The sequence below is a fragment of the Clarias gariepinus genome, chromosome 3 (genome assembly GCF_024256425.1).
Source record: "Clarias gariepinus isolate MV-2021 ecotype Netherlands chromosome 3, CGAR_prim_01v2, whole genome shotgun sequence".
Taxonomy (NCBI): Eukaryota; Metazoa; Chordata; class Actinopteri; order Siluriformes; family Clariidae; genus Clarias; species Clarias gariepinus.
In genome coordinates, this window is record NC_071102.1 from 9257876 (window position 1) to 9402054 (window position 144179).

The 144179-nt window shown below is 39.9% G+C and overlaps 1 protein-coding gene and 1 long non-coding RNA gene across 4 annotated transcripts; one reads left to right on the forward strand and one right to left on the reverse strand.

Annotated features, from left to right (window-relative positions):
- Positions 1-40574: 40574 nt before the first annotated feature.
- Positions 40575-84184, reverse strand: tshz3b (teashirt zinc finger homeobox 3b). 2 transcript variants are annotated; one of them, XM_053491647.1, is made up of 3 exons: positions 83729-84184; positions 82833-83306; positions 40575-45654 (listed from the first exon to the last, which is right to left on the reverse strand). In XM_053491647.1, exons 2-3 carry the CDS (start codon positions 82870-82872, stop codon positions 42236-42238), a joined length of 3459 nt encoding a protein of 1152 aa, XP_053347622.1. In that variant the 5' UTR covers positions 82873-83306; positions 83729-84184; the 3' UTR covers positions 40575-42235. The 2 variants fall into 2 exon arrangements, with proteins under 2 accessions (XP_053347622.1, XP_053347624.1); XM_053491649.1 differs by lacking the exon at positions 83729-84184 and adding an exon at positions 80894-80937 and having other exon boundaries at positions 82833-82864.
- A 4-nt stretch (positions 84185-84188) lies between these two features.
- On the forward strand, positions 84189-104939 carry LOC128518506 (uncharacterized). Of its 2 annotated transcripts, XR_008357738.1 has the most exons (5): positions 84189-84448; positions 84580-84729; positions 87078-87120; positions 91150-91221; positions 102317-104939. It is a non-coding gene; the product is annotated as an uncharacterized LOC128518506 (long non-coding RNA). The 2 variants fall into 2 exon arrangements; XR_008357739.1 differs by lacking the exon at positions 87078-87120 and having other exon boundaries at positions 84191-84448.
- Positions 104940-144179: the final 39240 nt, after the last annotated feature.

The window sequence follows — 144179 nt, forward strand, 5'->3', positions numbered from 1 at the left end:
TGTTCAGTCCTAGTCCTGTGAGTACTCATCAACTTGTGTGCGTGTGTGCGTGTGTGTGTGTGTGTGTGTGTGTGTGGAAGTGTGTGTGTGTGTGTGTGGAAATGATCTTACTCTCGCTATGAAACATAGCTGAGATTTCTATTGTTGATTTTTCACAAATCAACTTCAATAAGCGTTTGAGTGATCTTGGATCACGGTCATTCATTATTTTTTCCGACCGCATTTCTTCCGCGAAGTTGACGATTCGGCACTATCCTTCCAGGTTTTAATCATCTTGTTGGACAGTTCTTAACCCAATTCCAGTAATTGTAATATTTTCTTTGCTTGGAGCAGTCCAATATTTTGACCCTTTCGTGCAATTTTTCTTTAGACCAGGCAGTGAACAATTACTAGGTGTGTAATTCTATTAAAGTTTGACATTATTTATCAGTTTGTTTTTGTTCAGCTTCCATCTTTATCTTGAGTGGAATATCTGGCCTTAATTTAAATATATTGGTCTATTATTATTATTATTATTATTATTATGTACAGCTAACTTTAAAATAGCTTTAGAAAAACATAGAAAAACATTATAAAAACAAGTTCATGTTTCTGTCTAAAACTTTTTGCATTATATATTAATAACCCATTATTATTACACTGTTTTAAATGCAACAATTCCCCGGCCTTTTGTGACTTTTGTGAAAATAATGATAGTTAAAAAAATGTAAACCCTAAATCCTTGTGATCATACTAATTTGTGTAGTGATTGTTTTTGTTTTTCTGCATAAAGTTAATGTTCTTTAGATAGTAGTTTGTACAAAATGGTGGCCTTGGGAAAAACCAAGCTAATGGCAAGGATCGGGATAAATTTACCAAAACGCTGCACTTTAACAAGGTATTTAACGGCCTGTTCTGTGTCAGAGTGAGATATTACATACTGTATGCTTAGTACAGCACTCTTTTCAAACACAAACCAAACTCTAATTTAGATGCAAATATGTGATAGGAATGCAGGACATCTCTCCTTAGCATAATGCATTTCTTTTTTTCATTCTAATTTCATATCTGACTGTTTGACAGACACAAGACAAAAGTGAATGTTATGTTGTGGATCTGGGAACAAAAAAAAAAAAACGAAGAAAAACAAGGGGGAAAAAATCAGACAGCTTCTTCCAATCTAATTAAATGTGTGTCTCACGGAAAGGCAGGTTATTGTGACTCTTTAGTGTGTTGCCATAGAAATAGTACTGATGGAAACTGTGCTGCCTGTTAACTCACAACCATGTGTAAAAATCAGGGATGTTTTCAAACCTGCTTTGCAAGGATCCGTTATGATACTACTTCACAACATCACTGCCAGTCACAGGACCAGGTGTGTGTGTGTGTGTGTCTGGAGTTCATCTCCAGACAGGATATGTGTATTCTCCAATTAGCTCACTTGGAATCGTTGATGAACACCTTGTTCATATCAGTAGAGTCAAATTCAATCAGTGTATCAATTTACTATGTGCAATGGATGCATAAAACATAGATCTCCACACGAGCATCATGATATCAAGGCATATTTTTTTTTATATATATATTTATAACTGAGTGTATTTTTTATACAGCAGAAAGTTTTCCTCCTAATGTTGAAATCATACTGCCTTTTTTTGGGAAGCTGATAAGATTTAAGTATAGTAAACCTCATAAATATGCTAATGTATGCAAGCTAAAAAATAATAATAATAGGCCCCGGACTCATAAACATATATCATTGTGCTTTCTCTTTTTTGCCTCCGTCTGACTTTTTTCCCCTCTGTTTCTTATTATCATAGGACAATAATGAATTTATTTGCATGGCCTTATGTAAGTCTGCATCTAGCTGTGGCTATATTACTCTTCAACAAATTTCCAAAAATCGTTTGATGTGGCTTTTGAAATATATTTCTAGAAAACAGAGTCGTGCATAATTAAGACCCAGGACTACAATTAGAGAGAGAGAGAGAGAGAGAGTTTTGATTGCTATTGGATAATTATCCCGAGGATGGCCTGTTTTTAGACACCCTTCCAAGATGAAGAGCGAGACAGAGAGCGAGATGCAAAAAGAGGAAAAAATGGAGAGAAAAAAAATGTAACAGCACATATGTTCACGATTTAAACAACGGGAAGTGAGGAGATTTGGATTAAACACAGGTGGACTCGACAGCAGGCTGGGTTCAGTTGGCTGCAGAGAAACACAGGGATTGCGAGACAAAGACGATTATTGGAGGAGCTCCACTGATATGATGAAACCCCCATTCTCTCCTCTCTCTAGGGACATATTACACCTCTCATTATACTACTGATTGGCCTGATTTTAGCTGAGCAGCTCATAGCATCAGCCTGCTTGCACAATACCAATCCAGACAGAGCTTTAATGAAAATGAAGTTCAAAGATGCTGCGTTCACATTTTAGTGTTTCAGAGTCTTCAGGGTTTTGAATGAGACAGTGACAGAAAGCTCATTTTTCACTGCTGGCGATGGAAGCTTCCATCAAAAGTTAATTTTTAAAACTTTTTTTTTCCCCCCACCATGCCATAAAACATGAAAGCATTACTAAATTGTAAAAAAAAATTTTTTCATATGTTGTAAATTGGCAAGTAACTATGGTTTGTTCTTTATTCACACTCATCATTATGGTAATGCAATCTTATTTCAATCATTTTGCATAGTTTTAAAGGGCACCTATTATGCAAAATTCATTTTAAGACATTTTTAGACATTCAAAATCTCCAATCTGCATGTCTAAATAAAAACCGGGATAAAACATCCCCTGCTCTTTATCCTTTTTTTCCCCCAAAAGGACAAAACAAGTCAATTAGATTTTTCCCTAATGTGACCTCATATAAGAGAAAACCCTACCCTGTTTTGTCGTTCAACTCTGCTGTTCTCTGGAGGGGTGTGTCTCGGCAGTAGCACATTTACTTATAATCTGAATATACATATAAATGTGTTTCGAGGAGGAGTGAAGCACAGAGCCAGGGTTTGAGGCATAAAAATGCATTATCTGAGGGTTATTTCAGCTGCAGCATTAACAGACACACTTAAAGGAATCTCTGAGACCTGTGTTAACTTGTTGAAGAAATTGTAAAATATGGGAACTCTAAAAGTAATACCATCCTGATTAAATGACTAAGGATGAACCCACATGCATTTTTGATTACTTTTTCATTCTTGTTTGGCGCTTTCCTTTCCGCTCTTATTCGTATAGACACCCCTGCTATTATTTTCATCTCACTTTTTCTAGTGTTAAAGCTTTGGACAAAAATGCAGCCCAATCGAGGCTCCCCCAGGAATTGGGTGCTATTAATTTCCTCAGGAATCGGACAGACGATTTTTTCCCCAAATTCTCATTTTACGATTCAGGACTGGACAGCCAGATCTGCCTCAATTGTGCACGCATCGCCATGAAATTTATATCAAAACATTCAGCCAGACTATGGAATGCAGTCAGCCATTTTCGAGTTATGAGGATATGTATAGGACCCAAGCAGAACGCCCTTTGATTTCGTGACCCCTCGCTTGAACATTTTGGGTCTGCTCGGTGAAGAGTTTGAAAATCTCTATTACTTTGGAGAAAATTCTGTCAATCAAAAAATAATAACCCATTTAAATATGTCCCATAAACTCCATAGTTGTTCCATTGACAATGAACTGCATTTTACAGTGGAGAGGCAGTACCAGTATACCTCTTTCTCAAAATTGATGTTCACTCAATTTTGAAAACGATCCTAAGCCTAGTCTCCTGCCTTGTTTAAATGGTAAATTGTGAATATTGGTCGATTCATTTGGGAGGTATGAAGCTTTGTTTGGGATCTGACAAAAAATGGATTTTGTACTCATTTTGGAATCTGTGGACCCATAATACACAATGTACCCGGGTACTCTCTCTACCTATATACCCCAATGCTTTCATAGAAACTGAAACACTGAAATTAAGTCTTTTCCATGACCCTTTGCTCTAAGCTTCACCACTGTAATCACTCGTCCTGATTTACCTTTCACACATTATGATAATTATTTTCAACATGATGACTGCATTCCTATCTCTGTAACCCATAGGAACCCACTCCGGGCTCCTATCCCGTCCCCATGCTGAAGATGACGCTGCTTGGGATTTGAAGGCCCTTCACTGGACCCAGTGTAAAAAAGATCGCTTTTTATCCCTGTCAGTCCATCACTGAACTTGAAGCAAACAGTCTAATTTACAGGGCAAACTCCCCCACCTCCTTCGATAGTCCGATTTGATATACTTCGATAGAGTCTTTCTTCCAGACACCATCAATTGTCTATGGATTTTTCCTCCCTCCTCTCAGCTCGAAGAGAAACAAAAAGGAGGTCTGGGCGGCCTCAAGCTTGAAAGCTTTTATTGATATCGATGCGGGAGGAATATTGCCCATTTTCAGCGTCGGATCAATCAGCCTGTCGTGCGGTGTTTTACGAGCCAAGTCCCCGTACTGAGGGGTGGCCCTGAATTTCATGTGTACGGGTTTGTTTGTTTGTGTGTGTGTATATATGTGTGTGTATGTGTGTGTTGTAAGCATGTGTGGCCTATGTTGCAAAGTATCACATAACCAAGTCTAGCTCATTGGTTAAAATATCACGATGCAAAAACAGGATTTATAGTGCTTACGGTGGTCAGTTTTTGATTCCCGGTGATTTTTCAACTGTCAAGTTGACCTTCTTGAAGTGTGAACCGATCTAAAAACATGAGGGCAGAGACTGGACCATGGTACAATTTTTCTGGAAAGGGATGAAAATGGATGAAATGTCTAATTAACACCATTTGTTTTCCTTCAACTGTTTTTATCTTAATGCTGTTTGTCAGTTGACCAAAAACAAACTTTTAAAAAAAGGACAAATCTTTTTTTTTTTTCACATCACCTTTATTCTAAAAGCTATCTTTCCTGGCCTTAACTCCGTTCCTCAACCTAACATCCTTTACTTTAATCCCAGCATTAGCCATCTAAATCCTCGCACATAAGCAAGTGTCCCCATCATTTTGAGGAACAAATGCTACAGCGTCTCCCGGACCGTAAGAGCTTCTCCTTTTTGTGTGTGTATGCAGTGCGGAGATGCTCTAGTGCCCCATGGTACTAGTTAGCGTGGTGGCTGGCAGCTGGAGCGGGCTGATGGAGTGTGATGAGGGGAGCGGAGCATCACGATCACGCAGCCGAGAGATGGAGGAAGAAGGAGGGGGGATGGGGCGGCACACCTGGCATCCGCCACAGATGGGCATAATCATCTCCTCCCCTACCACACCACCCCAACCCCACCTCCACCGTCTCACCCACTTCAGTGCGTACACATACACATACTCATATACATATATACACACACGCCTATCCAGGCGGCTTCATTTGGTGAGATTAAGCTCAAGCGCACTGCCTATAACTAATTATATCAGAATGGAGAAGAGATACATATGGCCTGCCATATGTACATCATGTACACTATAGTAGATACAGTATACTGTACACATATGTGATGGATATATGCAAAGACATAAAGCGTGAACTTGGCAAGAACCCATGTTTCCATATCCATCCACCAAAATACTACATATTACAAGCGAGGTCTATTATCATCCTGCTGCTGGAGCTGTTTGTAGAGCATCAGTCCTTTAGCAGAGTGTGTGCATACTGCAGCATGACACACTGGTTGACAGCTTAACATTTATTAGAACACAGGGTACAAATGAGACACACTTTGCACCAGAGCTCACTGAAGCACTCGAGATCTCCCCTTTCTCTCTCTCTCTCTCTCTCTCTCTCTCTCTCTCTCTCTCTCTCTCTCACACACACATACACGTAAGCAAGTATTATAACCTGTCTATTCTGTTCGACTGTGAATACATTACACAATCAGGTTGAGCAATTAAACACATCCATGGGGACCTACACACGGAAAACAAACAAGCAAACAAATCCTAATGGCTGCAAGAACAGCCGTGCTCCAGAGACACCATCAGAGTCACTAAGGTTTTGGTTCGTGTCATTACCGAGCTTCAGGTTTGACACAACAGAGACAGGCGCTTTGAATGCATGTTGAAATGTAATTGATTTAGTTCGCAGTCGTGTCAAAATAGATTTGTTATTTTTAGCCAAATTGGTAGCATTATTTTAAGACGAACAACTGATTGGGTGTTCAGAATGGCGTGTTGCATTTGATTAGAATACATCTCATGGTGTTTAAACATAGTTACCGACATAGTTATAATGGAATGATACATGATGAGGCATGCTCAGATAGGGAAATAATCAGTGATACACTGGAGTGATACTGCCAGACATCAAGCAGAGTCGTGATCACCCTAAAGTGGACAATTTTAATATTATTACAATTATCTGATAGTCTATTCTAAAGCCAAAAAAATATATATATAACTAAAAAATAATATATATATATATATATATATATATATATATATATATATATATATATATATATATATATATATATATAAGCAAGCAAGCCACCTTGGACGGGATCTGCATTCACGGATGTACGGATTACTTTAAAACGTTTGCACCAGTCAAATGCTTAAGTCAAAGTGCTTGAAGTCTTCTGTAAATGTCAATCGGTTTTATGCCTTTATGAACCAGAAAAGTCCCGGTTTGACTTGAACACAACTCATTTTACAGAAATGCTGTTATAAAATGATAATAATAATAATAATAACTTTTAACCAATCAGAATCGAACATTGAACAACGCTGTGGCATAAGAAAGTTACATTAGATACAGTATGATATGAAAGTGACCTTGTGTGTGTGTGTGTGTGTGTGTGTGTGTGTGTGTGTGTGACTCAGCTAAGTGCTACAGGAGGGAACTCAGGCACAGGGAGGGGGTGAGACAATCAAAGCTGGGCCAAGTGTAATTACAACACATGTGTAATGCGACGTGAGACAGTGGAGAAACAGCATGTAGATAACATGCTGATACTTTTGCTCATGGTGAGTTCATCAAGCAAGGGCAATTTGGTTGTATGTGATTATTTTTAATATAAATAAAGTTGTCGGAGTTATATATCAACATTTAATTCCACCCTTAACCATACCATGAAATTGCCATATCAGAGACTGATATAAACTAGACTGAAAACTTTTGTGAGACGTGCAACATAAAAGGCTAAAAAACACGAAAAAAAAAAAAAAAAAAGATTCAGGAACTCTTTTGTTGTTGGCCTTGATTCCACTGCAGCACGGGTTCCCCCCTTTCCTTCTCAGCGGGACAAAGAAGTAATGAAGACGGAAGAAAAACGTGTGTAAAGGCCGTCTCGATTATCTCGGCGGCCCAGCATTTGGTCGCTAAGCGGTTCATGGACCTGTGATTTATTTATCAAAAATATTTCACCAGGATGCGCGCCCAGGATAGACCATCTCATTTAGCGCTGACGTTAACTCACCCCTCCAACCTCCCCCGCACAAACACACACACACACACACACACACACATGCACATGCACACACGACCCCTCCTCGCCCTCTAGGGAGCCCTCCACTTCAAGGCAACAAAAGGGTCTGCTACACATCCCCTCTTCTCCTTTGATGTTTATTTTAGTAGCCCACCCCTGCCGCTCAGGGCCCTTTAGTGTCCAGCCAGGTACAACAAGCTCTCCTTGGTCTCAAGCCTGCCTTTCAGACTGACCTGGTCACGAGGACGGCCAACTATTAAGCACTTTACTCACTGCCTTCACTTAGATCCCTACGGCTCTAGAAAGCAGCCTGAGGGGGCCATCTAGCAAAGGTTACCCCTGAGCACAGAGAAAGCGAGAAAGAAAGGAAGGGCGGTCCTGAGCACTCTCTCAAGCCCCAGTGTCGGGCTAGTGGGAGTGGTAATGTTGCTGGTGGAGTGTGTGTGTTTCCTTTCACTGGCTGCCAATCCATCAAGACTCAGGCTACCGCTGTGAGGCCCGTCAGCCAGCACAGAAAAGAACAAGAGCTGGCTACAGAGCCCCCCTTCGCTCTACAACCATCACTCATCTCCATCATGCTGAACTCTCCATGACCTTTTCCCTCACGTTCCTCCATTCCTTACACCGCTTAAGCGCCGGCTTCCAGCCACCCGGCATCCTGACGCAGCCGTTCGTTTCGGGGTTTTTTGCATCGATGCATATTTGTGCCGGTTTATTTCCATATTGACATTTGATAGTAAAACTGACACTAATAGGAGAAATTAAGAGGTGGATGTGTTTCCTTATGTGGCTTGTGGTAGCATGCTTCATCCAAACTTTTTTTTTTTTTTTTTTTTTTACCCTCAGCAGATGGAGCAATGAGATGAGAAAGCAAGAGAAAAGAAAGGCAAAGACACTACTAGTTGACATCATTAAGCCAGACACATTTTTGTCACGCTTCCAGATTTAACCCGTCTGCGTTTTGCCGAATACCGAATCGGATCCGCTTCTCTTTTTTTTGTTTTTTTTTTTGTTTTTTGCTCCTCGTGCTCTTTTCCTTATTCATGTTTGAATCTCTTGCATGCTCGTGCTCACAGACGCACAGTCTGTCTCAATTCCCAAGAAGCAGCATGATGAAACGAAGACACCATGTCTATTAAAGTGGCCAAACAAAACAAAACAAGCACATTAAACACATTTTTTTCCATTGAATGTTCCCCCAAAAAAGTGGTGCAAGAGCGAAAAAAACTAAGAAAAAAAAAAACATACGAGAGCCATGCACCAGTTAAACCATCACTGTCTCTGGTGCTGGAATTGATTTCTGATGAATGAGATTACATCAGGTTAAAGCACACATGCCCGTACTTATCATTTTATCCTGACTCGCATCTTTCTAATCCAAACTTGCTTTCCCAGCCCGTTTTGCTGTTTGTCAATGAGCAAATCGCGTTTGCTTGCGTTGGCCTGAGCTCGGCGTTATGAAATTCGCAGGGTCCAAAACCAATCTGACATTGTTGGCCCTGCTCGACGGCGGCGAATCATGTTACAGTGATGAAGGCCCGAGGACAATGTCTGTGTCTTTATGACGGGACTGCTCAGCAATATCACGTCCAGCCGCAAAACACACCAAAAGCCATAAAGCAAGCCTGACCGCCGGCGCTGGCTAATCACATGAACCCTCAAATCGGGACACAATATTGTCTGAATTCTATTTGTATCGGTGCAAGTGACCTACAGATGACTCATTTTCAACTTTAAAGGAGGGAGGGAGGGATGAGAGGAAAGCTGTGTGTGTGTGTGTGTGTGTGTGTGTGTGTGTGTGTGTGTGTGTTTGAATGGGCGGGAGGGGGTTGTTTTTCAACTTTAAGATGGATGTGCCAGTTTCCAGTGTGATTAGAGAAATGGATAACTCACTAACATCTGTGCAAACTACAATAAAGAGGGATTTAGTGTTGCCCTGAGGAAGGCAAGGAGAGGCTGTCTGTCCATTAAACGCTTTATTACAGAGCCAGCAGCTCTGTTCTAACTCACTTATTTTTGCCTGCGCGGTGGCTCGGCCTCTGTGACTGCCTGTCATCCTGAGCAGACAACGCTCCAGGCGCTCCTCTCACTCTCCCCTTTTTCTCTCGCTCTCTCTTCTTTTTCTCTTTTTCTCAAACAGATTCCTATCCCTCTCCATCTTTCTACCTCAATGCTTCTTCCCTACCAATCCCACCTCCCTCTTTACCATCTCGTCTCTCTTTACATCTCCCTCTCTTATTGTATCATCTCTGTTTCTCTCTCTCTCCCTTTCTTAATCTCCATCTCTCTTTTTTTTGCCCCCCCACACTCCTCTCCCTCCCTCCCTCCCTCCCTCCATACTGCCTGAGAGTGCACGAGGTAGATGACAATCAAATGACTCATTGAGCAGCTGGAGTGGTCGGCCCGGGCGAGGGCTTAACTACGTAAAGTGAGCATGATCGTGTCACACTTCGCAGTGCTCGTTGGCTGTAGCCGAGGCAGCAGGAGAAAAAGGGACGGGCTTCCGCTTAAAGAGACAGTGACACAGAGGAAGGAGGCCTGGTTTAGACAGCGCGGGGGCTAATGTCTGATCTCAGCTGTGCTGGACAGATGGCTCAGGGTGGTACTTGGGGGGTCATGGTTGTGTGTGTATAGGTATGTTTTGGACATGATTCAAACACATTGGCTGGGTTGTAGATGGAGGATGTTTAGGCAGAAATGAGAGGGTGTTTTTGTTTATTCGTTTTGTTTTTTAAGGTTGGCACCTCTTTTTACCTCCCCAAGGTTTTGAAAAGAGCGAAATAAAAGTAAGCAAATAAATATCGAAGTATTTATTAAGTATCTTTCGCTGAGATTGTGAAACCTCTGTATTCAGGATGAACGTACACCTCCCTGGAGACGGGTCCAGAGGCAATTTCTTATGGGACCAGGGTACCAGCTGTATTTGAGCATCTAGGGGTGGAACACCTTGCTAAAGGGCCCAACAGTTGCAGCTTAAACTGCGGGACAATATGATCAGTGGTCCATCATAACCTGCTTGTAATGGAGTGTAAAAACTAAACACTTACTAAGGTTCATAATAGCCATATTTCCAGGATAAGATTTCCAAAAGATACGAGCAGAACCCTTAAGCCAGGAACAGGTTTTTTGTTGTTGATATTTTAGTCTGTCCACATGCCATCTGGGACATCAGGTGATGGAAACTCACCACACCGGAGATATATCCCTCGTCACTTAAGAAGATGAGTTTGGCAAACTACAGCATCTGCATGTCTTTGGATCGTGGGAGGAAACTGGAGTACCAAGAGGAAACCCACCAAGCACATCCACACTCCATGCACTCAGACTGGAGGCGGGAACTGAACCCCAACCCTGAAGGTGTGAGGTGCAAATTGTCCGGGGAAGTAGTGGCTCAATGTGTTAAGGCTCTGAGTTACTGATCGGAAGGTCGTCAGTTTGAGCCCCAGCTCGACTAGGTTGCTAGGAGTCTTAACCCATATGCCGTAAAAATGGCTGACGCTGTGCTCTGACTCCTGCCTTCCAACAAAAAGAACAATAATGTAAAGAATAAGGAATTTCATTGTGCGGTAATGGATATGTAATAAATAAAGGCTGAAGGTCGCCGCACTATAAGGATGTCCATTTTCTTTAAAACCATATCCAATCAGATATTTCATGCTTATTCTGTTAATTATTTTACTGCACTTATTTCAATGACAGTATGACAGTGAACATTATCACCTAACCGACTTAATCCACAGAGAATCGGTGTGCCAGTGGACACGAACACACAAACAGTAGCCTGCATTCAGGCGCACATTTGAAGAAGACTGAAACTCTAGAAGAGTTATTTCAACGCTGCTCAGTTTACTGTCTATGCAATACTGTTTGGCACAGCATATTTGCAGTGTGTGTAAATCCTGCATGTTTTTTATAGAGCCAAATCTCCTTCGCAAGTACTGTTGATAGATTTTATACTTGAAACAGGCAAGGCTATAAGATAGGTAATGTATTGTCAAACCATGACAAACACGAGAGCCTCCCTCATTAAATGTCCCTACATGCCATTTCAAATCTCAGCTCTTTCTCTCTCTCTCACTTTCTCTGTGTGTGTGTGTGTGTGTGTATGTGTATGTGAAGACAAGAATTGATGCCCCATGTTTGGCTAATTAAGACGGCAGTAGACGTTTCCGAGCGCGTGAGATGGCGGAGAGGTGCTAATTCATAATTGACGTAATGAATGGAGTCTGTTCGTTAGCTTTTTAAACGCCGGCGATTTCACCGTGATTAGCTGACACGTACCTTTGTGTGAATAATGAAAATATGTGCCGTGTTCTGAGCTTTAATGAATCCCGGGCCAATCTCGGGCTGCCGTTTTTTTCCCGACAGCCATCCTTCTCTCTCTCTCTCTCTCTCTCTCTCTCTCTTTAGCTCGCCTCCTGCAATGGCAGAGGAATGGGTCTTGTTTGACATGAACACTTTGTTAAATAAAATCTTATTATATTCTACTGAGGTAGTACTTCACCCAGAAGACTGAGAGAGAGAGAAAGAGTGGTAGAGAGAGACTCAAACAGAGAGACGGCACATTCCTTCCAGCTTAGTGGCCAGTATGGACTGGTATCAGAAACTGAGGCGTGAGCCACTGCATGTGTGTGGGACTGTTTATGTGTTTTGCGTTTGCCAGCAATCTGGTGTGTTATATCTGTACTTACCCAAGCTTCAAAGCCCAGCATGCGCCTTCACTTTGGTAAGCTTTAACGCCCACAATAAACAATAATTACAATCAGCAGTGTCAGTGAGACGCTCCAAGTGTTTTTATTAAGGTGTGCTTGGAAACTATACTATTAATCCTGAAGAGCGAAACGGTGTTTTGTTAACATCAGCTCGGCTTCATCTGAGCAACACTGAGAAATGTTCCACGTTGGTGAAACAAACATGTTTTATGCATATCATAAACCCAGACATATGTCGGAACAGCTTGTTTTTTGCCGGCTTCGCCCGTAACGTATGAATTCATCGAGCGCCGACGCTCCGAGATAAGGCTCGCTTTCTTAACATGTTACTTTTTGCCCTCGCCTCTCGGTAGCCAAGTCACTCAGACACAAGCTTAAACAGACAGCTAAAATAACACCCTGGCAGCATAAACAAAGAGCGATTACGCCCATGGGAGTGTGGTGTCTGCCCGGGCCTTCTGCTCAGCACCCTTCGCCCTCCTCCTCCTACTTCTCTCCTGTCCTTCCTGACAAACAGTAGCCGAGTTGTCATGTTGCACTGTTTACTCTCATGGACCAAGTGTACATATGTGAATGATCATAAATTCACAGCATTTTTTTTTTTCTTCTATTAGATATTAAAAAAAATAATAGAAATATTATGTAATCTAATGGTTGTAAATGCGATTACTGCCAGAAAGCACCTTGAGAACATTTTAACCACCATTTATTTATAAGCTTTATTGTATTCTGGAGCTTTGGATAAAAAGCATATATTTATATCAAAATATAAGAGAACTAGACATATCCCCGATATTGTTTTGCATCTGCCAGCCAAAGGACAAAAGGATGAACAAAAATATGCGAAGCTGCGCCACAAAAAAGATTTATTACCGAAATGAACACAGTCATATAAGAGGCATGAAGGGGATTAGGGCCATTTGGAGCACTGGGTTATTAGTACTGCAGCAGAGTAATTGGGCCAATCAGAGCGCGGCAGAGGTGTGAGCGCCGTCTCCGATGCCCATCAGCTGTCGAGCTGGGCCAGCTGGGTGACATCATGGGGTCTGTTTCCGTGGTGATGATTGACATCGTGTCTGTCAAAGCGGGAGAGGACATGCGTGTGACGTGTCATTAGCAGAGAAGAGAAGAGCGGAGGTGGGGTGGGGGTAGCGTCACATGGCTGACACTCTCCGCTGCTCTCTCTAATCGCCTGCCCATTGGCACTAAGGCGACGTAAACATTAGCACAGGGGAAAGAAATGAATGCATCTCATCAATGTACCGCAGAGGAGATCATGCTTACCCATCCCCCCCCCCCACCACCACACACACACCCTTTTCACTCTCCTTTAGATTGCTAAATTAAATGCAGAGTAATGCAATCTCTTTCTTGTTCTCATTTTAGGTGCTGTATTGTTCATTCCTTTATTCATCCTACTGTATGTTTAAAAGCGTTTCAGCTTTACGTGGTAGGAATCCTATGCGAACCTAAATAACAACTTAATTAATGAAAATAACTGCTCGCTGTGCACGTTGGACAAAAGCATAGAGGCATAATAACATATTGCATTATATATGCATAATAACATTTTAGTGTTAATTAAATTTAAATGAAAATCAATCGTAATTCAACTTCAGAGATGCTAAACCGCTGATAGTATAAAATAAGAGATTTATGTAGCAATTAGTTGCGTGATGATTTGGCGTCTATCTGGTTACTGTGCTATAATGTTTGCTCTCTGTGTGTGGTGACTAAATTGTCCCTGAAAGATGAAGGAATTAAAAAAGGGGGATAAAATGGCTGATTGGCAGATATCTTCAGCCTTTATAGTCTTTATATAATTTTAGCGCTAATCAAGTTACTCAGTAAAGGTGAGGTATAAAGTGTCTGTCTGTTTATCTATATACTGAGCTATCCAGCCAAATGTTTGTGGACCCCTGACTATAACAAGTCATATGTACTTGTTGAACATCCCTTTCCAGATTTAGTTCCTCTTTGCTAATATAATAAACCCCACCCTCTTGGGAAGTTCTCTTTTGAGCCACAAGAGCATTAGTGAGATAAGACCCTGATATTGGACAAGAAGTCCTGGGGTGCAATTAAGTAGAGGTCAGGGCTCTATGCAGACCACTAACGTTTTTCTATTCCGAACTTAACACATGGAGCTTGGTAGAACTGTAATTCTTAGCATACAAAGACATTCTAGACAATTGTATGCTTCCAACTTTAAGGCAAAAAGTTTGGAGAGAAACACATATGGATGTGATGGTTTTGTTCCTAGATACTTTTAACCATTGTGGACGTACTATATCTATCTATTGAGGCAGTGGCTACATTTCTAACACAAAAAGTTTAATTAATAGTTAAAATTATACTAATTCTAAGTCATTACCTAACATTACACTAGGACTGCTACCTAGCAATCTCACAATATCTTAGCACTAAACTGCTAGCAAATTACCAGACATTAGACTGGTGAGTATGACATCTTTGATACTAGTATAAAAGTAGTTCCTATACAGGAAATGATGCAGATGTGCTTTAGGTGCAGTGGTAAAATCAGATTAAAGTGCCCAATATTACTGTTAATTTTCTAATCAATCAATCCATTTATCCATCCTTTCTTTTAATCACCTACCAATCCATCCATCTAACCATCCATCTTACAAACATCTATCTATCCATCCATCCATCCATCTAACCGCCTACTCAAACATCTATCTATCCATCCATCCATTTAACCATCCACTCAAACATCTGTCCATCCATCCATCTAACCACCTACTCAAACATCCATCCATCCATCATTCCATCCATCCATGCAGCCAGCCAGCCCAAAATTCCACCACTCATCCATCCATCCATCCATCCATCCATCCATCCAACTACTTTCAACCAACTATTCTGTCATCCATCCATATATTCATCCAACTACATTCAATCACCTATTGTCATTCATCTATCCAACATCCAAATACTTTCAACCAACTATTGTTTTATCCATTCATCCATCCATCCATCCATCCATCCAACTACATTTACTGTAACCACCTAGTCCGTCATCCATCCATCTTTTAAACCTATATCGTCCATCCATCATCTGTCCAGTTATCCCTCCATCCAAACCTAACATTATCCATCCCTGGAGTCATTCCATAATGAAATAAATTTTAATTAATTTAAGTTTATTTAGATAGTGATTTTTACAATCTATAACAAAGCAGTTTTAAAAATTCAGAACCTATAGAACTGTAACTAAGTGCACATTATTTATTTTACACTTTTTTTTCCCTCTGTCGAAATCCACACTGTACACTGTATTCTCCTCTGTTCATGTACACATGCTGAAGATGTTTATCAGCTTCTGACAATTTGGATCAGAATGACATCCTTGTTTCTCGATGGCTATTAGCGTCGGGCATTCTTCTGTGACTAATTGTAGCAGAATTTCTGTGTGTCTACAGGGGTAGCAATAACACCCAGACCCCTCAGCCTTCATCTCCACCCCTCACCATCACTCCTGTCATCAGACTGACATCTCTGATTCACCCGTTTAACAACAGTGTCACAATCCCTCCCTCCCTAAACACACCGCGGGGCCACTTGGCTAGTGGACGCATCATCTCACATTAGGGCATCCTACTGCGTTTTTGGGTTCTCAGCATTGGTGCAGATGTTTACACTCAAGCTTTGTGAAACACATCTGTTTAAGGCGAACCAAATATTCCAGGTGCATACTGGGGTGGGTGGGTGCGAGCTACGAAGAGAAGATTAATTAGCTAACACTTTAAATTAATGTCCATTGATAGACCTTTAATTAAGGTGTAATTAATTATCATTACAACGCCAGCTAATTATGTGTCATTACGTAAAACTAACCAAAATAATTGAATTAATCTAAGGTGATTCCAAGACATTCTACTTATTTGCAAAGCCAGCATGCTGGTGTGTAAGTAACGTTGTCTGCGTTATTATTCATCTGTACGCGTTCTTGCATACTAAACAGGGTGGCAGCCAACTGCACATGCGAATGGCTGTGTCAGGTCCGGTTAATTTCATGAGAATCCTTGGTTTATTCTGCATGAGCACAGCAAAAACATGGCTAGCACTAGCTAGACACTGCTGTATGCCTTCATTTTGGCTTTTTTTTTTTTTTTTTTTACAGTCGGGTGGTAGTGAGACTGATTAGAGCGGTGTGTGCTGTATCCTTGGGTCTCTGTCTTTTACGCTCCTGCTGTTTTGTTTAAGATGGAAATCCCCATAAGGCCCTGGAAGACTGACGGATCTTCAGCAAAGTTCACACTGTCTGCATCGTGAAATGCACTGCGCCTGCCCAAAACTGTCAAAACGACAAACAGTACATCTCTCCGGCAAGCCGAGCTCAGATACCACAGCCAGTGTCACAGCAAATGGACGACATCTTCTGCATGTGCCTGATAAGGCCACTCACCTCACCATGACCTGACTCGATGCACACACACACACACACACACACGCACGCGCGCACTAAAACACAAATCCTCTCCCCACCCACACTCCATCTCTATGTCTATCTCTTACATGACTCCTTGCAAAGACATCTGCATGTCTCCAACACACCTCATATAGCACACGGAATGTCTTCCTCAGCTCCATCTGTCAATCATTTTCATCCTGTCCGAGCTCATGACAAACGGTGACAATCAAATTCATGTCACACACACATCCCCCTGTAGCTATCATCTTGCATCTGTTGTGCCTCTGACACAGCTATTGAGAACCGTGTATCTGTAACAGATGCTCAAAAAAGCAAGCGCAGAAGAGAAAGCGAAGGGGCCTACAGGTACAGAGAGCATTCCGCAACACTACCGGTAAAAGCTAAGTCTCGCAAATGAATTGATTGACAGTTCATGATTGTCCCGCCTCAGCGGTGACATGCCGAGATTCTAGCAAAGTACCTCCTCTTCTACATCGAGCTTTGCCTTTTTTCATCTTCTCTCGTATCTCTCTCTGTCTCACTCATACACTTGCTCCCCTTTTTTTTTTCTTTTCTCCTGCATGCGTGTGTCAAAATGTCAATTTTCCTGCGACAGGATGTGACAAGGCCCGTTGCCCGGGGGGACGGCTGGGAATAGAGGGCCTCACAAATTGATTTTGATTTTATTCCAAATCATTCAGAGTGTTTAGCTGTAATGGGAGCTGATCAGAGAGCGGACCGGAGTACGGCACCGGGGCTGGAGATTAGTTCTGTCACTCGAGTGATCAGAGCCCGTCAAGCCCACTCCTACTCAGAGTGGCACGCTATGGCATGGACCGATCAGACCCTGCATCCCGCGAATTATATAACTGCTGCAGCTAAGCTCGTGCATCGTCCACCAAGTCCTGAGAAACATACTAATATTTTAACCTTAAGAATAATGAAGATAAAACAGATGTCTTACAATATGTGTTCAGATATCTTATGGTACAGTATATGTTGATACTCTTCATTCTTTTTCCAAAATTCCAAAGCAATACAACTTTTGGTAGCAGGACACTGCAACTATTGCAATAGTAACAAAAGTTTAAATAGATTTTTTTTATTATTTCTTATGAATGTAGGCGCAATAATGATTGACATTTACATTTGAATCGTGCAAATTTTTTACAGAAAGCTATATATCCATGAATGACCACCCTGCCTGAAGTGGCTCAGAGCCACTGCAGTCGTTCCTCTGAACATGAAAACATCAATGGACAACTTGTTGCTCTCTTGTGCAAGAGATCTCTGTCTGTAGGAATTGTACAGACAATCATTCATGCACACCATTTGTACATTACAGGAAGGAACCTGGGAGGAATTGCCACTTCCCCAATACAGTCTGAGCATGTCTCCGGCGTACTGAGAAAACTTTATCCAAGCACTAGTGAAACACTGGTATAAGTGCATTAGTGTTATAGAGAAATAAAGCTAGTTTTTACTCTCATGACCTTTTTCTGTTCTCATCGAAAGTCCAAAAAAGTCCTGGTTTGACTTGAACACCCCTCGTATTCGTGTTTTGGTTAAAGTAGACAGGTCAGCGTCACATCATTTTGACTGGGTTACGGAATACTTTAATTATTTAATTGTCTCGCAGTTCTGTAGTGGCACAGTGGCGTCGGGGTTAGCACTGCTGCCTCGCACCTCCAGAGTCTAGAGTTTGATTTCCACCTCGGGGCTGTGAGTGGAGTTTGCATGCTTTCCTCATGCTTGATGGACTTTTGGTTTCTTTCCACAGTCCAAAGACATGCAACTTGGAATAATTGGTGTCCCCAAATCGTCCATAGTACCCCTTTGATGTATTGGCACCATGTCCAGGCTGCACCCTGCCGCATGCCCAAAGACTCCTGGAATAGGCTCCAGGCCCCCCGCGGTGGTATAGACTATGAATGGACGAACATATTTCTGTACTTATTTGTCACTGTGGACATTTTTGTCCTGTCATGGTATGTTATGAAGTTCCATTTGCTAATTTTAAAAAGTAACCCCTAAGGGATATGCCTTAAAACAATGATTTTGTGCATTTTATTTTTTTCTTCAGCTAAACCAACAGCTAATAAAACATTGTAGAAACAGTTTTTCTTTTATTAAATAGCGGTCACATTGAACTTTTTGCCTTACTGTTTTCTTACTGTAAAACCTTTTTTTTTTCTTTTTAATCTAACAATCTCCTATACCAGCACACATATTTTTTCCCTGTCTCTTATAAGATTTCTTGTTAGCAATGTTGGCACCTCTGCTGATGGAATTTTAAATGCAGAAAGTTCTCAGGGGACGGATCTGGAATTTCGAAAAAGCAATCCTGCACAAAGATCATGGTTAAATAATCTATCTAAGAAGTAGATGATCGTAACTTTAGAGTGATTTTGCAACGAGTATGTTGAGATGAGAGTATATTCAGTGGTTCAATCCAGTAGCCATTGAAGCAGATGAGTCTGAGTCGAATAAGTCATTAATGCTGCATTCTGAACAACCATAAATGGGAACATATGTCACCCAAAGCCAGAGGCATTCTAAAATGACATAGCCGTAACAATGTGCAACTCATCTGCACACTGATAATCAGTGCCTATAACTGTCTCTGTCAGCCATCTTTGTCACCATATGTGAGCCAGTTGCACTTAGGGAAGTTGGAGCAGGATGGCAGGCAGCTTTGTGGTGGGTAGGGAACAAGATGCCGCTGGCAGCACAAACGTAGCGCCATGTACAAGAGCTTCTAATTTGCAAGTGCTTGATGGGCCTGAACTTTTTGAGCCGATCGAACGTGACAGCATCAAAGAGTGAGCTAAGGCAGACAAACTTTACTGCCGCTCTGTCAGACAAGACGTCCCATGAGGGATAGGGAGAGATAGGGAAAGAAGGAAGGAGGAGGCAAAAGAGGAATTGGGGGTGGGGGGGTTGGTAGATCAGATCACGTGCAGATGCATGAATGTATCCAAACAAATTGAAATATTACATGCACAAAGTAGGCTGTTTACACCAGATGTAGAGTGTTACATGAAAATTACAGCGTCGCACGTTTGTACTACGGCTGTCTTGTACATCCAGTACACTGTGTGGTATGAATCAGAACATATTACAGTGATTAAAGTTGTCACAGTGACTCACATACAGTATGCACTGGCATATAGATACACGCCCTGCTGTAACTGGCAGGACGCGAATACACTGCATTGGTCTACTTGGAGTACACTGTTCGTCTCAGTCACCTACGCAATCATGTAAACGTAAAACATATGTTCTTTCTGTTTGAATGCGATAATAGGAATATGCAATCATTGGACATGAGCACACAGCTGATACAGTAAAGCACAGTACACTGTACAGCATATTGAATACTTTATAAACACAATACGTTTAAAAAACAAGAACTGGACAATTGGGTTAATTATCCAACAACTTGAGAGACAGTTTAAGTCTGATTAGTTAATTAGCTTATTTAAACTGCTAAGAAATGGTTAAGTTTGTGAAATCCTTATGCAAGATTTTTTTTTTTATATATATATAATTTTCATTTGATCACATAGTGTTACACACAGCAAGTTTTCACCGCTGGAAATTCATCAGTACAAATAACATTTAAATGTTTTTTTTTTTCTTTGCAATATTACATTTTTACAACGCTAATTAAGAAACAACAGTTTAAATGTTTTACTATATATTGTTAGCCTAATTTTTTTCTTTGTAAACAACATAATTAAACAAATATAACTAAATATATATATTTATATAACTCATAGTGTATTGTATTACTTATCCAGTCTTAGTGCGTTGTACTATTATAAGGTTATCATCCATTGCACTGGTTTGTTTAAGTTTTTTTTTTTTTTTTTTTTTTATTGGCCATCCCCTAAATTTTAATTAAACTCAGAGCATTTCATCCATTTTTTTTTTTTGTTTAGATTTCTTTTTAAAATGTGCAGTATAGTGACATATACTTATTGTTCAGCACAACCAAGGCAATATGATGACACATAGGAAAAGAAATAGCACAGATACACATGTTTTTATTGTTATTTTCAGTTGTTTCTTTGACCAAAAAAAAAATAATGTGCTCATTTTAAAAGGTCTTCATATTTGCGAAGTCATTCCCAAATTCTGGTAGTGGTAAAATTTACATTCGGCTAAGACTCTAGGTTATTGATTTGGGGATCTGAGGGTCCAAGTTCGAGTCCTGCCATTGGGGGGTTGCCATACCCCATACTACCCATCCACTGCATACAGTTTCGGTCCCATAAAAAGGGAGGACGGGCATCTGAAATAAAACCTGTGCCAGGCTGTTGTGCGGATTGACGGTCGAACCCGGATCCTCAAATCCCCTAGTAACAAACAACAACAAAAGTAAAAAAAACTTGTAATATTTTTTTATCATCATTGACCTATGTTGTGTTGCTGGTGCGGATCTGTGTGCCTTGGGTTTTAAGGGTTAACTTAGGCAACTGTTGGAATTTTTTATGAAAATATCTAAACAGTTGCACATTTCTCATGTAGTTCATGAGTAAGACTGGAGCTTGGTGGTCCTTTAGATGACCCCTATCTGGCCTAAAGTAAAAAAAAATATTCAACACAATAATTACACCTTAAAAATACATTTTTAACCTAGATCACTACAATGTGTATTAAATATCTTTGATTATCAATTATATACTGTACCAGTAAACTGGTGACAAGATCATGGGCACCCACAATAAAAAGTTATGAGGACACCCACTGGATAACAATCTGCCGCGTATGGGGTTTAGCAGGGACGTCCGGCAAGAGTTGATCTGGATCTAAATTCCACAGAATATATTTTTTTATTAAATGCCTTGAGTAAAGTCTACTTGTCTACCAGTAGGTGATAACTTGTCCCATGAACCCTTCACATCATTGTGTGTACAGTAAATATAATCTTTAATAAATGAATTATTGTAAACAGTTGCAAAAATGATTGTGTTTAGGGAAAAATCACTCATTAAATGACAAATTTTATAACAACTTCAGGGTGGTAAGAGTAACTCTACTTCACATCAATCCACAGCACACCACATTCATTATTTTCTTATAAAGGCACACCCTTATTGTTTATTAACTCTTGCTAAAACTGTTGTTGAAGACATTTTTTTTGGACGACATTAAAAATAATGTGTTGTAATTTTTTCAATGTGTTGAGCAAAAACATTTCTGTTTCATTGTTGTGTAAATGTATAATTAGAATTATTGCATGTAATGGGAAATTTTCTAACAATAAAAAAATATGCAGAAACAAAAATCAATACTGCACTCAATGTTTTTGTTAGTCTTTCAGCTGCTTCCGTCAAGTGGTTGCCACTGTGGACCATTCGATCCGCACACACAACTTTGCACAGGTTTCACGCCCATTCTGATGCCACCCTCCATTTTTATCTGGGCTTGGGACTTGCCCTCCATCCAATGGCTGGGGTTTGGGTGGGAATTGAACCCAAGCCTTCCGCATGGCAGGTGAGAAAACTACCACTGAGCCACCAATGCCCTTAACAGAGGAAAATTAATGAAGCTGTGGGTGGGAACAAACACATGGGTTTCTCCTGTTCATGTGAGTATACAGTATGTTGTGACATGGAACATAAACCAAACCATATAACCTTTAGCTCTTTGTTGGTACCAGATTGGAGCAGGATACAAAAATATTCATGAATACTTGACATAAATAAGTCAATGAAAAAAAGTGATATTTTTTTAGCACCGTGACACCAAAACATTGTATAAATTTATTATGAGAAACTTTAGAAACCTCATTAAGCACACATATTGATGGGACAGTTTTCCTCAGAGACGGTCAGATGAGCTGACCTGGCTTTGCCAGTGGAATCGGTTTCAGTCAACAGCATCTCATCAGGGCCGGGCTAGACTTATTAAAAACTTTCGTCAAAATGACAAAGGGGCACAGCTCTCAGGGAGGGGTGTGTACAAGATTGGCATGACAGCAGGCAAAATGCCAGGTTCCCTGGGGGGGGGCATAACCAAGTCATTGCCCCTAAGCCAGTGCCCTTAAACCAAGGACAGGCATGGCATTATTCTCTAGTGAAATGGTAGATTTCACACTCCAAAAAAAAAGAGACTGTGAGAAGCTGTCATTTTTTATTTGCTTATTCTGTCTCCTCTTCTGCCTCATAATAAAGAGGATTTTGAACTTGGTTAGGTGTGGTTACCAAAAACACTGCAACATGCACTGCAAATATAGCAAATGAGTCTTTTTTTTTTCTCGCTGAGCACAATGACTGACTTCTAAAAGAGTATGAGCATCAAGATAAAATCTAATTCCAAACAATGAAATCAATCACTCCTCTGTTACACAAGTTAAAGAAATACTCCAATCTTTTTCAACTTCATCTTTTCATATTTACCAAAATATGTAGCAAATGGACAATAACCACAGGCATGAAATTTCAGCACGTTTCCCTGTACCGAGGAAAGAGAATAAAAGATGTTAACTCAAAACTCACTTATAATGAAAGGCCTGAGGGTTTTATAAGTAGATAAGGATGTTATGTAGTTTTATCCTGGAGCTATAGGGTTTCATCATAATTCAGGTTACTTTTACTTTTCCTCTGGTTTTGTAGCAAAGCTCTGCCTCAAACTAAAATGTACTGTAGGCATAGTTGGCTGCAGATTTGTTCATCCATTCGGATTCTTCTTTCTCAGTCACCGCTTTAGGGGCAGGGTCACGGTGGGGTCATCCTAAGAAGACTGTTGGAATGCACACTAGATTGATTCACACGCTCATTAACACCTGTTCCTACTGTATTTGGGATGTGGTAGGACGCGAAACCCACACGGACACAAGGAGAACATGCGAAACTGCTGTACAAAGAGAGTAACCTGAGCTAAACACGGACTGAAAAAGTATCTGCATTTCTGAATAAGGGAATCGGCCAAAACATTTGTTTTGGACTGAAGCATAGAGGAAACACCGAATGTTTGTTTTGCATAAATGTTTATTGAATGTTTTGCATTAACAAGTTTTCAGCCCATTTTTATTCAGGCATCAAATGACTTGTCCATAATAATAATCGCGTATGCTAGAGATTAAAGATGCAGTGGATAGAGTTAGGTTGAAAAATGCTGAGTCTACATTTAAAGGCAGACTTTAAACAACTGCCAATGTGAAGCGTTTCAAATATAAGGAAGCCAAAATAATAAATACACTGTGCAAAAGGTCTGCTGACAGCTTTCCATCCACAGCTTTTACTCCATTATCTTCACGCATTACCGTCTATGCGTGATCATATGGTTTATGGAAATGTTGGAGTGAAGCCTCACCTGTATGCTGGTCTTGTTAGTGGCTGTTTTTCTTTATTTTATTTCATTTTTTTATTATTATTATTATTATTATTCTCTAAAAGGCCTGGATGAGATCTGAGGCAGGATCCCCATGAGCTAAGCACTTTCTTTTCCTTGGTGAGCCCCAGAGCTGCTTTAAGGTGCCTGCTAATGCCATGAGGAGACAGGATCTAATAGATTGATACACAGGTTTTGACATGCTATTTGAGCGTGCGGCCGCTCCATAATTGGCCACGTCATCATGCATTAAATTAACAATATATAGAGAAGTGCCCAGAGACGAGTGTCTTTGGCCGATCCGTCAGCCGTCAGGACAAACCACATCTGACGGCTCTCGCTATCTCTGAGGGGATAAGAGCAGGAAGAAAGGGAGGGGAAGAGGGAAGATACGGGTAGAGGAGGGAGGGATTTGGGGCAGAAGGCCTCTGTAAAGTATTCGGCTGTTGATGAGGATCCAAGCTCAGTTTATTGAGTCTCTTTGTGGCTTGTTTCAGCCATGCACGTCTGTACGTCTGTGATCCGTCCGTCTAAAAAATGTAGACGTTAGTGTTTAATCCGACTTTGCTCCATGTGTTTATTTATTCATCCTTTCATTTGTCTTGTGTCTGGATGTCAGTAACCCTGTATGACTTCCAGCTTTGCTGTTCATGTCTGGGAAAGTTAAAGGCACTACTTGTGATTTGCCATGGATACAGGCCAACATTGTCTGGAACACAAGCTTCATTTCATCCTGCTGTATTGTTTGCTTTCATGACATCATCAGCTTAAGTGTCACTCCGTTTTGAACATGTCTGCCTTACTGGCTTGCTTACTTTTTTTTTTTTTTTTTTTTTTTTTACAGCCGTCTCAGCCTTCCTGGCCCCCTCAGTGAGCCAATATACATTAACTACTGTTCCGTCTGTGTAATTTCCCAGGAATCCACAGCTTCCACTTCCATGTGTTGTACTTAATACGGCTATCATTATAATGATTCGCTAATTTTTGATGTGAAGAACGGAGACAGGGCTGTAAAAGAAAATTGTAGTCCAAGTTCCTTAGATAGATATGAATATTGCTGGACTACAGAAAGCTTGCTCAGTGGGGTATGTGTGCATACTGCAGAAATTATTAAAATATATCACAGCATGCTGCGTCTGGGTGCGACGGGTGGCACGGTGGATTATGGAAACACTGACACTCCACATTTTGATCTTTAAATTAACTCGAAAAAAGAGAAGTGACCTTTACGTAGAAGCTATATAAAGGTGCAATCTATGCAAGGTCTCCATCTTTTGATTTATTAGCGTAAAACCTGAAATCGAGCATATTTTATTGCCCCCTGTTCTGATGCAAGACTCCCAAAGACCTTTGGTATTTCAGGCTCTCAATATTACTGTACTCTTTTTTTTTTTTTATTCCCATACAGACTCAGATTTTAGTGAGTGCTAAGTACGCTGATGGTACAGGATGGTACAGAACATGCCATGTGTTGAGGTGCAATTGCAGATTCTTCAATCTATGGCTATTTAACTGTCAATGAAGGACTTGGACTACCTCTAAAAAAAACTGTTGGACTAATGGCACTTAGTTATTAACCTAGTTAACCCAGTGTAAGTATGTATCCAATGATGTAAAGATTAAAGCACTTTTTGTAAGTCGCTCTGGATAAGAGCGTCTGCCAAATGCCTAAATGTTAATGTAAATGTAAGGACTTCTTTGGCTGAAAGTAGCATTCACACAACACCACCACCACCACCACACACAGTCAGGCATGCATGACTCCACAGCCATAGTTCCTTCTTTTTTTCCCCCTTTTTCAGTATGGCCACACTCCACCCCTGTATCTTCACACAAAATTATCATAGATCCCGTCAAAGGGCCCAGGTTTATTTTCCTTTGTGACGGAAATAGCCATTGAACACACAAGCTTTGTGTGAAGGGGGAAGCTGGCGAGACAACACAGACCGCTTTATAGCACCGCCACAATAGAGGATCACAATGGCGTCCTACTGAGACAGTGGCACACAACGCAGGATTACACCAAAATGGGACTTAAAGAGACCCAGATGAAAGCAGAGAGGGGAGGTGATCACAAACTATCAGACACAACTCTGCTCTAACATGGCTCAGGAACAATCGCCTTAGAAGCAAATCAGCATTTTAAAAAGTTTTGAGCTTTTAGAGATAAAGCTTGTGTAAGGTGTATCGGGTAAGTCCCATACCCGTATCATGTGCTTGCTTTATCAGCCAGATACAATACCAATAAGCTGGTTTAAGAAGTGAGCAACGTCTGCAGTGATCATTGGAACAATTTCTAACACCAACTCAATAAATTTTTTTTATTCCAAATTTTATTGTATGGACAAAACCTAAAGGTTTTTAAAAACAGGAATGTTCTTAATAAAAAGGAACAAAAGTTTACAAACTTAGATGAAGTGTAAAATTTCCAAATCAAGAAATGAGACAAAATTTAACATATATATATAATATACAGATATAATTTAATATATTTAATTCTTTCTCAATATTTATTTCATCCTAACCTCAAACACACACATACATACTATACACACACACACACACACAAACGTAGGGTTTATCTGAAGTTTCCTAAATGGAGTCACCACTGTGAAGCAAACCAGGAGGAAACCAAAATGAGCAAGAGAGAAGGAAAACTTCAGACAAACCTTATCTTTGGTACAATTTCAGGATTGTAGCAGATACCCTGGAGCTGTTCGGTGGCATTGTCGTGCTTTGATACAGCGTGGCATGACACCATGACATGGCATATCTCCAACACCACACTGTTGTGCAATTGCACTTTACATAGTTTTATGTACGGCACCATGTCCTGTAGAAATAAAGCTTTGATTGACAGTTAAAAGCAACTTGACTTGAACTATTTAAATTTGATCAAGTGATATGGTTGGATTTATTATTCTTTTTTTTTTCCATGACAAGACCAGTGGAATGACAACACTTTTTTTTTTACCCTACCTCTCTATGACACATTAATCCAGTGACTACATCTACATTAAAAAAATGCTGTACATGCACATTGTTTGGAGCATTAACTTCTCTATTTTGTTTAAATGAGCTAACACATGCTCATAATTAACTAGTGTTAGACTGATCGGCAGGACCATCCTTCCTACCAATTGTGCTCTTTTTCTCCCAGCCATAGACAGCTGGGCCTTCACTGGGATACAACGTCCCAGTGCTGAATTTGGGAAAGCAATCTTTCCTGGTTGTTATACCAATTAATCATATAATGTACCTATATTTAAAACTGAATACTGACATACAGTATTAAATATATCTAAATAGCTGCTGCAAATGATTGACTTATGGTGATATGCTATTCTTGACATAGCCTTTGACTCTGCTTGTCTGGTGCTCATTTGATGCTGTAAACCAGCCGCATGTCCATCAATGTCCTGTTCACAATCGAAACAACAATTCAGAATTTTTATTGTTGAATTCTTGTTGTAAATCTGCTTAAAAGTGGTAAAACTCGTCTAGACAAAAACTGCATTTAGAATTTTAATTATGGAACCAGTTCTCGGTTGACATCCACGTTTCACGGTCCACATTTCAGGTCTCAGTCTGCATCATTGTCCTACATTATGTAGCTCCAGGTGTCCTTACAGAGGGCTATCAGCGGACATCGCAGCAGCGGGTACTGCTGTCAAGCCTGGCCCCCGCGTGACAGCGAGCAGCATAGCCTCTAATAAGGGTATTCATCACGCCACCCAGGAGCCATGACAAGAGAGTCCGCACCACGCGATTGTCCCTCAAATATGAACTTATCATTTAATTACTCTCCCGTGCCACTTGATTGCCTTGTCAAGATGCAGGTTAGTTAAGAGGAGAGATCTCCTCTCTCGTTGCCAGACCCTGGACCTCTCACCATGACAACTGCTCATCTCATCAAGTCATCAGCTGCCCTGGTGATCCTCCAAATGAGATTCGGTTTTGGCCTTGCACTCTTTTTTTTAAATTCTGTCATGTGTAGGGTCGGAGTCATTGAGTGCTTGCGCAGAGAGCCTCATAAGTGGAGGTGCATTTGATTGCTCGAGCTTAAGGAGTGCAAACAGTGATGGAGTGATTGAGAGAGTTCAGATACAAGATTTCAGGATTGTCTGTTCAAGTTTCTTGACATTAGAAATGGATCTATGTGTCTAGAAATATAGATGTGCTCACTCACCAATGCTTCCAAATGCAACCAAATAGGTCAGATCATTTATTGTGTAAGAAAATACTGTAGCCTTATGGCCTTGCCACATGTCCAGGGTCCTGGGGACATTACTGAGCTTTGAGTACTGTTTGTGTGGAGCGGTGCATGCTTTTGCAGTGTCCATGCACGTTCCTCTGGGTTCTCTGTGTTTCCTCCTATTCCACAAAACATGCATGCAGGTGGACTATCTATACTAAATTGCCCAAGTTGTGAATGTGTGCATGTGTATGATGCATGTGGACTGATGTTTCATCCAAGGAGCATTCATTCCCACCAGTGCTCCTAAAATAGGCTTTAGATCCATCACAGATCCATCAGATCCATCACAGATCTACTGTAAACATAATAAATTAATTCATGAATCTGTTCACATAGAAAAGGCACACCTAATGGAAAAATATATTTTCAAATGGAATGGTAAGAATTCTTCCTTTTATAAATCATTTATATTTATTTTCAAATTCAAATTAAATTAAAATTTTATTTGTCACATATACAGTCATACTGTACGCAGTATAATATGCAGTGAAATACGTATAAGACTGCTTGTGACCTCAAAAAAAAGATTATCAATAAGAAATAAATATGAAATAAAATAGAAATTTTATGTACTTTAGCTATAGAAAATATGGTTATAGAGGATAAGAACAAAATGTTAAATACAAGAAAAACTTATACAACCGAATTTTTATTTTATTTTTTTGCTGTACAAATATAGAAAACTTTTATTGTGGAAATGAAATAGAATTTAAATAGAAATGTCCAGGTAGTGTACAAATATGCATGAATGTGTAGATGCAATGTCCATAAGTGTCCACAATATCCATAAATGTCCAGGTTGATTGCAAATTCAAATGTCCATAAATGTCCAATGTGCAAAAATGGTTTAGTCCTGTTTTAGTTCATTTTATTTGTTGTAAGGTTCTACACAGACCCATGAAGTCCTCTTCGGGTTCTAGACTTAACCTTTTTATTGAGAGACCATCTACTTATAATACATGTAAAAAAAAAACAACAACTTTGCATTGGATTGCAATAACAATAACAATAATTTGTGTCATGTGTCAACAGGTTTAGGCAAACTAACAATTAATTTTTAAAGGTCCCGTATTTTACTATTTCTTTAACAATTTAACACAGGTCTCAAAGTGTGCCTGTTAATACTCTGAAATAGCTGAAATAAGGCTCAATCTCCCTTTATTTCACTCCTCCACCAAATGCACTGTTTCAGTGTCTATGTAGGTGAACTATTGCTGAGCCACACCTCACAAAAGAATAAGCAACAGGGTATCTTTGTAAGTCTAAGTCTAACTCGATTGGACAAAAAACATGGACAAAAGCATGGATTTTTTTCCCTTATGTCCAATGTCAAAATCAATTCTTCAAAATACTGTATGTTCTCTTAATGAAGCTAATATTTGGAATGCTCACTGAAAGATTATTTCCCTAATTTTAGAACAATTAAAGGTTCTATGTTGTTGGTATTTCGGCTGCTCCCGCCACAGCTGAATATCCAGTCCGCACACCAACTTAGCACAGGTTTTATGACGGATGCCCTTCGGGACGCAACCCTCCCATTTATCCAGGCTTGGGACCGGCTCTGCGTCCAGTGGCTGGGGGGTTTGGGCACTTGCTGGGAATCGAACCCGGGCCTTCTACATGGAGTATTTAGTAGAACACACAAAGTTAGAGTATTATAGTCATTCAAAAAAGAACCCTCTGTTTGAATTTCATTCTAATACTAATTCTAATAATGATTTATGTTTAACTGTATACACATGTCCTGCGTCGGCTTCACCCATATGTTTAAAAGTGTATTTTATAAATAATGAGGTCTCTCATATTAACATGGTCCTGGTTACCCTGGGATTAGTTATCATAATAGGAAAGCACTCATTAACAAACAGGCTAAAGCAGAACAAGAAAAATCATCTGGTGTTAAGTTGATTGAACCTGAAATGGCCCGAATAGGCTTTTGGTATGCTAGCGTAATACCCTAGCCCACAGCTGCCTATTTATCATGTATTGGCTACAAACCCACTGAGATTAAGTTACCTGTGTTTGTTTCCAGTGTTTTTGTTCACCTGAACAACATATTACAAATGAACCGGTGCGGAAAACCCGTAAAAAAAAACAAAAAACGATAGTTACACTGTGGCACAATCATCTCCGACAAAACCTCTTGGTCTGCCAAGTTCTCGAACTCTACAACTTCAATTCTGTCCAGCAGTCATGTAATAAAATCACTCTCAGCATTAAGCAGGATCTTGGCCTTTCTTTTTTTATTCGTGTGCAACAGTTTACAGCCCTTCAGGGGAAACAGAGCCCAACCAATAAAAGTTCCACCCTGGCATGAGCTGAGGCCTTTCAAATGAAGATGTATGTCGCAGCATCAGAAAGAAAAAGAGAGCAGCGAGAGGGAGTGGAAGTCTTGAGAAAGAGAGACCTGGTGAACTTTTTTTTCTTTTTTTTCCTGCAGATACCCGAAAGGGCCCATAAATTCCGCCTTTCCGACGCGATACAAATGAAACTGTAGGCCTGAAATTTTGCCCATTTCTTTCCCAGATGATTGGAATGAATAAGGGGTGTTTAAACTTTAATATCCTATTATGTATGTCTGTTTTAGTCACATGGCCTGTCAGGAAGTCTGTCGCTCCGTTGGTTTAACTGTGATTTTGTGCTGGCGGGGTTTGTGGCCCAAGTCCCACCCGGGCCGCTTGACCTTTCCTCAGAAACCTTCACCTGATGAAAACAATGTGTGCTAATAAAGAAGTGAGTAGGATAATGTACCGTTGCACCACTGCCCCTTGTTGTTTTCCACTGCGAAAGAAAGTGAAAATCCATAGAGGCTTAGATTTGTAATGCCACCTGAAAATAAACAAGATCTTGTCACATGTATTTACATGGGAGCGCATTCTCTTTGCTATTCAGTAAAACTGCTGAAACACTTCCTTTTACTACTCAGATTGCAGTGTTCACAATAAATCCTCCCGAAAGGCACAGAAGTGCCGCTTAAAGTACGGTGTGCGGAACTTGGAGATGAATTGTGGCAGTCAGAATGCTGACTTTGACAAGCATATCAGCATGTCTGGCTGCGCGGCGCATTAGCCGTGAGCCTGAAAACAGAGTGAGATCTACCTGGCCTGTCTACTCCGCCGGGACGCAGATAGCATTGACGGCATGCTGAAATCACCGTGCACTTCCCCCATCTGTGCCGAATCCTGCAGTGACAAGCATGAAAACCTGCGTAATCAAAGCGTAATTGATTATACTAATTGCCGGGGCATAATTGGATCCGACTCAATTAAAAAGCCTGAGTAATTGAAATGAATTACAAATGACGCATTTATTACCGCTGGAATAAAAAAAAAAAAAAAAGATAGAGAGAGGGAGAATGAAGGCAAAACACTGGTAGGGTTGGGCTTTGTCTGCAGAGCTCAGGATCCTGATACACCTGCAATGCTAAATCATCAGCAGCTCACTAGATAGCAGCGGGCTGGGAATGCTTTGTGCTGTTTTTGCAATTCCTCAATGTGGATTTATATCTTTTGCTTTGAGAAAGGTTGTAATATTTCACAGCGCAAGAGTGCGACTCGGGCGCAGCTCGAACCGTTAGCAACGAGAGCTTGAAGTCGGGGGGTGGGGGGATGGGATGGAAGGGTTGAACTACGGTATCAGCATATATTGTAATTTCATTTTGATAAGGCCATGCTTAAAACCTTAGGAGGCGTCCCCCCGCGGCTGAGTGGCGGCAAATTTATTTATTTTCAATAACCACGAGGTCCAGGGCCGCTTCCTCACACATCATTAGTGCTCCACCTCAACAGGGGGGATATCGAGAACAGGTGCACCCCGCTCACCCCCTTCAAGTCCTAACCAGCAATATAACGGTAGCCTTGATAACACGCACCACTTTGCAGCCACTTCCTGAGATGCAGAGTGTGTGTGTGGGTGTGTGCTGCGTGTATCGTGCATGAGCGTACATTTTTACGCCTCGGTCTTGTCAGAATTTCCTTTCAAACTTGTCTGATCAGGTCAAGTCTCATCAGGCTGTCACCCTGGTTCGCTTTTTCATTACTCTAGCCCTCTCTCTCTCTCTGTCTCACTCTCTGTGTCTTTCTCTCTCTCTATTCGCCTAGTCAAGCAGAAGAACTCAAACACATGCGCAAATTAAATCGACATCCAAACTCACTCCCATATACAAAGCAATTTAAATGATATTCATTAGAGCGATGACAAGCCCTGATGAGGCTTTCAGGAGGAGAGCACTCCTTCAGCTCTCTCTGTTTCATGCCCACTGATGCGTAACGCCCGTCCCCGTACCTTCACGTGAAATGCTGTTCTTAAAAAAAAAAAAAATCTCACGCATATCCCACATTTCCGGTACTCACCCATCAACCTCCATAACCTTTGGATTCCAATGTTTGTTCATCTGTCTTTTCATACACAGTGTCATTTTCTACAAACCTGAGCTCTAATATAAAAATATATTGTTTCTATAAATAATTAAAAAAAAAAACATTTATTTCACCACTCCAAGCATGTTTTTTATTTTTTATTTTATTATCATTATTCTATTTATGTCTGTCACAATTAACTGCTGTCAGCCATCCTTAATGTATGAAAACGCCAAGCCCATCTCCTACGCACCTCCCCAAACCCCATCCGGACGAGAGCCAATTAATTTGGGCTTTTCTCTCAGCCCTTAATTAACCCCTTCAGGACTGAGATGATGGCTAATGCCACTGATTGAGGCCAAGCCTGAAATTACCCAGAATTACCCTACTGCTGCGAGTGAGACGGGAGATTGTGGCGCACGTGCATTGTTCAGGATTCTGCCATCCATTAGCTCGCTTACCCATATTTCATTAGGAAGAGAGGAACAAAATGGAGTCTGTAATGTAGTGAGCTTAGCGTTATGGGATGTGTGAGGGCAAACTTCTCCATTCGCTCCTGGCCTCTTCCGCTGCTTCTCTAGCATACAACAGTTCGCGACACGTTGATGTTGTAATCAATTTGTGCGGGCTGACGTGAGTCTGGATATGCGTGTTAATTATGTCCGGCTGGTGGGTGAAATAATTTGAGAGCGATAATGAGTTTTACATCAGTGAACAGGGTGTTATCTCAGGGTATGCTCAGCCACTGATTGGTTATTTAGACTGGAAGCCACACCCAGCTCACTGTGATTGACAACCTTCAGTCCGACAGACATCATACACATGATAGCGTCTTGCATAAATTAAGGGATTTCATCTTCTTAGGTTTTCATTTATCTATCTATCTATCTATTAGTGATGAGTCATTCATGAACGATTCTTTCTTTTTAAACAAGTCTTTAACATGACTCAGAAAAATGAGTAGTCTCGGAAAGTGATTTGTTCATTTTCTACTGGGCGTGCATGTGCAAAGCATCACAAAACCTCCGTAGGTTATGTACAGGAAACAAAATTGAGTGGTTACCTTTGAGTCTTTTGGTCCTAATCGTTTGTTTTTTTGTCATGTGACTCCAGTAGACGCTATGCAATGCAATAGATTCAAAAGAACGAATGACTCGGACTAGAAGATATGAGAGGTGAGCTACGTATTCTGTTTATCATAATATGTCCTTAGCTGCAATTTAATATTTTTATTACTGGAACTATAGCCAAAATGTGTGTATGTAGACATGTTGGGAGTCTTTTTATTGAAAATGTTACATTTGTTTTTATTTCTGATCAAAAGAACGAAATAAGCTAAATGACCCAAAAGAGATTTGTTCATTTTGATGAACGAGATTTAAAGAACCAAGTCACTAAAATAATTCAAACTTCCTATTATAACTATTTATTTATCTATCTATGAATAAGATCATAATCTACAAAATAGCAGGTTAATCGGTCTATTACGATATTTGATACTGTACATACACACATGCTGTTCACACTATTTGCTAACGTAGAATGCATTTGTAGTAGCAGCGCACTAAAATGTAAATATGACCACGATTTTATGTGTAACTTATTGTTTCCAAATGTTACAGTGCTGCGGAAAAGAAGGTTAATATGTCCCTAGGGCTGATTGTCAGTCCCGCTATCAAACCAATCCTGACATGTAACATAGTGAGGTCATTAAACTGACTGTATCATATTGTTTTCTATTACAGGCTCAGTGGGACACTGGAGGGAATTTCTCTGTGTGTGTGTGTGTGTGTGTGTGTGTGTGTGTGTGTGTGTGTGTGTGCAACCATATTGGTTTAGGTTCAGTATCCCTTACAGATACACATCAGTCGATTTGTGTGTGTGTGTGTGTGTGTGTGTGTGTGTGTGTGTGTGTGTGTGTGTGTGCTTGCAGAGTAGATTGAGAGTGTTTAGTTTAAAGGGTGCTAAGCACTTTCCCTTATCACCCCACGTTAGCTGCTTCACCTTTGACTTCCTCGAGAGGTCTTCTTCAGAGAAAACCCCAGAGGGCAACAGCTCTCCAGTCTCAGCCAATAAGAGAGCAGAGATGAGCTTACATCACGTCACCGGCCAACTTCAAGAGCCTCTTAACGTTCTGTTGAAGCAGTTATACACTCAAAGACACAGGACAGTGAAAATATGCTTAAAATAAAAATAAAAAAAACATACAGAGTTTATTGAGAGAAAGAAGATAATCAACAAGACCTCAGGAAACAGGAGAAAACCCTGGAGTAAGACACATATAGCACTCAGTAGGAGCTTCGGAGACATGTAGCGTCCACGTAAGCCATGTATGGTGCACTCGAAGTCTCAGACAACTCTGGCGCTTTATCTGATGAAAGTCAGGACAGGCCAAGCCAAGAAAAACAGCACTCAGACATTTCCAGGACTGCTTTTAAGGACGCAGGGTGGATGGGATATCACCTAGGCACAGCGGGACACTCTCATGAATCTGACCAACCACAGCTTGCTGACAGCTGTTGCCTCTCTCTTTTGAGATCAAAAGAGAGAGGCAAAAAAAAACAAAAAAACACATTAAAGAAATGTTGGTCTATAAAGATGATGGCAATTAAAAAAACTTAGTTTTGTTCATTTCCGCTTTCATGTTTCAAACGGCTAAGAGCCAGGTTAACTTTCAGTTATCCCCACTGGCACTGTCGAACTGTGACCTTTCCTTCCTACTCAGAGGTCCTCCACGGCCTGAATTTGACCGCTCGTAAGTGGACGCCGGCTGGCAGTAGCCTGCCGATCACCCCAAGAAAGAGGTCAAAGGTCAGGGGTGAGTGACAGGTCAAAGGGACCATGCCACGGTCATGTTTGTTTAACTTGTTAGCCAAAGACAGGGCAACAGGGTGCTAACCACATTATGAACAAAGCCAGAGTAATAGATGCTATATACGTTACAATGTTAAATAAAATGCTTTTTTTTAAATTTGCTTTTATTCATTTTTGTTAGAAAAACGAAACATTGTACAGCATAATGACAGAAGCAGGAAATCTAGAATCTAAAAGCATGCAAGGTATCAGCTAGCAGCTGTCCAACATCAATGTCATTAAAAAGCAGTGTGAGCATGAGAGCATTTGAAATGCAGAATATCTGAGAGTCTCTGGGGTCTGAATTTCAGCACACTTTAGAGACAGGCATTAAATGTAGACGTGCATGTGTTTAAAAACACAAAATAAAAATTTCACATATTGTGCTGTAGTAGTATGTACAGTACGTATATGTACGTACTTGGTAGCATGTACATTACCGGTGTGGTAAAAGTATGCATGTTTTTCTGCAAACTGTTGCCTTTTAACATTTATTTATGCCTAGACACACACACACACACTTATTTCTTATTTCAAGGATGTATTTATTAACACATAAACCTAACTGTAATTTAACTGTAAATCAAACCAAATTTAATATGCTACACAGAATATTTATTCTAAAAACTGATATAAAGACTGAAATAAAGGTATTCCTAATGAGAACCAGCCACAAGGTCAACACTTTCAGATATTCCTATCTTTGTGGGGACACGTACTACAGTCTCTGCCATAATGTAAAACCGCACCACACATACACACACCACCAGACCCGTGTAAATATGAATGCGAATGCGCTGTGTGAGCGTCCGCACTCACAGACCTTATTACGCCATCCTGTGTGTGTTGTATCTCGGGTGATTGGTGATTTCCATTTGTAATGCTACACTGCAGCGCAGCACCATTATGCCCTTTGTCATCCCACTGCGCCAATGACAGCCAACTTGCTCTGAGAGACAAGCGCCACAAATGACACATACACTCACACGTACTCACATGTACTCTCTCTCTCACACACACACACACACACACACACATCTATGCGCACCCCCATGTCCATGTGTGATGGTATTCGCCACCGGCAGGGTCTAAGGCTATGTGTTTGTTGGCGTTCGGTGGAAATTAGTCCCTCTTTCTCCTGAGCAGTGCCGCTATGTCCCCTAAGCTGCGTGGCATATTGATTTCTTGTTGTGAGGAGCGCCGTTCAAGCCCCATTTAAGATTTCCATCCTACGTGTAGCCAGGAGCACACCGAGGCCCTGTAAATTAGGGAAATTGCACATTCATCACAAGCGTTATTTTAAGATACTTTGGTAAGGTGACGGCTCCAAGATCTACTGTGGCGCATTGCAAAGTGCTCTACTGCTCTCTCGCTCTACCTCCCTCCCCTTCTCACCCTCTCTCTTTCTCTCTCGAAAACCTCTCTCTCCTCCTTAGCTGGGGTAATTCTGAGGTCATTTAGACACACCCATAATTTAAAGGGGTGATGGTACGTTGTTGTTGTTTTTTTTTTTTTGCATGAGTGCATTTTCTTTCGTCCCAACGCTACCAAGGTAAGCTTGTGATGTGTAAATAACACAAGGTTAAGAGACAAGACTTGGCTTGTAGGGTCCATGGATGACGCGAGGTACTATGTCGGAGGCCGGATGACCTCGATGCCAAATGTTTTTAGCAATATGAACAGCTTATTACAAACAAATTAGGAAGAAATGGTTTTGCTGTTGTATTGTATCGCGCAGGGTGGGGGTGGGGGAATATATCATTTATATTTGATATTATAGTTCAGGTTCACTTGTCACTTTAAAGGCCAGGGTCACTGCAAATCAATACAAGTTCTTCTGACTGATCACGTTTATCCTATGAAATAAAATATTTGTATGTTTATGGGAGTTTTTTTTTTTTCAGGGTGACCCTGCCTCCATCCGCAGGGCATGGGGGAACATGGAGATCCTAGAGCATGCTGAGGATTTTAAATGGAACTGTTTTATGACAGGTTTAACTATAAAAATTAATAAATGAAATATTTACTACTTTGCAAAAAGAATTTTTTTAAAATCCTTATTAAAACAATAACTTATGAGACTTGTACAAATTATTTCAATGACTATGACAATATTTTGTGATGCTCACGAACTTTTATATTTCTTTTATATGCTATTTTTTTCTTTTATATACTATTATATATATATATATATATATATATATATATATATATATATATATATATATATATATATATATATATATATATATATAAAGAGAGATTCTTTTTTGGAATATTATTGTACAAATATTTTTTTTAAGTAGGAAACTGCCAGCTGGAAATTGGCAAAGCAGTGTTATCAACAGAAGCTTCTTTACAAGGCTTTACTTCTTTACTGAAGGTAGAATTTAAAAGCCTTCTGCGGTCAAAATGATTGGTTCACAGACAACATTAGTAACGAAGATTCAGTTTACTTCATTGGAACTAACATCTTTGACCAACTACACACTCAAAGTTAACAAACAATAAATATACTAGTATATCATCTTGTTAACATCATTTTCTATGATGCTAAAAGATTTCAATTAGGAGAGAACAGTATATTCAATAAATTCTTAGGGATTAGGGATGAAACAGGGTTTTACTGAGTTTTACCACGTTTATGCTACGCAACTCTATTCGATTGCCAGTAAAAACACGGGAATGTGTATATATGTGTGTATACACACACACACACACACACACACACACACACACACACACACACACACACAACCACGAATTAGCCTAATCTGTAGGAGGAAACTGGCATATCTGGGGAAACCCACCAAGCACGTAGAGAACATGCAAACTCCATGCACACAGACCCGAGGAGGGAATCGAACCTGGACCCTGGAGGTGTGAGGTTACAGTGTTATTCATAATCCTTCATGAATTTATGTTTGCAATATTATGGCCAAAACATGGTATTGGTGCTAAACAGTGTCTCGCTTAGGTGAAAAGTGAATTTTCAGATAGGATCATATAATAGGATTTTTCATAATACATAATGCTTCTTATCCCCCGATCCATGTTTCCTTTTTTGCAAAAATGCATACACATTTATATTTTTATCAGATAAAAAGCACATTTGCTGAACACTATTTCATGCTCTTTTATTTAGTGTCCTTAAATTCAATTCTTTCAAATGATATTAATTGTCATACAGTTGAAATTTGGCCAATTTGGATTTCACATGAAAAGACATAATCCTGAAAAAGTGTATTATTCTAAAATGCTAAATTCGTAAGATATTGCAGCATGAATTTGATATGGTTACGGACACTACAGATTTATTTTTGCTTTTTAAGCCTTTATCAAAAAACCATTTAAGCAATTATTTTTACAGGTTATATGCTTTAAGAAGCTCACACAAATTTAAGTATCAATGCTCATAAAGAAATATGAATTATTTGCATTTTAAACTATTACTGTTTGAAGCTCGACAGCAAAATTTGCCATTTTTGGTGCATAAAAAAAATCATCCCCCCAAAACGGCGAAACACGCATTTTATGTATTCTATGTATAACATCAAAAAATTTTATAAAATCACCACTAATACTGTGTTTTGGCTGTTAATATTTAGTTCATTTGTGTACACAGGCACGCAGTCAGAAAAAAGTTGTGTGTATGTATTTAATTTGTCATTATAATGATCAGTCCATTGGAACTTTGTCGTAAGTGGGTGGAGTATGTCTCATCTGAAATAAATAAAACCTGGTTTCAAGCATATGAATTTACTAAATGTATATTAAAGTATGCTGCAAATCATTCTTAGTGTATATGCTGAGGTTATGTTGTATGAGTAATATTATATAAATAAAGAAATAAGCAGAGTGGAACATCCTGACAGCCATATGTAGTCTCTATATATTCAAGGATCAACTGTGAAATAATGCTATAAGAGGAGAGCAGAGTATATGTATGTGTGTGTGTGTGTGTGTGTGGGTTTATGCGTGTGTAGGCATTTCTTGATAGCTACACATTGTCTCCTTGCATGCTTGTTTTAAACCTTAATAAGCCCGACTGCCTGGCCCTGGCATGGCTCGGAGAGAGGAGAGAAAATGGCTTTCTTACACTTCAATTTCACGCATATTTTCTTTGCGACTAATGAGCACCTTAAATACGGCGCCAGACTTCAGGCAAGCCTGTGAAGGCTGACATTTTCACACACAGCAGCACCTTGTCACCATGCATGAAGTCCCCTCTACCTTGTTGCTGACGTGTGTGTGCGCGTGCGCGCGCGCGTGCGTGCGTGTGTGTGTGTGTATATGTGTGGGTGGGTGGGTGTGTTGAATGCTCAGTGACAAAAATGACGAGAAACATACTCAGCAATGAAACAGAGGAAACACTTTTTTTTTTTTTTTCAATTGAAGAAAAGTCACACTTATATAAAATATTTCGCATACATCCCTATCTGGCAACACGCGCGCGCAAACACGCACGGATTTTTGTATGTTTATGGGGTAGGGTTTTTTTTTATTTTATTTTATTTTTTATAGTATCGTTGCTGTGTGTAAAACAGGACTTGAGAGTCATACTTTTCTCGGTGCAGTATTGTTGTCATCCTGCGCGAAGCCCAAACAAATCTATCCACACAAAACAGAAGTCTGCGCTAATTACAGAGCTGGGAATAAAACGGTGAAAATGAGACAGTTAATGCCAGGGTTTATGCAATTATCCGCTACATCCCGGCTCCGAAATAGAGGGGGGAAGGGCACTTTTCACTTCACATTGTCTGATGCTCCCCCAGTTAAACCATATTAGGAGACATAGTGAATGGATGTGTCATCAAGCAGCGAGCTAAATGAAGGGAGTGATATGGAAGCACTGTTAACAATCTAAGGCTCCGCTATATTGTGCCACATTCTACAAGGTATTCAACGGATTAACGCCGAGGTCTCAAAACAATGCTGCTAAGATGACAAATATAGCTTTATTCTCTGTGCTTTTTAAACAGGTGACGTATAATGGAGAATAGCAAGGATTTAAATTAGGTATTTAAAAAAAAAAAACTGCACACACTCGCGCGCGCGCGCGCGCACACACACGTGAGTGTGACCTGGAGTCCTGTGACTGATTCCATCTAGCACTACCCGTGTCGTGCACCGATCTCCCCAAGACACTCACTCATCTTTCACTCCGACAAACTTGCGAGCCGAGACGCGTCAGGTTATTGCAAAAAACAAAACATTGTCATTTTAATGCTGCAGTAGAAAAAAAGGTTATATGAAGTCATATAATGGGTGGTTCATTGTCAACAACAACAAAAAGAGAATCACGGCACAGAATGCATAACAGTGCCTGTGCTGTTTACATGCCAATATTTTACACATTATATTTCCATTCACTGGCAGCTGTCAGTTATTTCAGCAAATTAACTGCCAAAATGTAGCAGAACTGTCAATCGGAGGAAGGGTAACCATGGTTACTCTTCAGATATCTCCCCCCCCCCCCCCCCCCCACCAAAAAAAATATAAAAAAAAAATGATAAAGCTGCAGTGTGGAATCATGGGAGAATAATTAGACAGAACAACATAAAAAGTTACCAATCAAAAAGGCATTCTACAATATAAAACAACAACCAAGAGTGCTTATAAATAATAGGTTACATTTGTGGAATTCCTCCTTGCATTATAAAGTAGCATCTTTTTGTACAACCTTTGAAATGTTCAAGAAACAATGGAACAAGTATTGTCTTGTACAAGAAGTTTAACCCTTTGAGCACGAGGTGGAAATAAAAGATTAGGGTGGGTTTTTTTTTTCCTCTCAATTTTATATCATCTGATTAAATAACATTTATAAAACTATTGTGCAAAACAATTTAATTAATGTCTTCATATATTGTGCACCAGTAGATAGTCATACTCCTCTTAAATTAAAAATATAAAATGATGCATAATTTAAACAGAAATTAGTTTATATGTTTATATGTACATTTTTTACACCGACCTGAATTCAAAAGGCCCCTGATTTCAGAAAACTAAATGACTGTTTTTTTTTTGTTTGTTTTTTTTTTTTTTTTTGACTTCACACAAGTTTTGCATTAGAAACCACTCAGGTATCATGTATAGTAATCTTTTCCCATTTTTTGTCTTTTCTTATTCCATTTTGTGAGGTTCCAAAATAATACAATAATGTGGCCTCTGAAATATATTTGAACGTGGGCGTGTCCAATATCTGATTTTCTCTCTCGTTACTTTCTATATCCTGGACTGGTAATGTACAAGATTTTTAACGTACTCAGAGGGTTAAATTTTGTCTGCTGACATCAGCACACACAGGTCACATTAACTAAAAAAATAAAAAATAAAACAAAAAACAAAGGTGTTTCAATTATTAAAAGTTAAACTAAACCAATTCATCAATGCATGCAGCTTACTGCATCAGAGAGATGCTGAAAACAAACAAACAAAAAAGGAAAAACAAAAAAAGAAAAAAGAAACAAAAGTATTATTCCAATTTACACAACTTCCAAATACATACAACTTCATTTTAAGTTTTTCTTATATACCTTCATATTTTACCAGTGACAACAGAACCTCTTCACTCAACACTGCACAGTTAAAAAATTACTTTTTTTTTGTTATTTTTTTTTTTTACCTAAAATGAGAAAAGAGAATGTCTCTGAACCATAATGAGTTATTCCAGGAGGAAAACCCACACATCATGTGCCGAAACTAAACAGTAGTTTTATGGCATCTATGTGCAGTTATTTCTTTGTTAGTCATCATCAGTTCATCTTAGTTTTACGAAATGTTAGAGAGAAGGCTTCAGAGAAAGCATGAGAAATAGAGATAGGTCAAAGAAAAAATAAGGAGTCCTTGATCAGCGCTAAGGTTTCTCAAGTTCACAGACATACATAAGGTGGTCCTCAGGGGATTTGCCGTGAGTCTTGCTCAGATGGAGTTTGACAGCATGCTTGCTAGCAAATGTCCGGTTGCACAGTTTACACTGATACGTGGCGCCACTGGCTTCCTCGTCTGGGGAAGGGGAGTGGGAATTTGAGTGTGGACTTCGGTTGGAATTGTTGTTAGGGTTAGAGATTGAGTGGGTCAAGGCGTGGGCTTGAGCAGACAGCAGTTTCTCAGAAAGGCCCTTTGCGTGACGTGATATCTGGTTGACTAGCTGCTCCCCAGATAACTTAGCCAGGTCCCTAAGCCGAAAGCCCAGATGTGATTCAAGATGGCTGACGTAGGTGGAAGGGGAGCGTATTTGTGAAGCACAGTCGCCACAAAAGAACACAGGATGGCCAGAATCGAGGTTCTTCAGGAACTTTGTGCCACCTGTCCGCCTCAACTGGTACTTGACGTTGGCCAGCCAGTGGCTAATGGTAGTCATTGAAAGGCCAGTAAAGCGAGATATATGCATGCGTTCCTGGGGGCTGAGGTCAGACATAATATATTTGCCATCACTGGTTTGTCTCAAGCTGGAGGCAAACTGTGCTTGCAGGATAAGCAGATGCTGAGGGTTCCAGTTGGACTGCCGACCCTTGCGCTTCTGAGCTGGTGACATGTCTTCAGAATCCTCGTGTGTAGCACCATCTACATCTGATCGCTCAGACAGACTGGTCGGTGTGGAAGATTTGGAGACATGGCTTTCTGTTAAGTTGCGAAGCATATCAGAAATGTCAGACAGTGCATTTTCACGCAATGGTGAATTAGACATAAATGATGCCACAGCAGATGATGCTTTGACCATAGTTATGGCTGATGAAGGAGAGACTGAGGAAGGAGTTGAAGTTGAGGAGGACAAAACAGCTGATCCCAGTGAGCTACTCTTTTCAGTTTTGCCTTTAGTCAGGTCAATGGGTTGGTCATTGTTGATATGGTAGAAGTAGCGGTCAAGATGCTCGTTTGTCTTTTTGGTCTGAGCTGGAGTGGAGGCGGCAATAGCTGCCTTCTCTGCCAGACTGTTGCTCATTTTGAAGAGCATGCTCATGGGGTCCAGAGATGGAAGTGCAGGTTTAGCAGCTTTACCGAGGTGGACATTCATGACGGACTGAAGCGCACTTAAGGGGTTGACAAATGGCTGTTCTGGGGGATGGTCGGTTATAATTGCAGTGCTGCTGCACAGAGATGAAACTGGAGTTTTGACAGTATGGTCAGTGCCATTTTCTAATGGTTCTTTTGTGTGGACATCACCATTGGAGTCTTTGTGAGCATTTACTGTTCCATTGGTCTCTGGGGTTTTGACTCCTCTGCTTTCTTTGGGTGAATCCCCTCTGGCAGACTCTCCCGCCTCACTACTACAAGGAGAGGGTGTGGTTCGCCTTAGAGGAGAAGCTCGTGCAGTCGTATCCCTCATTTTTTCTTCCACTTTGGCCACTTTTTCCGTTACTTTCTTGACAAGTTCCTCCATGGCATGAAAGTTATTTTTGGGTAAAGGTGAGGTCTGACAGCTTGGTGGTGAGATAAGAGGTTGATTTTTGGTTGGGGATAGGATCTCTTCACCCGAGAACATGTACTTTAATGGGGAGCTCTTTCCTGAGTTGCGCAAGGAAAGTTTCATGATGTTTGGGAGCTGATAAGCAGCATGGATGCTGGGATATCCTCCCCAGCTGGGTGTGCCATTCTGTGCCTTGTTGATGGCAGATGTAACTGTGTTTTCCAGTGATTTGAGAATGTCCATCCCACCTTTAGGGCTTTCTTCCAGGTCTTCTTCAGTCAAATATGGATATTTAGAAGATATGTCAAACTTCTCCTCAGCTTCATCTTCTGTTAATTTCTTCTCTTTGCTGCTGCTAGTGGTTTCCTTTGTGCACTCTTCCTCCTTTTCCTCTTTTTTAATTTCCATAGCAGCTATGGCCGGAGATATGCTAGGTGGAGGGGGTGCAGGAGGAGGTGGAGAAAAAGCTGTAGCAGCCAGTGGCACTGACTGTACTTTATCTTCACTCGAGGACATGGTGTTAGGGGGTGGGTTGGTCGGTGCCTCCATAATAGGCTTGCCTTTCTTGATGGCAGAGTTGGTGACCTTGATAAAGTGCCCAGTAACCATCATGTGAGCTGTAAGCTCCTGAAGGGTATCATGGGAGCTTCCACATTCCATGCATTTCAAGATCTGGGATTTTCGAGATTCAAACTGCCATGCATAGCTAGCACCATTCTGATGACCATAGCGATTATTAGGGGTGATGTAGGGATTTGCTGTCTTCTGCAAGAGGTCACTGGCATCTGCAAGAGAGGGCTTGGGTGTTCCTCCATTAGAGTCAGGTGAGCTGGGCAGATCCAGCTCAATGGGGGCTCTTTTACGAGCGGAGGAAATGATCTTGGCTGCCACGGGTGTTACAGGCTCCTTGAGAGGCACTTTTTGATAGTGTTTTGTCTTGATCATATGGACGCTTAGATCTTGTAGTGACTCAAAGGAGTGACCACAGTACATGCATTTGAGGACTTTCTGAGCATCCTCCTTGCCCTCCATCTCCAGCAGTGAACGTTTGCGTGGCTTGGACCAGCGTTTAGTGCCCTCACTGTCTGTCTCATGGTTATCATCTCGGTAATGGCCTGTTTCGTTCATGTGCACCGTAAGCTCAACTAGTGTATCATAGGCAGCACTGCAATCTTTGCAGCGGAACTTGCTGGCACCTGTAAAGATGGAGCCATAGAGCTTGGTGCTTTGCCGGTACAGCTGCACAGTGCTAAAGAGGTTAGGTTCAGAAGCTGGGTGTAGGATTCTGTTCTGGTTCTGTGAAACTTGCTGCAAGGTTTTGGCCACAGCTGACTGGTGCCAGTCATAGCCTCCACTTCCACAACTACTGCTGCTGCTACTACTGCTGCTGCTACTGCTGTGGCTGCGTGGGGGTTTTTCAGGTGTGGGCTGTGTCATATTCAGTGATGACCAATAAGAATTGGTCAAGAAGCTGGTGTAAATGGCCTTCATCTGCTCAAGGCTGTCCGGGCCTGCGTTGGCCATTTCTTCGCTGCTGGGTGGGGCCACAGCTGGCATCTTCATGGGTGTAGTTGCATTGAGTGGTGCATGTGGCTCCTTGGCAGTGCTATCCTCCTCATTTTTCACGGAGGCGCTCTCAAAGTCCGACATCCTGTCACTGGTCTCACTGAGGTGTGACTCGCTGTCCATTTCATGGCTGGAGAGATCTGCAGTCGGAGAGTCATGGAAGCCTGGGCGGTCTTTGAGAAGGAAGTCCTTGTCCTGGCATGCGTATTTAACAGCAGGATCCTCCTCGACCGCTGAATCATCTCCTTCTACATCCTCATCCATTAAGGCAGCTTCTTTTAGCTCCTCAGGAACATATGCTGCGGAAAAAAACAAAGACACACAAAGAACCTTGTTACTGCAATGTCCAATTATGAAGATTTTACATTCTACATTCTGCAGCGCTTTGAAAAGCAGATGGACAGCTGCTTCCCCACATTCCAAAAAAAGAAAAAAAAGAAAAAAGAAATAAGACAACAGGCTCATATTGTACACTCTTGTGTTAATTCCTTTCCAAGTTCACTACTGCATGGTATCAGCAAATGAACATTTGTCTTTCTTTTTTTTCAAGGGAAGGGAGATAAGTGAGAGAGGGAGAGAGAGAGAGAAAAAGGAAAAAAAAAATGTCTCTTCAAACCCAAGTTGCCACCTTATTCTTCTCAAGGGGCAACAGCTTGAAATTAAAACTAAATTTGAAATTAATGAAGCACATTCTGGAGGTGGCATTCGTTTCTGAAGTAATAAATTACTTGTATCAACTTTAGAGACAGCGGTTCCTGTCTGTCAATTAATATGTCTTACGCTTCTTCTGCAGTCTCTAATGCATTCCCTAACAGACACACTCGCCATTTAAATTAAGAAAGCATTTTCGCTCATTACCCGGCAAAGGCTCGCCAGCTCGTAAATAAGAATGAATGTATGTATGTTTCGGATGTAAAATCTACCCCCACAAAACACATTTGCTTCAATTACGAAAGATTAGAGAGTTGAAAGTTATTATTTACTGTTTAGCCTGGAGTGTACGCACTCAGCTCACATTTGAATACAATAGCTTATGAAATAAAATGATTCAAATGTGGAAGGCGTGAGGACGGAACCGAAGGAGAAAGCATCTAATTGTTTTCATTTATTGTCATTTTCTTGTGCAAGAACAAGGAAGAATCCCAGTAAACAATGAGGGAAAGCGATGGAGAAAATCAGAAAACGCCAGCAGGGAGGGTGTATATGACATTGTGGTAATTCTGCGCATTCCGATGTGTAACTGTTCATCGCACACTGACCAGGTATGTAAACAGCTCGGAGTGAGGACGGTATGCAGGGCTTTTCGCTGAACGTATTCCATCATTATAACTGACAGCCTGAGTCAAACTATCCGTGCTAGAATCTCAACAGACAGCGTATAGATTCAAATCCTGTCAAGAGTGTAGGCAGGAAACAATGTGAAACTTTATAAGTATTTGAATATAAAATATATACCTCAATTCATTGAAAAGATGTTATGAACTTTATATTCAAACACCTCCTTTTTTAGGTTTTAAACAGCCACAGTTCACCCACAGAACAGTACTGGCATGGTGGCAAACCTCACGCACGGGCAGTTAAAATCTAAGAATCAGAAGTAAAAATAACATAGTCATCATTGGAAAAGTCTTCGGTTCAACACACACCTCCTAGCTCTTAGTTAGCGCATGCCTTTAGGCATTCTGCATAGTTACACAGGCTTTTAAAGCTCTCCGTGGCACCAAGTGTACCATTTGGTTAAATTTACAAATGTACCCATTATTGTTTAGATTTACATTTATGTTGCGTTAGATTCATAATGTTTGCACTTTCTGTATCTCTGGTACTATTACTCTAAAAATATCTAAATGTATGTACAGCTTTAAAAGAGTTAAAGGCTGAAGACTACTGAAAAAAAAAAAAAGCACAGACATGAAATTTGGCTCCTCATAATTTAGTACCCAGCAGCCATTACATAGGATATACACATACTATAACACATGAACACACACACATACACACAAACACACACACCACCATCTGTTCTGAATCAACCAAAAAGACAGCTGTTTAAGAGAACAATGCCTTCGTTCAGGAAGCAAAACAGCTCTTTACATCAAGGCCAAATGGCAATGTAAAAAAATAAAACATAAAAATTCTTTCTCCTCTATATAAAAATTGCCCTATAATCTAGGATTATGTAGTGTGTGCACACACACACACACACACACATGCACAAAGAAAGACACACACACACAAAAAGGTGTGTTTGAGTCAAACTGAGATTTTTGACAGTAATGAGAGCAAAAACTCCCTTTATTTCTCTATACAATCCCCTGCTACCCTAATACACTTATCCCAGTGTTTCACCATCATCAAGGCAAAAAGTTGTCCCAGTATGCCGGAGCCATGATCCATGATTAGACTACCTCTGAAGCACTGGCCTCCTTTGAACTCCTTTAACAGCCCAAACATGTGGAAGTGTGTGCGATTGTACAGCTCCCGCAGACAGATGCGCCTCTTCCGCAAGTTGGAAACAAGTTATCTGATGATTTTCAAGGATCAGACGATTCGCTCGTCATTTGAAACCGTTCCAATGATTGCATGTACACCATCAGTCAAAAGTTTGTCCTCTGAACAGTTCATATTGAGATGCGTCTGCTGCTTATGCTTTGTTAAGCCTTCATAACGCCTCTAGTCTGAGGTGCGGGTAAGTGCTGATTGTTGAGGCTGATACCTCTAAATGAACTTCTCTACAGTAGAAGTAGGTTTCGGTCTTACTTTCCCGGAACGATCTTCATGAGCGCCAGTTTCATTATGGTCTGATGGGTTTTGCAAATGCACTTGACAATACTGTTCTTGCAAGAACGATTCCAGAACAGCTGACCTTCATGTTTTAAAATAACAACAGACTGTTGTTGTTGTTGTTACTGTACTTAATTACCTAATGGCATGCGTGATGTTATTTCATGCACTCCAAATGAAATATCCTAAATAGCAAATTCCTACAAAATAGCAGGACGTTTCTTTAACGTGAGTGACGATGAGAAGAAACCTTGAGAAGGGCAAGCTTTAAGACTGATAAAAACGTCCTCAAACTAACCTTGACCTTAACAGCATGAGTGAAACTGAATTGGCATTAGACACAGCATACACACCTTACTAATTTGTATATGAAAAAAAGGACAAAATTATTTCAAAGTCATTTGACACCAAACACAAAATCCGACAACATGGCAGTCAGCCCAATGGCGAGTACGGAGAAAACGAGTACAGAGGTGAAAGAGGAGAAGGGGGAAAAAAAGCAGGAGGGTTGCCTGGAAAGACCCAAATGCTTAACACACACACACACACATGCACAGTTGCCCTGGCCATGATCCAGGCTATCCTGCCCCCAGTGTACCCAGACTCTATGTGTTCTAGCTGGGAACAATATTGCGTTTTCATCTTCAGGTTCCTCGGTTTTCAGCCGGGCTCTGAACACACCACACAGGTGCTCTTTTAATTAGAGAACAGGATGCTCCGGTGCAGAGTGTGGCAGAAACGGGAAGGGCGGGGGGAAGCTGGAAATGAGAATAACCTTCCCAATGAATTGGCATCAGATTGGTAGGTAGTAGGCTGATCTAATTTACACTTGGACATCCAGAGAGACGACCAGCAGAGAGCGCAGCTTTGAACACTGGAGGTGAGCGGCACCTTTCGAAGTGCGTACAAACCCTGGCTGAGCTTTCAAATTCAAATTCGAATTAAATTTTTATTTGTCACGTACACAACCGTACACAGTATGATATGCAATGAAAATGCTTACACGGGTATCCGTGACCTCAAAATAGAAAGTTGAAGAAAGCACCGGAGAATAATATTAAACTAATGATAGAACTGTCAATAAAATAAAAAATCAAAGCTAAAAATAAGTTACAAAGTAAAATAGAATTAAAATACAACTATATGTAAATAAATATATTTCCAACCACCAATGCAAGAATGAATACAGCATGAACAGAGGGAGCGTTAGCAGGGCCTGGGTGATGGAATGATATCTCACACTTCTTCATATGAAAATCTAGCCTTCTATTAAATATCACTTACCATAACTACATTCCATTATTTTATCATTGTGTAATTTGAAGCAATGGAGTAATATTCACTGCGAAGATAACGGGCTTGATAAGTCTTGCCATATTTAGGGAAAATGACTAAAGTCCTTCATCTATGATGCTAAGCATATACAGAAGGAGTTTGTTATCTAAAAAATAAATAAATAAAATTGAAGCAATAATTTTAAAGATTTTTTTTCTTTATCTGATGGACACTGAAATATATAAACATATATATATATATATATATATATATATATATATATATATATGTGTGTGTGTGTGTGTGTGTGTGTGTGTGTGTGTACATTTCAGTGTACATCAGATGAAAAAAAATGCTTTTAAATTATTGGTTTAAATTTCATCACCTTATTTACAATAAATTTAATAATAATAATAATAATAATAATAATAATAATAATAATTAGTATTATTATTGTTTGTACTACTACTATTATTAATAATAATAATAATTATAATTTTTTATATGTAAGTCTGTATAAAAATTCCAAAATGCACCAGGCTTTTTTGATTGTGGATGGAAGACAATAATGGAGCAAAAAATGAGCATGAATCGCTCCGCCCCTAGCAATTTGCCAATCAAATACAGTTTAGCTTCCACACGTGCGAACATATTAAAATGAAAATGCAAAGGAGGTTTGTCACAGTATTTGCCATTCTGTGGAACTGAATAAATAAAATATATAAATCAATTATCATTAAATCTCCTATGTTTTCTAGAGTCATGTTAAAAAATACTGTCAATTGAATCACAGAAGGTAGAATTTACCGGACAACATATAATAATAATAATAATAATAATAATAATAATAATAATAATAATAATAGCTTTGAGATAATGACCATTGTTAAAAGCTCTATATAAATAAAAAAAATTATACCATCAATGCATAATGACTTGTTCTCCATATACATACATAAACATATCAACAGCAGGGATGAAAACATTTAATTCAATTTTATTTGTATAGCGCTTTTAACCATTGTCATTGTCGCAAAGCAGCTTTACACAATCAAAAGAATTATTTAAGTTTGTGATGTAAAACATCAGGGTTCAGACGATACGATATCACGATACCCAGGTCTTGATTTAATTTGGATCGTGATCCTGTAAGCATCATGATGCTTGTATGTGTGTGTGTGTGTGTGTGTATACACAATTCTAAACATACTAAGCATATAATAAGCTGTGCTGCCTGCCAATGTGCGAATTTAGTTTAGAATGCATCCCCCGTAGGATTATAAAGGACCTGCAAAAAAAAAAAAATATATATATATATATATATATATATATATATATATATATATATATATATATATATATATTATGATTTGCAAATAAAAAAACATGACTTGCCACACAAAACAATCATCATGACATGTAACTGAATCGATTCTGCCCCGCATCGCTAATAAAACAAGGAGCTAAAACTTCAACAGATTGTCTTGAGTCAAGGCGGCGAGCTCTTTACAGCGGACCTGAACCTGCGGTGCGTTCGTGACGCAGCTCTTTGATCTTAGTGAAGTATCTCTGTAGGGTATCTGTAGGCTTCCGCAATCCTCCGGTAACTTCTGGGCGTGTGAATGAGAAGGACAGGACGAGAGAGTGAACTACTTGGTAATTAAATCTGCTATATATAGCCCCCAAAGCCCACATTTATAATGGGAGGTATCTCTCTTCTAATGTGGCACTATCTGCAACGTGATATCATTAGGGGGAAAATGGTTTGTAGCCTTAAGCAGACAGGCTGTCTGTGTGCGGCTGGAGAACGAGAGATAGCGCGTATCTCTTTCTCGTCTCTCCGCCGGCTTTCCATTCTCCTTCTCCTTCTTTCCTCTCCTCTCCTCTCCGGGCTATCATGGCCCGCGTTAATGAAGTTAATTGAATCTGAGATCAATAATGCTTAATTATTGCGATTTGACGCACACAGACAAATTGGTGGGGAGAGTTTGTGTGTAAGTGTATGTGAGACAGAGCTTGCGATTGTGTATATGTGTGTGTGTGTGTGTGTGTGTCTAACGCTGGGGTGGGATAGGGGCCATGAGCTGGAAAGAGAGAGCGGACAGGCACGCCATCGATCCCAGAGAGACGCCCATCGACCAGGCCCTCTGACGGATGGAGGCACCTCTCTGAGAATGCAGCGAGGGAGAGAGAGAGAGAGAGGGCAGAGACCACTCCACACTTCAACTGTGCCCAGCCCCAGGAAGAGGGGGCTGTAGAGTATTAAACGACAGCCCTATTACCTATAGAATTACTCAGACCTTGTTTACACACTGCATGGTGTGTAGCGAGTGTTAATTACACGAGCTAAAGGCCCAGCCGCTGTGTAACAACATGCACTTTCCCCTAATTGTCCCAACACACTTAGCAGGAGGCTGGCCGTTCTTCTTAACACTCGGCTCTCTGTACAGGAACGCGTTTTTTTTTTGTGTGTGTGTTTTTTTTGTGGCAGCTCGAAAGTCGGCGAGTATTCGAAGAGCTAGTGATGACAGACGACAGCTAGCGAGCGAGGAGGCAGCCCGGATTAGAGGAGAGAGAGAGCCGGGGAGGTGCAGCGGCAGCCGCTGAACACAGCGCGGGTAAACATAGACGCTAGCACAACTAATCGCCAGCTCATGCCACTCAGCAGGAGAGGCTCTGACAGTCTGCGTGCATGTGTGTGCGTGTGAGAGAGAGAGAGTGTGAGTGAGTGTTTGTGTGCGTGTGTGTGTTTACACACCTCCGCTCTCTCTCTCTCTCTGCAAGTGCATGACAACCGGTAACCACTCTGGAGAGCAGTGCTTCCCTCACCATGCTCCTTAACACTCCCGCTAAAGCTCCGAGCCTCGCAAGGCGACAGCTTCCTCAACGCGCGCGACGTCTGGGTATTTCAATCCTGAACTTTCCGAGATGTGTAGATTTTCATTTCTAAATCAAAATCAATGCATGTATTTAAGGTTAGCGCGTGAGAGTGAGAGAGAGATGAAGCTCATGATCCTCTGCTTAACCCCCGAACCGATTAAGCAAACAAAAGAGTTCGCCAACTGTTAAAATAATCGTGGAACAGAAATATTATTGGATCATCGCGGACTTCAGTCGTGTATCATACAGACTGCGTTCGAAAACACTTTTGTTGGCAGGGTCGCGTTTTAGCCTTATCGCATCACAAAAACCATTTCCAATCAAAATTGTACATGTGCTTCTTGGAACGCTTCGTCCAAATATTTAAACCTGGAGGGTGAAACACCACAGCGTTGATATTCTCATGGGTAAACACACACACACACACACACACACACATACACAGTGTTTTTTTACATCTTCCACACTTCTATCATTTAGTCTGTCTAACCTCATTACCTCTCTTGGTTTTCCACATCTCAGGCCAACACACACACACACACACACACACACACACACTGTAATCATACATATCCCCCACTTGGTAAAGTAAAAAACCTGAAGAAGGTGCAGCAGTTACATAGAATCCATTAGAATAACCATCTCTACTGTATATATTCATTATATATAAATTAAATTCCCACAAAATTTTCTAACATATCTGATGGAAAAACATATTCAAACCCCGATTCCTAAAGCTCCTCCTCTAACGCTGGGCAATTCATTGAAAATTAATCAAAACCGACATTCAGAACCTCTAATCCATGTCATCTTGCCCATAACATTTATTTCCCTTATATTATTATTTTTTTTAAATCTGCTAATACATTCCCCACTGTGTGTTCACATGACTCCTCTCAATCCAGTCTGCACATGGAAGCACCATACACCAGAGTACTCTTAATAGAAAAAAATGTTGGAATTTATCGTGATATTTAGTAGTTGAGGTCTCAGCACTGAGCACTAACCTCATACTAAATTATAAGTTCAGATAAACAATCAGAATTGTAAAATGATTGAACAATTGTGTGCAGAATAATATAAGGTGGAATCTAAACACTGCATCATATTATCCAGGGGGAATCAATGCGTTTAGTGTATTAGTGCGTTTTCAAATATATAATTTATTAGTGTATATTCTATATTTTTAACTAAATAATTAAAGAATCTTCCATAGCAATACTACCTTATCAAACTCAACAATCACTGGCTATGAATGCAATTCTAATAGAAAATTTAAGAAGATAAAACTTTGTGTGTAAACAGATAAAAGTTGATGGTCATATTGTATCAAATAAAAGAACAACAACAAAAAAAAAAACTATTTATCTACTTAAAACAGTATCCTGATCAATTCGTTTGAAGATTATAAACAAGATGTTTTTGTATTGTAAACAACTTTTTCTTAAATCAAATTGATTTAAATTTCAGTTGTAATGTTACATGGAGTTATGTACAATGTTACAAATTTTGCCCAACAAATGTTACAATGATGTTACAAATGTTATTCTTCATGGGGCGCTCATTAAAATATTTGTTTAAATGTAATAATTAAATGTAATAATTTCCAGATTTATTCATTGTATTTTTCCCTGCAGAAATTTCCATTGTTGTCATTTTTATGTTGCAAATCAAGTTCAGGGAAGTAAACATGTATGTATTTTTACTCGTATATAGTAATAATTTTTCCAAAACATGTGTGTGTACAGTATGTACACACAAACACATAACGCTGAAGGCTTGTCTATTTTAACATTAAAATGTGCGAAAAAGTTCACATATACTTAAGGATAAAGCTTAAATTTAATCGGAAATTGTCCTTTGAACGTTTCTAACTTCTTTTCTGCAAGCTCTCATCTACTAAGACTTAAACACAACAAGAAGGACAATTTTCTCCATATTTTTTTTAAACCAAACTGTGGATTTCCTGAAAAAGTAATAAATGGTGCCATGACATGACCTGTGCTCCCACTACCCAGAGGATGTGCTGAGTCGTCACTATTAAGCCGGAGAAAGAATTCTTTCAGTCCACACTTATGGTCCTGCTAATAAACCTGGCAGAAATTTCACTCAAATGGTTTTGAAACTAGTTTGCTTTGTAATGACCCTTTACTCATTTGCAGACGGAACCAAAAACATTAGCGGGGTGTTTCTCAGGAACGGAAGAAATGATCTGTAAAATAGGAGCTGAACTACTTTTTCAGATGTGCTACCTGCATACATACAAAGTGGCTCGAAGGTCTGGACAAAAACGTGTTTAAAAGTATAAATTACAGCAAACGCTCAAACTGAAGGACTTTTACTTGGCAGCGTGTGTGTGTGTGTGTGTGTGTGTGTGTGTGTGTGTGTGTGTGTGTGTGTGTGTATACGCTGAATACAAGAACACAGGACATTTCGTAATGTATCAAAGCTGATGTTACATGCAGCGATAATTTCCTGGTTTCTACTGAGCCCCAAAGAGGAACCGTGAGTGATGTCATTTCTACACTTTAAATGTTTTTTTCTCTAATTAGGTTTAAAGTGGCAGCGAATTTTATATATGCCTATAGATTCAAAGCATTCACAAATAGTTAAAACAGGGTTAAAAAACAAAAAGACGAAGGGTGTTCAAGTCAAACCCGGACTTTATTTCTCTATAAACCCCTACACTAATGCACTTATCCCAGAGTTTCACTAGTGCTTAGATACCATCAAGTTAGAAAGCTTTCCCTGTACGCCGGAGCTATGATCGGATTTGCTTGTTTCATGTCTGAAACGCTGGCCTCCCAGGAACTCCTTTAACCACATGAACATTGTGAAATGGCTTGGAGCGAGGTCAGAACTGTAACTCCCAGTCCGAGTTCCTGTAATGTGCAAGTGGTGTTCGTGAATGATAGTTTGTACAGTTCCCACAGACAGATGTGTCTCTTCTGCAGGTTATCCTCGGATATTTTTGCGCGGCCCCCTTTAAAACCGTTACACCTTTCGAATGTTTTAGAAATGATATCACAAGTCCTGGTTTGACTCGAACGCCGGTATGCCCCACCTCCTACCTATTTCCACATTGCCGCACTTGATCACAATAATTCCTTGCTTTTTTTTTTCTTTCATGAAATCCTTTTGATTAGATCTGAAATAATCCTAGCTGCATAAAAATCATACTGCACATAAATTTTAACGATGCATAAAACTTATCACGCCAGCCGACGGCATCGGCGATAGCCAGTGTGCATCTAAAACGTATCTCACAGGGTCTGAGACTTCCGCGGAAAATAAAAATCGGGGCTCTTTCTTTGTCTGAATGGACTTTTTGGATGAATTGCTTGTTCTAATGTCGCCTCTCTCTTCTCCTTTTGTTTCCTTGTGCTGCAGCGCTGGACGCTTTTGTCTTGGGTCACTCAGCCTCCGTTAATTAATTAACACTCCACAAGAGGGACGATTATTAAAGATGTTCCCGAACAAGAGAATGATTGAGCCATAGAGAGCCATAATGGAACATGGGCACTTGTACATCCAGCCTTTCTCTCTCTCACACACACACACACACACACACACACACACACACACTGGGTAAATTAGAGACATCATCTTCAAATTAGTATTCCACCTTACATAAAACCCTTTAAAAAAAAAAAAACGTGTATGTGACACCAAAGCGAGTGTGTTCTCAGCTTGACGTGTGTGTGTCCTGCCACTGTGGCTGTTTCTAAGGTCAGTGTGTGTTTTTTTTGGGGGGAAAAAATCCCTCAATCGCCTTTGTTAGTCTGACCTACGTCACTTTCAGCAGTCATAGTCCTAAATGCGGGGCAACCAGAGGTCACACACCTCTGTGCACACACACACACACTCACACACAGCAAGGGATATCCCCAGTATGGCTGAGTGTGGAAAGCGAGAGCAAAAGAGAAAGAAAGAGAGGGGTGTGTATATGTGTTTCCGTGTGTGTGTGTATGATATTCCCCTCTCCATTACGCGATGTGTATCTCTTGCTCCGCCCTCCGTGTTTATCCAACACACAAGCCGGCTTCTCCTTCTGCATTTCTCACTATCCCCCCCTCCCGTATACGCCTCCTTTCTCTTTCTCTCTCTCTCTCTTTCTCTCACCCACACACACGCACACCCACACACACCCACACGCACATCCACATAGAATCACAGGGCTGTGTCAGTCTCCCATTAGAGCGGGTTGCAGGGTAATGGGAGAGAACAGATCTGGCTTGCTGTGATCCCCAGGGCCTCGCTTAGCTCTGCTTACACACACACACAGACGCACACACTCACACACTTGTATATAAACACACACGGCTGCAGAAAAACATACAAAACACAGCACTTTGCAGACACCGAAACATTTGAAGGAGCAAAAACAGTAGCTCCGCGCAAACAGAAAACTAGCGTCAAAATAAAGACAGGCTAATCTTATAATAAACGTCCCTCTCTCTCTCACACACACACACACACATTGTATATGAGCTCTAGGCCTTGCAGGGGTAGGCACAGCGGCAAAATAATAGGCATTTTCCAACCCATAATGCTGGGTGTTAGCCAGTGGCAGCTCGCTGATTTAGCTACTAGGTAGAGACGTCAATCTGAGGGTCTTAGAGAAGAGAAAGAAAGCAAGAGAGAGGGAGAAAGTGAGTAAGAGAAGGAAAGAGAGAGAGAGAGAGAGCTCCTAATGGAGGCCTTGCAGTCATCTAGGCGCTGCCTTGCTGCCTCTTCTCATTCAGCATGTCACAGGATATCCATTACCTGCCAGTCTCCTCTGATCTCCTTAGACAGCTCTGATCAAAAGATGTCATTTGACCTACTCGCCCGCTTGGCGCGGCCCGGGTTGTGGGAAGGGGGGCCGCGCGGTGGTCGGTGCATGGCCGAATCGAGGGTCTGTGCCCGCAAATAAAACGACATCATCGCTTCAGCGTCCCGTCATGTTCTCTGGACGATTATGATAATGGTGTGGCCGAGGTGGCTGCCGCGGCTAATGCGCGGGATATAGCCTCGCTCTCGCTCTCCCTCTCCTAGTGATTGGGTCGACTCTCCTCTCTCTCTCTCTCTCTCTCTCCTCCTTTTTTTTCTCTCCTTTCCTGAGAGGCGAGGCATGCTTGTTGAGGATGTCAGGGTTAATCTGGGCACGTCTGAGCTGGCAAACAGAAAGAGATTTGCTTTATTTTGATACGGCGGGCAGACAGGGCCGAGCTCAGAATGGACTCCGAGAGGGCCTGATTGCCTATGATATTGCTTCTGCTTCATTCGATAGTGCCGTTTCTGAGCTACAGGCTGGACATCAAACCAGACACATAATCTAAATACGATTATGCACACAAACAAAAGCCTGCACTTACGCTCCCGAACGACCGCCGAACACACACAACGCAGGAAATGAAGAAAACGATATGATACGTAGCCGGAGCTGTTGCAGGCTGCGAGTCGGAGCCGGCTGTGCCGGGGCAATAAAAGGCTAGAAAACGCGTTGGGTTTTAGAGGGGAGAAAAACGGCGTGCAATAAAGCGGCAAAGCAGCGGTGCTCCGAGGCAATTTAGACTGCAAAACACAAACCATTAAGTTTGTGCATTATCTTTTAATTTAATCTGGAATGATTTATAATCCATCACGCAAGGCTTCAACCATATCCAATTATTCTCCGTGCCTTGATTGACAACAAAGGTGATTTATTAAGCTAATAAAAACTGATGTGAAGCCGTACAACCCTCCCCTTCTTCCCGTTCAACCCCCATGCCCTGAGAAATAAGCGACCTCGTAGAGACGTCGAAGAGAAACGCACCCCGTCCGTGCCCTTGGATACAGGTCTGGGGTCAGTTACGTCGTTCCGATTAGGACGCCAGGCGTTAAGGGTCGAGGTGACGGGTGGTCAGATCTTCACGTTGGGAGGTCGGGTATTTTTCGTATTTTTCAGGATGAGGCTAGAGATTTGTTAATTTGCCTATCATGACGGCATGGTGGCGTAGTGCTTAGCACTGTGGCCTCGCACCTCCAGGGTTGGGGGATGGATATGCCCCGTGGGCTACCTCCAGGTACTCCAGTTTCCTCCGACAGTCCAAAGACATGCAGATTAGGTTAACTGGTGTTCCCAAATTGCCTGTTGCATGTGTGTGTCCTGTCTTCTGTCCCCCAGCTTGCACCCCCCTGACTCCTGGTATACCCTCCACGCCCACACAGCCCTGTACAGGACATGATAATCACTGTAGAAGATTAATGAATAATTTACCATTCAAGGTGCCAAGTTACTTTAATCTGTTGTTCCAGGAAGTAAAAACTGGGTTGTTTGCAAGATTGCACAATACTCAAGCTAGAACTGAGCAGTATACTCTGATCATGATAAATATTTTTTAGCATGATTATAGTTGGTTGAGAGACACTGAGCAACTGTGTAATGCGTTTTAAAAAAAATAATTATCACGTGTGGGGCTAAATATCAGATCTACAAGAGTCGCTGGAAAATCTAGGCGTCCCTGATGGGATATTAATCCTTTATCTGATTTATTTACTTTTTTTTAAACGTTTGTTTTTTAAATCGTTTACATTCCCAATCTTAACCCTGATTTTCAGATACCAGTGCTGTACACTGCTAATGCATAGTTTTTGTACAAACCCTTTGGATAAATGCAATCGTAATGCATTTGTGCACTGGGAAGTCTTCCAAGTGTTCCATATTGTCTAACTGTAACAGAAACAAGTAAGGAGTAGGTATGACTGAGAGAAACAGAAGAGAGAGAGAGAGAGCAGGGTGCGAGTCAGATATGAAAATGTCACCCACTGCAGAGGGAAGAGATTCTCTGCAGCACCGCCGGCTGACGCCGTTGCGTCTCTGATTCCGCCGTACTAGTCATCAACTCTGCTCAATCACTTTACATTAATGAACAGTAAATGGACCTGCGACACGGGTCCAGGGAAAAGGCACGAGACAAATGGACTTGAAGAGACGCCCAAGTCAAATATGGCCGATTTCTAATTCTAGGAAATCCTAGAGAGAGACAAACAGATGCATCTAATAAAAAAAAAAAAAATAATAAAAAAAAGACTATACTACCACCACCACCACAGAGGGTGAAATGCGTGTGTGTGTGAGTGTGCGTGCGCTTGCTCGATCGCCTTTACTGAGTTTATCGTGGGTGTGGGTGTGTGTATGTGTGAGTTGAATGCCTCATAAACCACGGCAGGACACATTAACGTCCACAGTGCTTTGCCTGCACTGGTAAACACACAAACCTTCCTCGGCTAATGGTGCAACACGAAAAATCAGCAATCAGAAGCCTTCGTGGATAGCGGCACCGCCCTCGGACATGGCAGTCTCACACACACACACACATACATACACACACACACACACACGCGCGTACTGTAATGTTAAGAGTGCACCCTTAATAGGTGCCGAAGAAAACGTCTCGCTGGTGCGTTAAACTAATTTTTGTTGCATTTCCACGAAATGTCTCGAAACAAGGAATGACTCGTGCGGATGTAGAGACGCACGTAACAAGATGAAGGGTCGAAGGCTGGAAGATGAGGAGAAGATTAAAAGGAAAAAGGAATGCAAAAGAGAGTGCAGCATTATCTCGGAGCAATCACAAACTCTCTCTCTCTCTCTCTCTCTCTCTCTCTCTCTCATGTATGGGTTCCACCATTACGCGGAGAATGGCTCTTGTAACTCTTGTAATGCGCGACAGTAAAAATGTGAAGCAGCTCCAGCATGCCAGCTTGACAGAGATGTAAAAGTCGCCGTGGACGGTTATTTATGGCTGTGTGAATTAGCCTACAGAGAGTATGAAAGTTAGGGTTAGGGGTAAGGTTAGGAGTGTGTCTGTGTGTGTGTGTGTGTGTAAAAGGGATGGGGGGAGTTAAAGTACAAGAGTTGACCCTATAAGTAGCAATCACTACAGAGGTGGTCTGAGAGCTGGAGGCGAGAGAGAGAGAGAGAGAGAGAGAGAGAGAGAGAGAGAGCGGGCTCGCTTTGTGTGTGCTACGTGCTGAAATGAAACGCAGTAGGATGTAAACAGGATGCGTAATTAAGACACTACAATTCCAGAAAGCTGGATGTCGCACACACTCGCGCTTTTCTGGGAACAAATTATGTCGAAGATGAATCATGTGATTTCAGGAGGGAAAAAAAGCTTTAAAAAAAAAAAAAAGTTTATGAAGAAATGTAACTACTAAACCTAAACCTACAACCACAAACTATTATTATTATTATTGTTATTGCTATTATTCATGCAGTTCTAATTACATGAACGATCTTTGCGTTCCGTTTCTGCTGCACACAAGACGGTCCCTCCTGCTATAATCTTCTCGAGGAGGATTTTTATCATTCTCCCCTGCGAATCACCTAGAGGTTAAAAAAGGCATTCTCTGCACATGTCCGCTGATCTGGAAAATGAACTAATTAATGCAACATCGTTCTAGCACATAGTCATCAACATTTAATTTTAGACCTATAAGGATGGGCTTATTTCAAGTATGATTGAGCATTCCAAATAAGTAACACGACTCGGGCTCGGCTTGCGTCTCGCTGATTAAACGCATGGCTTGACGTTGAAAAGCAACACGGGGCCCTTTAAAATATACGTGTTCGAACGTCTTTGATATTTTATTTCGCTGTAGGATTTGTAAAAATCTTGGTGAATGATGGATTGCTGGCGCTCCGGAGCTCATCAGCGTTGGGTCTCCTGTCCCGGAACGCTTGGGGGCCGTTAGGCCACGGGCCTGCGCTGGGAAATGATAGCGTATCCATTTCAAAGGCCTGGCCTGATCCTGCTGTCCGACAGAAGAGGAGGGGAGGGGGTTGTTGAAATATAACAGGAAGAAGGACGCCGCGTTTAATTATCTCATTAACACGCAAGGCCGCATGAACGAAAGCGGAGCGGGCCTAAGAGTGATCCCTGAGGCACTGGGCGTTAAACTGCCTTGCATGAGTGTATGGGGTGGAGAGGCTAGTGTGCATGCATGTATATATGTGTGTGTGTGTGTGTATGTGTGTGTGTGAGAGAAAGAGACTGCATCAAAGCCCTTCAGAACTAAAAGCTCATGTTTAGATGTACAAGCTTTTAAACTGCCGTTTGCACACACCCTAAGGGCCTAGGCTTAGAAAGACCATTAACCTCTCGCAACCCAATTAAAGTGTGTGTGTGTGTGTGTGTGTGTGTGTGTGTGCTTTCCCATGTTTGTACACTTGCCCGTTTGTGTATTGGTGTGTTGATACTCCCATCGTGCATACACACTCTCACACACACACCCGCACACATACACAAATCGGTGATGCAGTAAGGATGAGGAAGTGTTACCACCTAGTATTGTGTGAGCAGGATAAAGCTCCACAGGGGGCTGCGAAAACCGAGGTAAAGCTGTACTCCTCAAATAACCCCCCACACACACTCACGCAGACACACACAATGGTAATCAAATACACACGTATGCACTCGGCACACTACAAAGAGCGAGGGGAACACAACTGGGACGTATCACTCGATCTTGTTTCTAACATCCCTGACTAATGTGGAAAGAGCAGAAAGACATATTACGCTGAATTCATAAACACACGAACTTATCTTATTTTAAATAAGCAGGAAAAGCAAGTGAGAGCAAAAATACAGATCCTCTGGCTATTTAAAAAAAAAAAGAAAAGCACAACACTTTACTATACTTTACTATAATAAAAGCAATTCTCTCATCCGCTGCCTCTAATAATCCAATCTGCACCATTTTCACACTACACACACTACCTTTTCCATCTCCTTTTTTTTTTTTTTTTTACCCGGTGCCTCTAAACAATAAATAAAGCGTGAGTGTAAGTGTGTGAGAGAGATACAGAGCGAGAGTGAGGCTGTGTTGATAATCCTGCGCTGCTGAAGCTTATCTGCATTGTAGAGAGGTGCGAGGCAGACAGTCTCTATCGCAGGTATTAATGTAGCGCAGTTCCCTGTGTCACGATCGAGCGATAAGCGAAGAAAGCAACCGCAGTCCCTCCAACCTTACACACACGCGCACACACACACACACACAAACAGGATGGTGAATCTGTCGCTCTTAGTCTATCTTGTGTCTTCTCCTCCAGCGCTACTTGATATGGATGCAATCAGAACACTAGAGAATGTTAGAGAAAGGCTTGGTTTATTTATTTATTTATTTTTTTTTTTGTTCTGTGCTTTTTTTTGAAGCCATTTAAAAATGCGGTCTAGCTTATTGTTCCTTAAATTTAAAAAAAATGTTATCGTGCACTAGAATTCGACTGACCTTGACCCCTGGTAAAGGTTGCATGATGTCATGTTGCATTGCATATCTTGATGGTTAGCTTTTAGATCAATTTATAGATATTATTTACACCTAGTGATGTCATGGTAACTGTGACATAAAAAAAAAAAGATAAAAAAAAATAATGCACCACATCCTCTATTATATTACTGCCTTGCATTAGATAATACTATATTTACTTTATTGTTAAAAAATGCATTAAAAAAATCTGTATTTCTGCATTTATTGGATGATTGGATAATCAAAGCCCCTACAATAATGTCTCTGAATGTCTTCTTATACAACAACCAGATGCTGTAAAGAACTGCGCTGTGAGGTTATATCACTTTCTGTCACACCCTTCCGTTCCCATTGACTCATACACCTGCATCTGCATCAACAGTGTGTAACGACTGCGAGGGAGAATGTGTGCTTGGACACCAGTGGACATTCGGAGACAGCTGTGCACTCCGAGGGCCGACACCGCAGCCAGCTCCCGTCTGGAATTCCATAACACAACCCACAATTGATCTGAGTGATTTATTGCCTCCTACATTCCACCAACACACACACACACACTCATAGGAATGACTCAGACATGCACAAGACATATTTAATACACTTTAAATGCTAAGATGGTACAGACAGACTCAGACACACCCTGGCATACACACGTTTTTTTTATTTTTCCTCGGAGAATCCTGTGGCCGGAGGAATTCATAAACAGTGAGGCCCTTGTCAGGAGCGACATCCACTCCCTACGCATCAGGAAGTGAGGATGAGTGTGTCATAAAAGTGCGCCGGTGGATAAAGTAGGCGGGTGGTGAAAGAGAAATCAACACGACTTCGTGCATTATTTTTAAGTAGACTGTAAATAACTGTCTCGGTGTTAAATATATTCTAAAGTAAAGTAAAGAAAAGGGTATGACAAATGTCATGTTAATTAAGTGCCTTTTTAATGATCCATCAGTCCATGTGGGTACAAAATACACTGCATTAATATTTTTGATTTAGTGCGATAAATGCTGGGTCGGGTACTAGACTAGTGCTAAAGCGACTAGACAAATCACATCTCAGGATGTCTCACCTTAGCAGTTCCTGCTCCAGGAAAAGCATGTCTACCTGAATAAGAGGTTAGTAATGTTTATGGAACTATAACCCAGGGACTGAAAACTTCTGTGGTAATAAAGCAGGATGAATTCCAGAGTTTCTGTAAATGTTTGAGCTGGAGTATAGGATATATAGTAGGTATATATATAGTAGGTGTGTGTGGGTGGGACAGGAGTTGTAAAGGAGGTAATGAATGGACTGGGTCATGGTCCAAAGCATTGGCTTTTTAGTCTTCAAGGCCATATCTGACTCGATGAACTAGAAATACTACACCAGCGCTTGACATCATCCCATGGCTAATTATGAGTCAAACCGGGACTTGTGATGAAATTTCATATGAATTAAGGGGTAAAACCGATTGACGATTACAGAAGACAGTATGGTGATGAGATTCCTAGCCGCAGTAAAACATCTGAATAGTACGAGCATTTTAAAGAACACCGTGGGTCGTTCCACATCTGGGCTTTGAAAATCAACTTTTCGAGACACGCAACTTGCACAAGAGACATATTTGTCCGTGGGAACTGTACACACAATCCTTTATAAACACAGTACCACATGCACGGCTGGAAGTTAGTGCCACAACCCTCGTATAGTCCTGACCTCGCTCCATGCCTTATCTATATGTTTGGGCTATTAAAGGAGTTCCTGGGAGGCCAGCGTTTCAGACATGAAGCAGGCAGTCTGATTACTGAGAGAACTTTCCACCCTGATAGTATCCAACTAGTGGAACACTGGGATGAGTGCATTAGTGTAGAAGGGGATTATATAGAGGAATAAAGGTAGCTTTTATTTTCTGTTATTCTGCGCAATCAAAATTCCCATTTTGACTTCATATTCATCAGAAAAGCTGGCATCTTTTGAGCAATACACGGGCTGCAGCCTTTACCATAGTATTTGATGGCTGCTGTACGACTTTACCAGCAAGACTTTTCTCGAAACAGGATGACATTTTTAAGCTCATGAAAAGGCGATGGATCAATTAAATCCATGTTCAGCACTTTGGCTGAACAGGAGATTAAACACTTAAGCCATTTAAACCCATAAATTGCACTTTACACTCATTACTTAATAGAAAACGTGCAGGAATACTTAGCAGATTATTTTACACCTGCATCCAATATAAACAATTACACATTTAAATGTCAGTAAAAGACTTGGAAAAAGATCTCTGCTTGTCTGCAAACTACTCGGTTAACAGAAAATCCTTTTTTTAGAATGTTTAGTAAAACTAGTGTTTAGCTGGTTTTGAGGTTAGGTGCTTTTGTGATGTTCTGAAAACATGAACTAATGGTTTGGTTCGGAGTGTTTCTCACACAGTGTTCCCAGCTAGACAAAAACAAATTAACATTTGTCTTTCCGATGGATTTAAAACATTCCAACGGAGAAAAAGTACAAGATAAAAACACTGTTGAAGAAATGTTTGTGAAGGTTCTTCAAACATTCATAAAACAAGACAAATCGCTTATCCGAGTACACTTGCGTATTGACGCTCTCCGATACACCAGGGGGCAGTACGAGGGAGTACATTCCACATGTACACGCTATTCCAAATTATATTTTCGAAAAAAATGTCAAGAGTGCCCTTGTCACGTCCCTTTTTACCCTTTCAGTTATGGTTCTGTAGCTCAGAGAATAAGACTGCTGCATGCTCACAGAGACAGCTTTCTTATTTGATTCGAGCTGTACTGTACTCAAGACCACCTTTTCAAGTAGACATAAGAAAGGTAGGCTTATCCATGCCTGGGCACGAAACATGAGTGTTCATATTATACACACCTCCCAAACTTGGGGCGGGGGCAAGTGTTCTGGGACTGTAGTGTAAAAGCACCCTGGGACGCATAATAAGTATAACATGCAGCAGAACAACCTTGCATGCGGTATATCTGAGCGGCTTTTGGACATATCATTTTTTATATTAATTTGAATTATATCCTGAGGAGATTTTTAACAAATAGTCGTTGACATCTTGTAACTTTTTTCCCCAAATTACCTAATATAATGTTTGGCTACCTACTACCTCATTAGTGGCTATCATCTTTACTTTGTTTTTAGGTCCGCGTGAGTATTTACGTTCTCCGATGCACCAGGGGGCAGTATGCACTAATTTGGTTTGTGAGCCGCGATTAAACACAGGAGAAGAAGAGAACAAGGAACTTCCTGGCGTGTGCTAGGTGCGCATTATGATTTCAGAGGAGACAGACGGCAATGATGATGTCACGTCTGAACAGCCATCTACTTCCATTCTCAGGTACGATTGTTTTTCATATCTGATTTGATCCATGCCCTGGCACGGTTCCCGAGCGCGGAACGATTGTGTTCTCACTGATTAAGATGAACCAGACTTTGGGGTCGAGTATTCTCAGAAATGATTCCGGGGCTTTATCGCGAAAAACGCGCTTAGTCCTTTTATCTGTCCAGCTCTTTAACATCTGTATCCGTACTCAGCCAGATGAATCAGCGTTTACACTAAAACCATACTCAAAACCATCGTCTTATCAATTCACGGATCACTAACTAGCCAAGCCGAGTCTGTGACTATCGCTCTCTCTACTATAGTCTATCGCTGCGGTGCATCCTGGGACAATTTAACATAGAACTGTTAAACACATCATCAAGACATCAAGAGATGTGTTTCACAGTAAAGACATTGCTCAATGTCATCCTTCAAGGCTAACTTTTTTTTTTTTAAACTTAAAAGATCGTCCTGCCCTGTTTTGACTGGCAGTAATTCTGCACCTGTGCATGCGGATCAACGTGACTCGTCTATTAGATAACGGTTTGACAAACACTCCTTACACCTTTGACCATGGAAGGGAAAAAGCTCCTGACACACACTCTGATCCCATCTGCAGTCACAACAAGGACAGGGCACGTGTTTAGAGACAAGCCGTACTAAAACTTAACAGAAACGTGAGATTCGGGTCCTCGTCTTTTGAGGTAGCCCTGAGAAAACATGACGTGTGTGTAAAAGAGAGAGAGAGAAGGAGGGAAAGAGAATTAGAGAGGGAGGCAGAGAGAGGAACAGAGAAGGACAGAGAGAGAGAGCGGGAAAAAAAAGACCCAAGGGAGACCTGCTGCTAGAGGCAACATGACCTCATATTACCTGAGAGACTCGGAGGAAGTAGAAAAGAGACTGTTGTCATTTTGGATGGACCCCGGCAAAGACACACACACACACACACACACACACACACACATATAGGACTGTCAAAACAAATGTCACCATTCCAATTCAATTTGAATATCAAAGGACGGAAACGGGAATGCAGAAATTGCCGTTTGAATTTGTGACAACTCCGGTGTGATGTGTAATTTTTATCGAAAAATTCAACAAGACATGCAAATGTAAAAATAAAATTAAATAAAATGCAAAAGTTGCTCACATAGTGCTGTCACAGGTGTGTCAGAGTGAAGTGTCGATCTTATCTGCTCTAATTTTTTACCACAAATTAAACACACACACACACACACACACACACACACACACACCACACGCTTAGCCTACTTCCTGTTTTCCTTCACTATTTTAAACTTGCTCACAAATCATCTGATTCAAAATACTGAAGACGTAAAACGTACACACACACACACGCACAGCTACAGGAAGCCATTTTTTTGCACTTTATTTAAATCAGCAGCTTGATATGTATGCAATCCTAACCAGGAAACTAAATACTTTTTAATCAAAGCGTTCTCCGGTTCACGTCCCAGCGTAGGTGGCACGGCTTAGCGGGTTGAAATGCTGCCTCTGCTTCAAATGCGACTCTTCTGTACGAAGATCACGTATTATTATTACCTTCAGGAGACATACACACACTCGGATTAAGGAAGAAACTGGTCTTTTTCCACCTTTAATAGCGTACACTGTAAATTTGTATCCGGAACTGAAACATCACGGTCACTCGGGAGTTTATTGTATTTAATGTTAAGTTATTGCATGAGGGCCGTTCAAGTCAAACAGGGACCTCTTGTAAAATGAAGGTGTAAAACCGATTAATGTTTACGGGTGATGTTTAAGAGCGCGGTACTGTGATGTGACTCTTAGCCGGAATGAATTGTTGTTGAATCTTTGCAAATGTTTTAAAGAAGGCCGTACGTCCGTGGGTGACCATCCCGGCTGTGGTGTCTCAGAGCCCAGTGCGGTCATTCTTTCCATTCTGGATAAACTCATGACCAACATGCAGAAGCAATGCATCGGACAAAATCATCCACCAACAGCATTTTAACATTACAGGAAATACACCAAGAGTGATTGCGACATCCCCTGTACAGTCCTGACCTCGCTCCAAGTGATTTCCACAAGTTTGGGTTATTAACGGAGTTCCTGGGAGGCCAGCAGTTCAGACATGAAGCAGACCCTCTCGGGCGTACTGAGAAAACTTTTTACCTGAAACACTGGGATAAGTATAGCAGGGGATGAAGGACGTTTTAACTCACATAACTGTGCAATCAAAAGTCCCGGTTTGACTTGAACCTCTATCATGGTTATAAAAAACTGAACTGGTTTAATCTGAGTCTCAATTACTCAAAAGAAGGCGGCGGTGATCCAGGTTGTTATCAGGCCAATATCAGCAAATAAAATAATAATATATATATATATATATATATATATATATATATATATATATATATATCAGAGAATGAATGAACATGAATATGAGCCAGTCATGTAAAAAAATGCCAGTGATTGGAACAATTTTCCAAAATGGTGTTGTGAACGAATATTTTGGAACTGTAGCTATTTACATATAAAAGACTTGTTTGTTTGTTTGTTTATCATTGGTTTTCATAATATTTATACTATATTTATTATGGTCGTAATCGCATGTAAGTGAATCTTGTGATATCTTATGTTTTGAGCTATGCAGTTTTAACTGCTTCAATAAGAAATATCATGTTTTTTAAAGGTTTAGCAGTTTTTCAAGCGAACACTATTCATTAAATGCTATTGATTTTGGCTGATAGTTAAAATTTCTGGAGAAGGCAGAATGCTACGCGGCCATCTCTGATCTGAACGCTTCATTATGTTCTAACCTGTGACGTTGTGTCTACGGTACTGAACAGCAGCTCAAAGTCTGCGAAGTATCATTTAGTGTTTCCAAAAGATCAGGTTCATACCGTATACTTTTCTCGCTTTTAGGGTCGCGGTAATAAATAAATAAAAACAAACTAATAATAGTGTTTTTGCTTCCCTTTCTCACTCCAGGACGCACGGAACGAAAGTCTCCTCTGACTGAAGGTTTATTCTCAGTTCCGTCTCGTATGGATCGCCGACTGCTGTGTTTGAGCCGATGTTTAATCCAGGCGTTATTAACAGTTCGTAGGTTTAATGAACAAGTGCTTAAGTCACAGCTAAATGAATCATCAGTTCTGTTCATTTATAACTAAAGTGTATAGCGCTAAAGAGACGGCGCTTACCAACCCCGACTCTACCTGCCATGCTTAGTTATGTCTATTAACTGCTGCGAGTCCCTCGTCTTCCTGTTGAGGTGCATGATGGGAGAGGATCTGGACTGTGTGTAGGTTATTTTACTACATACAGTAAGTAGGTGGTTTGAGACGCAGCCACAGGCTGTATATAAACACTGGTGATAGCATTAATACTCCCTGAATAACATTTATATGTGTGTGTGTGTGTGTGTGTGTGTGTGTGTGTGTGTGTATTTCAAAAGAGACATCTTGAGCTCTACTTAAAGAAGGCACACCGACATGTAAGCCCGAGGCAGTGCATGGAAGTTGGAGAGCACACACACACACACACACACATACACACACATACACACACACAGATGCAAGCGTGCAAGCGACATGGGTTTTGAAGAGGAACACTTTAAAGATCGCGTTTGTAGCATTTGCTCATATCAGAGAGAGGCACTCTATCCTTTCATGTGCACCTCTCTCTCTCTCTCTCTCTCTCATTCTCTGTCTATCTTTCTCTCTCGCTCATCTGCTCAGCCAGCCCTTTTATTATTTCTCCCTCTTCTCTTGCTCTCTCCCCCGATCTCTTTTTAATTAATTACAACCTGGGCCAGTGACGGAGTGAGTGAGCTTTATCTTCCCTGCCTCCACTCTCTCACTGTGTCACGAGGAGGAGAGAAGAAACTGAGAAAGAGAGAGAGAGAGAGAGAGAGAGAGGGAGAGACGAGCAAGACAAAGTGAGCGACTGAGAGGACATGCGACACGCCAGTGCCTTCCCCTTCTTCCGCTTCCTTCCTATCCTCCGTACCGTCGTTTTTTATTTCTTCTCCTTTTTTTTTCTTCCCTTTCCCCTCCCTGCGCCGACAACCCCGAGCAAGTGCTAGCAAGGGTCATATCTTTTTAATTATCTTTCCTGCCTTTGATTAATTATTCCGTCTGACAATAGCGTGTTTCTAATGCTTTTCACCTGCCTGCCTTGATTGACAGCGCCTCTGTCTGAGTCAAAGCAAACAGCTGCTGCCATGATTGCCTAGCAACCAGGAGGTGATGGATGAGACCCAAAGATGGATGGCCACAATAAATCATGTCTCCTGCTATAAAACTGAGAGAGAGAGAGAGAGAGAGAGAGAGAACAAGGCAGGGACAGGGGGGACAAGGAAAGGGGGAAAAGAGCATGCAAAAACAAAACAACCTTTTTCAACCTATGTCCTGCTCTTACTCTACTTAACACAAGTTTTTCTTCCCTCTCTCTCTCTCTCCGTCTCTCTCTCTGTGTCTCTAACACATCAGATTTCATAAAGGTGGGATTTGAGCCATCTCTCTGGCGCCGCATCAGCAGCCACTTCGCTAGAGACTCGGCCTGCGCGGCCCAGCGTTAATACAGATTTTCCCACAGTGCTCTCTTAACCTTAAAGAGATACGCCACCATTTTCCAACCTGAACCTTTATCTAACTCCTGTGTCGCATTTAACCACTAACGGGCCTTCGGGCGTGACCTCCTGTCCTGAAAAACGAGTCGATAACCTGGTTACTGGACCCGTGAACAAGAACGTGGAGAACTTTGGCAATGAATAAAAAACATGAGAGGATTTCCGCGTAAAGCAGCCCTTATGTCGTTTTACATGCAATAACTCCAACTTTCTTTCTTTCATTTTTTTTTGAATTTGCGATTAAAGTTCGGTGGTATTCATATGAGCTCATGCTAGAAGTATGTTCAGACGCTGATATTATTGTAATTAGAAATTCATCCCAAAGAACGAGTAGCATCCATCAAAGGGGGAAAAAAATAAACATACAGTGCAAATATAAAAAAAAACATGAAGAATGCATGAAAACGTTCTACACCGAAACAACAACAACCGCCCTGAGGCTTTCATTATAACCCGAATATCAAATCAACAGGTTGGTCTTTTTCATTTTAATGCTCGGTACAGGAAGTTTTAGTCCGTCCCTAGACGGAGGCTCAGGTTGAAAAACACTGGAGTGTCTCTTTAAAGATTTTCGAGTGTGTCATAGGGCAGCATAGTTTGTCATATGCTGGGAATGTTTTAGACGCTGGGAAACAAGTACAACAATGGATCCAAGAACACCCACAATATCCCACAATGAGCTTGCAATGCATGAGTCAAAGCAAAACAATTAATCAGATGCTACGCAATACAATCAGGCCTGTAATAGCTCATACATCTCGACAGAACCGCAGCGGCGTTAAGGTTCGAGACTGGAGTCCTCTGAGCCTGGGTAAATCTAAGACATGCACACGTATCCTACAGTACAGTATATCCAGCTGTCTCTGTGTGAATGTGTGTGTGTGTGTGTGTGTGTGTGTGTGAGTGTGCGCGCACATGTGTGTTCTGGTATATCGACTGAACGTGATCTAGGTTTGAACAGCGGCACTCTTGCTGCTCAGGTTCACGTGTCATTAGAGCATCAAGCGTGCCACAAATGTGTGTGTGTGTGTATATATGTGTGTGTGTTTTCTAAAGGTCGACTTCATTTCCTCCTAATGAAGCCCAGCTGTTCTTGTTCCTTCCGCCGCCATGACGACAGTGGTCACTCCGTCCTGAGGGGCCGTCCAAAAAATTAACGACCTCGACGAAAAAACGTGTCAGCGACGCAACTTAGGGGACGAGAAAAAAAAAAAAAAGTGAGGTTACCAAGGTTATGGAACTGTGGCTATGATAAACAAACTCACTTTGTGGTTCGTCCCTCTCTCCCGCCCTCTTTTCCACTTTTATTTTAAGCCTTTTCAGGCAAAGGAGGTTTTTTTTTTTTTTTTTCCTGAGAGGGAGCGAGGGACTAAGCGAGTGATTGTGGCTCCTCTGGTATCTAGTAACAAACAAGACGAGAGCTGTCCCCATCCATCAGAGGAAGCCCGCGTCCTGGCCTAGCAAAGCCCCCCCCACCAATTCCTCGCACACATACGCACACATGCACGCTCACACACACACACACATTCATCCCGCCGCCCAGCCCTTCACACACACACGGCTCAGGTTACAGCTTTACACGGCCAGTCTAAATAATATTCAAAATGATGAATGACGTGGCCAGGCCTGTATCCATCATCCATCTCTTTTTTTTTAAGGAGCATCCATCTTCGGTAATGCTCCTTTGAATCATGGGAAAGCGAGAGAGCACCGATTCACTCGTGTAGGCCCCTTGAGAGACGGCAGGAGGCAGCGAGAGAGAGAGAGAGAGAGAGAGAGAGAGCAGCGCAGAGAGGAAGAGAAAGAAAAAGAGGGCACAGGGTGTCGGGTTTTGACTGATACGTGTCGTCTCGTTAGGGCGAACGAGCCGCACAAACACACGTAAGATACAAGAATATACACGCAGCTGTCTTATGGCGAATACACACGCATCTTTGTCTTACTATCGTGGTCAGGACTTTGACTTCACTATTAATCCAGTTACGCATTAATGGACCTAAACATCTGGAACCGAAAGGAAATCTAGAATTTATTTATTTATTTATTTTTTTTAAGTAGTCGTCCCCATGGGGACCAGCCAGGTCACATGGTCAAACACACAATGTCAGGTTCTTCTAACACTACTTGCTCCCCAAACACACACACACACACACACACACACACACACACACACAGTTGGAATCAAAGGTCTGAGGTCCACTGACAAGAACCGAATTCCCAAAAAATTCCCAAATATTGTCCAAGATCTATATTACAAACAGGTGTTGTTAAGAATAGTTAAAACAAGATTTTTTTTTTTTTTAAGGAAACTTTTAATGAAACGTGAGACATGAACAAATCAAAACAAAACCAGACCATCCGACGGTCAACAATTATTTACCGGGTTACAACAAATCCCCTCTTCCAGAAGCGGATCGGCCCCAAGGACACCAGAGATACGAGAAAGTTTCAGTGCTTTAAATGAACCGCCATAACATTTAAAACACTGCATTGTTTATTCCGTGAGCCTTGTCGCATGCTAACAGCAGCTGCACTCACACACCTGGATACATTTACGGAACAGGAAGTTCTTATCCTTGTCTTGTTTTAACCTCTCAAACCTGTATTCTCTCATACATCATAAACATCATCAGTAAACATCAGTGTTCAGCAATATATTACCAGCCTACACACACACACACACACACACACACTTGATCCTGGGTGGAATATTTTCCCCTGTCACACACAGGGGTTAAGGGAAAAGTGGGAGGCCTGAGTGGCATTATTACTGGAACTACTGGATCCCGCCCTCCCTTAACTACCCCCCCCCCCCCTTCTTCCTTCAGAGGCGTGGAGGCTGTGACTCCTCTCTAAGGGGGAGACAGCCCCTAACACTAGGCTCCCTGGCAAGGGCCGGTTTGATAAATGACACACGTCATTCTGTCAGGAGAGAAGGGCGGCTCCGTGATGTATGACCGTACCGAGGAGCAGAGGAAATCGACTGTTTGGCATGGAGCGCCTCGCTCTTCTCTCTTTCTCTGTCTTTCTTTCCTTCTTCCTTTCTTTCTTTCTTTCTTTCACCCTTCCCTTTTTTTTCTCTCTCAGTTGTCGTAAAAGTCGTAAAGTGAGGAAAAAGAACAAATAAATGCTTTGTGCGTTCTGACTTTCCAATCTGCCCTTATCATCCAGGCTTCATCTACGGGGGAAAAAAAAAGGATGATCCTTAAAAAAAAAAAAAAAAAAATGGCAACAAGAGTGTAGCCGTATCAATCAAAGTCGAATTTGGCAACATCGCGCCTACTATTTCAAATAAAAAACTATGTAACGCAGACGAATGACCTTAACACGGGAGCGAAACCCGATCTCGTCGCCAGCCGAAACTCTCGACTCATCCCTTCTCTCCTCTAACTGAGGATCCACTCTGCTTTTTTTTCCACCTCTTTTTACTCTTTCTCTCTCCCTCTCTCTCTCACACTCACTCTCTTTTCTTTTTTAACACACTGGCGGTGGGGGCCTGACATCTGCAGAGTGCATTTAAAGAAAAAAATGTGTCAGGGAAGCGTGATCCCCCTCGTGCCCCCGCCTCTCGCGCTCCCTTTCATTAGCTCACTGGCAGGGTGGCACTTCTCAAGCTCATTACAGCCCGAGGATTTATGGTGCCGGAGCCAATGGCGAAGAAAAGGCATCTGTCAATAATTGCGGGGAGCAGCGCACACACACATCTCGAGAAGCTTTGAAATCTCATTAGGTATGCAGTTATCAGGCATAAAGATCAAAAACATTACTCAACTCCGACAGAATCCTACCAAGAAACATTAATTAGCAACAGGCCCGCGTTATAAAATAAAACAGACTTCCTCTCTCGTCTCGTCCTCTCTCTACCCCCTTCTCTCTCTCGCTATATATCTTTCACTCTCGGCTTCTCACACCTGCCTGCCTCTGCCTAGGCGTGGAGAATGCTCGGCCGCCCGCTGGCTGACACACACAAACACAAACACGCACACACACACACACACACACACACACACACATACACTGACATGATCATATGTAAAATTACTCAGAGGACACGAAAACAGATACAGGAAGGAAACAATGACGTGACATCGCACGCAGGAAAGCATACATCATTCGCCATAAAGCTTTTCTAATACACACCTACAGGTTACAGTGAACGCAAACACACACACAGACACGAAGCACGGACCCCCCGCTAGAGTTAACAACACCCCCTGCTTTTCCCCTGTCCCCTTTCTTCCTCTCAACTCATTAAATAAAAAAAAAATAAAAAAACACACACACACAACACTGAGGAAGGGGGTGGGTAATTCCCAGCATCTGAGACTGATCAGGACATGAGGAGAGGAGAAAAAGAGCATACAGCCATTTTTGAGTCTCTCTCTTTCTCTCTCTTACTCGCCCTGTGTAGTGTGGAGAGAGGAGGAAGAGGCCTGTCAGGCTGGAGAAGGATGTCAGGGTCCAGGCTGGCCCTGATTACCAGGGCCCCTCTCTCCCTCTCCCTCTCAGCCCTGCCTTTCATCACCAGCACCGCCATCAAAAAGTAGCCCGAGAGTAACACACACACACATACCCACACATACCCACACACACCCACACACGCACATGCAGAATATAAGACTGATGGCTGTCAGTTTCCAGGCAAAGAAGAGAAACCTGGAACGAATCCATGCGGTCAAAATGAATCAGAAGTCATATTGTGTTACTTATTACTTGAGCGCTTACAATATGTAATGCTTAAAATATTATTTAACACCGAGCTGAACGGTGAAGCGTTTTTCCTTCGCTTACATACATCACAATATGCTTTTCTTACATAATCGCATTGTGCTTCTACATCATTGCTTGTTTTTATTTTAAATAAAAGGGGAAAAAAATAAACAAACAAAAAAAGCCCTTTTATCTTTGAAAAAAACAAAACAATGTGCTCTGACTTTAATGTCTGCTACTTGTAATGGAAAAAATAATTAAACAAACAAAAGTGTGTATGTATGTGTAAGTTCTTTTGATCCTCGGGAACACCTTTGAAAAACGTTGGTGTATTTCGTGATTTATCACAATATGCTTGTACAGTCATACTGTTAGGAACCTGCACTGAAGTAAACACATATACATTCATACATAAGAAATCTCAGACTTTCAGTTATACAACACAAAGTCCCGCTAGTGTACATCAATAACCACCCATTTCCCACCTAATTCTCTCTCTCTCTCTCTTTCTCTCTCTGTCTCTCCTCACTCACCCCCCCCCCCCCCATCCCCGCCTCTACATGACAACAACACAGACAGGGATTACTTCCACCCAGCCATATTTCACCAGCGCACACTGGGACTCTTACAGAGATTTAATCCCCCTACATAGCTGCCAGAGTCTGCACAATCCTACACGACCTGACACACACATATACACACACACACACACACTCACAAAGGGCCACAGTATCGCTCTGGGAAGAGTGAAGTGAAGAGAGCAGAATGGAGCAGAGGAGAGAACGAAAAAGAGGGATACAGTCAGCGAGAGTTCAGGCTGATCGAATAGCAGTGCGGCGCTCACGGCCGACTCTACTGTACAGGCCGGTGTAAAAATAACTCTGGCCCAGAGCAAGAAACCCAGATCCCAGATCCGAGAAAGCCTTCTCATTTCCTGTTTCCTCCCAAACTTCCTTGCGGCAAAGGAGGAGACCCCGCCCACCGTGGTCAGCAGCGAATCACGCGCCGACAGGGGCTGGCCCCCGACTCGGAAAGAATGAGGAAGACTTCTACGAAGGCTCTGTATCTTTCACATCTAAGAAGCAAAAGGATAAAAGCTATCGAGCTGCATGCTTATTGTTGTCTTCACTCTCATCATTTCGGTTATAATTTCTTTAAAAAATAAAATCTCATTTCATAAACACTCTGATCAAAACTGCTCTTGCTATCAGAACTCTTAACACCTGTGCTTTTATTTGGAATCATTTTATCTGTATATTCTTAATGCAAAATAAATACATCATTAATAACAGATTATTATTATTTTTTTTTATATCTATTATTTAAACGTGGAAAAATATAACCGCTATATTCTATGTTATATGAACTCTAATATCCGTGAACAGTAATTAATATAATCAGTAACTTTAAAATGTTATAATGTAACAGATACATGCATGTGTATGGATGAATATTAAATATGTCACACCTCGAATGGTCCAAAACGTCTAAATGAACATTTACGTCATTCCAGTTTCATTTAAACACAATCTGCTTGTTCGACAAATAATTTCTCGTCAGAGTTCGATTTATAGTTTCGCCGGCGATATGACATGAACCTGAAACATGAAACGAATGCTGTAACTCTGCCCATCCAGCCATCTAATGATTTTGTGAACGTGTGTGTGAGGGTTTTTTTTCTTCCTTTTTTTTTTTTTAATTCTTAACAAGATAAATGGATTCATACTAAACCAGACACAAAATCAAAGTGGGACGCATCATCAACCCTAAAACAGCATGCAAAACCCCCTATAGTCAATATGCTAAGCGCATGAAAAATGCCCCTTCTATTCCGAGCAGCGTGACATTCCTAAATATGCCTTCTCTTGTGATTTTCAATATCTCTGAATATTAGAAATGGTATTGCTAGTTTTCCAGCAAATAACAAATGAAGAAATCTGAATACAGAAACGTTTATTTCTGTATGTGTGTGTGTGTGTGTGTGAGAGAGAGAGAGAGAGAGAGAGAGACAGTTTGGAGTCACATGGCGCTGCCCTCCCTGCACTCTCACTAACCCTGCTGCAGTCGCAATTCATCGTCATCTCTTCACAAAACAATCTTTAGAGAAGAGAGGATGGGGTTAGAGTAGGGAGAGAGAGGGAAAGAGAGAAAGAGCATTGAGAAAGAGAGAGAGAGAGGGGGAAAAATGAGGGTAGGATGCAGCCTTGTGAGCCAATTTAAGAAATAACTGCTGATGCATCAGCTATTGACTGTTTCAGTGCTCGTGATAACGCTCAAGGCGAAACTGTGAGGAAAATGACAGCATCAACCGCCTGCAATAAACTGCAGCCCGTGAGACCAAGGCAGTCCTAATTGACAGCTGTCAAGCTAATGGGAGCCATGACGGAAGGTTCGGGAAAAAAAAAATCTGTTTATCAACCATCAGCCCTGGTGTGGATCCACGGGGAGGAGAACTTACCGTGCTCTCTGCCTTTTCTCTCTCTATCTCTCTCTCTCTTTCTCTCTCTCCCTCCCTCTGGCTGGCTGCTATTCAGATCTCACATCCCTTCCCTGATTTCTTTCTTTTCTTCATTCTTTTCCCCCCCCGTTCATTCTCTCTCTCTCTCTCTCTCTCTTCTCTGCTTTAACCCCTGTGATTGTCGGCCGGTGTTCGCGGTGTAAAAAGCAGAGGATGGCCATAACTAATCATAGTGTCAGTTGGCTGCCTGGGAGCACAGGGTTTGGGCTGGAGCAATGTGAGGTCCTATAATCCACGCTCACACACACACACACACACTCTCAGACACCCAGCCAGGGCCAACTGTCCACCGGCAAGAACAAGGCAGTGAAGAGAGGAGATGGGCCAATTTCACAGCAGCGGAACCACGATGCGTCCATTTTCGTATAAAATCCACATACTGGTCGCACCGCACATGTAACCTGAATTCTAGAAAAGGAAAAGAAAAGACAAGAAAAAAAAAATTCCTAAAGATGTGCCCCTAAATCTAGACCTCTATACCTCTCTGATCTGAATCAATCTCACCATCTTTTACCACTGTAGTAGTTTCTGTTCTGCTGATCGCTATAAAAGCAGACCTCGAGCCCTGATACTCCCCTGTGCAACGGAATAATAATAATAAAAATAAATAAAAGAATAAAAAATAAATTAAAGAAAGACGGATATATAAAAATATGCAAAATTACCACTGCAAGGCTTCAAAAAAAAAAAAAAAAAAAAAGAATCCCTTTATAATTTCACAGACTAATTCGAGGTAATTTGGAGACCGGTGTTTATGCCATCGTTTTCTTCTTTCCTTAATAACGCATATGATTATCAGGAATCAGTGCTAGTTCTTAATAAGGATAATTAGCATAATTAAGACAGCATGTTTCATTATACTTCGAGTAATTAAATTGAAAAGGGGAGAAGAAAAAAAGTAAACACGCTACTTTATGATGATGGCGATGAGAGTTCAGGCGGTCTTAGTGAAAAATAAAAAATAAATAATAATAATAATAATAATAACAAAATAAAACCTGTACAATTTCTACCTAATAATAAAAAACTGCACAAATAATAATAATAACAATTATTATAATAATACACGTATCCATGGGATATATGAATCATTTATAGATCTCTGTCTCTCAGGCTCTCTCATTCTAATGTCTTTATGACATTATAAACGTGTCATATGTGCTTTATGGCATGTATTACACCATGTCCGATGGCGTTCTTAGGAATGTGTGTGTGTATAGTGAAAAAAAAGGATCGATACTACTGTAAGATCTGCGGTATCCATTAATGTGTGTGTGTGTGTGTGTATGAGACAGAGAGAGGACTTTTATGCAAACTTGTGTTTCTCCATATGATCGTGCATAAGTGAGCCAAGGGGTTTCCTCCCTTCTCTGAACTCATACTGAGTTTGATTAATCCTCCTTTCTCGTCCGCAATCAATCAACCAGCCTCTAAAATCACAGAAATCAGCTCCTTTTGCTCTCTCCAATCCATCTCTCAGCGTTCACGACCGCATCCGTTACGCAGCCAGATATTTTTTATGAATCAGAGTTATCTGTACTAAACGCCGCGCTCAGACTGTGTACTTTTCCCGACGCCCGTGCGATAAAAACCGAACGCTGAATATCTTAGCGAAGGTGGCATAATGACCGACGTCGACGCACTCCGTCTCCATGCATCACTGTCTCGGCGCAGGTGTGTGTAAAGACCTGTTCGGTGTACTTCCCCCTACTTTTCGAGCGCACCTAATGCAAACTGAGACGGACAAGGGCGGGCGAGAGAAGGGCCTGATGTTCTCCCAGGCTCCCCAAAACAATTGATATGTTTGGTCTGGCGATGCTTTGAAGCCTGTGAACAAAAAAACACGGTGTACACGCTATTGTCTGCTCTTGAATGGAGGAGGGCATTGTGGGAGGAGGAGGGAAAAAAAATGCTCTGGCTAGACAGAGAGCACAGTGTGTGAGAGTGTGTTAGGGGAAAAAAAAAAAAAAAAAAAAACATGGCCTGAGATAATAAGGAAAGTAGAGAATGTCATAGGACACTCTGCTACGAATATAGGATATAAAAGTGTGTGCAACACCTTTCCCCGTGTAAACAACATGTCGTTGTTGTTGGTGGTGGGGGTTCTTTTTTATTTTTTTATTTTTTTGCCTGGTGCTGTGGAGATATTTCCCTCTTGTTGTTCTTGCTCTGGCCATTCAGAGCGGCCCATTTCCACCCAGCCAACGTGATTACGCAGGTACTTGGGCCCATTTGTCACCTGCAGCAGCAAATTGAGTTAGTGCATGGACTAAAGGCATGGAGGACTGTGTAATATCAACTTGATTACATCAAACTAGCTGCAAACCTAATTGGGCTGGATGACAGTGTGCGGAGCTTGTCATCTCCAATCATTAGGCCTGTCAGGAATCCATCAGTTTTACAGCTAATTAGGTGAACACTAATGAAGCTGGCAAAACAACTTTTCTTTTTCTACGGCTGAGCAGGTCTTCTCGACTTAAAAGAGGGAACGAGGGAGGGTGAGCGAGAGAAACGAAGAGAGAGAAAGAAAGAAGGAGGGAAAAAAAACGGGCGAGGGGCAAAACGTTCGCATGCAAAGCTCAAGGTTGCAGGGGAATGGATTTCCCAAAGTTCCTAATCAAGGCCCATCATCTGCCATCTTTCCTTTGCTCTTTCCATCACGGCGGTGCAATCAATTTGTCATCACTCTTTGTATGCCACAGCACAGTCGTCAACCTTATAACTTGCAGCTGTGAGGGCTGCTGGGAGGCAAAGATGGAGGGAGAGTGAGAAAGAGAGAAAGAGGAGGGGCTTGATGTGGAAAAGGGGGGTAGAGTTAAAAAAAAAATCACAGGAAGCTGCCTCGTCTGGAGGAAGAAAAAAAAAGGCTCAGACTGCTCTCGTATTTGTCTTCATCCGCTCATCAAAGGCATAAATGCCTGAATCTTTTCCCCCCTCTCACCCCTGTGAAATGAGAAGCCTTTCAGTCATCCTTCATTCTCCTCCTCCCTCTTTCTACCTCTTGAGCGTGTCCATTAGGCAAAAGCATTTTGATAGAGTAAAACTAAAGCCTAACGTATGAGGAGGTTCGCGTGCGTGCGTCTGCGTGTGTGTGTGTGTGTGTGTGTTAGAGTGTGTGGGTGTGGGTTGGGGGGGGGATAAAATGAGAGCACTCACTCTGCCAACTTCTGATTGACCATTAGAGCCATTGATGAATGTGCCTGTCAAAGAGGGAGACAATTAAATCAAATATGAAACAAAGTCGCTTTGACGGGTCCGACTGATGGAGCAAACCGTTCTTCCGTCTCCGGATTAGGCTATTAGTAACATTTTTCATACCAGCAACGTGCATGTGTGTGTATATGTGTGTGAGTGTGCACGTGTACGGAAGCGTTAATATGAGTTTTTTTTTTTCGTGCCCTTGCAGATTGTAGACATTTACGGTACATTAGCATGGTAGTGTGTCGATTGTTGCTGGCTTGCTTTGTGGAGCTGCGTTGAAACAGTCGTGCAAAGTTGGATTTATTAAGACTGAATTGTTCAGCTCCCTATGGAGCGTTACTGGTTATTTGTTTGCTTAAACACAAAGCTTCACTAAAGCGTATTTTCTGAGCAACAGCAAGGATTTAGATTTTTTTTTATATATATATATTTTTTTTTTTTATAAAAATTTTCAGCACAGCCCAAAAAGTATTTTATATCTTACTACAACACTATGCACTTTTCTGCAACTTTTCAGGCCACTAAATTGACACAAACCAACACACGGTACACACTCAAAAATAAAATAGTACTGAAATGTGCTGTGACTAGACCGGCAGAGTCACATTTTCTACTTGAAAACATGAATATGAATATGAATATAGTGCGACTTTAGTACTTTTGGATTGAAGGTACTACTACAATTTAGATTAAGATCCTTTTTTTGTTCTGTCTGAGAGTGTATTCTACAAAAGAGCTCCCTACCTATTTGACAGAGACGCAGCCTGTTATGTGTGAAAACACACCTGTTTGGGGCAGAGGAATGCAGGTTGTTGAGGTAGGAGAAGGAAAGCACGGCCTTGTGGGCCTGGTCATGGCACACAGTGGGAGACGGAGCAACTTCGAGACGCTTTAATGTTTTTTTTTTTTTCACTGAGGACGTGACGTCACGGGGATTGGAGTTGCCATGGCGAGCGAGTTATTGATGTTTATCGGGAATGAATAGATCAAAGGCGAGGCACGTGACGGCCAATCGATCAGACGTCAAATCAAAAAAAAAAAAAAGGTGATTGCCCATGTTAAAGCATGGATCATTCTCCGCTAAATGTAAGATAATAATAGTTGCTTTTGTTTTGTTTATATAATATGTATTTATTATTATTAATATTATTATTATTATTATTATTGTAGATAATGAATATAAACAAAACAAAGCAAAAGCAAAAGATACAATGTGAGCAAATGATTGTTGCCAGGAAAAAAGAGGGGAAACAAATAAATAAAAGCAGCATCAAAAGGAGTCCTGACAGTCAGCTGAGACCCCGAAGCTCTTTTTATCCTCAACGCTTCTTTATAGATCTCTGAGTCGATATGAAAAAGAAGAGGATGGAGGGAGAGGAGAAAGAAAAGAAAGCAGCACTCCTTCCTAGTCGAAGTTGCAGTTTCACTATTAGGCTGGAAATTTAAGGAGGGAGATCACAGTGCTCTGGAATAAATCACGGGCAATGTCCGAGAAGTTTGACGTAGAAAAAAAAATAAATTATGGGGGGAGGGGGATAAAATCTCTCTTATAGGATAAATTAATTTATCTGCATTTGTGGCAGGATCTAAATAGTATACACTGCGCGCGGGTATGGAAGTCTTAATAAAAACTTTTAATAATAATAATAATAATAATAATAACTATTAAAAAAGAAAGTGCCACCATTTTCAAAACACTGATAAAAACAAAAGGAGGAAAAAACTTTTTTTTTCTTTCTGCCGCTATATTTTCGTTCTCAGTGTGCGCGCGCACCGCACAGCCCACGCGTTTGTCGCACACACACACACACACACTCGGAGCTCAAAGTGAGAGAAGCGCAGCGCTCTGTACACAAACACAAACACATACGGAGAAATAAAGCAAGGACTGTACCTGCGGAGCGCCGGGGCGCCTGCTGTTTCCTCCTCGGCATGGTGGAGTCTTGTGTTGTGGTGTGTGTGTGTGTGTGTGTGAGAGAGAGAGAGAGAGAGAGAGAAGGAAAAAGAGAAAGTGTGTGTGTGTGTGTGTGTGTGTGTGTGCTGGTAGAAGGGTCTTTCTGCAGAGTTGGAGTCCGGAGCTGCTCGGCTCTGGTGGCTCCGCGCTGCGCTTCCTCCTGTCGCGTTCAGCAGGCTGGCATGAGGCGTTCAGAGCCGCAAAAATGTAAAGACGATTAAAAAAATCGAAGAAGGAATAAAAAAAAAAACGCCGTGTAAAGCAGGGGAAGCTGAAAAGGCAGCCGCGTTCTCCTTCTCTCGCCCTGGCGGTGCGGTGTGAAGGAGAAAAAGCGCTCTCTCTCCCTCTGTGTCTCTGTCTCTCAGGCTCGGTGTGATTCTCGCTCAGTCCGCGCTGGCAGCCGCAACAGGCGAGCTTAAGGGAGAAGAAAAAAAAAACACGAAAATGATCGCGTCACTCAAAAGTCCTGCAAAAGCAAGGGGGGGCAAACATCAAGCACTGTCACATTAACTCCTTCCACCTCGGATGGTTTAGCTCTAGCGCCTGTCAGGAGGCTACAGGCATATGTCTGTCTTCCTCTCTCTCTCTCTCTCTCTCTGTGTCTCTCTGTCTCTACTGCAGTCACACAATACACAATAGCACTGAAGTGCCCATGCACAAGCACCGATCGGGCCAGTTTACTTCACGCATATCATTTGAAAACAAACAAATCAACAAACAAACAAACATGCTGCGCGTAAAATCCGCCGCGCCACCGAGTGCGAGCGCACGACACTGTGCCTCCGTGCGTCTGATCTGACAAACGTGTGCAACCTGAAACGTGCGTAGATACTTACTCGCTCGCTTGATCAGCCGCGCTATCCATGAGAGGAAGGAATCCGATCCCGGATTACAAACTATCACTTAGGGTTAGGGTCAGTGTCTCAGCGCGCCGCCGAGGCTGCTGCTGTTGCTGCTGCCATTCCGCCAAGAAAGAAAGAAAGAAAGAAAAAAAACAAGAAGAAGCAAAAGAAAAAAATCCCAAAGACTCCAAGACTCCCTGCGCCTTCGCTCAAACGTCCATCTTTATTTCTCTACACAGAAAAGCGTGATGAAGGAAGGAGACGCACGGACTTGTCGCCCTCCCGCGCCGATGCCTGCGTGCTTAATTTTGTCCGCGCGCCTCCAAAATCCGCGGTGAGCGGGCAGGGATCGATGAGATCGGAGTTTGATTGGACGTCCCTGGCTGGAACCGGGAGGAGAAGGAGGAGGAGGAGGGGGGACGGACCCGCGCCGGTGCTGCGCGCGCACTGAGCACTGAGCACCGAGCCTGCTGCCAAAAACACTTTCTTGGCCGCTAATCGCACTTTTTTCCTGCTTCTTTGTGCAGCAGGTATTTAAAAACGGCAACAAGCTGAAGCAATCGCGACTTTTTTTTACCCCCTGAACCCTCAGAGACTCATTTTTATCCCCCCTTTAATGTCTGATCAAAACAGATTTTTCATTCATGCGTGTATTTTTTCGCAGCCTGGAAAAGGAGTTTTAAATTTTATTTTTTATTGTTTTTTTAAATAACGGTAAGCAAAAAGAAAAAAAAAAGATCTTCAAATCTGATCAAGATCTAATGCCTGTAAATGGTTGAGCATTGAAGTTAGATCAATTTCTTTATTTTGGCATGAATTATTATTGATGTTTTTTTTTTCTGCAGGAGAAAGTTGAGCTCTGGATAAGTTTGTCCGGGTTTCAGATTATCTCTCAGATCAGATCAGATCAGATCAGATCAGAGCGCTCCAACTCTTGAAGAAAACCGTGTTATGGAGGGACAATCACACGCAAACTATTTCTAACATGCCTAAGGGTGAGTTGTCCAATTTCTGCTTCTCCTTCTTCTTACTCGCGTCAGCGTCCACGTCTGCGTCTCCGTCTTTTCCCGGTGTTTTCTTTCTTCCGTCTCCTTTCAATCACGATCGGATTATAAAGGGGGACAAAAAAAGAGTAATCGAGGCCTAAAATCAAACCTTATTGTTAGAGTGTGTTATAGATAAGACTGAGAGGTGTCCGCTCCGTGCACGCGGGAGAGAGAGAGAGAGCCGAGTGTGAAAGAGCGGCGCGTCTCTGCGGCTGATTCGGGACGCTCGTGCCCGATCGTGGCTGCGCGCGTGCCCTTCGATTAGATCCGCCCAAGCATCTGTCCGTCTAAAGCGATTGGCGCGTCCGTCAGTGTCACACACTCACACACACACACACGTCTGCGAGGTGCTTCTTCTTTTTCTTCTTCATCTTAATTTTTTGGAAGAGCGCTCTTACACACACCGAGTCTCAAACCGCATCCTGACCTACAACTACTACTACAAAGAAGTGTGTATTATCTGAAAGAGTACAAAAGCTGACGCACAGTACTATAACGCACAGAAGTGTGCGGGTTTTGACGGAACCTTTTGGGTTGCCTAGGCAACCGGGCCGACATACTAGCCTATTTAGTGATAGGAGTCTGGGTGTGCGGTTTGAGACGTGGCCAAAGTGTCTGTGCACGTAGTCGCTTAGAGTAATACTTCCTAGAGTATTTCCATAAGTAGCAGTCAATATGAACAAAAGATTAAATCGACAGGGTTTCTCAACAGTCCCCAAAGTTTTTTTTCAAGCAGAACTTCTTTCAAAAAGTTTATGCCTATTTTATATAATTAACAAAGTATAAAGGAACGCACTCGAAGTGCACAAAAGCACTAGTTAAGTGTTAACATGAGTTTATCATGAATGAAAGAGATGCCTGTGTGTGTGTGTGTATGATCAAAGAAAATGGCAATCGTGTACTGTATTATATGTATATACTAAATTACATTTTTGCAAAAATTTAAAAGTCTTAATATCTCCCATGTATGGAGACTTCTTGGACATCCTGTCGAATTATTTTGTCCTATTAGATTACAGTAAAATCATAGTTTCCAGACCAGAACACGGACGCAAATGAACTTTGCAAGGCTGTAAGAGGATTTTGTAGCTATTTTCTAAGAGTTCATTCAACACTCGGGGTTAAGCAAGGTTTGTTCTGTATAATTCACCAGTGCAAAATGTCTCTCTTCCTGCCTGTGGTCGTGATTTTGGTGCTGATAACCAGCAGCTTAAACCAACAACTGAAAGCCTTTGCTCTGCTCCGACTGAGTTTATGCGTTTGTAGTGCATAGTCGATCTTAAAAATAGAAGGAAAAAAAGAATGAAAGAAAGGAGAAAAGAAAATGCGCGTGTGAGTGTTCGTGTGCGTGCGTGTGTGTACGCGTCGAGGATCATACTACCTTATTTTTAAGCTTAAAATAAGAAATGGGAGAGAGACAGAGAGAGAGAGAGAGAGAGACAGAGAGAGAGAGAGAGCTATCCCTAACAATCAAACCCATTGTTATCTGAGGCCCGTTTTTTTAACCTCACATCAAATATTTTAATTTGTACCTAATACTTTCGACTTACAGTGAAATATTGCGCTACTACATTAATACACCACATTTGCATGCTACTAATCACTTCATGGGATTTTGTACCCCATACAAAAGATACATAATTAAATAATAAATAGAAGAAAGCAATCTCTTGCCTATAAAAGTCATGTCAGGACTAAAGGGCATCATTGACCTTCTGACCTTGTGAAGGGCCTTTGGAGATTTGCATATACAACAAGGAATATATCCTCCTGTGTTGTAGTAGGAGTGGTAGCAGCAGTAGGTGTGTGTGTGTGTGTGTATGTGTGTGTAGAGGGGGTGAGAGAAAGAGAGAGAGAATCCGTGATTATTTAAGCAAGGCTTGCTCTCATCTGCTTTAAAAAAGTTGACGACCACAGATGAGCAAAGAAAGATGAGCATGTTAATATATTGTTTACACAGAATATTTGACAAAGCACGTGTTTAATATCAAAAGATACATATAAAGCAGATGTTAAAAATAGTGTATACACATATCTCTCTCGAGACATCTATGTGTATATATATATATATATATATATATATATATATATATATATATATATATATATATATATATATATATATATATATAATACACACACACACACACACACACACACACACACACACACACACACACACACACATTAACCTAGGTACAGAATAGGAGAGTAAAACCACCATCAATTTATTTATTTATTTATTTATTTATTTATTTACCAAAACTACTATTCATATCATGTGTTTTTGATTGCAGATTCAACCTGGACTCTCTCCTATATTGATAAGCAGAGTGCCAGGTGAGAAGGCTTTAAAGTAAAGAGTTGAATGAACTGGTGAAGAAAAGAAAAAAAAAGAGAAAACATAAAAAATTGAACATTTTACTAATCTATATTATGGGACAATGTAATTGTAAAATTGTAAAATTGTTTTTGAAGATGAGAAACATTTCAATTAAGATTTTATTAAAGTTATACATTTTTGGTCCACTGAACTTAAAGTGATACATATTTTTTACAAATCTGACTGTAATTAATATGTCTGTGTGTGTAGGCTAAACTATTTAAATAAATAGGCTGCTGATAAAGTCAGATGAATTGGAATGAATTTCGGTTATTATACGGTTACATGGAATTGCGCACGTGTATTAAATAGCTACAGGATTACTGCCACTTTTTTTTTTTTATTATGTTTAAGGCCATTTCAGTACAAATAACTGAATGTAAACGTGGGGAAAAGTTTCCTGAAGGTGATAAATCACGGGAGTAAAATTTTAGTCGGGGCAGATGAACATGGAGAACATTGTGACGAGCTGGAAATAAACAGTGGAGGAAAGAAAAGCGAGCAGTGGATTAACTCCACTTTAGATCCTACAGAAATCCACCTACAGCTAAAGGAGAGATCTGAGGCCGGGACGGAGTTATTTAAGCGTGTTTTGCCATAGCTTAGACATTCCCTAAAGCTAGACTTTGTGGGTTTATGCGCCTTTACCGCACAGGAATCTGACATGAACGCAATATAGAGCACGCGTTTCTTTCTTTCTTTCTTTCTTTCTTTCTTTCTTTCTTGCTTTCCATATTTATTTATTTATGTATTTATTTATTTAAGTACCTACGCATCCTACAAGTTGCTGTGTGATTAAATTGTCTCTTTCCATAAAGAACTGACACAAAACTCAGTTACAGATTCCTACACAGTAATTAATCGCACCGCTTATAAACCAGCTCTTTGAACAATGTACAGACCTTTTATGTTAATTTATGTGTCTTCTTCTGTGCTGAATTTGATTACCCATTGCCCAAAGGGAAATATTTTTTTCTTTCTCTCCTTCTGTCTTTCTTTTCGGGAAAACTGCACAAATAATAATAATAATAATAATAATAATAATAATAATAATAATAATAATAATAATATCATCCTCTCTTCTAACCCCGAAAGAGTGTTATTGAAAGAGATTTTAGAAACCAATAAAATTCAAATAACGGGAGAAAAAGTTTATCAGAAGTCCATAAAGCTTAGATGCATACTTAATTAATTTCCTTTTTAACTTAAACAGTTTTTATAAAATAAAAAAGGAAATCATATTCCAAACCAAAACACTTGTTTTTGCGTTTTGAACTTTTTTTTTAAGTTCAGTTCCGCATTTTTCGATTATAGAGGCTGGTTTTAAGGTGTGCGTGTGTGTGAGTGAGAGTGTGTGCGTGTGGGTGAGTGAGAGGGTGTGTGTGTGAGAGAGAGTGGGAGACAGAGAGAGGGGGAAGGAGAGAGAGAGAAAGAGATTAATCAAATAAACAAATACTTCAGAAACTGAGCCACTGTTCAAATAATAATAATAATAATAATAATAATAATAATTATTATTATTATTATTATTATTATTATTACTGTTGTTATTAGCGCACATTATACAGCTATAGGATATTTGATGAAAATAAAGATAGGTACACTAATGGGTAGGTTTGGGCCCAAGTTTGCGTCATAAGCAGTGCAGCTCATATACCTATAATATGTCACATGTGTCTATTAAGATTATTCAGTATTAATGATACTTATTAGTATTTTTTTCCCCCACAAAAACTTCACTGTTTGTTCCACGGTGATGCACAGTTCTGAATGTTGATGTCATAATTAAACTGAGAATAAATGCAAAATGGTTGGCTATAAGTCTATTGTACAGTAGTACAGTAATGTATACTACAGGCACACATACGCACACACACATACGCACACACACACACACACACGCTGTAGTAATTATAGAGCTATAATATTTCTGTTTAATATGCCGGAAATGCTTTACTTCTTGATCGTGGTTAATTAATACCACGTAGGTTTTAATCCATAACCATGTCAGCCCACCAACCCGGTGTCCATATGCTGTTCACAGGTCTACCGTGAACACTTGTGAAGTGTGAAGGAAAGCAGGAGAGGTGCTTGTTAACTCCGACTCTTACACATTTACAGCAGGCCTGGCATTTTATAGCTGATATCATGAATGCTCCTGGCTGGTGTGTGTGTGTGTGTGTGTGTGTGTGTGCGTGTGTTTTATTATGTTATTATTTCTATACACGTTAAGCAAATTTGTTCTTAAATATAAATACATTCGTGAGAGATTTGGGGAAACCAGAGCAGAGCATGGAAACTGACTGGCAGCACACTCTGCGATTTAAAAAATGAATCCAATTTATTAATTGCTAATCTGATTAACCCTGACCAGTCAGATATTTGTAATGGCATTAAAGTTTCATGCATTAAAAGTAAAACACTAACTTGGTGCACTGGATGTTAATACTACACGTAATTATTATTATTATTATTATTATTATTATTAATATTATTAATATTATTATTATTGTTGTTGTTGTTGTTGTTGTAATTATTAGTAGATGGCTAACTTGCATGATTTCTACAGTGATCAGTGGTTGCATTTGTATGCACCGCTCCATGCTTCTGATATTGCATGTTGTGCGTCCGGACGGTGGTAATAAAAGCCGCTCGGACACAGGTGTACACTGTAAACGTAAATGTTCATAACTATCTCCACAGCCACTATATGGCTGTCCACAGAGCGGCAGGTTTCCGCGCCATGCACGCCGAGAACCAGCCGGGTGTGAGAGCGGAGCGCGCGGCGGGAGCCAAGCGCACCGCGCGAAATCCTGTCCGGTATTCGGAGTGCCTGGAGAAACTGCAGTGTGTATATACACTCTTGCTTAAACCAGAAAGTGGGAATGGAAACGCAGACGAGGACTGGGGGGGGGGGGGGGGGGGGGGGGGGGAGACAGAACATGAAATCCTCCTGGATATTTTACGGGGACGGAGAGGAAAAGGGGCGCGCGTGCGCTCCGCACGTCTGCATGGCACAGTTAATCCTAGTGGCGTGTGTAAGGAGGCCGAGCGGCGGGGCGCACACTGGAGAGGAGGGGAAACACTGACTCACTGACTCATCTGCTTCCAGCAAATACTTCCTTCTACACACATCCCAAATGCCTCAGTTGCATTTGTACATGCATTTACACTAAAGCATAATGTACTACTAATAATACTATTGCAACTACTACTAGTAGTAGGAGTGAAGAAGAAGCAGAAACAGCAACCAGGGCTGTGACAACAACTACAGCAACAACAACAACAAAAATACCACTATTAGTACTACATTATTACTACTACTATTACAAAATGCATGATCATTGTAATCTTCATAAAACTTCTTTAAAAAGTTGATTTAAGTCTTATTGCATCATCACATTTATTAAAAAGAAAATCAGCTTATAATATGTAAAAAACAATATGCTATTTTATACCATTTCACCAAATTTTATATTTATAAAATCTGAATATCGTTGATGATAGTAAAAGTGTAGGTATGTCTATACCCTTATTCTACTGTTTAATAAACCACCATGTTAAGCATTTTATTTGATATAAAAAAATATGTATATGGTGACTTTAATACCCACTGTAATATATCTTACTAACTCAGATATAGTGTTTATGAAAGTGAAGCAAGTGAGTACAATGAAATATGCATAATTCATTCAATAAACTTCTATGCCTTATTCCAGTACTGAAGCACACATACTCATTAAAACCGATTTTGTTGAATACTTGAATTTTAAAATGTGGTTTAATGTGAAACACAGTCTTTGTGATCAAACTTGACCTCTCATCAGGGAAAAGTTCCAGTACTTTAACCATATGCTGATTAGATCTCTCTCTCTCTCTCTCTCTCTCTCTCTCTCTCTCTCTCTCTCTCTCTCTCTTTGGGTGTGCTAGGTTGCAGGGTTGTAAGGGCAAGTGCTGACCAGCCCTCTTTCTCTGTCTGTTACTAGGTCATGGAAGACCCACCCTCACTCCCTCCTGCTGCCGCCTGCACCTCCTGATCCCCCACCACCAGGGAGAGGGTAATTTAAGCTCCATGCGATGCACCCTATTCATCACTGTCCTTTCGACCCGCTTCAAAATTAAAGTCTGATCTGCAAAGTTAAAGCGAAATGAGATCAAAATTGGCAGAGGTCAAACAGGGTGAGAACCCCTCGAAACACAAGGTGCTGTTTTGGCTTCTTTTGATTTATGTTTTTCACGAGGGGCATGAAGAAATTAATACATTAACCCAATGCAGTTGGCCCTGGCTCATGGCCTGCACCTCTGTGACGCTCCTGGCTTTAGAGCGGAGAGGATACATAAGTGACGTCTGTGCTTAAATGTTTATAGTGCCGTTATTGAGAAAGAATGAGTGACTGGAAGGCACCTGTAATAAGAGTAAAATGGCAGTATTATTTTTGGAGCACTTGTTTCCTGAGGGGTGGAGGATTCTAGCTTCGGCTATTTTGATTATCGATAATGAAACCAGATGACGTAAATCTGTGGTGTGTTTCGTGTTTCCCAAAAAACAGATGAGTGTTTAAGCAACTTTACAGCAGTTTTGGAAGCCTATCCTGAAAACTTTGTTTTCAGTTATGTATTTCTAGGAATTTCTGTGATTCCACCCAGTCCGAGGTGACAATCAGTTCACAGGGCAGGGGTAAATGGAACAGTGACCAAAACGGTATACATGGACACTAATAGACAGTGCTGCTTTTGATTTATTATTTAGCTGTTTGATGATTAGACAGAAAAAATCTTATCTAATCTCTAAATCTTATGGTATCTTCTCACCTAAAATTTAAAGCAGGATGAAATTACATTTCATTTATATGGCTTTTGCAGTCAAAACTAGCTGGAAATTTATATTAATTATTGATGTTGATTAATATTAATACTAGTATTAAAAGCAGCTCTTGCAAAGCAAGTAATTGTTAGAAGCACAACGTTTTATTAATTCTTTTTTTGACATTGGTTCCAAAGAGAATAGACAAAGAGAATGTAAAATGTATTGACGTATGTATTCATGTATATTTTCCTACTACTTTTTGACAGTTAGTCAAGTTACACTATTTAGATTTGGATATTATTGTTTTGCATTGCAAGAATGAATGTAACTGAAAATTTTCATTTTATGATAATGTTCCTCTTTGACTTTAACTGTAAGCATTAGACATGTGTTTTAGTTTCCCTTCCGCTGGTGTTCCCATTTCAAATCCCATTTCAAATCCCATCCAATATGCATCTCTCTCCATTTACCTTGCTGTGGGCACTGAGGTTTTTGAGCAAAAAATTAATAGCAAATAGACCTGTATGAGTAATCCACATTCACCCCATTTTGATGTTGGTTCAAAAAAAATAATAATTCTCAGGAGTACTTGTACTTGTACAAATTTACACTGGGATAGTATTCATGTGATGTGTATAAGCCAAAGGTATCCCAAATTCTGGATGGAAAAGTTGAATAGCTGTGCACATGACAAAGTCGTGGTAAATGATTGAATTCAGCAGGGCAAATGTTTGGCTGATTTGTTCTCTGACCAACCAACCAAAAAAACAAAAAACAAAAAAAAAAACATTTATTTCCCTGTCGATGTCATTTTTGTTTTTATTAGCATGCTATCAGATGTGTGCCTTTACAGTTGGCACCATGTTTGACTTGACACAATTAAAATGGCACTGACACTTGAAACGCCTTCTCCTGACATTTATGAAAGATTATATTACTCCTTACAAATCGTGGAGACTTAATGAATAATTTCTAACCCAGGTTGAATTTACAATTCAGTGATTACATCAGGGCAGCATAGTGGTTTAGTGGTGAGCACTCCAAAGACTTCCAGTGCAGGTGGATTAGTGTTTCCAAATTGTCCATAGTGTTTGACTGGCTGTGAAAGTGTAAGTGTGTGCTAGTGTCCTGTGATGGGTTGGTACCTCATCCAGGTTGTTCCTGCCTTGTTCTCCTAAGTACCCTGGGTTAGGCTCCATGCCTGTGGTTCATCTGAAAGTAATAAACTGGGCACAACATTGGTACATTGAGTTATATTTGATTACACCACAGCTCAACTTGCATTAAGTTTTATTTTTATTTTTCTAATGACCACAAATTGATAAAAGTTGTAAAGTGTTACAACTGGAATAAAGCACAGCCGAACCATTTAAGTGAATTATTTTTCTTTGATGGAGAGTGAATTAAAATGCACAACAACTCAAAAAGTACAAAATGAGCACAAAATACCACAGTAACTCAGTTTAGTCAAAAAGATTAGCTTTTTTAAATATATATATTTTTTATTTGTCTTTTTTAGGGGCAGATAAGCAATCAAGATTCCAAGATTTTTAATTTACAAACAGTTTACGTACTAGTTTAATTCAGCAGGGTTTCAAATACCACTTGTTAATTAAAGAACATTCTTAAAGTGAAGTTAACAACATTATTAACGTTTAGAGTCTTTTTGGTAAATGTTCTCCAGGATATCAGCACTCTTTTCTTTTTTTTTTTTTTTTTTTTTTTTCTGCATTGTCATTTTTTTTAAGCATAAACAGAAAGTCAGCTAATATTTTAATATTTCAGAATTAGGTAGTGGTTATTACAGGAAGGGGGGTGGGGGGTGTGATATGACAGAATCTTTTCCAAAATAGTTTTGTTTATTTAACCTGTAAAAATGTGACCAAGAAAAACAGAAAGACTTCCACTTTAATGGGCCGGTGTAAGTCTGCCTGATTGGACCGAATGACGTAAAGCAGCAAGGCTGAGTCAGATGTGCCTGATTGAAGGAGCATGTGTGTGTGTGTGTGTGCGCACATGTGTGTGTGTGTGTGTGTACAATAATAAATGAGAGTATCTAGGTGGAAATACTGTACTCTCAAATACAGAGTATGTATTTAAAAAAAAAGCACAGATGCGATGCAGTCTTTAATCATTGAAATCAAATGCTTACATACGATCGGCTATAAAGAAAACATCCGAACATAGGCATATGTGTGCTTGTGTATGTGTGTTTGTGCATCTGTGTGTACAGCTCCTGATCTCCAGTGCTGTATGGTAAACAGGAACACTTTCCTTGGAAAGAGGAATTTCCCCCAGCAGTCCCCTAGATCAGTAATAGTGGTGGTAATGAGCTGCAGCTGTCACAGTGCTTTCCGCTTCTCGTCCCTGATTCATGTTCCTGCTGCACACCATCTACAACTGGAACAAATGTTTACCCCAATGAGAAACAGACAAACACTGCCCAGCGCACAGATCCTAACGCACTAACTAATGGCCGCAGCCCTGTTTTGGCTCTTTTAATAATGCAAGCTAGCTATGAGATGCAGACGCCCAGGGGAAATAGTGGTGACCATTAAATGTGAGATTTTCTAGGTGTGCTATAAATAAAATGTAATAATCTCAGCAACAACAAGATACATACGTTAAAACCGAAATGGATAGAAAACAATATGGTAAGAAGAGGGATAGAATAGAATGTAGCAGAATAGAAAATTGGTAGAGCAGGATAGTATAAAGTAGGCTAGAATGCATGCAGAATATTATAAAACATACAATAAATAAGTAAGTATATATATTCACGAAGACCGTGCAACGTTGCAGAAAGGTTTAATAATCACAAAAACAAATACAATTCAGTGATTTTTTTATTTACTTGGTTGTTAAACAGGTTGAATTGATAGAATTCATTGTATATAACAGAATAAAAAGAAATATAAATAAAACATAAGTTTCATTTCCCATGTACAAGTACAGTACATTAAAATTGTGCTCAATGTAAATTGAAGCTGCAGGTATAGCGAGTAGCCTAGACTAGAATATTATAGATTAGACTGGACTGGACTAGAATAGAATAGAATAAAATCATTATATTTTTATGTATAAAAAATGCCATGTACAGTGCCATAAAAGAGTTTTGCACTGCATATGGTAGCTGATTTGGAAGCTGAGTTTTATAGAATAAAATAGAACAAGGAGGACAATAGAATAGAATAGAATAGAATAGAATGTCATTTTTTTCTGTCATGTATACAAGTACAGTACAGTGAAATGTATTATTTGTTTGTTTGTTTGGTATATTGAGCAAGCATTGAAATGGAAAGATGGAGCGATCTAAATACATTTCAGTAGAATAGAGTAGAATAAAATAGAATAGAATAGATTTTGTCAAATGCATTAGAGTGAAATTCTTTTTCCCACACATCCCAGACTTGTCTAGACTAGACTAGACTAGAATGGAATAGAATTACGGGGTTCCTAGTTTAATACGGCTAAAATTCTATTTATTTACCTATTTATTTGAATATTCCAGGTTATTAGCTAAAAGCGGGACAGTGGCAGTGGGTTTGATTCCCTCCATGTTTGATTCTGCCTCTTCCCGTGCTTGGTGGGTTTCCTCTGGGTACTCCGGTTTCTTCCCACAGTACAAAGACATGCAGATTAGGATAATTAGCGTTCCCAAATTGCCCATAGTGTGTGAATGCATGTGTATGTGTGTGTGCCCTGCAATAGATTGGCACCCTCTCCAAGGTGTGCCATGCCTCGTCCCCTAAGTTTTCTGGGGTAGGCTCCAGGCACCCGCAACTCCGAATACAGAATAAAGCGATAGTACAATATAAATACTGTAGAATAAAATAGAACTGAAGAGAATGACAGATTTTTATTGTACAGTGCCGTACAAGTACAGCGCTATAAAATAGTTTTTACTGCACATAGTAACATAGGTTTGAAAGCTGGATATAGTAGGTAGAATAAAACCAAACAAGGAAAACTATAGAATAGAATAGACGATTTTTACTGGCATGTAGGGTATACAAGTACAGTACAGTGCAATACTTTATTTGTGTTTGTTTGTTTGTTTGTTTGTTTGTTTGTTTGTGGAGCTTGCTTGTATGAGGCTTTTTAATTGTTATTTTTTTAAAGAATAAAATTACAGGATTTCTGTCTTGTATAAAAGTTTTACTTATTTATGTATGTATTGATTTATTTGAGGTTATTAGCAAGCATCGAAATAAAGGCATGGAGCAAACTAAATACATTTGAATTAGAATAGAATAGAATAGAATAAAGCAGAGCGGAGGAAGGTGGTGTTTTTTTGTTTGTTTGTTTTTTATTGTCAAATGCAGAATGTTTTCTCTCATGTATAGAAAAAGTTCACTGCAGTGAAATTCTTTTGTATATATTTATTTATCTTAGGTTATTAGGAAGCATCGAAATAAGGACATGGAGCAAACTAAATACATTTGAATTGAAAAGAATAGAATAGAATTAATAATAGAATAATAGAATAGAATGAGAGATGAGGTAATCTACATTGAATAGAATAGAATAGAATGTCTTTTTTGTCAAATATAGTATAATGAAATTATTTTCCCCACATATTTCAGTTTAGAATATAATTATAATAATAATAATAATAATAATAATAACAACAACAGAATGCAAGACAGTACTGAAATTGGTTGTAATAGTTCTGAGAAATGAGTTGTACTTCTTAGCCAGAGTTTTTATTTTATCTGGCTATCTCAAAGATGATAGTTTTGCTGCATTTCTATGAAGGATATTGTGACGAGAAAATCAGGAAACGCTGTGCTTCTTCTTCTTCTTAAAAAAATAGATTTTATTTTTCTCCTTTTTTTAAACTGTAGTTCTCATATTCATGACAGAGGTGTGTGTGTGTGTGTGTGTGTGTGTGCTATTACTCTACGTGGCGGTAGATCTGTGACTCAAAACGACACCACAGTGTGCCATGAAATCCTGGCAGTGGCATTAATCACACTTTTTTAATTAGCACAGACCAGCTTTATTAATTAGGTGTGATATGGCACTGATATGGCCTCTCTCTGTCAGCCCTCCTTCCTCATCAGGTATACACACAGGCTCAAAGGAAAGTAATGCTTACAGACACACAGACACACACACACACACACACACACACACACACACACACACACACACACACACACACACACACACACACTTTAGTCATCAGACCTCCTCTCGCACAAACAGATGTCTTAACCTCTTATAAGGAGGGAGAATGAAAGTGAGAGAAAAGGTAGAAAAGCTATGTTAGAGGTGTATCTATGCAGACTAAAATGTGGGAAGGAGATTATTATACTCGTAATATTCAGTCAAACAGGAAAACCTTTTTAATAAACCTAGAGAGTATGTAGTCCGGCCTGGTTTAGTGGAAACTGCTCGACACTAAGAGCCTGGAACAGGCCGTCTATCAAACATTGTGGCAGGAAATAAACAACACATAGTAATAAGTGAAAGTGTGTTTTAATGTCTGTTCAAGAAAAAAAATGGCACCCGCTCTTCACATCATCTAAACACGATGATGTGCTGTAGAGCCTTTTACACGGCATTAAGTAACATATCTTAAAAAATGCAAATTGTATAAGATGACAAATTCCCCAAAATAAATGTGTCACAATAATAATAATAAAAAAGGAAAGTCTTTCTAATATATAGTTGTTGTTTTTTTATTTCCAAAAGCCATACTTAGTCTAGGGTTTATTATGATATTTGAAGAAGAAACATGGCTAACGGAGTTAAAAAGAAAATGATGCAAGCAAACAGTAAGAGATTTTGCGAAGAGGAGATGTAAAGTGGCACTAAACACTTATGAATCAAAAGCAGAGTTCGCACAGCAGTCGGAAAGATGGCGGTCACGTGATATTAGCGCAGTCCTGGAGTTCTTCTGAATTTATGGATTCATGCAAAGTCATGCACATTCCGAAACCAAAACATAACTTTATACACTCTTGATCACTTGTGATCTATGCCCTTTCTTAAAACCTGAATTAATTCATGGCTGCACTGTGTAGTATTATGTATCAGTAGTCGCACCATCGTCGCACCCTTATGTGACCACGAGTCTCAAGTCTGGACACAACTTCTAATACAATGTTTTTTGTCTAGTGATTTATTTTCTTTATTCCAGAACAATAAAGGAAACTATTAAATAACACATACGGCATTAGGTAATTACATAACAAGAAAAACAACATTAACAGTCTGTTGTTATTTTAAGAGGCAAGGGTCATCTGTTCTGACATAGTTCTTGCAGAAACAGTATTGTCATGTGCATTTGCAAAACCCAATCGAGCAGCGTGATGAAAGTCCATCTCCAAACTGTACCTATGCTAAAAGGTAGTTTTTGGACGCCTCCAGCATTGTTTTAGAAAGAAATACAAAGTTAGAAGAGACGTCCAAACTTTTGACTAGTCGAACCAAAAGGTCTCAAGGTCTTTTTTGTTAGTGTACCTTTTATGTTAGACCACCACATTCTCCCATCTTTTTCGGATCTTCCAAAAGTTTCTGAGAAGGCGGCACAAACCAGACTCGACATGGATTACAACACAGAAGGTGTCTTCGCAGGAGGAGGGAGTCCTGATGTTAAGGATTGTCTGGTCAAAGAGAAAAAAGCAGCGTCAGGAAAGAGGAAGATCAAAAGATGTACCCGAGGTGCGCTGAACTGGCCGCACAGCTCGTGTCCTATACTCACGTCCTCGTACTACAGAAAAGAGCCAGCTCATAGGATCCGCCCCTATCTGTCTCTTTTTCTTTCTCTCAAAGCCACTTGACTGTGCTGGTGTTTATCTTGTGCTGACATCCTCGGCCTCCACTATTCCCTCTCCACTCGGCGCAGCAGCGCACACACCACACACACACACACACACACACACACACACACACTTCAAGAGACGGTGGTAATAAGAGACAGAGACACAGACACAGAGAGACAGTAACTAGAGGCAGTGGTCACAGGCTGTGAAATGGAAAGAAAGAGAAAGAAAGAGCTACAGAAACGCTCCCTCAGTCGTCTACCTTAAAACAAGGTCGTATGACAGTGGTCATGTGTTTGCAGTTAACCCCCGTCCAGGCTGTCTCACGCCTGAGATGTTTAGCAGGGAAAGCTCGCTCGAGCACACTGTACAAATGAGCGTCATGGCCGAGTTAAAATGACAGCCTCGAATCTAATGACTGATAAATCAGGACCCCCGGCCACACTCAGATGTGGAATCACACGGTGCTCCATGGCTAGTACACGTCCTGTGTTTATGAGTTTGTACTGATGAGTGGGTAAACATGCTCCCTGCAGCCTAGCGTTCTCCTTTACAGGCCACTGATTAGCGTCCCTGCAGCTAAAAAGAGATGCTAGCAGAGGTGACACTGGAGCAATAGCGGCTCTACGCTTCCTGCCAGATTTCATCAACACTGTTATACATCTTACCTCATGCCACAGTATAACGGCCAACCAGAAGAAACATGTGTCAGACAACAAGGCTCATAGCACCTGCTGTTATACGCGTTACATTCATCATTGATACTTTTTGATCTCTTTCGAAAGCACGTCGGCAAGTTTATACCGTAGCACACCACTGTAGAATTACACAGAGGTTTACATTTAATAATAATAACAATAATTATTATTATATTTTTTTGTTTAAGGGGCGTTTGAGTCAAACCGGGACTTTTGATTGCGCAGAATAACCAAAGTTAGCTTTTTTTCTCTATATAATTTCTTGTTCTTGTTTTACACACTGCTCATTTACACATAAAAGGAGAACTGACTTACAGTTTAGGACATGGACAGTCACACTGCTGCTGACACACACGTATCTCATACTGTATGTTTTGATCATACTGCTGGTGTCATACATACACCATATATTTTTTTTAGACTTTCATACTTTTATATTTTAATATTTACTATCCCTTTGTAACTTTTTTTAATTTAAAGTTTTAATTTATTTTTAAAATTATTTTGAATTTAATTTTTTTTATTTGACTGAAAATTCACATATTTTTATGAATTTTTTTATTTGTTACATACACAGCCATACTGTACCCAGCGAAATGCTTATACGACTGTCCGTGACCTAAAACAGGGAAGATAGAACAGAATAAAAATATTACACCACAATAAAAGTAAAATTGCACCAGAAGAATATAATTAAACTTAAGATAGGATTTTCAATAAACAATAAAATAAAAATAAAACTGTAAAATCCAAAAGTTGGGATGGAATGTACAAATATAAAAAAGTACAATAAAATACTTAAAACAGAAATATATACAATATATAAATTACACATAATGTGCTAATTGTAATTTAGGTGAATTAATTGCATTTTAATTAAATTATATTCTCTAGTGCAATATTTTCATTGGTTTGGAATCTTTCTACTTTTAGGACATTCAATCACTTTAGTCATAAAAGCATTTCACTGCATATTACACACTGTGTATAGTTGTGTATGTGACAAATAAAATTTTAACTTGAAATTGAAACACTCATCCCAACGGATACTATCAAGGTAGAAACTTTCCTCAGTACGCCGGAAGCATGATCAGACTTGCTGCTTCATGTCTGAATCGCTGGCCTCCCAGGAACTTCTTTAATGGCCCAAACATGTGGGAATGTCTAGGAGCGAGGTCAGAACTGTGGCAATAACCCCCAGCCGAGTTCCTGTAATGTACTAGTGGTGCGTTTGAATGATTGTGTGTCCGATTCCCACAGACAGATGTGTCTCCAGTTATCCATCGATTTTCAAGGATCAGGCTTCCCACTCGCTGAGTGTTCTCAGGAATGACTACAGTGGGCTCAGAGCCACATTGGCCAGGATCATCACTCACGGCCTTCTTTAAAATGTTCAATGAGGTGATGTCTCATCACCGTACTGCGCTAGAAGTCTTCTGTAAATGTTAATTGTGTTTATGCCTTTATTCATGAGAAGTCCTGGCTTGACTCGAACGCCCCTTGATGAAGTTTTCTATGATTAAATGTTCATTTAGCATTTTTTAAGAAGTAGACTCTAAGTTTAGCAATTTCTGTAACATGGCAAGTTCCTTTTTTTTCTTATTATAAAGCAAAGGCAGAACAGATAAAAGCTATTTATGGCAGGTAAAAGCTGTCTAATTGATTTTATAACTAGTTATCATTAGAAATCCCCATGGTGACGAGGAATCCACTCAGCGTTTTCTGAAAGTGATGCCAGAATGCTGGCAGGACAGAAGGGTTAGGGGGACTCGTTCTTTTAAAGCGGAAGTATTGGGGTCGGAGGTCACATGCTGAAACGCAGAGGGTCAGAGACCCAGCTGCAAAACAGGACAAAGATCTCCTGCTGAGAGAGTGAGAAGGAGAGACACAGTGAGACGGAGAGAGGGAGTGTTGAGGGTGTGTGTGTGTGTGTGTGTGTGTGTGTGTAAGTGCGGGACATAATACACATTTTAACAACTCCCTAAAGAGAGAAACGGTGGCGGTATGTATTATTAGTGACATTATTTTATACACACACACTATATATATATATATATATAATATATTATTTGTGTGTATGATCGATCAGAGTAGCATGGCTTGACCAGAAATTTAAAAAAAAAGCCTCACACAAGCAAGCGAGATAAATAAGTAAATAAATAAATAAGTGCTTGGCCTTTGCTTTGACTCAGGTTTGTACTAACACAGTCTAGTTGTGCTTCATATTTCCCTCAGGTCACTTTTTAAATTCGAAAACTCACAAATATTAAAAGGACATTTGTGAAAGTGCTTCGTTCTCGCTTTTCATGTTTGCTCCAAGAATGAACTGATGTCATTCCTTTTCAAAACTTGTTCAGTGTCCATACCTACCTACCTATTTTTTTTTTTCTTATAACTTATCCCTAATTGAACGCTTTGGCAGAGAGCTGCATTAAAAGGGTTGAAAAGCATTTTAAGATGCTGCTTTGTCACCTCTCTCTCTCTCTCTTTTAGTGAGTACTCCTTTTCCTCTAGGCTTAAATGGATAATGACCTCCTAACCACACACACAAACACACACACACACACACACACACTTACTCATCCATGCACTTCTATTTTTTTATTGTATCTACTCATTTATACAACAACGATGAAGGACAACTAGCCTAATTAACCAACCCTTGCATGATTTCTAAGAGCCTAATGTGTAATTACGATTCGCCAGTGTTCAGACTGTGAGCAAAAATAAAGGCAGACGGTGCAATGCCAATCACTGCTTCGGCTCAGATGGTAATCTTTGCGCAGCCGGTGCCATGGAAACCAATATTAAGTGGACACTATAATCATATGATTAATTCAGCTTTGCGACCTCTTTGTCTCTATTTTTAAAACAGGTGAGAAAGTAGCACCTCGCAGCCTCTGCAGACCAACACGACTCTACTGGCCTTCAACATCACATCACGACTCTCGCGCTTCTTTAGTGGTGATCACCGAGAAATCGGTGGCAACGTTACGCAGAGAACACAAAGACGTCAAGAGAAGTTGTGTTTTTTTTTTTTTTTATTTAATGTAACATTTACCTTTTTTTATAGTATAAACAATAATCCCAAACAGTGTTATGTATTTGTTTCCGTTTCTTTGTTTTCTATAAGGGTTCCTGAATGAAGATTAATGATCAATGATCTGCAAGTGATCTTGGATAAAAGGTCAGCACCTACAATATCAATTACCTACACTTACAGTATTCGCATGCTTATGTTTAACTCATTTAGCAAGATTCTGAACTATTAGTCCATTTCCACAAGTGAAGACAAATTGATCAGTTTGGTTTGTTTTCTATTCATATACTTAAAAAAAAAAAAAAAAAATAGTGTATATATATAGGCATTTGGCAGACGCTTTTATCCAGAGCGACTTACATTTTTAACTCATTATACATCTGATCAGTTAAGGGTTAAGGGCCTTGCTCAAGGGCCCAACAGTGGCATTCTTGGTGGTTGTGGGGTTTGAACCTGGGATCTTCCGGACCATAGTCCAATGCCTTAACCACTGAGCTACCCCTGGCCCAGGCATATATATGCCCTGGCATACACAGGTATATGTATGTGTATGGGAAAAGAAGAGGGGTGATTTAGAAGGAGGACCCTTTAGTATCTTTATTAATCACTTTATTCTGCCGATGGCAGTAGTGGATCCAGAGTCAAGTCTGGGGAAAAGCAGGTATCACATCACATACACACACACACACACACACACACAGGACAACTTAGAGTCGCAAGTCCACCTACAGGTACATTTTAACTGCAGAACATGGAGAAAACCCACATGGACCTGAGAGAACTTAAAACTCCAAACAGACAGGGTAACTCAAGCTCAGGATCGAATCAAGGACGCTGGAGCTATGAGACGGTGACACGACTCACCGGTCTGACAATAAATTATTAAATAAAGGTGTGCCTCTCCATATATTATAAAGACTAGCATATAAATGTAGATTCAAGAATTAAATCTACAGTCGAGTTAATAGCTAGCTGTTTTGTTTAATAATCAGCAGAAATGTTGTTTTTTTATAATCGTATGGCTGATTCAAAACAATAAAAATTTTGCACTTATTATGCTACAAAAATATTATTGTCTATAACGCAACCTGTACTCTCTAATACCTCATTTATGTATATTCACTTTTTCTATACTTACTGGGCATTCAGCTATTCTTTTATACTTTCTCGATCTCTTATACTTTTACTCTTTTATACTTTCTCGATGTCTATGTTTAAAAAGCTGAGTCAGGTGGCAGGCATAAATGCACACAAACAATTCGGTGAGTTAACGCTATATAGACAGATATTAGACACAACATAGACAACAGATCATGTACACAAGAGGAGATGTTTTGTCTATCCGAGTCTGTCTGAGACAACACAGTTCTATTGTTGCACTGTCGAAGTCCCACTCATCTCCCATCTCCGTGTCTCTCTTCTCATATTTCCTTTCATGCACACACACTTACACACACACACTCACACACCCATCATGATCACCATCTCATCACCATGACGTGCACACATCCACCATCAGAGGGCTGCCTAGCCTGAAGTGGGCTTTGACAGCACTGGGGTAGGCAGAACACAGGAAGCACATTTAGATATCAGCTCCTGTCGTCTACACCTTTTCACATCACATCACAGTTACATCCTTCTATCGGCTCTCGGAGCCGAAAGTGCGGCCGCTTCACTTTGCTAGAGCTAAATGACAAGTCACAATACGAGCACGTGCAGATGCGCGAATGAAAAATTTAGAGACGGAACAAAAGTAGAGAAAGAGGAAGACAGAGGGCACGCGAGGGAAAGAAAAAGTTTCAAATGGAGGAATGAGTAAATAATTGTGAATGTGTCTGAGAATGCAGGAGATCAGGAAAGAACAGGATGTGGGTGGCACATCAAATGCATTTCCATTCACACCAGATCATGCTTCGGAAACCCAAAGGCGGCGCAGCCTTTCTGACTGTAAAATATCATCTCACGGTATATAACATTTATTTCTACTCTGCACAGAAACATCATGTTAACACCCTACTGTCAAAGTTTAATCGTTTTTCTTCTAGAAAAATAGTTGCACTGGCTGCTTGTGTTCATCTGGACTTAAGGGTTATGAAAAACACAAGTGTGCGTATGTGTGTGTGTGTGTGTGTGGATGTAGGTGTGTATTTGAGGCATATTAGACTCTGTGCTTTGCCCCCACTCACAAATCCTAATTATTTTCTTAGTCAGCCGGGTGTGCAGAGTTGGCCAGAAAGTTGTGCAAATGCTTATTTAAGCTGTGTAACTTACATCCATATGGTTTTCATCATCATAAAGAACCGCTTGAGCAGCTTATGTTTTCATGAGGCCGAAGCTTTGGCCTGTCTGTCAAACACACAGCACTTCACAGCCCTACAGTCCACTCTCTCTCTTTGAAAAAAATGATTTACACACATTTGTATTCTGAAATATAAAAAATTAAAGCTTATGCATTGAATATTTCCTGTGTGTTGTTCTCTTTAAGATAAGATATTACAATGTCATTGTGAACTTCTTAAAGTTGTTGTGTTTGTTTAAGACATCCCAACATTAGTTGGACAAAAAAAAAAAAAAAAAATCTATTTTAAAATCAGTTCATAAAAGCAGCTCCTGATGAAACCTCATGTTGTGTTCAATACTTACCAACAGATGTCTCACTGACTAGGGTCATCTCTTTTAAATTAAAAATAAAACTAATCCAGATAATACACAGAGATCAGTGCAACATGATTCCAATAAAATAGGTTCATAAGGGAAAGTGTAGTTTGGAAATCAATCCCTGGAGGTGGAAAAACAGGGGATATCTAACACCTTCCTTCGCTTGGCGCTTCATACGAAAGCAACTGTGGGTGCAAATAAAACGCTGCTGGAATGTGAGATCAAATGAATAATGATAATAATAATAATAAAAAATAATAATACGTTTTTGATATTCTACCATAGTGTTGTTAGGTTCTTCGTTCTGATTGGTCAGGGAGTGTTAATTAATTTTCTATAACAGCACAACAAGTTTAGCTTTCTCTCTCTCATATTATTATGCTATTGTTTCCATGGTAACATCTTACACAGGGATTCGTATGGCACATTCATAAAAAAAAAAAAACAAGAAAGAACATGTGTAAATGTTAACTTTTTAAGATGGAAATGTTTATTTGGTAGTTTTGGAAGTCTTCAGTGTCAGTGGTAATGTGGCAAACAGTCAGTGGTAATGTGCTAAAGTTTTTCCAGAATGAGAAAAGTCCCCAGAATGGAGAAAGTCTTTAGGATGGATGTCTTTGCAAGCTGATTTATTTATTTTTTGTTGAGCTAATTAAGTTAAAAAAGACATGGTAAGGGAAAGCCTACTAATATTATGCCTACTATTATGTAAATGATTACTGGACGTACTGTAGCTTGTTATCTTGTGTCCTGGATGTTCCATAATGAAAAGTATGATGTTTAGTTCTTTGTTAACTTAAAAAATGTAATCAATGTAAACACTTACATACTGTACTTCTTTCTACATTTTAAAACAATCCTGAAGGCATCCAAAATATGCAATAATCTCCTTTGAACACTTGATACTGAAATGTGTCCACTACCTATGTTCTGTAAAGCCGTCTCTAATCTGAAGCTGCTGTTCATTTCTAAGGCTGGTAACTCTAAATGAACTTCTCATCTGCAGTAGAGGTAAGTTTTGATTTGCTTTCCTGGGATGGTCGTCAGTTTCATCATGGTGCTTGATGAGTTTTGCAAATGCACTCGACACAACACTGGTCTTGCAAGAACTATTCCAGAACAGCTGACCTTCATGCGTTAAGATAACACAACTGGCTGTTGATGTTGTATCTAAATTGCTTAATGCCATATGTGTTATTTTATAGGTTTCGAAAAAAATCCGGTATTGTACTTTTGACTGGTATCGTACTGTATGTTAATGCTGGGTTTCACATGTGATGTGGCGTAATTGCTCAAAGTTTAACACTGTGTTTAACACATTATTTGGTCAAAAATGAGAAATAAGGATATGTTTAGTAGTTAGCTATGGAAATACATTAAGTATGTACAAAAACACTATGTGTAAAAAACAATCTTCAATAAAGAGTTTATTGTCAGTAATTTGCACGCTGTTTTGTTTAAAGATTCAGCCTCACACTCTACAGAATACCAAATACCCAACAAGCCCAGCCCAGTCAGATCCGATCCTCTCAGGCTTTCCTATTCTACATGATAAAGGCCGAGTGTAGAAGCGAAACCGTGTAGCAGTTAGTCTGATCGCAGCAGAGCCAGGCCTTTCAGAAAAGGGATCAGTGGCAGAAACAATTGTTTTGGGAAATGTAATTCTGTGTGAAAACGTTTCATTTTCTTCCCTCAGCGCAGTAGTTCTCTGTGCAGCATTACTTTAAATAAACATCGCGATTCCAGCACGGCTTTGTGAATAAATAGAAGAAAAGGGAAGCGGCGGATTTCCTGCGCTGATTGCGCCCAGATGGGAGAAAGCTTCTGGAGCTGGTTAGCTGTCGATTAAGAGGGAAATTCAGAGTAATTCAATAAATACAGCTGCTATAGAAACCGGATTTTAATGTGTCGTAACAAGCAGAGAACTCTCTCATATACACACAGACACATGCCGTAAATGTGAAGTGCAAACACGCTAAAGTGCTCAGCAGATGACAGCTCTATGTGTGGTTATTATAAAGCTGTTAGTGTGTAAGTCATTTAGAGGGAAAAAAAAAACGCAAATATTGTATTTAAACATAGTAATATATTTTCTCTTTTCTTTCTATTAAAACTTTATCTTTCACACATTCAGATCAATCAAAACCTTTTTTAAAATAAAGCTTCATTAGTAACAATACCTAATAATCTGTGTTGCTTTGATGTCTTTTACTGTACGTTTCAGATTTCCACCAAATCTATTAAAATGCCTATAGAGCACATTTCCTCCTCTTGCTCTTCTCTCTCTCTCTCGCTCTCTATTGTTGGATAAAAGGAGAGCTAGAGCAAGCTAGAGAGGAAAGAAAGAGAGATGATCAAATCATCATATGGAAAACTGCAGTGTGAAGGGAAAGGTCAGAGTCAGTGGGTAAAACGGATGAAGGCTAATGATTAACTCAACCTTTATCTAATCAATAATCATTTATCCAACAACATTACCCCGAGCCTTGGCCCATTCTCCATTAACCCAGTCCAGACGCCTGTGGCTTGGCTGTCTGCGTGTCAGCTTTATGGGCTGAATCAGTGTTAGGGTCTGTGTATCACACACACAGCTGTGTGTTCAGCACCTTCCATGCATCAATCATCCCAGGACTGTAGAACTTTATCAGTTCTTATGAAGGACAACAATCAGCTTAACATAAAGTCATATAGTTTAATGCCGTGCAGTCAGAGAGTGGATCCATTATTATTATTATTGGCTTGAGGTAGAATAGGCGGTTTTTATATTGAGATATTTGTGCAGCAGGTAGCATTGACGTCTCCCATCGCCAGCATCTCTGGTTCAATCCTGATGAGATACTTTAGTGGGTTTATTTCTGTATCATGTTCAGTCTTCCCAGAAGATGTTACAGATTCATTGGAATCCTGATATTAATGAATGACTGAAATAAATTGGATTTAGGGATTTCTTTACATTAGTATTGCTTAGCATTATTTGTCAGGAAGTCCTGAGGATCTGGACAAGGATCAACATTGACCTTTAATCAAAGACGGATTTAGTCTTAGGGCTCACCTAGAAATAAAAAAAATAAAACAGGGGTGTTTTTGCCTTATTATTTAGAGGTCACAAATAAAAGATTGTTGTAAGAGATCTGTGTGACGTAGAATTCACCGAGAGCCTGACAAAAAAGGAAACAGTAAGCAGTTGATATAACATGCTGATATCTTATATAGAGTAGATCAGATGTACCCACCTGACATCTTTAAAGCTGGAGTGCATCAAAAACAATGAAGTGAAGGATCAACTGAGCTTGAGACTGAGCAGCAGTAGCAGGCTTTTATTTTTAGAGCAGATCAAACATGTTAAACTGTTTCAAGCATTTCAAAGTACAATAGACAGCACTGGCCTCATTCTGGCATTAAGAGACAAAGTAAGATATATAACATGAATGACATTTCCCTGACGAATCCTGTCTTCTTCATTTTAATTGGTTGCACGAACTTGGCTTTGTCTACTTTGACAGACCTCTGCCAGACTTCAAGGCAGTAATCTTTTTCTCTTTGTTTGTTTTTGGTCAGTTAATCTTTTGTTCAGTGAAAATTTGGAGAAAAAAAAATAAAGCAACAGCATGTGCATCGCTCACATCTGTTCTTCCACCCTTATTGTTTTGGATGCAAAGTATGTACAATGGTGTCATATATGTATATGTTGTGATGAACCCCACTTTGTGTGAAAAGGGCTCAAAAGAGTACAGTTGGATAGGAAGGGCCTACTCTCAATCAGTAAGCTTATATATGTGGAAATTAGCAGATATCACTTTGCTCTGAGTATTACTTTGCTTATAATGCATCGTGATAGAGCATGAGCAACAGCCCATCACATGGCACCCACTAAACACTCATAAATGCATGTATTTGGACTGTGGTAGGGAACCCAGAGTACGCGCAGGAAACCCATCAAGCACCTGCAACTCCATGCACACAAACCTATGGTGGGAATTGAACCCTTGAAGGTGCAAGGTGACAATGCTGACCAATGTGTCACCGTGCCACCCTGTGAGCAGTACGACATGAATTAAATACAATTATAGTTCATGTGTCCACTATTTGCCTTAAAAAGATCAGTGATGTTAGAAGCATGGTCATTTGTTTTTTTGTTTTCCTCACTGGTTTCTGTTTCTGCAGACAGCTTTAATGCTGTTTATCAGAACCAGTGACTTATTAATTGAAATATATCTTTTTCCTAAATGGCATGCAAAAATGTGTTTGGAAATTAAAAATTGGATCTTTATACTGAGACAGAAATTGGAAATAAACATCCAAGTTAAATTCGACATTAATCTATATCACAGTGGTAAAGAGTTTAAACTAACACTATATACACTGATCAGGAATAACATTAACAGTACCGACAGGTGAATTTAATAACACTGATTATCTATTACATATCAGCGAACTGGTGACAGGATCATGTGCACCCAAGGTTCACCCAAAGGCTAGGCCATCTGGTCCGATCTCACATAAAAGCCTATGCAGCACAAATCACCTAAAAAAGTTAATGTTGGCCACAATAGAGATCCTGCTGCATACAGAGCTTAGCAGGCAAACAGTTCAAGGTTGTTGTCCAGCCTCCAAATTCCCTAATATCCCAATCCAATCGAGAACCCGTGGGATGTGCTGGACAAATAAGGCTGATCCACAGAGGCCGCACCCCACAGCACCCAACAGATGCACGTCTTGGCTCCGGACACCACAGCGCACCTCCAGAGGTCTCGTAGAGCCCTCCTGGCCAGCCAAGGTGGTTTTAATGTCAATGGTTTTATGCCTAAGTGGTGTGTGTGTGTGTGTGTGTGTGCGTGTGCACGTATGTATGCATATACATACACACAGACACACACACATACACGTATATACACACACATATTTTATATCAATATTAATTTATGAATTATGGCGGCATATACATGTATACACACAGTATATATACAGTATATACAAATACAAAGGAGGAAACCAACCAAGCACAGGGTGACCACACAAACTCCACCCACATAACCCAGAGGCAGGAATTGAACTCTCGACCTTAGGGGTGCAAGGCTACAGTACTAACCACTACACCACCATGCCATATGTATGCATGAAAAAAAAAAAAAAAAAAAAAAAAACTATTTCAAAAATATGGTTAATTACAATAACCTGGCCCTGAAAGTACAAGAGAAATAATTTTTAAAAAGTATATATAAATATAATATTTTGTGACACTATAATATTTACACACACACACACACACACACACACACACACACGTACGTCATCAGTTAAAGCCTGGACTTGCCAGGAAATGTTACTGCCAAATGACCTAGATCAGGCGTTGCACTGACAGTACAGCTTTCCTTTGACTTGCTTTAATTGTGCAAAAATGTTTTAACGACATCGTTGGACTGACACCAGCCTCCCTCGAGTCCATCTCATCATCTCTCCCTCCCTATCTCTCTTACATCTCCTCTCTGTCTGTCTTTCTGTCTACTGATGCCATTTCCATCATAACCTCTGTCTTTATTGCTTTTAATGACTTGCTTCATCCTTAAATTAATTCATTATTGATTTCTTCACACTTTTCCTAAATTAATCCACAATTATGGCACATCAAGAGAAACGACGATAAAAAAAAAAAGATGACAAATGTCTGTCTGCTCCATACAATACACGTCTGTGACTCCGCTTTAAAAATGCTGAGTTTTTATTGCTGCATTTCTACATTTTGCCAGAGAGTTAAAAGGGGAACGAATTCAAAATGCACATCAAAAATCAGCTACACGCATCACACACATATTCACCGAGGGGTGGTACGAGTCTGACAGAAGGAAGCTGCAGGAAAGGTCAGCGTGAGCTAATGGCAGGGGAAGCTTACACGATATAACACCAGACACTTTCGACAGGTCTTTCAATGTCGCAACGCAGCCTTTAACTCTCACCACTGACGTGACTGGAAAACCAGGCCGTGTTTGCTGCATGTGAACACGCGTGTCTGTGTGGGTACGTGTGCATTTTTGTGTTTTGACTTCGGCATTCAAGCAGCAAGCGGACGTGAAATAAGCAACGTTTTAGTGCAGTGAAAATCAAACCGACTGTCCTGCACCCAGACTATTAATATGAAATTAGCAATGCGTGCTAATTAGAGCAATTACTCACGTTGATGTCTAGGACAGATATTGATTGTCATTTTCAAAAGAGCTCGGAAAACATTACAGTATTGCAAAGAATACAGATAAATCTATAAAAGTCTCCAAGCGGATTAAACAATTAGAAGCGAGATTTTGGGAAAGATGCGAGACTCAGAGGACAATTTATGAAGAAAAACAAATCGGTCCATGGTATGATTTATTTGATTTCATGAACACAAACGAAATAAAAAGTTAATTTTGCATGAGAGTAAATGATCTATGTATGCATGCATAGGTGCATTACATTTAAATAAATGACTACTGAAATCTCTATGTAACCTGTGTAACTTATACAGTAACTATAGTGTGTGTGTGTGTGTGTGTGTGTGTGTGTGTGTGTGAGTGAGTGTGTGTGTACACGTTTATGACCCATGACACTGTTTGGTCATCTTCATGTGGCTGTGCATGTATGATGACCAAGAATACAGATAAATCTATTATTTATTAACAATTAGAAGTGAGATTTTGGGAAAGATACGAGACTCAGAGGACAATGTATAAAGAAAAACCTATAATTTATTTAATTTCATAATAATAAAGTTTATTTTGCATGAGACTGAATTATCTATGTATGCATGTACAGGTAAGTTTTATAAAGAAAAAATGTAAAGACAATGTATAGAAAAAACTTTATGTCATCATGTAGTAAATATCACATGTGTGTGTGTGTGTGTGTGTGTGTGGGTGGTGGGGGGGGGGGGGGGTGTTTTATGAGCCATTTCTCTCATGCTGGTATATCTACAATGATTGTCTCTCTTGCGTGACCATGTTTTTGGTTTGGTCATTTTCATGTGGCTGTGCATGTATGGTCAACTTGCTTTGTGTAAGAGCGTGTGTGTGTGTGTGTGTGTGTGTGTGTGTGTGTGAGAGAGAGAAATATTACCCACTAATAGACAGGTCGAGCCCTTTACATTCTTTACCTCTGTGAGTGCTTCAGCATCCTGTCATTTTAATAACCTGGAATTATTACCTGCATCCAGATTTGGGGTTAAGAGTGTCTCTAAGAGTATATAGATACATTTTCCATCAATAAATTTACCCTGCATCTGGCCTCCCTAGACCCAAACCTCTCCTCTGGCCTGATTGACATTTTTAATGCAAAGTTATACCTTGCCTGTCACCAAAGAGGAGGGTAAAATAGTGTCCATTCCAAAATTAGCTAGCCATCATCATAAAGTATGATAAGTCCACTGCGGTGTCATCTCACAAGAGTATTGATTTGCCGGGAGAATCGGGATGGGCAGCCGATTTCCCATAAGCAGGGTAGCCACTGTGTCTTCTCTGGGAGACAGAAAGCACATAAACAATACGATAATATAGAGATCATGCAGATGTCAAGGATTCAGTTTCACGAGCCAGACAATACGCGCTTATTTCTGCCTAAGTGGAAAGCATGCTAGATGTACAATATGCAATGATTGTAAAGAAAATAGTGTAAAAGGATTGTGTAATTTGGTCTGTTAAAGTCAATAAAAAAAATTAAAAAGATGAGACATTGACCCTCAAAAACACTTGGAAATCATCAACAAAAATTGTCTTCATCTTCTGTAAAAAGTCAAAGAAACATGAAACTTGGTCAGTATGTTATCCTCGCTTCCGCTACTCAGGAACCCAATCTGAGTGATGGTACTACTACAGCAAAGTGTTTTAGACTTATGTCCATATTTCATGAGTCATGAATCCATCCCCCTCTTCTGCCTACCAAAAAGCCCCTAGAACGATCTGATTATCTATTTGTAGTGTGGTCATCCACAAAGAATGGGGTGAAGTTCAAAGAACTGATCTTCATGCTGAAAACTGTGTGCTCATCTAAAAATTCTTTTTTAATGTTGACTGTGAAATATACTTGAACATCATAGCCATTATTGCCCAATAGCTTTAGACGGGGTTAACATTTCAAATGGTCACAAGAGTTCTTCACTGTATTTATCCATGGTTTCTGTGGTGTTCTATGTAACTTGGCAAGAGCTGGATGGTGGTGGCACGGTGTATGAGAGGGTGCTTGGTCCTTCCAAATCACCATATATGGCTTTATATTGCTAAAATGTATTTATTTATTACTTCTTCTATTTATTTTTAGTCAACTGTAAAGGGGACCTTCTTTGCAAAATAACTTTTGATAGACTTTCTGATAGGTCTCCAGTGTAGATGAACAAACAAACAAACAAACAAACAAACAAACAAACAAAATCTGCATTTTGTTCTTTTTCTATAAATCCAAGATTTTGATTTATGCCTATGGTCTGTGTGTGTGTGTGTGTGTGTGTGTGTGTGTGTTTCCTCCCGGTACTTCGGTTTCCTTCCACAGTACTTTCCTAAATTGTCTAAAGTGTGTGTGTGTGTGTGTGTGTGTGTGTATGTGTGCATGTGCGTGCGTGTGTGTGTGTGCGAGCATGTGTATACGAGCACTAGTGACACACCGAGATAAGTGCAGCATGAGATTATATAAAGACATAAAGTAAGTTTTTACTTTTAAAACTGTGTTCTGTTATTCTGGATGGTAGAAAGTCCCAGTTTGCACAGTGTTTGCACTTTATTGTCATTTTTATTACAGTACTTTTCTTGGTAACCATGTTGCCAGTGCATCACTGTTAAATTTACAGTCACTTTTATTTATTTTTTTAACAAGTATAACAAAATAATTTTCTTAGACTGTTGTCTATCAAATAATTTTTTTGTTACAATTATATTGGGAAAGTTTGTCCTCTAAATGCTTTCAATTCCAATTTTATTTATATAGCACTATTAACATTAGAAATTGTCACAGCCCAGCTATAAAGAACTCCAGGTATGGATTTAGATCAGTGTAAGTCCGAGGTGACCCCAGTAAGGAAAAGTGCACACTGCTACATTTACAGCCATTTCTTTATCCATGCATTACAATGTTAAGTGTTCTGAGTAGTAGCAACTACTCAGCTAAAGCTTTTAAATGCTAAATAACCAAAACATTCATTTTCTACACAGCCATTTGTTATACAGCAAAAGAGCAGCCAATCAGGTGCCATGTGAGTTCCTCACAAGCCTCTCCGCTGAAATTGGCCTTAAGCAGAGCCAGTTACTGTACTGAAAGCCAGGCTGGAAGAGGGTTTGGATTGATTTCCAACATCTTGATTTAATATCCTGAATTAATTATTTTAACTTTGAATAATATATAAAGGAAAATAAATGTAAGAACACTCAAGGGAACAAGAGAGGGTTTCACTGCTGAGAGTTATCTTGTGGTCAATCTTCCCTCAGTAGACTGCTTTCAGCTGTGTGCGTGCCGGCGTTCACGCATGTGCATGACCGTGCCAGGATATGTGTGTGTGTGTGTGTGTGTGTGTGTGTGTGTGCTCTGAAAGACCTGCCTGTAAAACTTGCCTGTGTATGCATGCGTGTTTATGTTTTTGCGTGCACGTGTGTGCATTCATATGAATATCAGAGTGTTAGAAAAGAAAAAGCGTGTATTTGTGCATGTCTGAGTGTATATTTATACTACCTTCAAACTGATTTTTCTTGAGGGGCAAAAACACAGATTGCAGCTTGTAAGAAAAAGCCTGGTCTATTCAGGTTGTGTGCTTCTAGAAGAAATATAAGGGTTCTTCAAGGGTTCTTTGGATAATTTAGGGTTCTTAGCTTACTGAGTGTGTTCTATATATATAATACTTTCTTACTGTATGAGAAAGGCTCAGTTCTGGGGTTCTGTATAAGAATTTAGTCTGAAGGTAAAGCTGTTAGGTGTTTATTATTTTTAATTTTTTACTGAGAGTGTAGGAGTGCTGATATTTTGCTTATATTGGCCCTGTTCTGGTCCAAATCTAAAAAGCTTAATTTCTAAAAGTACAAAAGTAAAAACACTACAATAGAAGTAGTTTTAATTAGTACCGCATAATTTAAATTGCAATTCACTCTAATCACATCATCACAACAACTTATAACACATAACATGCAAAGTTTAAAATTTATATGGTGTTTGTCAATAATTTAAGTCTTTGTTTTTTTTCATCATTTTAGTTGATAAATAAATATTGCCAACCATAATCCTGAGATAATTTGTGGAATTATTTGTTGTTGGGCTAGATAAATACGTTTGAACACAAAATGGTATATTTAACGGTTCAATATCACAATTGTGATATTACATACAATATGTGTCAAAATAATCGCAATTTAATTATTTTGATCGAATTGTGCAGCCCTAGTTTCAGACAAGAAAATTTTTTTTTTAGAAGTAAAGACCTATAAAACTACACGACTAAATATTTAATATATTATACTATGGCGGCACGATGGCTTACTGCTTAGCTTTGTCACCTTGCACCTCTAAGTCCTGGGTTTGATTCCAGCGTCAGTGTGCAGGAGTTTGCATGCAGTCCACGAGCTTGTTGAGTGTCCTCCTGGTTTTCCGGTTTCCTCCCACAGAACAAAAACATACAGATTAGGCTAATTTGGCATTCACAACTTTCCTATAGAGTGTTAATTTGCGTGTGAATTTTAACCTGAGAGTCCTACCACCGTCATACAAAATGGAAATAAATACAGTAGTTGGACTACAGAGGTTACTAGGTGGATTGATGGAAATTATATTGGCTGTGTATCTTTATTATTATATTATATTATATTATATTATATTATATTATATTATATTATATTATATTATATTATATTATATTATATTATATTATATTATAATTAGCTAAATAAATACTTGGATTAACAATGGTTAGTCGACCACATGGATGATTATATATATACATCACTCTTTATGGTTGTAGATTTAACTTTTATTTTCAAATAGTGCATAAATACCTAACCATATCCAACACCAGTCATGGCAGTGTAACTTTTAATAAATAACTTTCACTCACAATCTGTGATGGGGGTTAAATAGTTAATGTTTCCCTCTGAGATCTGAAGGTACAGTATTCAACAATGCTACAGCGCTGATATCTCAAACAGATGCATCTGACCTGAAGCATCACAGATTAAGCTTGTTCATCTGTCTCTGATTTGTTTCAAATCACAGAGTATCTTAAAATAAGCAGAAATTGAAAAAAAAAAAAAAAAAACATAGTAACTTGGGCAAAGGGAAAAAAAAATGAATCTTTTGCTCTAATAAAACTTACCCAATTTGAATTGCCTATTGGTCTAGATATGCATTTCTGCAAGAAAACTGATTGACTTTAGGAAACACAGAGACAGCAGGAGAATATAAGTCTCATTGTGTATGCAGTGACAACTCAGAATATGAGGAGGATGTCAGTGAAATATGCAATATTAAAGACTTGTATAGACGTTTAGTCATGCACCCGGCACAGGCTTATCACCATCCCATCCCATTCGATTACATTTATTGATAACGTATCTGGCTTTATCCACTTTGGATATCAGAAACAATCACGAGTCCCTATGGCACATTTTCTTCCCTTTTTTCCTTTTCTTGTTCTGCGGTGAATTGGGTTCGCGTGAGGAACCGCGCTCGATTGATAGGTAGAGAGGTGTTTCGTCCTCCCCCGTCTGCATAACCTGCTCACTCCTGACATGCAGATTATCATAAAAGAAGACTCCTGTCAGCCCTCACCTGATTTACTGACAGCCTGAGTCAATCAATCTCAAAGTTCAGATTAAAAGTATAAGAATTGAGCGAGCTGCTTTTCTGTTTCTCCCTCTTGTTTCTTTTTTTCCCCTTTCTCGATCTTCTCCTCCCTTTTTTTTCACTTTAATCTAAGTGAAAAGAAAAAGGAAGGCCTTTAAATTTCATCACTTCCAGAAAACTCTGGCAAGTATTCATTGTGCTCTACTTTTCCCTTTCAGCCTCTCCACAGGAGGCAGCGCTCATGACATCTTTATGTATGATGTTCCTGTTTCAAAATGCCATCGACCCTTCAGATGAGCTCGGCTCCGTGATCTCCCGATGCAAAAACACCATCAGATTTTTCTTATTGACACGTGCTTGTGGAGAAGGCCAGATGAGGCTGTGCAAAGGGTGTAACTCTTCACATTTAAAACACTGCTTTACATATCCCTCCACATACAACTTCTAATTATAATGAGACCTTCCTCTCGGTTTGGGGGGGGGGGGGGGGGGGGGGTGAAATAATGCTAAAATCGGTTGTACCTCTCCAAAAGCCTTTTCCTCCCCCATCTTGTTTTTTATCGTGAGGTTCAACAGTGTCACATGGATAGAGATAGCACTTAATCACCTAGACAAACTCACCATTACCCTCCGAATTCAGCGACCACATTAAAGTGGCATTAAATATGGTAAACTATTCTCATTACCCAAACACATGCATAAAATCTCTGTCTTTCTCAGTACAGAGGTCAGAGCAATGAATTCCTCTATTCGAGCCATTTTAATATGTGTGAGCTGCTGAAAATGCGACCTCGGAAATCATTTAAAGTTAAAAGCTACCATGTGCTAATGCAAGCAGTCACCTGCCACTAACTGGATTGAGGCGATAACTATCAGCATGGATTCCTGTCCGAGGCCTCTCGTCGGATTTCAGAGTGCTCGTTCTGAATGCTTCCAGGAGATCACAAAGTCATTAACTATTTTCTGTCTTTCTCAGCAGTTAGCGCTGATGTCGCCTGCTCGCTGTAATGTATTGTGCTGCAAACAAGAAGGATGGCTGGATCCCTGCCTCCCGGTGCCACAGGGCCCTACGGTGACATGAAAGCTCAGGTATATGGATGGCCTGAGGAGGTCTCCATCATTCATAAAACATACCGCCGCCATACGCCGCCGAATTGATCTTGCAAAAGAAGTAGGGTGGCACGCCAACCACTTCATTAGTCTTCTAGATCCACAAATCAAACCTCTATAGACTTGCAGAGCCACCGCAGCTACCAAATCCTAAACCCGGTATTGCTTCATTCCTGGCTTTCCCACTTTTCTCCAATCTTCACACCCTCCATGCTGTGTTTATGGTGGCTGGCCAACTGGCACTGGCAGGAATAAACATCTGTAGAAAAAGCAGCGTCCGACAACAGTATCCTTGTAAGCTGTGTACAGAAATGCACACAAATCTCAACCATGGTAATTGATCATTCGTGGTCATTTCTGGCGTCATGGGATGAAATCAAGTAGCTTCTCCATAAAACAATGTCAAATATTGATGATATTTCTTTTCGCTGGCCCTCGGAATGAATTGCCGCACTCACAGAGCCTTCATGATGAATGCTTTTTATTGCTTTTTCTGTTGTTGTTGGGGTGCTTGGACTCTTCGTAGCATGCAGAAGCAGCTAAGCCAGACCTCCTGCAAGACTGGGACAGCACCAGCTGCACAGCAAAGCACTGACTCTTTTATCGGCTACACTTTGTTTTGTAGTTTGTTTTTAATATATCATAAATCATCATAATTCTACATTTAACAAACTGAAATAAGGATCACGATCAGACCTTTTCCACCATGTTAATAAAGATATTGAAGAGCTGTGAGCTTTTATTGACAAATATAGATCACAGCTTGAGTAAAATGCCAAAAAAGTAGAGCTGTAGCTTTGCTTGAAGATGTAAAAAGAAAATCAAATGTCTTTCTCTTCTTCTCCCTCCTGTTCTCCTCCTTTGTCTGTCTGTCTCTCCATGTCTCTCACAAAACAAACTATTCTTGCATTGTGTTGTCTCTTTAAAGTTGCATGGCTGCCCTCAACCCCCGCCTTGTTCTTGAACAGCCTATTCCCCCAACTGTCATTCCAGCAGGTCTAAAAGCCTGTCTTGTGAGCTGTTCAACATCAGAAACTGTTTGTGTATTTGTCAGTTTGGTACTCCTAGAAATTCAAGGAGTTAAGACAAGGGTGCCTGAGGACCTTCTTTTGGGAGACTGGGAGCTTGTGTTTGAGGCTATTGGTTAAGCCAGTGTTTCCCAAACCAGTCCCTAAGGTCCCTTTTACCAGAGGTTATCAACATTCAGGCCATGGTTTGGATGTAGAACCAGCGAAAAATTCAGGATGATTTAACAAAGCATGGAAAAATACTGTAACATAGATGATAAATGCGTAAAAAAGAAAAATAGCTAGAGTTCAGCGACTTTAGTTTTCTACACATGAACCATCATGGCATCTATATTATATTATATTATATTATATTATATTATATTATATTATATTATATTATATTATATTATATTATATTATATCCACATCACATGCATTTATATTAAATATTTATATGAAATTCGTCAAGAACAAGTTTTCACAAACAATATTGTTGATTTATTGTATGCTTTTTGGTCTGATGACATAAACTGACTGTTTGAAAACGATTGGGGTTGCATCATAGCGTAGTGGTTAAGGGGTTCAAATCTTGCTTAGGGTCTGTGTGCGGAGTTTGCATGTTGTTTTTGTGTTTCCTTTGCGTAATCTGGCTTCTTTTCACAGTCTAAATACAGGCAAAATAGGTTACCTGGCATTTCCAAATTTGCGCGGAAGTGCCCTGTGATGGATGCATATTCTCATACTCTAATGAGTTAAAGAAGTATGCTTTTCATGTTCGAAACACACATGATGTTTCTAAAGTCCTGGATTGGACTGGTTTTGGGAAGTTAAGAAAGTGGGGTGATGTGATATATGTCCTTGGGATTAGCAGTGTCAGATTATCTCTGCAATTTTACCACCTGCACTTACAGTAGATTTCGTTCTAAACTGTATTTAACTTCTATAATATGACCACCAGTAACAGCCTCAGGTAATATATCTCATCTGAACTGACATGTATTTATAGCTATGAATTAAACAGTAATGATGTTTAATCATTAAAAGGAAACTGCTGTCCTCATATGTATAGTCTAGTATAGTCATATAGCTTATGTATAGTATGTATATGTATAGTATGTTTCTAGTTTATAGAGGACTTTGTATCTAACTGAACCATTGCAGATTTTAATATTAGACACAATTCCCAATAGATCAAATTCCGAGCAAAAATATTGCCCTCCCGTGGGTCCCTAAGGACAGAGAAACACATGTCTAAACCACAATACCATGAGGAATTTATAAACATAGATTTGTTCTTATGTTGAGCTAATCCCAATCACATCTAGTGACAGTCAAACAGGGAATGAACATTTATTGTAGTCAGTATAATGACATCTGAGTGTCTTTTTTCATCATTAATAAACTGAGTTCTTTAACATGGCTAACTTTATACGTTTTCATGGAACTTCCATTTTTTTCTCTCCATTTCCTTTTAATCCTCCTTTCACAAATTATGAAGCCTTGAGAATGTCTTCCAGTCTAAACATCAATAATTTAGCTCACTCGTGCGAGGACTGTGTGTGCCTGTGTCTGATTCGGGGCTTGAACTACTCCCTTTTGGTTTGCCTTATTTGAAGAGTGACCCAACAAAGCACGAGACAATTGTGGTACAAGGGCTGGAGGTCCAAGGGGAATTTTGAGTGTCTCTATTACAAGACCAGAGTGATTTGTATGGAATTATGTCAAGCCGTGGTAATGCAGACCTTTGGGACAGTGACACACCTGGCCCTGCGGTAAAATGAGCCTGTCTATGTTCCTCTGTTTTATCTGCTCAATTCCAGCCAGCAAATAAAGCTATGAAATAATAAAGCAAATAATATGTTGTCTATTAATTAGAACTAATAAAATATGCTGTCTTAGAACATGTAAAAGTTAGCTGTGGTAAAGAACTCTAATTTCACTGTTGATTTATTAATGATGAAAAAAAAAAGACATTCAGACGTCAATATATAAACTAGATGTTAGGAATGATCCCTATGTGTTTCCTGTTTGTCAGTATATGTAAATGGGAATAGCTAAACATAATAGTACATAAAGAACAAATCTAGCATTATGAATTTACAAAGGTATTGTGGCTTCGACATGGACTTCTTTCTCTTTTTACAATGTTTGTGTAGGAAATATATATTTTAGTAAACCTGCATACAAATAATCAAATGCTAACTGAAAGCTTTTGTTTAAAGTGTGAAACATTAATACAGTTTGGTGGAAATCAAAATGGCATGTGCTTCATGCAGTGCAAAACACGATGTATTCAGAAATCCTATTAAACTCTGATGCAACTGGCTGGCAAATACCATTAATCCTGACTTGTCCGTGTAAAAAGGCTGAGTTGTGTATGGGGATACACTGAGGGACATGTTGCTAGGACACAAGCATGAGGAGCTTGTGCTAGAAGTCTATTTACTTTCTCTCCCTCTCTTCTTTTTTTTTCTCAAGGAGTGTGTGTGTGTGTGTGTGTGCGTGTATGATAAAGTGCTGTGACAGCAGAAATGTTTGTGTGACATACACCCAGGGACCTGGTCCATTAGCAGTCTCTTTTGGCAGGTTATCGGGCCAGCCGAAACAAGTCAAAATCTCATCGTCATGTTTCTTTCCTTCTTCTCGTCTCAAGATTCAGCCATTTGTACAGTGAGGGAGGGGTGACATGGAGGGCACAAAGGAAAATAGTACTGGGAAAGAAACCGTTATGTTTTCCCTGCTGTTTGGAGCGAATTCAGTGTGACAAAGTGACAAAGGTGGGAATTCAGGAGTATGCTTGTTTCAGGCAGGATTTGCTTGGAGCACTGGAGAAACTAATGTGTCTATGATTAATGTTTTTTCTCTGTCATAAGAGGGCTGTCCTTCAAAGTGGGGCTTTGCTCAAAGGAACTACAATTGTACAGTATCCTGCACATGACTCATATGCTGCCTTAAAAAAATAAAAAAATAAAAATATGCTGCTTTAAAAATAAGAAAATAAAAGAATAAATTACGGGGGGTTGTTTTATATATATATATATATATATATATATATATATATATATATATATATATATACACACATATATATACACATACACACACTGTATACTGATAAATAAAATAAAATGTATATACATACATATCATATAAAGTTATTTTTATTAATCAAAATACTTGTACAAATATTTATTAATAAAAAAAAGATTTCATTTAAGATATACATTTTCAAATAGTTATTGTTTATGTATCATCCCTGTTGCCACTAAACTAGGTCTAGTGTGAACAGCCGGCATTATGCATACCTTTGCATTTAAAGTGTAATGTGCTATTAGGAACTAATTCTTTGTAAGAGAACAACTCTAACCAAATACTATTGTAAAGACCAAGGTGCTATTAAAACAAACTGCAGAACAAAGTTATGGAAAAATATCCTTAAGATATACAATGAAATGTTTAAACACATGCAGCACCCTTGAACAAGTTAAATAACAAAGCTATGACTATGAGGTTTTTCCTTTGCGCTTTTGGAACCCGATTTCGTCTTCTGCCGTTGTCGCTTATTCACCTCTAGGTCTGGTGTACATTCTCACCTCCAGGCACATTCTAAGCTGTTTTTCTGCTTATCACGGTTATAAGAAATAGGTATATGCAATACCTTTATCATAGATTTACTGGTGAACATTTTTTCCTCTGACATGTCTTATTATTAAACCAGGAGAGACTGATGAGACCAGAGCCTTGAATGGAAAGTGCTGATAGGACAGTGTGGCCAACAGAAGTTTTAAATAACCAGAGTGTGGATAATTGTGGACTCACCTCCATATTTATATTACTACATGTTTTACCTAAGAATTTACGTATGGTTTGTTTAAAGTAGTTTGTTTAAATCCTTTTTTGGGTGGCATGGTGGCTTAGTGATAAGCTCTTTGCACCTCCAGGTCCTGGGTTCGATTCCTCCATCAGATCTGTGTGCATGGAGTTTGCATGCTCTCCCCGTGCTTGGTGCATTTCCTCCAGGTTCTGCGGTTTCCTCCCAGAGTCCAAAGACATTCAGATTAGGCTTATTGGTGTTCCCAAATTTTCTGTAGTGTGTAAATGCATGTGTGAATGTTGACCGGAGGGTCTACATGGTCATACAAAATGGGAGTAAATACAATGGCCAGCATTGGCCTCTGCGGTCCCTAGATGGATGGATGGAATGCCTATTTTTATTCTCAATACTCTCAAATGAATGTACAATGTCTTTCAAATTTTATTTGTTTTTGTGTATGATGCTTTATAGGCAACCAATTCCTGAGTCACCTAATTCATGAAAGCCTAAGCAGGGACCCATGTGTACATTGCATCTGTTGCAATTCATGAAACTGTAATGCTTAGCTGTATTATCCCCATTAGAATGCACTTGTGGCTAGGGAGTGATTTGTAACATAAAACTGTATTTGTATAAAATAATTAATCTAAATATTGGTATAAAACTCTTGCACCTGGTTTCTCTGTATGCACTCTGATTCATAACACATAAAAAAATAAAACATTGAATAATGTTTTATAGTAAAATGCATTATAATATGTCAGCATTTCCAAGATGACTAGCCTTCATAAACCAATATGCACCAATATATAAATAAGATGGACATTTAAGCATTTATGAGGGTTTTATAGTATGTCAGGGTAATGTGGCATTATACTAACATGAGAATATACAGTATGATCACCATGAACAGTTATGAAATTGTGTTTGTCAAAGCAAAATCATTTTAGATCATTCTGGGCTTTTAAATTTTGCAGCAAATGTTTGGGGAAGAACCATACATAGGTATGATAGTCTGGTGTTCAGAAACTTTTGCCCATACAGTGTATTTGGAATTCTCATTATAACCAGGGGATGAATTTTGGATTTGAGGGTGCAAGTCACAGGATGATCAAATGTCTGAAATAGTTTTTCTTCAATAACTTCCTTCCTTATTTTAAGCATACAAATAATTCGAAAAAAGATGAGACTTGTCCAAGGCAGAGACAGCTCGGTCTCCATTTGTGGTATTTGGTATAATGAATTTTGGAGTTCATTGTTTTTCCTAAAATTCGACTGATAACTGATGAGAGATGGGATCTTAGATTGATCTTAAATCCATGAGCATTATGAGTAAAACTAAATTTTAGTTTTCAAAACATTGATTTTCCAACCTAAATTTAGTAGTTTAGTAGCTGCCAGGAAGAACAGATTATGTAACAGATCACTTTGTTTTCTGACTTTTTTTCAGACAGTTTTCAGATTTTTTTATGATTTATTATTTTTTTTAAATGCTGGTTGTCAGGCTAGGTCAAAGAAAGTTGAAAACTTGAAAAACCGAGGCAGATACTAAGATGGCTTAGTGGTTACCACGATTCCTACTTTGGGACTGTGTGTGTGGAGTTTGCATGTTCATGTTCTCTCCATGCTTGGTGGGTTTTTCTTCAGGCTGACTCGGTTTCTTTCTACTATTCAATTTCCAAATTGCCTGTAGTGTGTGTGTGTGTGTGTGTGTGTCTGTGTCTGTGTCTATATATGCAGGCCCTATGTGACCCTGCATACAGTATAAAGCGGTACAGACTGACTGACTATTCCCTTTAAACTGTATATGAGATTACGAATGCAACATTAGTTTAGCTTTTTAATGTAGAAGAATTCAATATTTTTCGAAAGCAAATTTGCTTAACAGAATTTCTACACATGTGCACTCTAGTGTACATTCTGTGCATTGTCCAGTAAATATATACTTCACAGAATGTGAAGTTCCTATGAAGATAAAGTAGATCCAAATAATTATTACTTTTTCATACATGTTGAATACGTTAGTAGCTTATAATGGCTTTAACAAATAAAAATGTTTTAGACGCATTTTCATTTGTAGTATTGCATTTACTGTATTATATTATTTAATATATAAATCCGCTATTATTCATTGACCCATTTTAGAACAAATGGCTATGTACTGGCTGAAAGTTATCATGAGCTCGGGTGGCTTCAGCCTTCCAGCACTGGAATCGTTATTAGAGTGTGAAGGCATTATGAGATGCAGATGTGCCATATGAGACCAGGACCTCATGCATGCACACAGTTCACTCTTCCTCTGTGTGGCCAAGCATCTTTTCCCAATAAGTCCAGCAAAGCGGATGTTGATTGAGAGAGCTGTACTGTTTTATATTGTAGTCAACATGCTAATCTGATTTTCTCTTCTCTTCTGGGCAATCACATGGCAGGAGTGGTAAAAATTACCGCACTGCTGTCTTCAGTATTGGCTGAGAGATGGAGTGATGTTCGGAACGGGAAGGTCATAAGTTAAGACCTTTTGAGATCAGAATCATCATGAGCCATTTATTATTATTTTAGTGTTAGAAACTACTTGAATATGTATCCATATGACTTGCTATAAGTTAATGAAATGTGTTAGTGTGTTATAGATAATAAATCAAGACATTATTTTCATAGCTTTAAATATTGCTATAAATAAGCCTACAATTGGATTATATGTTTAAATTGAATATTCTCTTTTTTACACGTTGCAAACACCAGCAATATGAGCGTTCCAGTTTTGTGCCTATACCTGTTAGTTGCTTTTGATAGCACTATTTGTTTTGTAATCTTGTTACAATTGTTTTATTCATTCTTAGATTTATAAGCCTCTAATGATCGATGACAATTGTGCTGAAGAAAGCAAGACTATTTCTAAACTATTACAAAGCCTGGCCAAAAAAAAAAAAAAAGTTGCACATTACATTTTGCTTGTCCACATTTAGGCCTTGTTCACACGGGCGTTAAAATCGAGCATTTTTCTTGCGTTCGTAGCGAGTGTTTTCTACACATAGGGGTCAATGAACATGGGCTTTGGTGATGTGCATTTGTCCGCTGCATGCAGCTTTTTCTTGCCGTTCAAATCCCAACGAACGCAAAGAAACCGCTTCTAGTTTGTTTTCTTAGCATTCATTTTACGCTTTGGAGGACCGGATATATCCGATGATCCTACATGCTATACATAGGAAAATGCGGAAAAGGGCAAAATGAAAAAAAATAATTGTTGAAAAACTTAAGCGGAAATTTTCGCATTTCTTCATATACCACAAAAAAACTTCTTTTAATCCGACGTTGTGCGGTCAGAGAGTGAACCCAGTAGCGGCGGGCTTTCATATCCAGTTCCCGACACTGCCCCCACAGGTTAACACACAAACTACAATTTGAGCTGCAGGCTGAAGTTAGACAGAGACAAACGAACGCCGGTATAGAAGTCAATCGATCGCCACTACAAAAGGCATATAAACGTCTAGGACGTTCAGAGCAAGTTCATTTATCCAAAAACTTAACGCCCGTGTGAACAAGGCCTTAACAGTTTGAGTCTTGGAATATGCTCATGCAATCAGGGAAAAAAAACTGCACTGATGTTATTACGCTGGTCAGCAGGTGTCATCAGCTGGCATTATTTTCCTGCCACATAGCATTGCTGAGCCTAGACTTGACCAATTGAAGTAACCCCAAATCATCACACTGCTTCCACAATTCATTTTAATTCAATTCGATTTTATTTGTATAGCGCTTTTACCAATCTACATTGTCACAGGCTTGTACAGTGGGCATTATGCATGAAGGGTGCATCACTTCATGTGCTTCCCTTCTTACCCTGATGCACCCGAGGTTCTGGAATAGGGTCAATCTGGACTCAAGTCCAATCTTCATGCCTTTATCTAATGAGGGCTAATGAGGGCATAACTGTTTATAGGTAAGTGAAAGCTACTATGTCGATTAGTTTAAGCTACTGTTTGTTTGACAAGAAAAAAAAAAATGATTGTAACTGGTTTGTCAAACAACTTGACAAAGGAAGAAGGATAACGTGAGGATATTTACCTCTTCCTACTGTCTCCAAGTGAATGAAATGTGATGGGGTGTCATTGTGAATAAGCATCTTTTGCAAAGTGTTTTATTGTTACACAATCCATGACATTTAAGCAAACAAGAACAAGATTTTCAGTTTAATAAAGTACATCAGATGTATTTAGTAAGGGTAACTCAGTCCATATGGTTCCATTGCAAAATCCAAATATACAAAATATCACAAGATCTATTGCGTAAGCTGGAATTGGATAGTATCGAATCATAATCAAAAGAGCTTATTGTGGTCAGTACAACATTCAGCTGTTTTACAAACAAGTTAAATTAAAATGTTACGTATGTCTCCTGAGTATCTCTTTAAATTTTGAATGAAGTGTGATTTGTCTCTTCCAAGAACTTAAGCAAGATAAAAGGCATCTAACAGCTAACATACAGTACTGTATAGGCAGAAGTGAGAGAACAGAGACGGAGGTAGACGGAGATAGTGAAAAAAGTTAAATAAAAAGTAGTCCTATTTTGTTTTTGCTTTTGTCCTCATCAGTTCACTCACCATCTCTTTCTTTTCCCCCCCCACCCTCTCTTGTGCTGTTTCTCCCTTGCTCCCTTTCTCTCTCTCTCTCTGCTTGGTTGGACTAATTGAGTATCTAAACAAACTAATTAATCACCGGCATTGGTGAAAGATGGACAGGTCTAGGGAGGTGATGTTCATCAAACTCCCCCAATTTGCTTTTTTAATCCCTGCAGCAATTTATTTGCTGAATTTGCACATCCCCCCCACCACCCCTCACCCTCCCTTCCATGGCCAAGGTTAACCGTACACATGCTCATTTACTATTTATGATTTTTCATAGCGGATAACTTCTCTCTCTCTCAAAGCACATACATTAATCAAAAATAATGAATAAAATGATCCATCTGACAATGCTCATGGCCTCGCAGGTTTCAGGAGAATAGCCAACCAACTTTATTAATCAACGCATGCTGATTAATTGTTACAAAGTGTCATCCATAAATTTTAATAGTACTTGCCCAACACTAACAATATCTCCAGTGGCTTCAGATTTATTGAGAGCGATCGGCTACTGAGGAGAGCAGAAGGAGTCAAGAATGTGGACCACACAGATGCCCCAACCCCCCCCCCCCCCCCCCCTCCTCCCATGGACCGATTTAAGGAAGTTGAAGATCCTTTAAGTTTTATAAACTCTACCTGTGTTCTTTAAGGGCTGCCGTAATGGCCGCTTGTTGCCCTTTCTTGACTTCCCTCATCATTCCCCTCTCCGCTCTGGCCTTGCATGGATCTCCGTAGGATAAGGTGAGGCATCGGAGTAAACCATTAAGGATGACAGTTTCACTTTTCTCCCTCTAATTACTGGTTCCTGCCTATGTGGCATTTCTTAGAAAAATTTGTTGAATAATGACCGGCATTAAAATGGAGACTCTTAAGAATTTATATGCGCTGCTTAATTTATCATGTACTTTCTTTATCTCCTCCTTGGATTTATATCCAAAGTGTCGCAGGCTCCCTCTGCTTGCTGACAGCGCCGTCATTTTCTTAAGGGCACAGCATGTATATCAGTGACAAATTTCCCTGACGCTATGCAGTCCGTCCCGACTGCTCGCGGCCGTGCTTACTCCCGCGCACACATTGTTTGTTTGCACTTTGCAGATACTTAAGAATCGCTTACACAGTCAGTTATAATGGCAGAACAGTTTCAGATGTGAATCCGACAAGGTTGCTTTTACACATCACATCCTTGGGAAACAAATTTCGTTTTAATATTGACTGTGAACAGTTGCTCAGATAAAAAAAGAAAAAAAAAAAAAAAAAAAACTCAACAAGTCAGCATTTCGGTAAACGCCAGGAAATTGTCATTTTTTAATTTTTACGCTTTTTTTTTGTGGCGAGTCAGGTTCTCGTCTGGAGTGAATCTAATTTGTTTTGGCATGGTGGTTAAAAATAGTGAAACTGAACACTCCAGAAAAGTTTTCTTGTTCTTTTGATTAATATAAAAAAGAAACACATTTAGGTCAGTGTGGCATTTTGTCCCTGCACTGAGTGGACACTTGGGTCTTTTTTATTTTTGTAGGAATCTGAGCCATTTGCCTTTAAACTTTTGTGCATTTGGTGAAGTGTGAAAAAAAAGCTATTTTCCGAACACGATAGTGATCCTAAGAACCGATCACAGTCCACATCAGGTTTGCAAAAATCCACTTTTAGCGCTGCATGCTGAGAAATGTGATTGGTTCAGCTGGTCACGCTTCTTCCAGCTCAAACGTTTTGTGATGGCAGGGAAAGTGAAGCTGGAACATCGGGTGTATATGCAATAAACACGCGACAAATGGATGAACTCCAAAATCGATCGGTGGTTGAGAAGAAATTATTTCATGTAAAAGCAAACCTGTGATAATGAGCCCAGCCTCCAAACAAGCCAAGAAGTCACTATTCAGGCAACTATTCACAACTATTCAGGCCAAGTATGAATATAACCCTACACTTACACACATACTGTACATATTGTTAATTCTTTAGAAAGTGCTCCTCTTCATTCTGCCTTATTAAAATGTGCTCACTTTTTAGTTGTACATTAGAATGATTTATGTAACAAACCTCCTTAGCCGTTCGAAAGCCTACCCTCAACCTCTGCCTTATTGCTGTTGTTTCTTTTCCATACTTTTTTTTTCCCTCTTAGTAATTTACTGCATACTCTTGGGAGAACAAGCTCTAATGTTCGGCTTTATTCGAGGGTATCATAGTGGGTACAGAGCTTCCAGATCAAAAACTGTCTGAAACGGCGCAGTGGTGTCCTTAGCAAGCGACTGCTGCGCTAGACACTGGCCTGGTGTTGGTCTATGTGATAATGCTGCTAATTAGGCTAGTGCTAATGATCAAAATGAAACATCCTGCTGTCCAGCTTCGGTTCTTTCCACACACACACACACACACACACACACACACACACACACACAAAAGAATATATGTTATGTTATGTTTTATTATTTATTTATTTATTTATTTATGTAGCCAGTTCTTTTGATATTAAGCAACATGCTGGGCTGGGGCCGAGAGATGGGTTCAAGGCAGCTTTTCATAAACCATCTCCATCTCCCTCGCTCTTCCTCTTTTCTCTCCTTCTCTAGAACAAACATAACATTTCCAGCCCGGGCAAATAGACTCGGCGTATCTCGCTGGCCTCTCTCTGCGACCGTACGACAACAATGAATACATTATCGTAGGCTCCAGCTTAAACACTTAGACATGTGACCTAATGAAATTACAGGTTCCCCCTGTCTCCACTACTTTGCTTTAGCCCCTGTGAGCATTTCTATGCTAATCAGATGCTAATACATGGAAACGACAGCAGACATTTAACCCTGGAGTACGGGAACGCTAGCGAATTAAAGAACCTTTTTTTTTTTTTTTTTTGCTTCCTTTTTTCCCCAGCACTAGTACTTAATGGAAGGCCTAAGAGACTGAGGTAAATGTTAGAGTTTTACCTTTTTGGAAGCTAAATGCCCACTTCTGCGCTTAAATTGGTCCAGAGATAATGTTTTAAACTTTGACCTTTCTCCTGTCCAACCTTTTTTAAAGCTTAGATAGTGATACCATCAAGAGGATTTATGCTAATTGTAGATTCCTTGGGAATTGGCATATATTATATACGATACGATATATAAAACAGAATAGCATTATGGGTATTTATACCATTCAAAGTACTACAGAGTTGGCACGACTAGTGCATTCTAATCCTTGACATATCTCTGCCTCTGTCATCCTTCTTACTAGATACCTATTTGTCATTCATGTCCTCCTATGTGTATTGCTAAATTGAGACATATCCTAGTTTTTCTCATTGCCACACCTCCTCCTCCTCCTCTCATATTCTCACCCTGGGCAATGGCAGAGCTCTGATGGCCTACTGACACATTAAGTGGAGTGATGGCAGTGCCAGGGTGTGGCTGCAGGGAGATGAACAGAGGAAAAAAAAGCTCACATTACCTACCCACTCTCTCACACACTTATAAATGTGACAGTGCCGTTTGACCTTGTAACCTTCTCATTTAATGGCACCACAGCTAGTAAAAAAAAAAAAAAAAAGGGCTGACACGCTGTACACAGCGGCTAAATGTGTGATCGGAGTGTGGCTTAATATAGCCATTATTATTACTGACCCGATTGTTGGTGAGGTGAAAGCAAAGAAGCTCTGGTTTAAGCATATTAGGGATGTGGTGATGGGATATAAGCAAAAAAAAGCCATAAGTGACCTGATTTTTCAACCAGATATGACAGCTCTTTAAACGGAAGCACTCACGTAAGAACCGAATCGTGCCACAGGGTTCTTGTTCAGGCAGATCTGCCCTGCCCAGATGGGAATACATTCCCAAACACATGCAGCCTACTTATGCACAGCACCTTGCGATAACTATCAGTCTCAGGTTGTGGAGAAAGAAGAAGAAGAAGAAGATGAAGAAAAAAAAAAGAGAGAATAAAAAAGAGAGAAAGCGAGAAAGCCCGACGGATGACATTTGTTCATTATCATTGTGAATAGATTTTCACCTGCACGCTGCCTGGTCTGCTACTCCCGGCTCGATGAATATCAAACAGGCTTTTTTTCGTCCTTGGGGCCAAATTTGGGAAATAACATCCCTGCTCTTCTCCCTGGAGTGGAAAACGGTGGCACCTCAAGTAGCTATCACTCAGTCTACGCTAGCTGGCTTTATGAGCCTCTTCATAATGAGCTGGAGTGAGAAGAAAAAGAGAGTGACAAAGCTCATGCAAGGGGACGTGAATAGCAGAACAGAGAACATTGCCTGAACAGAGGCCGTTAAAATTGGCCATATTACAGTCAGAACCTTAATCTTGGTCAGCACAAGATGCTTGTAATCAGCCATGGTTTAATGCTAAGTCCCTCAACATATTTTATACCGTATATATTAATCTAAAGAACTTGTATTACTTCCCCTTATTTCAAAACTCTTGTTGCCGCAAGTGTCCTTCCTTTATGTCCAGCAAATTTTCTGATTAAAGTAAAAGTTGAATATCATGATGGCTGACTGTACAGTATAACACTTTGTATTTTGTGTCAAATGAAATTATGTGACTATGATTTGATGCAATAATGACAGGGCTATGCATATTTTCTCTGACCGTTAATTAGGAGTTTTATTTGGGTGTTTTTTTACATGTCACATCAATCATGGTTATATAACATGGGCATAGCATAAGTACAGAGTCAGTTTTTATTACATTTTAAATACGAAAGCCCTCAGAGGGTTCTAACACATCTTTATGTCAACAAGAAATTGTCATGTTACTCAGTATATCCAAATAGAGAGACTTTATGGAAGCCGATGCCTGTTGGAATAAAGCCTTTCCAAATGTTTATGTAGGATTATGTCAGTTTCCAGGAACAATTATTTATTCATTTAATGCAGCTTTGGGAACTAGAGCTGTCACAGTACTAAAATGTTTCACTGGAATACCAATACCAGGTGTGGTATCGCCGTTCTTACAAATTGAATGTATGAATTAAATAAATAAACAAACAAATAAATAAATAAGTAAATAAATTCTGGCCAAACAACTGACAATATGTAAAGTGTGTAAAGCTGTATTTTAGATCTTTTTGTAAAAAATAAAATAAACAAAAACAAATTTGACATTATATAAAACAGGTAGCAAAATAATTAAATCTTATTTTTAGTTCAATACACTTTATCAAAAAAATCATATTTTAGAGCTATGCAATGCTGAGCAGCTGTCAGGGGCCAAGTTTGAACAGAACAGTTATATTCATAGCCTGATCCTGTTTAAACCCAACTGCATAATTACAAAGCTAAAATTAGCATTGCTTAAGTGACATGTAAAAGGTATAGAGACCAGACAAAAATATTTACACTAAATAACAGTTTGGATTTACGTTTAACATTTGGCAGATGTTCTTATCCAGAGTGACTTACATTTTTATTGCATGTATTCATTCATGTGAGTGTTGTTAAGAGCCTTACTCAACACGCTTAAAATTTGGTGTTGGTGGGGTTTGAACCTATAGTAGGAGCTTCCAAATTACAGTCCAACACCTTTACCACTGGGTTACCCCTACCCCATATACGTTCACATATGCATGTTCAAACAGCATCCATTTAAAGTTAAAGTGTTTTGGTGTTTAAAATCCATGGTATTTTAGTTTTCTATGCCAATATTTTAATATGCCTTTTCAAAATTACAGTCCGTAAAAGAAGACAGTTGATGCATGATGCCGATAGTGATGAACTAAACTAAGTTGTCTAAAACACCAACATCAAACTTGGATAGATTTTTTTCTGCTTTGTGTTAGATAAGAAAGAAGAAGAACATGCCCTCTGTTTAAGTTAGCCTTGACTCTGGAAACACAGTGCTGAAACCATCTCTCTCTTAATTCAAATTAGTAAAAAGACCTACAGTAGGAAGTGCCATAGTCTTTGGTTCAATCCTAAGGTTCAAATACTTTATATGTGGATTTTCTTTGCAGGTTCTCTATCAATCCACACCAGTTCTTCGGGGTTCTTATATGCTTATAATCTCAATAAGAGGAATAAGTGTGAATGAGTGTTTAAATGTGTGGTTGTGCATGGTGTCCTGTAATGGACGTGCCAGGTGTATCTTACCAAATTTTTGCCTCAGATCCACCAGAATAATGGGCTGCTATCAAACTTTCAATGTCTCACTCACAAGTTATTCTTTTATAAGGATAAAGTAAAGCAGTTCTCTACAATCTTAACATACAGATATCTTCCATTTAAAGTTTTAATGGGAGTAGGAGGAATGACGGAAACAAAATACAGTATTTGCAATTGTAATGGTGCAAAAAAAAAAAAGGACACTTTAAAAAAATTACAATGAGAGGCAGAGAATCTGAGTGCTATTATTATCCAATATGGCACAGAGAAACCGTCAGTGCACCATCAGAAATGACAGATACAGTGCACTCAGTACAAATCAAAAGATACAAAATATAATAAAAGAGAATTGAAACCAAATACAGCGGTTTCAAGTAACAGTGTCCCAAAAAAGCATAAAGCAAGCGAGAGAGAGAGAGCACACACAGCTTAGCAACATCTTGAGATGAACTCAAATTTCCATCTTTTATATGTTTGGGCCTGGCTGGAAACTGGCAAGGTTTTAGACAGGTCATAAATATACCAAATTTCCATCTCCAAAATGTTGACATATTACAGTCATGTTTTGAGCCTGATAGCATTTTTGATGCACAAATTAATTATCGCAAGGTTTCAAAAAGTTCTCTTCACTTGATTGTCCATGTTCAGAGTGTTTGTCAAGGCTGAGAATGAAAAAGGAACGACGCAAACCTGTCTTTCTGATAACAGCGTGCTCAGTTGACCAGAAAGTCCTGTAATTAAACTGCTGCCTGCCCTGATGAGTGAACTGAAGTTAACCTTGGACCGTGCACACAAACTATGGCCTGTGTCTTTAGCTCGGTGCTGGAAGAACAAGAAGATTTAGAGTTCTCTTAGAGGGAGTAGCAGGCTCAGCTAATTGTGCTGAATGCTGAGAAATAATGAATATTGCAGGAGACGGTGCGTTCGTTTCTGTCGACGCGTCTCTTTTCCCTCTCATATTTATACTGTATTATTTTGAGATATTGCACTTCATGGTGGATTGTGCGCTGTCTTTCCCGCTATTTTCCAGGCAGGTTTTCAGAGGAGATAACTTATTAAAATTACTTTTTACCCATTTTGTTTAATGTATGCACTTTAACAATTAATAACCCAAGCGCAGGAGATTTTCACTAAAGGCCATTAATTTGTATAAAGCTGCTGCCACTGACAGGGGAGATTTTTTAAACTGATCAGAAGAAAGTGAAATTATTCTCTTGCCTCAGGTTAAATATTACTTTCTTCAGGAATTCTTCACAGCGTGCCTGTTTTTTTTTTATGACCTTGCCTTTGATTGCTGTGTTCAGATTCATCTTGCTCGCTTTGAAGCAAAGGGGAGGCTTGTTTTGCTTTGCTTTCCCAACCACCACGTCTCTCGTCCCATCAGAGAGAAAAGGCCTGAGCTGAGATGTAAAAATTCAAGGCCTTGCTGAAACAGACCTGCTCTGTATGCCTATCTTCAAATCACCTTCCAGGCCAGGGTTGGACAAATGGGAGTGTGTGTGGCAAGGAGGGGTAAGCGGGTGGAACCTGTGTGCTTGGCGTCTCTCTGTGCATGTTTGCTGGATTGGATTATTATTTTTGTCTAAAGCAGCCCATTAAGTAAGTCTCATAACAGCAGCTAATGGTACGTGTCAATCTCTGGCGTTAGTGCTTTTGCAGCACCAAGACAACAAGTTCATTCTCCTCCCCGACTTTAGACGTGACTACTGTCCTTCACACGTATCTCTACCTTCCTGTACAAGCTTCCGTGAAAAGGTTTAAATAAATACCCTTATTCAAGCGAGCTCGACTGTGTAAATATTTATGGTTATTATTTGTAACCGTCACTATTGTTATTTATCTTAAGCTTGACTTTTGTAACATTAATGTTACTTTAATTGAACACCTTACATTAAATGATCACTTTACAGTACTTACACACAACCTGAGTGACAACTGATATAACCCTACATAACAAATACAAAGGCTAATTGCAATAAAATTAGAATGAGCTGGTGCAAGTTTAGAATATTTTTGTCAACATTTTTTGTGCCAGAGAAAATATACATAACCGTGTTACTATGGTGTAATTACTGTATGGTAAATGAGTAATTATACATGAGTCAGTGATAACTGACACTTCTGTGTAGTTATATAATCAAATACATTATGAACAGATGACATTTTGTCAAAACTCCTACTCTTTTCCTCAATTTGATCTACACTAGCGCTTCCATTGGATCAGACTACGCGGGCCAGCCTTCGCTCCCCATGTGCATCAGAGAACCCTGGCCAGCCATAACCCTGTTACCAGTTCACCAGTTTTGATTCCTTGGATCACTTTTGGTTTGTCCTGATCACTGCAGCCTGGAAACATCCCACAAGAGCTGCAGTTTTGAAGTTGCTCTGATCCAGATGTCTAGCCATCACAATCTGGCCTTTCTCACAGTAACTACATTTTCAATGGAAGTGGGTGGGATCTACTGTATTAGGCAGCAAGTGAATACTTTTTTCTGAAGTTGATGTGTTGGATGTAAAAAAAATGGGCAAACAGAAGGATTTAAGTGACTTGTGATAAACACAAACACTTTTAGAAAGTCAACCAGAAAGCGTTGTGTGGCAGCTAGATGAGGCTATCGGTACTGGCACCCTGGACACAACAGATGTGAGTTATTAACTTCCAATGCGTTTGTTAGCAAGAGGTCACATATGAGACAATATGTACAGCAAAGAAAGACCACGTTCATGTGGCAGCATACTTTTATCATTTACAGGATCCTTAGTAAGTGCCTGGTCAGGGGATACAGTAATTTGATTGTAATTTTAATATAAGCTCATTTCTATTTGATGAAATTAGTTAGAGTTATAAACTCGAGTGATGTAGTTGAGTTTGAAGAACTATCAGAGCCGCAATTCAAAGTACAGACCGACCTCTCTTTTCCACCTCCTTTCCCTGGAGTTTTCCACTCATGCACGAGACAAAACTAGTGACGTCTCTTTCTTGTTGCTGCTTTCCAACCAGCCTAAAGCAAGTGAAACAGTTGGTCATCAGAGTCTAGAGCAAGTGAATAATTTGTCATCAGAGCTGTTTTGTGGTAAACTAAAAAGTTCTACAGAATGGAAAAAGTGATAGGAAGAATTTTAACCTGAGGTTATAAATATTTTCCGACATAATCATTGTAATCTGTTTAAAACAAAAACAGTTTTACCCACACGCAGTGATGATATCCATCATACAATACTTTTTTTTTCCCTTCTTCCCCCAACTGTCCATCACAGTAACCGTATTGTTTAGATATAAGACAGGACAGGAACTCTGGCACATTCCCACATGCATTTGTTGAAAATCAAAATATCTTTTTTTGAAATAGTTGTCCAGACAAATTATAGTCTCAGAAAAAGCAGAATTTTTGGAAGCAACACAAGGATTAGGCAGGTTGACAGCAAAATGGCCACAGCAACAAAAATCACGTGACAATATGGCGTAGCTGCACAAGCTCTATACAGGCGTGTACTTGTAGTCAAAAGAGAGTTTTTTTGTATTTGTATATCTATATATACATACATACACACACACACACACACACACACACACACACACACACACACTGACATTTGAAGCACAAAAAGAGAGCACTAATACAGATCCAGATGTTGTTGCATTACACCCCTTATGGTACGGGTATCCGATATACATACTGTATACTGTCCAGATCAATACAAGTTACGCTGCATTCAGGTATATTTTGGTAGAAGTTCACTGAATCTAGTTCTTTTGAAACTTAAAATTCAGACAAATTCCTTCCATCCGTTGTTACCCTGAAAAACATGCCTAGGCTAGAATGCCTAAATGCTGGTGAAACATGGGTGCCCTTTCTGATTTGACAGGCAACAAGATTAACAGGAAACGTGCAACACCTCTATCCTGATTGGTTGGACGTTGTTAGTCCACATCATTAGTTTTGTCTCCTACTTAGAGCCTGAGGCAGTAGTAGAGATTTCTCTACTGAAGAAGAAGAAAAAAAGAAATAATTTTATCGACAGCTGCCAGAATGTGATGGTAACTTTATTACAGTAAAACAAAAAAATGCATTAATTAAACATTAATTACCCCAAATTAAGTTGTTATTTAGCCCATTATTGTTCAAGTCATAGTCTTAAGATGTTTAAATTTTTTTATAAAAAAAGAAAAGAAAACAAAAGAAATAACCGCAGATTGCAACACACTCTGGTGCTCAGTGAACGTGGACGATCTGAATGCATTCATCAAAGCAGATTTCCTTCAACCCCCTTGTTCCCCCCCCCATTTCTCATTTTTCATCCTTTTCTCCTCTTCTTCCTGCAGTGGTACCTTTTTAAGTTCAGAGACTGAGAGCATGTCTTCATTAGCTGCATTAACATTCAGCGGCTGTAGTAAATTCTGACAGTGAAAAGGTCCCCGTAACCTTTAGTTGTGCAGAAATTTACTTCCCAAGAAAATTACAGCTGGCACTGTCTTAATTAATGCTCGCTTTCTTTGCTGAAAACCCAGGGCTTGTCAGGAGACGAGGGAGGAAGAAGGGGAGGCGGCGGCAGTGGTGGTGGCGGCATGGAGGCGAAGGTGGGAGAAATAAGGAGAGAAAGCGGAATGTGGAGATTTCTGAACGGTACAAGGGGCCTTGAAAACTGAGCCCGGTAATGATAAGTAAGTATCTTCACCACCATTTTATTTTGTTGTGTTCTTCTGTTTTTGCAGTGGAGGCTTTGAATAGATTCGTATTCCCTTCCTTTTTTTCCCCCAAGCATTCTAAAAAAAAAAAAAAAAGAAAAAAAGAAAAAAAAGAAATCCTTGGTGGAAAACTAATACATATTTTATTCCTGGCTTTCTTCAAACAGCGCATTGCATGATACTGCTTTTTTTGGATGAGCACAGGAACACAAAAGCAGGGAGGCCACAAACAGATTAGAATACCACAAACAATCACTGCCCTGAAAGGACGGTTAGTAAAGCTTCCTCTGAAATAAAAGAAGACTGAGCCGAGATTGGCAGCCATGTTTGGGATTATGCAATGAATGCTAAATGTGGAGCATCAGACGCACTCACAGCGCTTGTTATGTAAAATAATGCAGTGAACACAGAAAGAGGGAAAGCGAGCTCCAGGCTTTGTCACACATGCAGAGGAACAACATGCAAAACCAGTGTAATCAGTCATACCTGATTATGGCACAAAACTAAACAGTACAATGTGTTACAGCGTTGTGTGTTAATTTCGTTGCTCTGATAAAGGAGTTGTCATGAAGTTGGAGGTCTATAGGGCTAATGGGAATGTTTTCTATAAAGTGATGTTATTTTCTGCGCCTGTCACCAGGTCCAGGCCCTCTGGGTTTGATCATTAACTCTCTTTCCCTACTGATGCTAATTAGAGGTTCTGGCTCATGGAGTACTTGATAGACAAATGTCAGAAGACTCTTGTGTGGCGTATTAATTGCTGAAATGAAGGCTTGGGGCTACAGCAGATGAGCAGATCAAAATTTATAGATGACTTATGAAAATTTAGACGTTATATTGCTAGGAAAGTCAAAGTGAGGACAGTTCTTTGTCAGTATTAGCCATGATTGAGTATGGAATAAGAACAGCTCAGGACTATTTGAAATATAATTAAATTAAATTGTATTATTATTAATTTTGAGGTAGTGGAGGCTCAGGTGCTTGTGGCTCTGGGTTGCTGATCGGAGGTTCAGGGGTTTGAGCCCGGTCCCTGTCGGATCATTGGGCAAGGCTCTTAACCATACACCCATACAAATTACTAAATTACTTCGTTGCCCTTCCCAAAGCCTGGGTGACAAGAGTGGGTTTTAGGGTAGCAACCTGTAAAAAAAGAAAAACCCCACAAATGATGTCCTGAGTTGCCTGATGTGCTCAGCAGCATGGGAGGAACAACATTTATTATTATTATTATTATTATTATTATTAGGGAAAAATACTTATGATTTTTTTCTATGGCCACACTAACTCCAAAATCTATATCTATCTATCTATCTATCTATCTATCTATCTATCTATATATATATATATAAATGTTTTTTTTTTTTTTTTAACCCACAGATGGTGTTCTCTAAACTATTCACAAACTGGCAGTAGCACAGCGTTTTGTACGGTAGGAGCAAAATATTTGCCAAAGTTGTTTAGATTTATAACAACATCTAAAATATATATATATTGAATTTGGATATTAATAAAATCATGGTTAGTGAATCACAATTCAAATAAAATCAATGAAGATATTGTGATATTGTATTAGGGGGTCTCTGAGCATTCCCTCTCCTAATTATAATAGAATTTTTATTATTTTCATTGTTTTCTGCCACTACTAACACCAACAATATTAATACTTATCATAGTTATAAAGATTACATTAAGCATAAACTAGAGCTTAAGAATTGTGTTCACCATTATTTACAGCACCACTTTCTTCAATTTTAAAAGTGTTATTTCATTCATATTATTAGTTTTCATTCATTCATACTGTGCAAATTTAGTGATACCGATGAACAAAACAAAGCTGATCACAGATTCCTTTCTTTACCATTTGCAGCATACACTACTCTACACGTGCCGCACTGTTCCAGTTCTGCAAGCTTCATTTTCTAATGTTGCGAGGGGGGGCGGCAACTGTTTTGTGGCCAAAAGTAGAATATTACTATCACTTCTGTAGCTCAATAAAGTGTACCAATTATACCAACTAATTAAAACAATTAAAGCATGGAGGGCCTGGTATATAAATTGTCCACATCAAGACTGGAGCTGGCTTATTAAAATAGTCCTCTAATGAGCTGCAGACATTCTGAGTGTCTTTTCTTTTCATTGGCCGTGTCTCCTCTGGACAGGGAGAGAGAGAGAGAGAGAGAGAGAGAGAGAGAGAGAGAGATTAAACTCTCACATTATATTATATTTTTACAATATTAGTATGGTGTGTGTTCTGCAGTCAGTCACAATGCCTGCCTGGTTATAACAATGGAAAAAAAAAATCATCATCATTACCATTACAGTTTTAATCAACATATCTATATGAAGAGATCTTTATCTAAAACGACCCAAGAAGTTTCTATTACTACCTACAGAATGTATTTTCCAGCCTTCACTTGTATTCCCTTGTGAATGATCTTACATTACCTTAACCTTACAACTCTTTCTAATTCCACCCCGTCGTCGGTCTCACACTTTCCCCTCACCAGTGTGTGGGGAGGGGGTTGGACTGGGTTGAGTATGCACTCGAGCCCCATCCCAACAATGATAAACTGCCACTGATTCCCTGATTCCAATTTGTAATTTTCCAAGTGTAGAGGTAGGACTCGGACGATTGATCAAATTGAGGAGCAACTTGAGCCACGTTTTTTTCCCCCCACTCCCTCTTTCTCTCTCTCTCTCTCGTTCTCTTTCGCGTTCGTGCTCTCTTGCCCAAAGACCCTCTTTAAATATTCAGCTAGATTTATGAATGGTCACTGTCTCCCTCAGCTATTTATATCTCCTATATTGACAGAAACACATTCTGGAAAGAGGAATGAAATTTTGGTTTCTGTGAGTGCGACGGAGGGGAAGTTTGATCGAGTGTAATCTGACACCGGGTGGGGGGTTGAAACACTTAGATTAATGTATTTTGCGGAACAAAAGTAGACAAGGATTTATTCATATTTTCCCTCCATTTTTATGAAAAATTCAAATGAAGGTCAATTTTCAGGATTACCTGTCTGGCTGTAAAATGTTTCAGGACATTTGTCAGGGGATGAATAAAAAATTAAAGACATAGCAGACTATTTCACCAGGAGGAAAAAAAAAAAGATAGGAGGTGGACAAATAGATTTAACATGGGTGTAATAAATATCTATGTTAGTAGAGCATTTGTTTGGATTGCGTGCATGAAAATGGATGCTTTTTACCCCCCCATTACCTGTAGGGGATCAGAGCTCTCTTGTTTCTCTCTTCCTCATTTGCTGCATCTGCCCCTAGTTGGTCTGTGCTTACACGAAACATCAGAGACCTCCTGATCTCTGGGGATGCTGGCATCGTCGTTCGATCTGATTATTTGGGAAGGACAAAGTGCTTGTGTTGATGAAGAGCCTTCTCGAAAATCTGGGAGTGCAGAAATCAATGCAGATCCTCTGGCCCCTGGAGCATTGATCATGCCTGCCTCTGCATTGACAACCCATGCCTTGTTTACCTAGGCGTACGGAAAGGCTGAAACAAGCCCCTGGCATCCTTTGCTTTCCTTGGCATCTCGGAGTCTTTTATCCCCATCTCTGAATCAACAGCCTGGCATGATTAATAATACACATTTATAAGTTTGATTGAAGAAAGTTTTCAGCTGTAGTACACGTCCTTGTGAGATGCGAGACGGGTATGAGGAGTGGGGGGAATGTGTGTGTGTGTGTGTTGGGGGGGGTCTCACTTATAATTCCCTGCTTCTCCCGTGTCTTTTTAAAGCGTGTGAAACACTGTCTATTCGCATAGTTTGTGGTGGAATCAATCCACCAAGAGACGGACGAGTTTTGCTGAAACGAGGGCCGCTCATTACTGCAGGATGTTGTTTGTCCTGGAAGCCTTTTCCTCCCACCTTGTTAGAGATGTCCAGCCTGCATAATTGGATCCATCTCCAGCTGCAGACAGACGCTCTCATAGCGAGAGCTTGCATAAATGACAAATGTTCCACCTATCTATGAACGATGACCATTTAAAGGAATGACGTCTCGTTATTAGGACGGCAGACAAGTTTGAAGGCTCCAGCAATGAGTAAGGAATCACTTCACTTAAAGCTGTCTGTGTTGATTTAAAGGCAGAGAGCTTCTTCTGATTCCTGTTTAGCAAATGTGCTTGCAACAAATAAGCGTTCACTTTGAGGCTAATTGCCGCTGAAGCATGCGCAAAACGTGTCATTAAGAAACGATCAGGGCCAGACATTTGAGTGACTTCACGGATTCGGCGCTGTCATTCACGAGATTGGACGAGCAGATTTGAGATCATTTGACTGGAGCCTGCCTTATCATCCCGACTAATTGAAGACAGAGCACAAGAGTTTTTATGCATCTGTTTCTAGACAAGCACAGACATTCCGCACACAGGTGACTTTGCGAGTGTTTATTGAAACGCAAGGTGAGTTTGATTAAATCAGGGATTTGTTTAGGTCCTCGGCGAGTACGTCATGTCATTCACAATGTGTGAGTCATAGTCTCTGGCTGGAACGTGTGAATGTTTCAAAACACATGAAACCTCCTGTCCGTCTAGTTATGGACCCAATATTGAAGAAATCCTGTGCCTTGTCCTGCATCAAATTACAGCCACAATACTAACTGTAGAACAAAAAAATAAATAAAAAAATAAAATATTCTTAATGCTTAAGTAAGGTAGAATTGTGCACCTCTGTATAATTACACAGTGCCCCAGAACTGTCTTTAATCAGAAGAAATGTGGCTTGCGCTTGTAATAGTCGTGTTTACATCATCATCGTGAACAGTAAAATAAGGCAAAACAAGAACTTTTTTTTTTTTACCCTGAATATTTTTGTTTGTTTATCATTACATACTTTACCATTTTGAGCACGTAGCATTGGCCACAGAAAAGTTGTGAAAAGTAATACAAAACATAAAAAAAAACATATTTTACAACATGAATTTCTTTCATTTTATCCAAAAAACAATCTGTCCCCCCCAACACCTCCAGGGTCTAGGTTTTATTTCTGTTTCTTTTTTGTGTGTGTGTGCATGGAATTTGCATGTTCTCAGGGTGCTCTGGTTTCCTCCCACATTCCAAAGCCTTACAGATAGGGCTAATTGGGGTTTGCAAACTGCCTGTAGGGTGTGAATGGGTCTATGTATACTTATACAGTATGTGCCGTGCAATGGATTAGTACCCCATCCAGGATGTACCCTACCTTGTGCCCTAAGCCTCCTTGGATAGGCTCCAGGCACCGCTGCGACTCTGTATACAGGATAAAGTGGTAAAGATGATGAGTGAGTGAGTGAGATGTTCACAATGTTCACTAAAGGTGATAGTGGCAAGGAAAAACTCCCCGAGATGAACATGAGGAAGAAACCTTGAGACAAACCACACTTGAAAGGGAACCTGTGCTCAATTGGGTGATACAACCATAAATGAACCAACCCTTTATATATACCTGTGGGTTCTGAGATGCATGTTAGGTTATATAACAGGAAATGTGAGTTATGTAGTCCAATCTGTTGAGGTTGTAAACTGTTCAGTGATTGAGACTTTTGTACAAAACTTTTCATGGCAATTGCAGTCTTAAGCCATCATAGTGCAACTGCTTGTGTTCAACAGAACAACACTTTATTTGCCTGCTATGTGTTAAAATATTTGACCAAGTGATCATTTTGTTGATCATATGTAATTTGTCATCCATAATTTGTCAATTACATCAAATGTGCAGCAATCGATCACAAACGACAGTATATTAGTAAATTTGTGTGACCAAGTGAATTGGTGACCTACTAAACATAAAGAGCTTGAAACAGGACTATCCAAAAAAGTGAAAGCAAAAAATCTGATAGTGTACAGGTGATCTACCAAACATCAAAGCACTTAATCGTTTGACATAAGGTATCAAATTAGTTCATAGAATATGTTGGTTGATTAGTCACTTGACATGTT

What these genes read in the sequence shown, in the direction of transcription:
- tshz3b (XM_053491647.1), bottom strand. Translation starts at nt 82,872, where the DNA reads ATGCCGAGGAGGAAACAGCAGGCGCCCCGGCGCTCCGCAG. An exon ending in GGCGCCCCGGCGCTCCGCAG is followed by an intron (nt 45,655 to 82,832) that starts GTACAGTCCTTG and finishes TTTTTTCCGCAG; the next exon opens with CATATGTTCCTGAGGAGCTA.